The sequence below is a fragment of the Sphaeramia orbicularis genome, chromosome 3 (genome assembly GCF_902148855.1).
Source record: "Sphaeramia orbicularis chromosome 3, fSphaOr1.1, whole genome shotgun sequence".
NCBI lineage: Eukaryota > Metazoa > Chordata > Actinopteri > Kurtiformes > Apogonidae > Sphaeramia > Sphaeramia orbicularis.
The window spans coordinates 52,570,351-52,692,881 of record NC_043959.1 but is presented as its reverse complement, the minus strand read 5'-3'; the positions used below and the strand labels follow the sequence as shown (position 1 = coordinate 52,692,881).

The window sequence follows — 122,531 nt, the reverse complement described above, 5'->3', positions numbered from 1 at the left end:
AAGTGCTGTAAAGAAGAATAAATAAAAAAACAAAATAAAATAATAAAATACAATAATAAATAGTAATAATAAAATAGATTAAAAAGACATAAAACAACTGTACAAAAAACCAGTGCTGTGAAGAAGAATACATTAAACCAAAATAAAAGAAAAAAAAATACAAGAATAGATTAAAAAGACATAAAACAATTGTACAAAAACTAGTGCTGTGCAGAAGAATACATTAAATCAAAATGAAAGAAAAAATACAAGAATAGATTAAAAGACATAAAACAATTGTACAAAAACTAGTGCTGTGCAGAAGAATACATTAAATCAAAATGAAAGAAAAAATACAAGAATAGATTAAAAAGACATAAAACAATTGTACAAAAACTAGTGCTGTGCAGAAGAATACATTAAATCAAAATGAAAGAAAAAGTACAAGAATAGATTAAAAAGACATAAAACAATTGTACAAAAACTAGTGCTGTGCAGAAGAATACATTAAATCAAAATAAAAGAAAAAAAAATACAAAAATAGATTAAAAAGATATAAAAAGCTGTACAATTAAAAACAATAAAAATAAGAACAGTTTTTGGCAGCAAGTAAAAAGACTATCACTAGAAAATGGTTAAAGCCTGAAGCACCCACAACTGAAGAATGGATCGACATTGTACAGGACATTACATTCTGGAGAAGCTGACATTTTGTTTAAGGGTCAAAAGGAATCTTTTTTCACTATTTGGTCAAAATGGACGAACTATGTTAAATTTGTCATGGATGTGAAATGAATACATTGGTGATGTGAATACTTTTACATGTGAAACATTTCTGTTTAGAGTGATGTAAACATTCACACCTTATAGAGTCTTGTCTTTTCATTGAAGTAATGGAGTAAGCCCTCTCTTCCAGCCCACTTTTCTTTATTTACTTTAAAAGTTCTTTATATGACAAAAAATCTCAGATAAGCATTTTTTTATGTGATGTGTAGAAATGTAACTGTGCAAGTAACAGAAGTTTTGTAAATTGTGCTTTTCCAAATAAACAAAGAACTAGAAGCACTCGGAGAGCGCAGACCTCCGCCAAGGCTGATCAGTGCCCCCCCCCCCCCCCCCCCCCCCCCCCCCGTGGGCCCCCCCACGCCAAGGAGGTTATGTTTTTGCCAGGGTTTGTTTGTTTGTTTGTCTGTCCGTTAGTGTGCAACATAACTCAAAAAGTTATGGACAGATTTGGATGAAATTTTCAGGGTTTGTTGGAAATGGGCCCCCCCCCGTGGGCTCCCCCACCCCCGATCACCACCAAAATTTAATCATTTCTTCCTTATCCCATTTCCAACAAACCCTGAAAATTTCATCCAAATCTGTCCATAAATTTTGAGTTATGTTGCACACTAACGGACAGACAAACAAACAAACAAACCCTGGCAAAAACATAACCTCCTTGGCGGAGGTAATAAATAATAGCTCATTGTGTAAAAATTGTGTAAATACACTCCTAAGCAATCATTAAAATGACAGACTCACCCAAATAGATACATCAATATTAGGGAAGAGGATTAGGACCAAAAGATTTGAAAACTAGAAGCACTCGGAGAGCGCAGACCTCCGCCAAGGCTGATGAGTGGCGCCCCCCGTGGGCCCCCCCATCCCCGATCACCACCAAAATTTAATCATTTCTTCCTTATCCCATTTCCAACAAACCCTGAAAATTTCATCCAAATCTGTCCATAACTTTTTGAGTTATGTTGCACACTAATGGACAGACAAACAAACAGACAAACAAACAAACAAACCCTGGCAAAAACATAACCTCCTTGGCGGAGGTAATTAAGGTCCAGTAATTTTTTGTTTTTATCATTATGAGAAAAAAGTCAGAATTCTGAAAATAAAGTCAGAATTCTGAGGGGGAAAAAAATCAGAATTCTGAGATTAAAGTCAGAATTCTGAGGAAAAAAAGTCAACACTCCAAGAAAAAAGTCAGAATTCTGAGATTAAAGTCAGAATTCGGAAAAAAGAAAAGTCATAATAATAAAAAAAATATATATATATTGGACCTTAATTTAATTTTTTTCCAGTGGCCCTAAGCTTCTTTCATACAACATAAGAAAGAATAATAATAATACAAAAAAAATGCAATTTACATACATAGGATCTTACACTTAACCCTTAATGACCAAAAAAATGTTTTTATGGTGACTTCCAAGTTATTTTTTCTTTCCATTCAGTTTTACATGTCACATGTAGAGAAAAGTTTAGTGCACTTTATTTGCACATTACATACAATAAGATAACAGAGTAAACAAATAAGTTATAGCTCATTGTGCAGGAAAGGTTACAGGCCAAAAATGGCTTAAGCAAATACACCCCTAAATAATCCTAACAATCACAGACTAAACCAAATACATTCAAACACGAGAAAGAAAAAGAGGGGAAAAGACTACAAGTTGCATAGATAGGTTTGTATACTTAACCACTGAAAACCGAGAAATAATTTTTATGGTAACTTTCAAATTATGTTTTCTCTTCTTCTAATATTTCCTTTTGATTTATCACCATTTATTATAATATTGTTCTCTGCTTTTATCTTTTTTCAGTAAAGCTCATGAATTTTCCTGTAATTCACTGATTATGTAGATGTTCATTGAAGCTCAGAGTAACTTAAAAAGGTTATTATATCAAAACAGAGAAAATTACTTCTCGAGCAAAATATATTATTAAATGATAAAAACAAGCACCCACAAACACTTTTTTTTGTCAAACTATATAGGTTTTAGTGGTGAATCAATGTTGCTGATGATGGTGTTTCCACGTTCAGTACTGAACCTCTGAACATCCAAATGGGTCATAACCGATGCCAAGAAAACACTGAGAAACTGCATTTTACCTGAATTATTTAAATGCATTGATCTAATCTGTTTTATAAGTTATTATGCATTTTAGATTGGTAGATCAATCAATCAAATTTTATTTATAAAGCGCCACATCTTTACAAAAGTTATCTCATGGCACTTTACATTTAGAGCTAGTCTAAACTGGACTCTTAAACCAATTCACAGACACCAACGGAATCCTCCAGGAGCAGACCCTGACTCTTGGAAGATGGTCATCTGCCTTGATCACTTGGGGTTTATTTATTTATTTGTTTGTTTGTTTGTTTGTTTGTTTCAAACATGCAAAGAAACAAAATAAAACAAAGCAAAATAAGACAAAAACAGGATGACATTTAACCCTTTCATGCACAAATTATGAGAACCTTAATCAAATTTTTTTCCTGAGTGTTTTTATTCCTCTTTAGCCATGAAAAAAACAATGCGATTGAACATTTTCTTCTGAAAAATAAAAATAAAAAAATAAATAAAATAAATAAAATAAAAATACATTTAAAAAAATTATAATGAAAAAAAAAATTCTTATGAACCTATTTTTCATGAACTTGCAAAAATGTCCACTCAGCTGGACACCACACGTTTAATTTTTGACACACAGAAACATGTATTTACTGATAAATTGTGTGAAAACTATGGGGAGGGCTTGTGATTCTGGGGGTTTATGCTCAGGAGAGATCTACATAATGTTACCAGTTCATGTCAGAAAAGATATGTAGTGTCTTAAAATTTTAATAAAGATATGTGTAAAAACTAAAATAACACAATGAAAAGAACAACAAAATCCATGAATATACAAGAGAACAGCTGTAGAATAGCTGTCCACTGGAGTGACCAGTGTACATGAAAGGGTTAAATGAGCAGAATCTATCTTCAAGTACGTACAAGTCTGAATTTTGCATGGTCGAAAAGGAGTGGTAAGAAGAATAAAGAGCGAGGGGTAGAGGAACAGGAGAGAGAGATGGGGGGGACACATGTATGCTCAACAAACTGAACTATAACTGTTCAAAACTAGAGCTGCGTTACTAGTAAAACTACTAGTAACTAGAACAAATAGCCATAACTGTCATCACTACTACTACAAATACAAGCACTAACAGTGAATATACGACTACTGCAGCTGTTAGTACCAATGATAGAAACCTTTACCATTTATGTTACTATATAATAAACACTATCACAACTATATGATGATGCTTTTGGTTATCACCAGCGGTTTAGATCTTTAGGGGTTAAATCTTGAGGTACAATATAAGAAACATATATGAGATACTGGACATTTTCAGAGGTTTTTGAGTATGGAGTCAAACAAAAATAACCTACAGGGGTTGGACAAAATAATGGAAACACCTTCACCTCAAGATGATAATGCCCCAATCCATACAGCTGGAATTGTTAAAGAATGGCATGAGGAACATTCTAATGAAGTTGAGCATCTCGTATGGCCGGCACAGTCCCCAGACCTCAACATTATTGAGCATTTATGGTCAGTTTTAGAGATTCAAGTAAGACGTCGATTTCCACCGCCATCATCTATAAAAGAGTTGGAGGGTATTCTAACTGAAGAATGGCTTAAAATTCCTTTGGAAATAATTCACAAGTTGTATGAATCAATACCTCGGAGAATTGAGGCTGTAATTGCCGCAAAAGGCGGACCTACACCATATTAAATTATATTTTGTTGATTTTTTAAGGTGTTTCCATTTTTTTGTCCAACCCCTGTATATACTGTAGTACTAATAGCTGGAGACTGTTAGGTGATTCAGGCTCATTTTTGAGTTGTCATATTCCACTGCTGCCTTCAGTACACTGTATTGTCAGTGGGTGAAGTGAGTCCACACTCCTACAAACTCTCATTCCAGCCTGTCTGACAGTACCGTACTGTCACACACTGTTAAAATATAGATTTTGCCATTCTTTTTTTCCCTGCACATTTTCTAACTCTTCAAGGCCACCCAGCAGACTGTTACTGTATGGGCTGACCTCAGTGTTCACCCTCACAGACCCACAGACTTTGGGGTGTGCTCCTTCTGAGTCCCAGGGGTTTAGGGCTGTCCCAGTAAATAAATTAACAGAAGAATCCTTTATGGTCACTCTCCCTAAATCTGAGGGAATCACCCACAATTCATTGTGTTATGATCAGTGTTGGGAAAGTTACTTTTAAAAAGTAACATTTGCTCATTACTCATTGCTTCTTTAAAAGTAATCCATTACTTAGTTACAGTCTATGGTCAGTAACTTTTTATGTTATCTGTGAATTTTACATTATTTTTATGTTGCTGGACATTGGGCAGACCACATATCTGTTCCTAAATATCTAGGGCTACATAAAGTTCTACTATGGAAGACATAACAGGTATTTCTTTTGTGCTCTTTGTTTTAACCCTTTCATGCATAGTGGTCACTCCAGTGGACAGCTGTTCTACAGCTGTTCTGTTGTATATTCATGGATTTTGTTGTTCTTTTCTTTTTTTTTTTTTTTTTTTTTTTTTTTTTACACATATCTTTATTAAAGTTTTAAGACACTACATATCTTTTCTGGCAGGAATTGGTAACATTATGTAGATCTCTCCTGAGCATAAACCCCCAGAATCAGAAGCCTTCCCCATAGTTTTCACACAATTTATCAGTAAATACATGTTTCTGTACGTCAAAAATTAAACGTGTGGTGTCCAGCTGAGTGAACATTTTTGCAACTTCATGAAAAATACGCTCATAAGAATTTTTTTTCATTATTATTTTTAAATTTTATTTGCTTTTTTTTTTTTTTTTTAATTATTATTTTTATTTTATTTATTTATTTATTGTTTTATTTATTTTTCAGAAGAAAATTTTCAATTGCATTGTTTTTTTCATGTCTAAAGAGGAATAAAAACACTCAGGAAAAAAATTTGATTAAGATTCTCATAATTCATGCATGAACGGGTTAAAAATGCCACAAACAGAGCACTGGACAAGAAAACACTGGACTACTACAGGCTTCAACACCACCACTAAGCCCTATCAAACAATATGAAATAACACAGCCTTGATACATTTTATGGGCATATAGGTGAACACAAAATACATAAGGGCTTGTCCAACTCTTGTTTAGTTACCTGGTGAAACGAGGTGAAATGAGAGCTTGTGACTATTGTGCAGGCGCAGCTGTTTCACAACCAGATGTTTACGTGGAAAAGAATGTGTTTGCGTATACATTTTGAAGCATGTGCATAATTCTTAGGGGGTATAAACAATTTGAGGGTAAAAATTGTACACGACACTTGTCATATCTGTCCCTAAGAAAAGTAACATGCGGAACTGAAAAAGTAATTACATTTTGTTGCCAAATTTTCACTAGTAACACTACTTTTTACCTGAAAAAAGTAGTTACGTTACTGTACGTTACAACACTGGTTATGATATTAAACCTGAGGTTACCAGTGAAGGTCCCAGCACCAATAAAAACATAAACAGAGATGCACTGTTTTGACAAAATGTATAAAGTAACACAACACTGTCAAGGATTTAAGACAGTTCATAGAAACACATCAAATCAGTGGAATGAAAGAAACTGTGTACACATCAATTCATCACCCGTTATTTTTAATTAAAGATGCTGTATTATTAAAAGGACTTTTTTCTTTCATGAGTCCTAAACTCACAGTATTTGTACCATGTTTGAATGAATGAATAGTTGCATCAGCTTGTCAATATGTTACTAAACCTTGCACTGGATGCTTTAATTTTGTACATATACAATGTGAAATCAGGTTTACATGACAGCCCACGGTGAGGAATGACTAAAAAACAGCAAGTCACCTTTGCCTTTTTAAAAAAATATAAGTGAAAGTATGTGAGAAGCTATTTACACTGAGTGAATTCAAAGCTCATGTGGTTTTTACGAGATACAGCATTACATCAAAAAGAAAATGGAGTGTTTTGCAGAATTTTCCTTTCCTTTCACTATTTATTGCCCTCAGGCATATTTGCAGACAGCTTTAGATCTGTACTAGATTCTAAAATCTAATCCTGTCAGTAAGCGTTGAAAATCTAACAGGATAAAATCTTGGGTTCAGTGATACATGTGGAAAGATCAAGTTGTTTGGAAGAATAACGATGCATGAATCCATAAGAAATAAATTTATAATGACATTTTAAGAATGTTTCGATGAATCAGTCGGCGTTTTAATATGTTATTAAATGCTGTGGTATATAATATTTGTACATAGATAAGGCTGTGAAATCGGGTGAAGTTTTCATGATAGCCTATGATTTTTTTCTTATCGGGGTGTGTAATCTCAGAATATATAAAAAAAGAAAAACAATGAGAGCAGTGAATACTTAATTTCATGTTTTAATTACACAGTTACATTGTTCAACACAGACAATAACCTGAATTAGAATGTTTTACAGCTTCACACATCCAACAGAGCGAACAGTTAAAGAGCGGTATTAGCAACAGGGAGGAAAGCATGCAAGAAATAAATATAAATCAGAATTTAATTCTTCTGGCACAGTTTACTTCATCTAAAAACGGCAACATGACCTTTTGAAGAGGGAAATAAAACAAAAGGAGAAAGATCAAAGCGCCAACCTTTCCTACAGAAACATGTTTTTTTTCTGTAATAATGTATTGCACAATACAGTATAGAATGCTTCCCTACACATATAAAACCATAAACCTTCTTCAATTTATGTAAAGGTAAAAACAGGACCATCCTGAGCCATGGCTTTTGGGAAAACAAGTGCTGTATCCACTGTTCACCTTTAGCTTTCTATTGTAGCTGTTCATCAGTGCCTGTTTCACAGGAAGGACATGTCACCATCAAGTCAGATGAGCCATGAAACTTCATTGGTAGAGTTACTGGTTGGGGTAGCGAGAGACAAAGGCCAACCTGCTAATATTTGTCTTTTCTAAACATGCGTTTTGCCCATATCATGTACATAATTAAACAAATAGAAAAGTGGCTGATGTAAAGTGTTCGGAGACCCTTCGATGGTATTCACAACAACAGAGCCCTTATGCGTTTGCCATCTACAATATCTTAACAGAGTGCAGAGAAAACTATGACACCTCAGCGTAAAATATCACTTCTTGTTTTTTTCATGACTTAATGTATGTTACACCCAGCTGCACAGATTGACAGTATTGATCTGACCTTTTCTATCCAGGCCAATGATCTCACACGGAGGATCTCAATAACGGACAGTTTGCTCTTCCCACCACAGGTCAACTTGTTTTGTTGGACTGTAACCTCATGTCCTACACAGCCCACCTTGGAGACGTTCTTTAATGCAGGGCTGTCACTCAAAATCCAAAAGAAAAACTAAAAAATAAAACTTTTGGTTGTATTTTGGTCATTAATTTGTGGTCTATTGGATTTGGCTTTGTTTATCTGATAGCCTACTTGCAGACATGGAAGCACACGTGAATCATTTCCAGTTGAATGGAGTTGTCATTACAGTCTCGTCTTGATGTGGATATTGTACACAGCCACTGTACTTTACTGCACAAAGCTGTTGCTACATATTGTGTATCGCACTGCCACTAGTTTGTCTGGGATGTTTCATTAAAGCTCTGAAGGTTTCAAGTAGTTTGTACAGAGACACAAAATAAAAGGATAATTTAAAAAAAAAAAAAAAAAACCAAAAAGAAAAAAAAAACATAACGCCATTCAACCACAATCACACATCCACCATGCATTCATTTTATCTCTGCAAGGCTTTGTAACTGTATGAACACACAATCAGCAGGCTTTCTAAAGGAGATGCCTCTGTTGTTTCGCAGAAGCACTATTCAATATGTAGACAACAAGCGCTTTGATTGCTTGAATAAGATTTCTACACATCTGAGATTCAGCCTGTTCAGTCAGTGTGCTCTTCACTCTTGTGCTCTGAGTGTGTGTATTTCAGACGCTTTGGTTAACTGGTGTAGTCAAGCTTGAACTTTATTATTACTGGTCTGTCAATACACACTGTGTCAAAGCCTATATGGCAATGCAAGAGAACTTTGGTCTGTGCTTTTATTGGTTTTGGACAACAAATGGCATGTTATGGTTTACATATGTGTTCAGTTTGGTACTATGTATGTTTGACTGTAATGTATATGCATGTCTATAGCAAGATTCTTATTAAATTGTAGCAGTGGTCGTTTTGCTGATGGAATGAAATCCAAAATGTGAGATCTGGAACAACTGGTACGTATCCTTCCACATCAATAGAGATGACAACACCTTTCAGCGCTCGGCTTCAAAAAATGATTTTCTAACAGATTGCTTTTGTGTTTCCATGTCTGCTTTCAGCCTTGCTTTTCAAAGTCCAGGTCAACCTTTCCTGGTGGTTAGCTGTATGGTCACAGGAGGTAGATGGTGTGAGGGGTTGTGAAGAGTGGTCTGTGGTAGAACAAGGGGGGTGTGTGGGGGTGGGGGTGGGGGTGGGGGCAAGGAGCAAAAAAGGCTGGGTCAACATCATATCAGAGAAATAATAGCACACACACACATACAGTAGATGCTACACACAGATGCAGGGATAACTTGCAGCTTATTGAAGTTTCTATCATGTCACAGATGGTTTAAAATGAAAATAGTTACGCAGTATATCCATGATGAATGAAAAAGCAACATATGCAGAATTTTCATTTTTGCAATGCTGCTTAAGCACAACAAAAACACCTTATTTTTCAAGTTTGGTCCACTTTTTTAAGAGGCCATCTGTGTAGTTTTTAGGGTTTTCAGTATAGCATTTGCTTGAGCAACAGCTAACAAGCTTCAGAAAATGTATTAAATAAATATGTTAACCTGTTAGAGGTTACCATAGCATGTAGGAAGGCTTAAAAAAAAAAACCCTCTTTGACTGGAAAAAGGTTCGCTCTCAGATCTTCAGCTTATGCTCAAACTTTACAAATAGGAATAATCAGTAAAAACAAAACAATAATTAAAAATGACTGGGTGTCAAAACTAGCTTTGAGGTTTGCTTTACTGTAGCTTAACACTGGTGTATCATTAAACTCTACAGTAAATGTAGTTAATGGATTTTCCTGCACCTGGATGAAACAAACATTACTGACCACACACACACACGCACACACTCACAGATAGATGAGGACCAAGACAGAGGCTCACTACTGCGCCGCTTTACCCCCATAGGATGGCAAATGTTCACACTGAGTCATAAGAATTACTGACAAATCAAGGACAGGAGTAAATTTGGTGCTTAATTAAAAAAACAAAACAAAACAAAAAAACAGCCCCCGGTCTTTTTCTCTTTAATGACAAACTATATGGACTTGGGTTTTTCTGTCAATACCAGTCTACAATGCACATGGCTGAGTCCTGTTCTGCAGGATGCAAACTGACCTGGGGTGGATGAAGGAGTACAGAAATCTAACCATTTAATACATCTATGGATATTTAAGCCAGTTGTTCTCTTTTGTAAAAATGACTTGCGAGGTTGTTGAACTATGGCCTAAAAAATGCAGAAATGTTTTTGTATCCACCCTCAATCTGTTTTCATCCATTTTCAGCTACATGCACTGTTGTTCTGTAAGGCGCCATATTACCTCTGTTACCAACAGTCTCCTTGACTCAGGGTCAATATTTCTGATTTCAGTGAAATTTGAGTGTTAACTTGGAAAATAATGATAAATTTGAAAAAAAAAAAAAAAAAAAAAACGTACTGTGAAAAAAAAAAAAAAAAAAATCATATTCTGGACATTAATCTTTAAAGGTTTCTGTTATTTGGCAAACACATTTTTGGACCTCTTTAAATACTATGTACATTCACATTAAGTTACTGATGTTACTTTAAATATATTTATATGTATCTATATTATATGACACCCTATGGGCAGTTGCTGAGGTTCCATTCAGTAGCTGAATTCTCTTCATATTGCACCTCTGTCCTCTCACTGTCTTACAATGCGAGCAGTACAAAATATTCTACAAGAGGGGTTTCATCTCATTAATATAGATACAACAAATCAAACAATAAGTACAATGTGGGGCTTCCTCTCATATAAGAGTGTCTTTACTCTGACTTCACTGCTCAGCCCAAACTTAAAGGAGCAAAATGAAAGGTAACAGAACCAAAACAAAGTCCGTCTTTCTGGATATACACAAGGGCAGCACATGTGGACATCAGCGACAAGAGACGTTATTGAAAAATGAAAAGAGGAACAATATCTACAAGCAGGTTCGATCCCTCCCCACGTGACTGCTCTGAAGTGACGTCCAAAGCGGGCTGGGGTTCAGGGGCAGACTTGAGTCAAGTAGTCAGGGAAGAGCGTTTGAAGGGAGGTGTGGGGTGAGGGGAGGTAGAAAGAGAAAGGAGAACCAAGTCTACACCACCCTTCACTAGGCTCTTTAATCTGTTTATCATGCTTTGGAAAAGGAGGGAGTAAATGTAAAGGTAACAGCAATTCCTTGAAATATCTCCTTTTGATGGAGCTTTAAAAAAACAACTTACAAACATTTTTTTTTCTTATGTATCCGTAGTTTGCAATGCATTCCTGGACAAGCTTGTTTTGAGGTTTTTGGCAGCTCCATGAATGTTATCGTCAACTCCTTTGAGGCTGTGTAGCTTTTCCTTTCCTCTTTTTTTTTTTTTTTTTTTACTCTGTCCTCTCTGTTACCGTTCACTAAAATCACACTGTGGCAGGGTTTCCATCCATTCCTTTAAGTCTTTCTTGTAGGCAAGTTCACAGCATTGTCCATATTCACAGTCTGGGCCATCACTGAGGAATCGCTGTGGATTTTTTTTGTCCAAACTGCAGGAGGCAGCTGCAGGTCACAGTTTTTTTCTGACTATCTCTGGGTCCCGTTTGCAGCTTCTTTGCAGCCATTTCCTCTCAGGGCTGGCTTATCTGCTGAGGAGGTGATGTTGCTTTGCGTTTGGTTATGAGTGCTTCTCCTTATCGCTTACTTACTCACTTTGGCAGTGTAATACAAAGGTTTGGATCAGGTTATTTTTCATCTTTGAATTCATTTGGGTTCACATGGTGCAGAGAGGTGAGTCCGGTGTAGATTTTCTTGGCTCGCTAGCAAGGTAGTTAGCAGTTTAAAATTTATTTAGTTTCATATCATTATTATCAGCATCAGCATCAGCATCATTATTATTCTTTATTTAGAATATTTGGACTTTTCTTTATTTCCCTTAAAGCCAGAAAGAAATATTTAATAAATACTAAGCTGTGTTTCTGAGGAATGAATCGCATCACAGGTTTTTTTTTCCCCCTTCCCTCATTCATTTGGGAAAAAAAAAGGTACTATGTCTCTTGCCTGTGTCCATTTGGACATGTAAAAAAGTGCCACATCAGTGAACTGGTAGTGCACATCTAAGGACAGGGTACTGTTCTCTCATTGGTGCTAAATTAAAGGGAAATCCTACCCCAGTGCTTATGTGTCTGGTCATCTCCTGATCAGTGTTGCTTTACCACAGCCCTTGTCTTGTGTCCATAGGTGGATCATACTGACATTACTGAGAACATGTCTCCAAGTCATGTTCTCGGCAAACACATCTGATATGTTTCTGTAACTGAACACAGAGATAGGAGATGCTTTTCATGCTTTAGATTACACTGAGCCCCAGGGTGGAATCTTTCAATTTCTGGCTGTGGGTATGAAAAAAGAAAGGCAGAAAATGTTTTTTGATTTGAATGTAATGAGTTGAGAAAACAAGTCCATCATCAGGTAGTGAGACGATTTTCAGAAGAGCTTATGCTGAGAGGGAAATGAGGACTGACATAAAGGAAGAGGAAAGGGAGCAGTGTGCGATGAAGATTCCTCAGTTTGGTTTTGTGTGGAGTGTGGGCACTGTCGCATTAGTATGCACAAAAGTTCAAGGGTCAGATGTCAGCGAGAGGTGGCTTCCAGTAGGGCGGGGGTGGCTGGAGTTGTGGAGCGAGAGGCACTGCTGGAACTGCTCTCCTTGGGGCTCGCTGAAACACTCCCACTTCCGCTGCCTGCACCTCCTGCAATACTGCTCTGACCTGCCAGGGACAAGGGTCCTGGAGGAGTGCTCTCTGAGTGGGTGGGCGGTGCACTGGAGGATGCTGAAGACGTGGAAGAGGAGGAGGGGGTGCCTAGAGGGACGTTAGTGCCCCCCGGCAGCCCCTGTAGGCCCTGACCGCAGACGTGGTGGTGCTTCTCCCAGTCTTTGTGTTGGCAGAAAGAGCCACAGTAGCGAGCCGTGTTGCAGCCGCTGCACGTCTCGCTCGCTTTTCTTCCACAATTCCAGCAGCTCTGGTGAGACAGTGGGAAAAGAGTGGGTTGATAAAAATAAGTCTCGTTTTTGTCTCAGCTCATGTGCATCTAAATATGCAACAATGTGTACTTCTTTTCTGACCCAGCCTTTTTTAAAACTTGGCCAAATTTATTGTGTTGCTCTCTGTATAAGGTTTTTGTATCAAGTCTTGGTTCAAGGCCACTGGATTGTGTTGCCAGCAGGTGGTGGTCAACTGCTCCGTAATAGGCTGTCTGGCACTCTGCTCTGACCATCTGGGTCTGACTGCCATATTTACAGAGACAACTGGACTGACTCTGCTTTAATAACATGACAGTATAGAGCTGCACAACCACAATCTCATATCTTGATATTGGTCTTTTCATCTCCAAATACAATTATACCTCAATATATTGTGATTTCTGTCAATTTGCCGTATAAATACTTTGTATAAAATGCATGGAAAAGGCCTATTTGTTGCTACATTTTTTTATTATATGCTCAACAAATAAAATAATATCATTTCTCATGATTTTTTCACCTTTTGAAAATCATATGCCTAACTGTCAATTAATTAAATAAATAAAGGTAAAGATAAAACGCTGATCAAATTGGTGCAAAGAAAACAACGTGTATACAGCCAAAAATGTTAAAACCAAGCATATAATATTCTTTAACAGCAGAAATGTTTAGATTATACCATAAAACAAATATGAATACAGATATAAAAGACCAAGTATACAATACGTTAAGATTTAGCCACTATTCCCTGCAGTGTGGAGGAACCATCCAGTGACAAAAACAATGATTGCGATATGTGATAGAACAAAAGAAACAACAGACTATCGCATGAAATGAAAGATATTTTTCTGTCGTCACACGATATATGATTGTATCGCACAGTACAGTGTACCACATTGAAATGAGCTATACATAATGATCAAAAAACCTCTTGGACTGAACAGTTAGGGGCAAATTAGAGCAGGACAAAGTGAGGATGGATGGAGCAAAACAAAGCAATTAAAGAAAGAGCAGAAGTGAAATGAAGAAAGCATACAGGTGAAGCGTTTGTGATACTCACTTCACTGGAGTCCTCCTGCTGGTTGATGACTGTTAGTGCATCCTCAGAGGCCTGCCTCTTGGCCTCAGCCAGTGCCCTCTCCATTTTAGAGCGTTCAGCTGAGATCATCTCATGAGCTTTTCTCTCAGCGTCTGACACTGCCTTCTGCAGCTCTGACATCGCCTGTCGCTTCACCTCGTTCACTGCCTCTTCTGAGAAAGACAGAAAGAGAGGGGCAAAAAGAGGAGGATTGTTAGTCCCTCAGACCACCGTCCCATCCTCTTTCATCCTTTATTGAGGCTTTTTAAGCTGCCATCTTGTCGCATCTCAGCAAACAGATGTACATCATGCAAGATTTAAAACTTTCTGCCAGAAAATGGAAACAGCCAGTCTTCAGTAATTATTTCAAACACGTCTGGTCACAATAATTTCCTGTGTTGTCAACAGCAGATGTCTCAAAAATTTTGTCACCAAATTGGCAGTTCATCCAACATTCTGGGATTCCCTCTTTGCATGACTGTGGTCTTGTCATCAGAATAGAATTGACAGAAATTGTAAGGCAGAGCTTAGAATGAGGATCCCAGTGATGGAGCTGTACAGTGTATTTCAGCTGCAGGGATGTGTATGATATAGATTTTTATTGTGAGGCCGTTTGTTCTTCCAGCATAAGCACAAACAGTATGAGTGAGGAGGCAGGGTTTTTACAACAGGCAGGTGTGTAGACTCCTTTCCAGATGGCAGTTTAAAATAGAAATGTCCCGCAGTCCCTTCGCAGTATGAGGCAGGAGTGATTACATTTTGCCATCTTTCATTATTGGCCTCACGGTGAACAACAAATGTACAGTACATGATTTCTCCTAGGGTTGTGTACGCCTGAGAAATAGGTCACCAAATATACACTATTTATTAATCAAATGCTGATATCATATGCCATGATCACAAGAAATGAATTCTTCTAAAATGAAATTCCCTTCTGACAACAAGGACAGCAACAATTTTAAAGATTAAATGATTTGTCTCTGTTCTTCTCCACCTCCTCCAGATGGGCTAAAAAGACACACAAATACACACCCAGACAAAAAATACACACAAATGGTTCTCCAGGTGTATTTGGTCTACCAGGAGGTAAGACTGTTTTCTTTACTGCTCGCTAGTTTCAGTCAATGTTTGTTAAAGAGGAAACTCATAAATAACTTTTCTTCACAGCTCCGCTCCACTTGTTTTAAACTGCTTTGCAAAAAAGTCAGCAAGCAAATCTTTACATACACATTGCTGGGTTTGTGCACATGGCTGCGTGCATGTAGTATGTCTGCATGTGTGCACTTGATTCTTATGCTTTTACTCTAAATATGTTAGCATTCTGTCAGTCCTGTCAATGGAACATACAGTCACACTCAAAAACCTCACTGCCTACCGTCGTCCTATCTTTGCCTTTATTCTTCATTTCATTTCCACTTCTCTTTTCCTATTTGTACCCCCCTCTTCTTCTTTCTTCACTATCTGCATTATCCCAAGCTTCTCAATTATCTGGCCTAATGCATACACCACTAAGATTAGTTTGCAAATTTAATTAATTCTTATCAAGGAGACTGCATAGCAGATGCTGGGGCAATTAGCACTTAATGGAAAACACAGGGGCAGCAATATTAACGTTTTAATTCTGCAGGGATTTGGCAAGTCCCTGAGACGTGTTATTTCTGTCTGCTTTTTTACACCTCAGATCTTATTTTTCAAAAGTGCTGCGGTCTGTCAACCTGAACCAGACCAGAGAATATGTGTCTGTTTTTAATTAAAAGCAAGAGGTGCCACAGCTACATCAGGCAGACTACCTGGTGTCTGAGATAGAGGTGACACATCCTCTCTCTCTCTCTCTCTCTCGCTCTCTCTCTCTCTCACTCTCTCTTTCACACACACATACACACGCGCACACACGCACACACCTACACACACACATTAAAGGTGAGATGCTGGGAGTGAGATATGTTACTCACCCTGCTTGTTTTGGAGGTGCTTTAGTGCTGGGGAGAGCGGGATGCTTGTAGTACCTGTATGAAAAACAACTGCAATTAAAAGAGCTTTTTCTGCTGGTGAAAATGCAGCACAGTATTTTGCCGACAGCAGCAGCATCTTTCCTCCACAGGGTATTAGAGTATGACTGCAACATAATAGTGCTGGGACTGGGGTGGAACGAGGGCTGAGCCAGATGACTCTTGGGATGGGCTCTATCTAACATGCAGTACACAAGAAGGCCCAGGCAAGGCAACACTCTCAACAACCCATTCGTCAGAATAAAATGTTGCTATTGTATATTTCTGCAAACCACAGATACATATATTCTCATTGCTTTTGAACCAAAATACTTTCATACCAACAATTCCCCTCATGGCACTTTGTGGGAATAGCAGACGGCCATTAAACCAACCAAACACTCATATGTAACTGAGCTGCAAATAGGTTTTGCAATAAAAGTAATGCAACCCCAATTCTATTTTTTTTTTTTTTCAACAAAATAATTAAATGTTCATTCATTCATTTTCTGAACCTGCTTTATCCTCACTAGGGTCGCTGGAGCCTATCCCAGCTACTTATGGGTAAAGACAGGGTACACCCTGGACATGTCGCCAGTTAGTTCGCCATATAGAGACAAACAATCAGTCTCACATTCCCACATCTATGGGCAATTTAGATTAACCGATTACCCTATCAGTGCATGTCTTTGGATGGTGGGAGCAAGCTGGAGTACCCGTAGAGAACCCACGCAGACACGGGGAGAACATGCAAACTCCACACAGAAAGGTCCCACCCCCATCGACTGGTGTTAGAATCAAACCCAGGACCTTCTTGCTGTGAGGCACGAGTGCTATCCACTGTACCACCGTGTCGCCCTTAGTTAAATGTTAATTAACATAATTTCTCAGAGGCAAAAATGACCCTGAAGATAGATATATTCATGAGACGTTATATTTCTTTTATTTTTTCATTGTGACAACAGCATTAGTAAAGTACTAGTGTGTTGACTCGTGGGGAACCTCAGGTCATATTAATACCGATATCTAGGGACTGAAATTAGTAAATGCGTCGTTCCTGTTTTTAACTTCATTTCCCACCATGCAGTGTGGTACTGCACTTGCCGTCAACAGTCATGGGCATAGCAACATGACTGCAAGGCTATTGTGTTCCAAAATTACTAATATGCCCAAAAAATATTGGTCCTATCAACTTGCCAAGATATTTACTGTAGAGATAGGACTATTCCTCAATTGTAGGTACCAAATTTTCCAGTTAAAAACATCCCAATTTCTCAGAACCATGCAGATATACACACAGACGCTCTGAGACCTTCCAGTATTATGATGTTAGGTTTATGTATTGGCAGCACATTTTAGACAGATAGCGATGCTTAGTTTAATGCACAATAAAAGTCTGCAAACATGTGTTTAAAAATGAGTCTTGCTGTATTTATTAATATTACACTATTCTTTTGTCTGAACCAAAACATTTTAATTCCCTAAGCCCAACAAGCCTGCAGGGGTTGGGATTCACATGCAAAGTCTTGGATTTCAGATAAATGGATTTTGAGGAAAGGCAAAAAAAAAAAAAAACAAGACGCTTTAATATCAAATTATATTAAGATTTTATATATATCTGTGGTTTGCAGAAACTTATAATAAGAATATTTTTTTTCTGGAGACTGGGTTGCTCTCACCTGCTCCTCCTCGGCTCCAATCTGAGCCAGTAAATGAATTCAGGCTTTTCTTCAACGCCTAAAAGTCTCTACTTGATTTGGCTCAATAATAGGTTTGTGTACAGTGCATGAGGCGAGAAAACCATCAATAGAAAGGAGATAAAGAGCCTTGAGAGTGTTTGTCAGGACAATGGAGACCAGTTAAACTTCAACCTGTGCTGTGCTGCTGTGGCCTGCCTTGGGCCAGGTGACTGCATTTTCACTGCAGCTTTAACTGCAGTGGCCTTTCATAGTGGTGACAGATGGAGGGCATTTAGCCCTAATGACACAGAGGGCTTCCAATCCTCTGGCCTTATGGACCTAGGGCTGTAAGGCCTCTCTATCTTTCTCACTCTTAGTGAGAGTCATGAAAACCAATGATGGTGATTGTGTGTATATATGTGAGTGTGTGCTTTGTTGGTCTGTATGAGGTCAATCATGAGGGCAATAGTACGAAGGGCTCGGCTTGGCTCTTACCAGCTTTCCTCCAGATTTCTTCAGGCAGGTATCCTGAGGGAGGCCTGTGCAAGAAGTCTCTGTGGATTTCTGAAACACACAAGCAGACACACTCAGTCTCAAATACACACACATGCAGTGACAGACACATTCAACCAACCACAACCAACAACAACCCCCTATAGTTTCCAGATTCAGTTTTGTGTTTTTGCTTCCAATGATATGATTTATGTTTGTGCCAACATTAGTAAATAAATTGTCATCAACTTTTTCAGCCATTTCTGCCTCTGACTGGATATTTGGGTGGTAGAGTTTAAGGGAGTATATATGAGCATGCTAGTAGGGTTCAATCAGTTAGTTAAAGGTCCTGGATTTATCTTACCCCTATGGTATGAGCTAACCCTACTACATCTGTAGACTTTTTAGTACATCGTCAAGGTGACTTTTTGTTTCTAAAATTCATAATCTAAGTCATTTTGTTCTCTTTCAGATAACCCCTACCTTGCTATAAGTGTTTTGCTTTGTGTTTGTCTACCTGTCTGTCTGCCTGTCTGCCTTTCAGCAGCCGAGGAAGTTCCTATGGGCAGTGACTCGCTGCTGCTAGCTGTGTTGGAGGAGGAGTTGTGGTGAGGAGTAGGAGGAGGTAGAGGAGGAGGAGGAGGAAGGCAGTGCTGTCCGTTGCTCCCACCTTTTTTCATCTCCTCAACGTCACTGTATCGTCGTATCCAGTGATTCATCTCCTCTCGGTCGGCCTCCTGGCAGCGGCGCAGCACCGTCAGAGAGCGACGCGTCTTCTCCACCATATCCATGATGCAATTCAGGAGCTGCAATGAGACGGGACCAGGAGTTAGGGTAAAGTCATCGTCATAAAAGGAGGCGTGGATGAGAACGGCCCCTTCATATAAAACCTGCCTCTTACACTAACCCTCAGGTTGCCCGAGGACAAAAATAAAACTGTATTGCCTTCAAAATATTTTCATCAGAGCATGAGCATCCATCAAAAAAACCCACAGGTTCCACAAACCTGCCCAAAACAAAGTAATTAACCTGTATTCTATTACATCCCAAACCATATACCAACTAGCAGCGATGTGTGTCTGTGGCAGTGTGCTTCTGTCTGCTGATTGGTTCATGGTTTGTGTGCTTGTCAGTGAATTTCAATGTCTGAGAGCATTATAACAATGATAATGTAACAGCTGGCCAACTGATGAAAAAGTTGAGCCAATTCCTTCCACCCCTCTGCTCTGCTCTCTGCCAACTCAACAGATTTCCTCTCTTTTCTCTCCCTGTTGTAAACAGTGTCACTGTTTTCCACAGTGCCCAGTGTTTCCATCCCAGCCCGGTCTCTAAATGGGTTTAGCATGGTTGACATTCAATCCATATCGTTATTCCCATTCCTCTTTCTTCTCTGTCTTTCCTTCTTTGTGTCTGTGCCTCTTTTCCTCTGTCTCTCCACCCCCTCCCTTCCCCCTGAGTTAGCTATATTTATTTCAGTGAAGTGTTTCTAATTTGGCAGGGGTCCAGGCTTGGCCGGTTCTCTCCATGACTGCAGCTCTTTTCTCAGCTGCTCTCCCCAGCTGGAGCTACTCTCTGCTGGGTCCTGAGCTCCATCTGGGGCCCTGTTTCTGTGTGTGCATGTGTGTATGTGTGTATGTGTGAATGTTGTGTGTCTAGCATTCATGATGTTGTCTTCATGGAGTTGGGTGCCAAAAAGCCAGATAGGTGTTTGTCTGTTGTTAATTCACCACTCTGACACAGCCCTCCTAAGGTCAGCTGTTCGTCAACTGCTAACTCAGCTGGGACCGAGTCTCTTCTGTCTGTCAACAGTTCCAGTCCCTGTCATCTACATGCCATCTTTAGCTCTAAAACTAACTTGACCTCCCACCCACTGACCTCTTTTTGTTTTTGTTTTTTTTGCTTTGTTACTGTTATGAATAAAACAAGGAGGAGATTGACATTAAAAACACTGATGCATACATTATCAAGGTGTTTCCATTCCTCTGCCCACTCTCGATCTGTGAGACGGTGGTCGATCACCTCCTCTTGGCGGGTTCCATGCACAGCTGAAACACAAGCACATAGGACATGGTCGCTGTTAGACTTAGCATGTATCTACACATCACATACTGTATTAGTTACACTTGGTTAGTCCAGGATGGGAGTGTCTCACAAGTGAAGACATACTTTCTTTGATCTATCTGTAGAGTTATTTTAAACCAAACCATTTTTAATTTGCTTCTTAAAACATACTTTTATCTAAGAGCCTGTCCTGGTTTCACTTAAGTTGTAAACATTTTTTTTTTTCCTTTTATTGGGTTTTTTACACCAGATTCTTTTCTTTATCTGCTTTCCTTGACCTGAATTCACCTGATGATTTTATGACTTATCTATATTATTATTCCTTTTGTGAAGAATATTGTGGCTTGAATATCCAACAGTTTTAATATTATTATTACTGTAATACTTTTTGTTGTATTTTTTATCGTACTGTTGAATTTTTTGGTATTTTACTTGTATTTCTTACATGCACATTTGCATTTTGGAGTGGGTCAAATATGTTATTTAAATAAAGTGTTCTTGTCTTTTAATAAATTGAAATGCTGGTATAGCTTTAATACCATATACCACAAAAGCCACAAAACAACATTAACATAACTTTTTATTTCAAGCAAAATAACTGATAGCAGGATCTTATGTCTCATGCTGCAACCTTATGCCCAGTCACTGTGACAATTTGTCAAATAAGTCACCTCTTTCCATTTGGGAAAGCTGAAGGAAGGCATATATGGTTGTCACAGTTGTAGCACACAGGCATGTATGGCTGTGGGCTTATTATAGACACACTGCCATAAGGATTATCACACTGGACTGACAACTGGCCTTTGTTCCGTACATGCACCCCACTTACATTCACGAGTACATGCAGTCTTCTACTTGACTGTAACTTGGACAATGTGACTATTCTGCAGGTCCTGGGATTTGTGAATGTTGTCAATGCTGAGCAGCTGTTATACCTGTCTGTCTGTGCCTGTCTCGGCCGTCACGGTGTTCATTATGTCTGTAAACGTCTCTGTATTGGTGCGCCAGGGCCATGTCTTCTAAGCGGTAGTGCTGGGGACCCACTTGGGGATTAGGAGGGTGGGGCAGGCCGTTGGGAGGGTGCGTGGGGAGGCCGTTGGGAGGTGGGTGAGCAGGAAGGCCTGTGCTGGGGCTGAAGCGTTGACTTGGGCTGATGGTGCAGGGCCTCTTAGCGAGGTGCTCTGCATGTAAGCCATCTCTCTCAGAGCTGTCTTTGGTCCTACAGAGGTGGATAAAGAAGATGGTTACAACATGACTGGATCCTAATAATGCAAAGCTTTTAAGTAAAAGGATGCACAGACAAAAAGGAGATGGAACCTGTTGTAGCAAAAAATGTAAGGCCCAAACAGTAGACATGTTATTATTTATTATCATTATTATTATGATTATGATGATGATGATGATGATGATGATGTCAAAAAGCACTTACGTGGAAGTACAAATATAGAATTTACAGACTTTTGTGTTCATGTGTTTATACAGCACCAATGATAAAACACTATTGTCCCAAAGCGCAAGACACAACTTGAGGCCATAAAAGCTATACAATTCAGTTGAGCTGTTCTCTACAAACTAACTGTTACAACTACATAAATAATTTGATGAACATCATCTTAACTTCTCCGTCTTTCATCCCTGAATTATGAGGAATAACATTTTATTCTTTTATATTATCCAAAATTGTGCATTTTTTAATAACACTCTGCTTTATAAAATGCTGATGATTAGCTGTTGTGAAGCTACAAATACATGTGTAATAATAATAATACTAATACTAATAATAAAATAATGTAATAATGTATTTGAGCTGTCCAAATAACTATCCAAAGTTTTACTGAAAGATTAAATCATGGAAACAAACTTTAACTCTGTGGAGAAGGAGTATGGTCCTGCATGTTCTCGCTCTGGAAAAGAATATATTTGTAAAGTAAAGTTTGGCAACATATTAATATTTGAATGAAGAGAACCATATTTTGTGCACTCTATTTATTCTACCGCCAGCTAATTCTGTCACAGTGGTGCCAAACCACAGTGAGTAAAACTGTTTTCCAGGGTAAATATGCAAACTAAGTGTATTACTTGACAGCTCAGAAAACACAATCAAACAAGAACCAAAAATACACTAAAAATGAGATTGAGCCCAACTAGCAGAGAAGGCGCGCTAAAAACAGCATCAACTATTATCCATAGATATAATTCGCAGATAGTATGTATCCACTGCTGTCTGTTTGGTTCATGTAATAAGCAAGTGTTGATCGTAGACTACTGTGCAGTAAGTATGACCCTAAACATATGAATAGTAGGTTATATCAGGCAAAAATAAATTTCCATTGAGTTACATTACATTTTTAACATCTGTCAGTTGGTGTTTGCAAACACATGTACCCCCACATGCATATGTTGCCTTGCTGAGATGATCTGTTTATTGTTAAGTTACAGTAAGACAGCCCAAAGCCTTTGCACAGCTGTACACGGTTTCAGACAAAGCCAACATCAACTGTACACCACGCGCCTCCAATTCTTAATCTGTATATCCTCAGCCCACTCTTAGATTGCAAGTATTTTCCTCATGTCCCACTCTACTCTGGGGCTTAAGGGGCAATATGGACTGAACACTGTGTATTTGGCAGATGTTTAGTGACACTCATCTATTTGTGTACTTTAAGTGTGTGTGTGAGGTTGTGTTTTCGAGCCATCTGGACAGTTTAAATGGGAGTGTTGATATTAATCTCTTTAGCTGGATGGCAATGGGCAGGCATTCAGATGGAAATCACTCTTTATCATCCTGAGGATCAAAGGCAAATACATGTAATACTGCCACATGTAGATGATGTGTCCTAATGTGTGTGTGCTCATACTTGGTTATCCATGTGTATATTTTGTGCATGTGACTGTACACATCCCTGGATCTAGTATCTGACAAATCAGAGGAACAGCTGGCACACCGTAGTCCCTGCCCCTGCCTGAACCCCCCCTCCCCCCTAAACCGAGCCCGCCTGCTGGGTATAAACCAGAGGTCGGGAGGCGGAGGTGTGCGGATTACAGTGGGTTTGCACGTTCAGCTCCAACCCCGGTCCCATCCAACCCACCACACACTGTTCAGGATGTGCTCAGTGTTAGGGTCAGCACATCACCATCTGGACACATCCCTGACATATGGACAGCTGCTGGGAGCCTGCAGGTCAGGCAGTCCGAGAGAGCAGAGGGAGGGAGCAAGGGAGAGGTGAAGAAGTGAGATGAAAAGAAGGAGTGATAGGAGCAGCATGAAAGAACAGGAATAGAAAGAAAAGCAGATGGTACCACTGTCAACTCCGTTACATGTACTGACTGGGTACTGCTACTTATTTTATCATATTTACTGTCACAGAGAGCTAGCTGCTTAGTTTATCAATTAATTTAAAAATAGAAGACTTTAATGCACATTTTTACTCTACTCTACCCTATTTTTGTCTAATGTATGTTGTTTCTCTGTCTGTACTAGCAATCTCCATAACGGCTCCTTGGAGATGCTTCTGATCCTGATTCTGAAGCACTGTGTCATCTTTTAAGTTTTTTGAGCAAAACATAGTGTTGGTCTACTTTATTCCCTCGTCTCCTCTTGCTCTCTTTTGCTGATCTGCCTCTCATTTTCTTTTCCAACTCTGTGTTTGTCTCATCCCTTCCTCCAAGACAGCTGGCAAAGCTAGTCTGGCATCAGGCTTCCGCCTCCCGCAAACAGGATTTATAGCCACCCCTTGTCACTTGGCATTCTGAAATATCCAGAAATAATTCATTTATAAAGCTGTATGTGTGAACGTTTGCCCATGTGTGTGTCTCCCAAAAGTCTATGTCTAAGTGCTTGTGTTTAAGAGGAGAGATGCTACCTGTCAGGGGTCCTTCTCTTGCCATGCTCATTCATCTCCATCATGATCTCAGAGGAGTCAAGGGGTGAGCTGGCATTGGCATCCAGGAGAAGTTGCTCGTGTTGGGCCAGATACTGAGCTGGAGTTTGTTTGGCCAACCTTGCACAATGGAGTAACTCCCTCTGAAGCAGGGGCAGGTTTGCCTACAGCGATAAAGAAAGGAAAAGAGACAGCGATGGATTAGGAATGAAATAAGCTGCTGTAGAAAGGAAATAGATTTATTGAACTGATGTAGATGTAGAGAGGAGCGTTAAGTGGACAAGAAGTGATGTAGAAACCTATGGTGGAACAATAAATAGATAGGGTGAGAGTGAAATAATGCCAGATTAGGGTGAGAAAAAAGAAAGTGATAGATGAAGAGACAAGATGAGATAAGACAGGTCCCTTGACACATTCCTCTGCCATGTGTCTCTCTCTCTCCAGGGCGTGCTGATGTGTGTATTATGTGTGTATGTGTGTGTGTGTCAGAGTGTGTGTAACAGTGCTGTCAAATAGCTCTCTCAGACCTGTCTGGTTGATAAAACACAGCAATTGCTGCAATGTCCCAGATGTGGAGGATCACTGCACGCCAGGAGGTCTAACTCTCTCTCTCTCTCACACACACACACACACACACACACGCACACACACACACACACGCACACACACACACACACACCACTTTCCTGGACATTTACAAGTATGTCCCACCAACATCTATATTCAATGTGACATGAACATGCCTTAAGGTTTACATTCAAGACAGCTCTTTCCTCCCAGTGTCTCTATAATCCCATGTTTTTGGAAACATAAAAGCAAGGAGCACACAGAAAAGAAAAACCCACTCAGGATTTAGACACAATGAGTCAGGTAATGCAGAGCCAAGCAACACTCACATGCATAAACACAAAGTACACACAACTATGAGACAGAAGGACTAAGCTCTGCACTTGTCAACTGAACTCATTAGGTCTGACTTATCATACATGAAATCTTTTTACAGCCGTTTACCTTCAGGAAGGGAATGACGAAAGGCCTCAGAGGGAAGTTGGTGGCCTCATGAAGTTTCGAGTGAAACTCTTCGATGGTGAGGGTGGAGTTCTGCCGCAAGACAAGATAATAAAATACAGGTCACAAAAACGACCCTGACAGTTAAGAAGTTCATTCATTCAGTCATTCATTATCTGAACCCGCTTTATCCTCACTAGGGTCACTGGAGCCTATCCCAGCTACTTATGTGCGAAGGCGGCGTACACCCTGGACATATCGCCAGTTCATCGCAGGGCTGACATAGAAACAACCAACCAATCACTCTCATATTCACATCTATGGGCAATTTAGATTAACCAGTTAACTTATCATTGCATGTCTTTGGATGGTGGGAGGAAGCTGGAAGTTAACAAGTTTGATGATATTGTTTATTCCAACTGCAGTGTTAATTGTTAGGTATTTATTACAGTAATTTACAACTGAGGCAGGAAACTATGAGGCACAAATACTTGTTACTATACTTAAATAAGGTTTTGTGTATCTGCTACTTGAGTGTGATACCTGATATCTAATAATTGAGTTGATTTGTCTGCTTTTCACTTATATTCCCTACAATTTTAACACCAATACCTGAATTTTCTACTCTATATTTTCTAAACAGACTCCCCACTTTGGGGTTAATATTATAGATATTTTTATTTTCCATCATTGCTATCATTCTCCCTAACATAAAGATAAATGTCAACCTAAATCAACGGCAAAACAAGATATAAAAGGTTGATCACTTAGGGCAATAATTGGTGAATATCACAAAAAACAAATGGAACAAACCTAACCAGACATGGAAGTAAAACTGAACCATGGAATGCAATATGTTTTCATGTTTAGAGATCTGTTGCTGAGATTGATTCAGAGGTTGTCTGGATTAAACAATCTTTGAACTAGAAGCACTCGGAGAGCGCAGACCTCCGCCAAGGCTGATCAGTGGCCCCCCCACCCCCAATCACCACCAAAATTTAATCATTTCTTCCTTATCCCATTTCCAACAAACCCTGAAAATTTCATCCAAATCTGTCCATAACTTTTTGAGTTATGTTGCACACTAACGGACAGACAAACAAACAAACAAACAGACAAACAAACAAACAAACCCTGGCAAAAAACATAACCTCCTTGGCGGAGGTAATAATATTAATATGATGTGAGGTCCAGTTTTATTTGCATACAAACACTTTGTAGAGAGAAAAAAAAAAAAAAAACCTTTAATGCATTAATTGATTTCAAAGCCTTTTTTTCCACTCATAAGTGAAATCACTTGAGTAGAAAAGTGGAATCAATGCTCCTCATTTTTGCGCAGCGACCTTTTCTATGTATGCATTTTTGCCAACTCTGATGTGCAGTACCTCAGCTAAGGATATATTCATGTAATGTACAACTTACCACTAGCCCCAACACAAGACTGCGCACTCTCTCTCCAATCTCAGGTGATATATCGTTGCCAAACTGCTGCAGTGTGGTCAGGAAGCGCTTCAGTTTGCAAAGCTGCCGGGCTCCACACGCTGGCGGCAGCTGCTGATTGGACAGTGAAGCTGTCGAGGACATGGCTGGCCCGTTACTGAATCCGTTAGGAGTTGATGGAGCACCGTTCAGCGATGTAGGAGAGTGGCTGCTACCGTTAAGCACTGTACATCAAACGAAATTAGGAAGACACAGTGTTAGGGGTGAAGACTCAGAGTGGGCTGAAGGAGCACCTGACAAATCTGAGGGGGACGATGAGGTGATGGTCTACACTAATTACAAGGAAATCACACAATAGGCTCATATTTGACACCACAGCGACAATACAGGATGCAGAAGGTGACTTCATAGGTGCTGCTTAATGCCAGTTTGACTGAAGGCAGCGAGTGTGGGTTTGCAGTACCTCCAGCTGTCACACAAGTGGTACCATTTGACCCCCTCCCCCAGTATCGCTCCCCTGTATCAGTCTATTTCACCCTACTCCTCACCCTCACTCCCTCACTCACTAGGACACAACTATAAGAGGAACTTGTTAAAGAGGTGCCAAAAATAGTCCTTTGGCCTGTGTTACTTTTATTCCAATAGCAGGTGTGCAGCTAAATCTGGTGCTGCACATGTCCACCAGCTGAAAGTAGATTTGCAGCTTTAAGGTTCAGAATAGTCACAGCATTCATACACAAATATAATCACTCACATATTCTTCTTAATGCGGGCACAAACAAACTCACAAATACACAGAGCTCACTCGTAAATGTTTGACCTTTTTCACTGTTTTGATTTTGTTTTTTGTTTACGTCTACTCAAATAAATGCAGATCTGACTCATTTTTTCAACTATGGTTGACAAAAATGGCAAAAAGAAACATACTCTTTCATGTCACCTGTCACTCTGTCTTTGTTATGTGTTTATATGAATCACATTCAAGTTTGAATAAGTAATGATGAAAAAAATGTAATAACGTTTTCCATTCAATTACACAGATACAGTCGCCTTTGTATAAAATATCGCTGGCTGTAATAAAATGAAAGGATTTCATTATAGCAGCATATGCAAGCACTTACACTGAGCATGCCATCCAGACTATAATTTTATTACCGCTGTAGCTTTGCAGAATGTATTTACAGTTCTCCATAGTTGGCCGATGACTGTAACACTATATTTTGTAGTTGAAAACAGGACTACATACAGTTTAGCTGTTTGAGTTTGGGCTCTTCTCAGATATGCTTGTTGCTCTAATCTGTAGGCAGAGGGCCTGAACACATATGGACTAACCCATGTGATCCCAACAGGCAGCACTTGCGTTCTGGTTTTAGATAGGGAGAGGTGCAAGGAGAGAGCTGCACTGCTGACCGCCCGCCACAACAGGTGAAACAACACGGCCTGTCATTGCTATATAGGGAAGAAAGTAGTCTACACACCACAACACAACCCTGGCAGATCTCCCCTGTACCACCACCTCCTAACCAGCTGGTAAACAACGCAGACACACATACACAACACACACAATGCCACAGCCGCACTTGCACATGCGCTTAACAACACTTGCCCCACCAGCAAGGGCATTCTTCACCGCAAAAGACTCAGAGAGATGCCGGCTGAGGCACACACCTGACACACAAGTGACTTCAACACTTGCTCACCACAACGGGGAAGAGCCACATATTTGGAATTTCACTCCTTTCATATAAGTCCTGAGTTGACAGTTGATCTAAGGGGAAAAACTACCCTGTGTACCCTGTTGTGTGGGTGGGTATGTATTCAGATACAGATAAAGCCTAGAGTGCATTGTGTAGCTGTGTTAAATAGACGTTGAGAAACATTTAACTATTGAAATACAGGTTTACATTTGAGTATAATATCTAGGAATTTGAACCTGGATATGTAATCTCCGTTTGATGTAAAAAATACAAAAAATGTACTTATTTACATATAAATGCAGTCGAATATATATTAAAAAAAACTGTCAGGAAAGCTGCATTAGTCTGGTGACTGTTTAGAATTAAAGCTGTTTCAGTAATGGATCTTCAGTCTAGCCCACCTACAGATTCATTGTTTTTCTCACATGTACGTGCTTTACTCACTGCCTGCTAATGATGCTTCAGCTTCAGCACAAAGGATCATCTTCAAGTCAATAAAACACATCTGAAAGCAGTAAAGCTACACTGTTGCAGATCTTGTTCGGGTCATTCTTATAAACATGAACAAGTATTTTAGTGAACACATTTAGATTCAGGTGTCCTTACTTGATTTACTGGTGGTAGGGGTAAATGAAGCGTTGCGATTGGTTGCTTGGCTAACAGCCGGGGGTGGAGGAGGCATGGTGGGTGGGGTGGACCTGGGCTGGGTTTTTACATCCGCAGGTGAATCTGGCATTGTTCCAACCTTATGCACTCTGCTACCTGGAACAAGACAGAACAGACAGTCATCATGATGAAGCCCCAGCAAAAAAAAGAAAAAAAAAAAAAAATTTCAAATATTTTCCAAGTGTAGACAGCTGGTTAAAAGAAGAAACATTTTAACTTTGAAAACATTGATTGTCTTTAAGCCTCATAAAAGAACCAAAACAAATCAATACTGGGAGTGGACATGAGTCCAAACTTGTATTGTGTCTCTTGTTGGAGATTCATGGGCCTGGGAGACATACAGTAACACCTGCTCACTCGCTCAGCTGCTGCTGACTGGGCCCCCCTTCTCCTTCCTCTCCCTCGCTCTCCTTCACACATACACACTCCGTGTAGCTCCGACATCCCAATCAGCGCCTCTCTGTAACCTCCAACCAACACACACATTCACATACATGCTCTCCTCCCCGCCTGTCCCCTCTTGTCCCCTAGTTCAGACAGGCAATTTGACAGCCAGTGACAAGTGCAGCTGGATCTGCTGCTGTCCATCACTGTGGACTGGCTTTCAGCAGAGCTCCGTCCTGCTACCAGAGGCTCCACTGTCCTCTGCCAGACACCCTGCCAGCACCAAACAAGGCAAGACCAGGCTCTGATGGGAGTCATGGCACAGTAAGAGCATGAGAAGAAAACACAACCCAAAGTCTATGTGCTGCAACCACAGACATGTTACCACACACTCTCTATGTGTGTCATGGGGTCAAATGTAGTCTTCACTTTGAGTGGTTTGCACATAAATACAGACATGCACAAAAATACATTTTCTTTACAGCTATAGACTACATTCATTCTGTGCATAAGCAGCGGTATTATTATTTAGTGAAGTGCATGTCTGGGACAGTTTGAATGTGTGTTTACTGTCTTTCTGTCTATGTGTCTGTTTGTCTGTCTCTGCAGCTGCTGGAACCAGATCTTTCTGCAATGTAAACCTGAGCTGAGAGGTGTGATGACTTCTGCAGCTTGTGAGAAGATAGCTTTAGAGTATGTGTACATGTGAACACATACTGTGAGTCAGCGCAATAAATTTGCCCTGTGTTGCATAAAACACTGTGCAATACTGCATAAAACAATTAAATCAAGCACTAAATGTCGTACATAAATATAGTGAACACATGTATTCATGATGAAAAAAATAAGTGTCTCCTTATGTGGTCTTACTACAGTCCTTAGTATGGTCTCCTTCTAGCCTCTCTTGTAAAGCGCCTTCTGTGTGTGTCATTTATTGATTTTTTTGTTGGTGACACTGTATTCTCTCTTTTGTTTTTTTCTCTCTCTCGTCCTTTAAAACTAAATAATTTTATTATAACTTTAAACCTGGGAATGTTATGCTTTTAACCCATAAGGACCCAAACAGTCACAGATGACCAAAACCATCTACTGATCTAAACTGTTTAATACCTGTTGATCCACTAAACCTGTCAATACATGTAAATAATTGATGTGAAATGTTTTTTCATAGTCATCAGATACAACCCATTTGGATGTTCAGAGGCTCCGTAGTGAACGTGGAAACACCATCATCTTCTACAACACTGATTCACCAGTAAAACCCATGGAGTTTGATGAATGACAGTGGATGAACACACTGGGTTTATGTTCAGTTAATTATATCTTTGCTGAAAAAGTCACTTTTTCTTCAGTTTTCTCAGTTTTTTGTGTAATAACCCTCAACTTTAATTTAAGCTTTTTATGGTCATCTACCTGATCAGTGAATTAAATACAGTAAAATACTTGATTTTCCCTGAAAAAAAGCAAAATACAGGAGATAATATTAGAATAAATTGTGATAAATCAACTAAGAAAAGTTAAAATAGCAAGAAAAATACTTTTGGGAACTGCCACACAAGTAGCACTGGGTCTTTATGGGTTACATATAAAAAAAAATGCAAAAGATTCATACACAAAAGGAGAAGTGAATCCTTGGCAGGCTCTCTCATGTGACATTTTTATGACTACTGTGTCAAACTCGTACAAAAAACAAATACTGCATTTCTATGCAAATGCATTGTGGTACTAAATCACTTTGAAATATTTCCTAATTTTTACACCTAAAGATCAAACTACAAATGAGAAATGTTTATGTATAAAACTCCTGCCTCATTGGCCTCAGTCTGTGTTGTTAGCCTATTTCTGAGAGCTCATATAGAAGAGTTTAGCAGCTGGTGTCTGTATTTAAAGAGTGCCACTCTGGAGTGTGCTGTACAAGGGCCATTGACACAGTGATCCTCAAGAACATGAGGGGCATGCCTATGTTTGCCTCATGCCAGAGGCTTTGAACATAAACACACAAGGTTATAGATAAAGACAGACAGTGCTGTCCTTTATAAATAGACACACAAACTAGTAGTATCGTCGGCAGTACATGACAAAAACACCTTTACATGCAAAATGTAATGTAGTAATGGAGTCAAAATATATATGTCAATACAGTATAATGAAACTTAACTATCAGCATAGGTAACTCTGTGGAGAGGAGAGGAGAGGAGAGGAGAGGAGAGGAGAGGAGAGGAGAGGAGAGGAGAGGAGAGGAGAGGAGAGGAGAGGAGAGGAGAGGAGAGGAGAGGAGAGGAGAGGAGAGGAGAGGAGAGGAGAGGAGAGGAGAGGAGAGGAGAGGAGAGGAGAGGAGAGGAGGTCCATCCTGTCTGTCTGCTCCTGTCGTGGGATTACAGACAGCTGTTTAATCTGACCGGCTACAGGGACAGGGCACACATACGCACCATGGTGATTTCACTTTTAATACATTAGGAAGTCTGCTAGGTCTGAAATCCCATCTGTGGCCATCTGTGTCATTGTGCTTTGTGCTGAAGGACGACACACTCATGCCAAAAGAAAGAAAGGCAGAGACTACTATAGGTGAAGTGGATCTGTGGTTAAGGTCCATATCTGGATCACAATCCTCTCTGCAGGCTCTGTTTCCCTTTGCAGATTTTAAGATATATTTGTGAGAGAAACCACATTGTGATCTATGCAGCTGAAAATAGATCTATGCAGGATTGAGATATGTTGTTACATATCATTTCACAGTTGAATCTGATGCTGAAAATAAAACAATACAATGCACTCCTCATCTCTGCTGATATCTGTATCTGTTTGCCTCTGCTTCTCTGCCTCTCTGAACAGCTGTATGTCTGCACATTTGACGTAATCTGGGCTAAAAGATTGCTCACCAAAGAAACAGTCTGCAGTCTGAGTTCTAAAAATGTTTTTCTCCTGCACTCCCTTTGTGCCATGATGAAATGAGATGAAAAACAATTCACTGCAAGACACACAAAACCACAGAACATGTACTGTACAACTGCACACACGATGCAGTGGTTTGTGTAACTTTCGAAACCACTTTGAGGTTTCATTATTTAAGGACACATGCCCTCATTAAAGCCTCAAAAACAAACGCACATACACGCTCACACATAAATAAATACTGTCTTGTAATGGCAAGCCATTAGACGGCCATTCAGATACTAGTAATGTATTTTGGTCTCATTTTGCATTGGCATATGTCAGTATACTGCCTATCTAACTGAGTGTGTGCATGTGTATTTGTGCTTCCACTGGTAATGCAGCTGCAACTTATTAGCTTTAGCTAACCACTGCAGAATAGTTCCCTTAAATCCCCCCTGTCTATTCAATCTCTGGTACTCCACAGAGACTCTCCTCAGTGACCACATAGCCCTAAAACTCTCCCTCTGTCTTTTCGCTCCTTACATCCCTCCCTCCCTCTCACTGTAATTCCCCCAGTCTCCAGGAATGCTGTTGTTTTTAATTTCTCCCAGCTGCTCTGGCTGGCTGCCCGGCCGCCTGCCTTCCCACATCTGTTCCCTATCAGGCCGCTGAGGAGTCCACACAAACAGAGCTTGAGCCCCTGGCCCCCAGCCCCCCACCAGGCCTTCATATCAAAACATGGGGATTGTAGCCCTATGCGCTGGACCTAAAACACATGAGAACAGTACCTACAACACCCTCTGCTCTCATACCACTAAGACAAATGCCATTCAAAAGAGAAAAACTGCTGGCAGTCAGTAGCAAAGGGCCAATAACTCAGACCAATAACTTGTTATTGGTCAGACAGAGCATATTTTCTTTCAGTATGCCTTCAAACACTAGATTTTTAAAAAAAAATTAATTCCTTGTTATAAATGTGAACTCTAAACTGTATCACAGGTAAGATGTAGGTTTATGTGGGTGTGAGTATGTGTGTATTTATGTGTGTGCACACAGACTGCCTCAGCAGACAGATCCCAGACTCCACTTCATCTTGAGCTGATTTAGAGTTCAGAGGCTTTAAAGCTCTCACTAATGACAGAGTGGGAGACAGCCCTGCACAGTGTATGTACACACTCACAAACAAACACACACATGCACATGTGTGTACAGATGTACATGTTTGAGGGATGCATATATTTAAGCAGAGGACACAAAAACATGTCTCACAATGTTCCTCGAGACTCTGATACTCCACACGCAACGCCTGCTGAACTAATAAGTCGAACAAAAAACAACTAAAACACGCTTAATAGGCACAAACAAAAGTTACTCTGTAGCTTTGATCACATTATTATGGGCAGCTCACACTCATCTTCAACATGTCAAAAGCTTTAACATTTCTTAAAAATGGGTGGGGTAGTATAACTTCAGGATAAACCGAGAGTGAAGATGGATTAAAGAGAGTTTATCCAGGGCCAGAGGTGCTAAGGGTAGGGGAGGTGTATTTCTGTCTCTCTGAGCTGCAGGGATCCTGTCATACAGTGCTTATATCTGTGAAAGCTGTTATTGATGTAATTGTATTGAAGTTCTAGCGACCATCTGTTCTCCTTTGGGAGGGCCTGGCTCCTCTTGTCGGCAGTGAAGTGGTTATGTGCAGCATATCACTGCTGCCGATGTGCTCACAGAGAAAAAACTTCCTTTTCAGATTTTCCCAACGGCTGCTAATAAAATCCAGATGCTAGACTGGAGCTGTTTCTGCCTCTCCCCTCCCTCCCCCTTCTCTCCTCCTTCTCCATCTTCTGTCCTTTTCTCCTCTCCCAACCCCCTCCTCCTACCCCTCCCCTGTCCTTCTACATTGCTAATCATTTATTTTGCTCCTTTCATCTACCTCTCCTCCCATTGCTCCCTCCTTCCTCTCCCCTACAATCCATCCATCCTCGCCTTCGTCTTTCTCTCCAGCCACTAACCCAGAGCCATTCCTAAATAAAGGAAAGTATTTGTGACATTCAGCTGAGGCAGGCCGTGCCAAGAACAACTCCCTGGCTAGCCAGACACATCTGGAGTGTGTTAAAAACTCGATAGGCACTGGTACCATGATTGGCTGTCCAGCCATGCTTACACACATGCAATCAATATGGTCACAAACACTGGAACATACAGCTTTAATCATATACAAACAGGACTCTACATATTCAAAGTCTGACATTGAATCCTCTTTTCTTGTCAGACATCGTATCAGCTGTACGCACAAATTCTCAGTTGTACTTGTTACCGTGATGTTTACATTTCTTCAACAGCAACCCAGGAATAAGCTGTTTATATGCATATCTGTACAAGTCAATGAGAACTTACATGTCTAGTGTGTGCATGTGAACTACATTCAAGTGCATGCATGGGTATTGTGCTCCTGTGTATGTGTGTGTGGCTCCAGGGTCTCTGTGTGAGAGGATTTGAACACCTGAACATCAATAACTGTCATGTGGGCCACCTGGGACCCCACAGCCAGCTTGCACCATGGGCACACAGCCATCACCAGCACAGCTGCCACAGAGAGAGAGCTGGGGGGGGGAGGGGGGTGAGAGCAGAGATATGTGGAGGAAGTAGGAGACAAGAAGAAGACACACATAGCTATGAGGAAGTGACTTGCACATCTGGGAATGGGTAAGAGAAGACAGAGGCAGGCTGACACAAAGAGAGAAAAAGATTTACATGTAGATTCTCCTCTGCATGATAACTCTCTTTTGTTTCCTCTCATCTACATCTTCTTTTCCTCGTTCTGTCAGCTGTGTGCTTAATTTTGCCAGCTGAGAGCTCAGCCTCAGGCTGCCACATTCAAACATCAAACCATACTTTCAGCTTTCCTCTTTTGGATGAGCTCACTACACCAGGAACTATATATTTCATATTTATACAGTACATTATAAGGAACATTAATAAACTTTTGCATGGACATAAACACATGTGGGACATATGATTACATGCATAAGACAAAACACAAAGACCTGACCTCAGTCTCAATACTATTGTTTTTGTTTTCTTTCATTTATTGTTAGTGTGATTGCATGATTGTTACTTTGCAATGTAATGTTTTGTCTTTTTACAGCTTCCCTTCACTCCCTCTTCTCCCACAATCTGCCCATCTTTACCATCTTCCCTCTTTTCAGCCAGTATCCCAGGCCACTGCATCCTGTATATACATGCAACACATAGGACACCTTGTGCAGATGACTGGCAGCATCCTAGAAACACACATTCCTACTAAATTACATATAAAAATAACAAAACCTCTAAGAGTTCTGCAGGCCGGTGGGTTTTCACAGTGGCTCATGTCTATGATTAGGTTCAAATCATGCGGTGAAACTCATCACAAAAAATATCTGGGTCACCTAAAATCTTAACCAGTTTCTAAAAAACCCAAATCTAAGAATTTAAAATAAAACTTGAATAGCTTCCCCCACACTGCCAGAAGACACTCACAATAAGTGCACTTACATAAATATGCTGATCCAAACACCTGCAGCCTCACCCAGTACCAATTAGCTCATCAGGCTTTTAATTACTCTGTTAATTGCATACAGGCAGCATGAAGGGCAGCCAGGGAATAGGGCAAGGGGAGCCTCCTGAGGACCCAGCCTGACAAGCCTGACAAACAACGAACAGCAGCCACAACACAGCGACTCTGGAGGCTGGGAGAAGGAGAAAACATAAGACAATAGATCCAAGTGTCTGTGATATCACTTCCTCTTCCAGTGAACTGGGTGATGAGAGAGATCAGGGAAGGGTAAGACCAAAAGGAGGAGAAAAAAGAAAGGGGAGCAGAGCTATGTAAAGAGAGCTAAGAGTACATCTGTGATCGGCTACACTACATCTGGATTAGTTCATATTGGTCACAGGAGGGAGAGGGGGTGGGGATTGGGGTTCAACAGGCGGGAGGAACAAGCGTGGGAATGTCCCACTGTTAAGTTTAGGGCATGTAGGCTTATTGTATTTGTGGGAGAGTTAAGCTGGAGTCTCCACAGAGTGACCTGTCTGTCAAAGAGCTCCACAATAACACAAACATCCTTTTAACTGTGCATAATCTGGACACACACATGCAAACACAACCATAAGTGGGTTGACATGAGAAAGGCAACACAGACATGAGAAGTTCTGTATTTGTTTTCTCTTTGCATTCTAAACTTTATTTGGCATTTATTCCTCATCCTTAGCAAATGTCTCTATTTATTGACATTTTAGTATATCAGTCTGGCTGTGTCTCCCTCGCATCGAGCAGATGTCCTCCCTCCGTTTCTTCCAGGAGCAGTGTTTGAGGAGGTGTATCCAGGAAACAGTGGCCGGCGCTCACTTCCTGTGTGACAGGTGTGCGATGGAGGCCTGACAGCTGCTGTCCTGCTCTCTCTTTCCCTCCCTGTATTCTTCTCTCCTGTTTCTCCCTCTTTGCAGCCAGCTGCAGCAGAGAGCAGCTCTATTTGTTCTTACGTCACTGCTGTTGCCTGCTGATTTATGGAGCACAAAAGACTTAGATTTGACCCTGGCAACATACACGCACGCATGCACACACACACACACACACACACACACACACACACACATACACCACAGCAACTGCAGCATCTCTGTGCTTCCTCTTCATAAACCCCGATTCTAAGCATGTGTGTTTGTTAAATGTAATGTGTGGATTGTGGCTGCCTATTTTTCGTTCTTCTGCTTTGTGCGCTGTTAAAAACCTGACACTCAGCTGTCACTTACAGCTAAGATAGGAAAACAAACAGCAGATTAGTCATTCTCCTGCTTGATGTCGTGTATTTCATTTCATTCAGTGTTAAATGTCTACTCTGTCACTATGGAGCTGTCAGCACTGACAAAACTGTCTGCAGCCTGAACTGCTCCCCAGCCTGCCAGTGCTCTCATACCTCTTCATTTGGCCCGCAGGCACAGTAACAATAGCTCCTGACATTAGCCAGGCATGGGTAGGGTGTTCTGTATTATCTTCAGGACCCCACTGCTTTCACACATACACACACAAACCACTGGGAAGCAGAATGTGGCAGAGAGGGAGGGGGGGCATTCATGTGACAGGTTAGAGAGAAGCTTTGACAGTTTCTCCATTTAGCCTACAGCCAGCTCATGCTGGAAGCTGCCGAAATAAATACCAGTTACTCCTCTGGGACACGAGCCGACTACGGGACGCCGCCACAAAAACAGAGCAAGCAGTCGAAGAAAAGGACTGACTGTGGTGTCATAACATAGTGGTTATTTGAGCTAATTGGCAAATTAAGATGACCTACTGTCATGTCATGGTCAAAGTAAGTGATGGAAAAAAGAAGTAAGAAAAAGGAATTTTTATACAGTGAATTGTAGCGTTCTGAAACCAAATCTCTGTAGATACAGTAGTCTATTTAAAGCCAATTTAACAACAATGCCTGAGGGTTTTTTTTTTTCAATTAGTGTTTTAGTTTTTTCTTAATTAGTGCTTCTCAATTAGTGTTTTAGTTTCAATTAGTGTTTTATTTTAACACTTTAACTGACAAAAGATTATAATTCATAACAGGAAATTTAATAAAGTAAAGGTGAATCCACTGTTGCAGACAGTCATGCTTTAACATCAGAACACTTGTATTACATTTAATGTTAATCATGTCAAATACTCAGGAAAAATAAGAATATAGTGAGGTAACGTTAACCTCTATGGGAGTTACGTACCTTGCACTGCATACCCTGCTTTCTGAACATACCTTTGTGTTTTGGCTGAGTTACATGCACAGTAAACAGACACATCCATTAATGTCATCACCACCCTGCCCACAGCAGCTATAAAACGGCAAACCTCAGCTTCTGATTGAACTAAATTAAAAAACGACATTCTGACTGGCACTGTATAGTCTTATTTATTCCCTCAAACCCTCAGACATTTTCATAAATGATAATCCACAAAGGTCAGAAGATATTACTACAGGGATAACCTCTGTCTGAAGTACTACTTGAAGGACTGAGCGGACTCAACCCCTATACACTTTGCTGCGGTTCCTGGTGATTTTATATGACCACGACTCTGACATATCAAGAAAATTACTGACCTTTTTTGTGCACTTCAAATACCCCTGGGAAGCTAAGATGTCCTTTTCTTAGTTAACTTAGCACTCTACACAGGCAATACCTTTATCTGAAGGGGTACATTTTGTCTGTGTGTGTATGTGTTAGTGTGTATGTGTGTAGAGACAGAAAGGCAGAGGAAGGAAGGCTGGAGCCGAGATTAAGGTCTGTACAACTAACTGGTAACACAACGGCACTCAGTGGCTCAGCCTCCCATTTGAAGAGAGACGGAACCATCTGTGTGGCACAGGATCTGTTTCCAGGAGATAACAGCTTTTTTAATTTCACAAATACTGTACAGAGAGGGAGAGAGAGCGAATGAGAGACATGCCTTCCTTCCCAATCTCTGCCTGCATGGTCCTCTGTTGCAGCACTCCACACATACACACACATGTCCAGCGAGGACCACTTTAGAGTGGAGGCCTTAATAACTTCAGTCTGTGTTCCTTTGTGCTTGTTTACTCCCTGCCTGTGATAAAGGCCTCGGTGTGAAGCAAAAGGAAAGGGAGGGATTCATTATATCAGGTAGCAGTTGCGATATGAACTTCCCATTTTCTCTGTTGGTCTGTCTGTTTGGCTTGATTAAAACCGAGCTCACTGCTACTGTAGATTAGGCCAGCTGTTTCCTGTGTCTGACTCTGATCTAAATACACTTCCTAGCAGGAGGTTTCATACAGTACAGGGATGCGAGTTGAGTAGGTGCATGGAGAAAGGGACAATGAAAAGAAGAGGGTTAAAAGAAGGTCAAAGGTTAGAAGGCAAGCAAGGAAGTAAGAGGTTACTTTGGAAAGAGAGCTGGAGGTGATACTGGCACAAGACAAGGAAGGGAGGAGGAGGAAGGGCTATTTTCATGTGTCTGGCTGAAGCTGTAACTTATTCATACTGTACAGTACATGTGAAACTCGATGCTGTGGCATTTGTTTGCAACAGCATTTATAATGGAGCATCCCTTTTGAAATGCATAATTGTGGAGTGCAAATTTGTCTAGGCTGCATATGCTGAAGTCATTTTACTAAAATAAAGAGGCACTTCAACAAATAATTTCCAGAAATGCTCAGCCACAAATGGAGAGGTTTCACACAAAATAACTAGAGCATCTCACATGTTGTGCGTTCACAGAAATCAGGAGAAAACACCTGATAAATCCAGTGGGTGCAGTGCTGAGTGAAGAAGTGTGCGTGCACTGTATGTTGATCTTGGGAATCTGAATGGATGTGTGCATACTGTAGAGATGAAAACAAGGAAAAGAGAGAAAGAGTGAGATTTCACACACACATTTGGGGTTTTGCTTGGCCTCCACCCTATGCTCTGCTCCCACGCTGTGGCGTCAGCGGCCCAGCCATCCAGCGAGTGTGTTTCTCATTCCATCAGATGTTGGGAAGCTGTTCGCTTCTCTGCTCTAGTCTCTGACATTCTCCATCTCCCCAGAGAGGCTGGGCAGCCTTGTCACAGTAATGTCAAACACATGTGGAACAGACCAGGGCAGAGCAGACCAACACAGAGGACGCAGCAGAAGGCAGCCAGAACCACAGCGGTCTATGCCACTGTGTATAAGTATAAACAGCATTGAAACCATAGAGATTCAGCATTGGCCCGGTCACTCCATCACTCTCCTAAGTCACTCAATTCCTGTCATATCTACAAAGCCACACATATTTACAGCCCGATCCCATGAAGCTTCCATTCCAACTCAATGTATCAATGCTGCAAAAGACTGAGATGACAACAAGACAACAGAGTACCAGTATAACGTCATATGACATTGTAAACCTCTGACGCATTTCACTTTCTCCTCTTTAAGACCCAGTGTAGTATTCTGTAAGTTATCAGCTCAGTTATAAACATACAAAAATCCTTGAAGGACAGCAGAGGAATATTCACCAACAACTACGCTCAAACATGTACATGAACAATTTGTACTTTCCATTTCATGCACCTTCATAGTTTCACTACACTAAATACATTTCAAATTTAAATATATAGTACTTATATTTTTGGCTCCTTAAACTAATGTTACTGATAATAATTCTGTACTTACACCTGCACTGCTACCTACAGCGTACTTAAGTAAAGAATCTGAGTGCTTGTGTTTAAACATGGCTTTTGTGTAGGCTTTAATCCGCTGTAACTGTTTGATGTCTCCAGCACAAACTTAACAGAGGCTATACTTTTCCTCTTATTGAGAAACTGTCTTTATCTGTTGGAGGCTAATGTTCTCACCCTGGAGGCAAAGCTGAGTGACAGCCTGCAATCTGCTAAACTGCGAAAAATAGAATACTGTGATTTGTGTGGAAAACACACAGACCGCAAGTAACAAACACTTGAAATGGAGAGGCAAAACATATTTGCCCATTACAACATGCAAAAATAATGAAATGTAATACTTAATCCACACACACACGGTGACACTCACACAGGGTTGATGTCTTTGGCTTGTGTCAAGCACTTGGCTTGTCTTGTCGGTGATGGCCCAGGTGTCTGTGTTGTGCTGACCACCTGACCAGCTTGCTGTGCGCTTGCAGCTCCCGCCCACCCGAGGCCATCTGCTTCCCTCATTAATTAGGAGACAGCCAGTTTCACCTGCACTGCCCGCATTTAGATCACAATAATTACCACACACACACTAAGCACACTCAACAAGCCCACACACTCTTACAGCACGCAGAATAACAGAATATAAACTGCATTTTAATCTTGCAGCTTCTAATAGAGAATGAGCCATATCAGCTGCACCCTATTACACACTGTTAGACTCAGATGATGAAAAACAGATATGACTTTCACTATCTCTAAAGTTTTTGCTGAATGTCTGATGCATTAGTAACTGATAAAGTTTCCAGTTAGTTCTGGCATGTACAAGAGTACAAAAAACATTGTGCCTTAGATACACTACCCTGAAAATAGCAGTTATAAATTCACACGGTAATTTAACGAAAACCACCAGGAAGCAAAGAGATGTACTGCATGTGTTTTCTTCTACATCAAACTGAGGGGTCCATGCGGACTGAGCAGGACTTTGCAAGATGACATTTCTTTAGAGGAAAACAGGTTCTCTTGCTCACTTTGAAATTGCTGTGGTTTGTTTTCCCTTTTGTATATGCAGTAACACATTATATATACAGACACCATCGCATCCATGCACCTGTGGTGGATGGGAAGTGAATAAACACTCTGCAGTCTGGGGTCATAATGAATGGCCTGCCTTTTAAGAGAGCTACTTAATGATGAAGAGGGGACATCTGCCTAAGCAGGCGCCTGGCCGAGCTGTGCTGAGCGATGGGGCAAGCCAACGTTGGAAGGAGAGAGGCAGGGATGCTCGCTTGGTGGTGATGGAGGTATAATGTGCGGTGAGGCAGGGTGTCTGCAGTGCGGTTTCACCTCTGCAACCTCTCATCCATTGTTCGAGACTATTATCAACTGTTCAATTATTCAGATGATCTTTACCAGGGCCAATTATACAGGACCATGTCCTGCAGAGAAAATGGCCTGAGTGTTTCACTGTTGCACTCACAGTGCACCACTGAGGCTGTTCAAGCGAGGGTAGAACCTTTGGCCGGGCTTGTTTCTTCATAGGGAGTGTCCCCACAGTCATAAGGCTTGTACAAAATTATCCATTATGATTTCAGTATTTTTAACTCACTTTACTTTTGTGTTTGTTTCCTCTGGTTGCCATAGTGTTCTTGGTAAACACTTCTCTACACTAATTTCTTTTCCTTCAAGTCTAAACAGTCGCTTTTCTAAAATGTACAGATGCACTTTCAAGCAAAATCCCCCCCATCTACTGATTTGACAGGACTTCAAGGTACTTTTTTCTTTTAGCGTAAAGACAGACTCTGGTGACAGTGGTGATGCACTGCCAGTGGGTGGGCAGAGGCAACACGCAGTTCAGTTCAAGGTAAGTGGCTCAGTTTATCCTTTCACACATCCATCACCTCCGCAGAGTCCAGGTGGACCTCAAGTTCATTCAGACCAAAGATCTAGTGTCATCACTTTGTCTAAACATCACTTTGATGTTCAGCAGACTGATGGGGCAAACAAGTCATGAGACAGAAATCCCTCTACTACCTTATTACAACTGTCACAGTAAAGAGGGATACATGTGTCTAATATAAATAATTAACTTTAACATTATTAGGCTATTTGTTGTTCACTATCTTTAGTGGTTTAACTCTTTTCTACCTCTTTAGTGTGGCTCTATGTATGGTGATATTACACATCCATATAACACCTATTACTGGGTACATATCTGCATCAGAATCAACAACTGAAAGATGAGAAACGTATATGCGATGGAGTAAACAATGACAGGATTTTCCCCAAAAACACACCTTAAGCAGCCTTGTTTGTCTTTACCTTTACAATAAGAAGCAGCGCTGTGCAGTCCACAATATGAGTTTAAAGCTCATATATCTCAGCATTCTAAATATGAAGAAAAAAAAAATAAGGCTATAAAACGTTGTGTTTTTTTTTTCTTTTTTTTTTTCTAATACCCGGCTGAGCACACTGTCAGGAAGCTTCAACTCATTTAAAAGCAATTTACATGGCTAACATTTTGTCAATGCGCCCGAGTTTGCAGGTTGTACTTACTTTGTGAAGGTCGAGGTCAAGCTGAGGTAATTGTAGCGGTGATAATCCACACCAAAGAGTTTCTAAAACAGATTTTATACCGTCTCCAGCCTCATTATTTGGAGAAAAAGCATAAAGCCTTTACTAAATAGTGCGGGGAAAGTATTCAGGTGTAGTTCTTTCTGTTTGTGTCTTTTAAATGTTCTTGTCAAAGAGAGGAAACATAGGCAGAAGCCACAGTTAGAGAAGGAAAATGTGGACGTTTCATTTGAGAGTTGACTTTCCAGGTTTAATAAATTATGAGGTATTTCTCTTCTCAGTGAAATCGAAAAATGGAAGAAAAACAAGTCAAAGCCACAGCTCTTGTATCCTCATGAGCGCACTGATGTCTTTGGTTTTGCAGTCTGTGTTTTGCTTCTTGATGGGGGTGGGGGGTGGGGGAATCACAACTTGTCCGGATCAGGTAAATCCTCTCTTCTTAAAATAAAAATAAAAAATAAACAATCCCAGAAAGAAAAAAAAAGTCTTGTATGTCCGTTTTCAGCAGACAAAACGGTGAGATTTTTTTTTTTTTTTTTTTTTTTGTCTTTTACTGTAAATCAACAAATCCCCGCAATTTATTATGAAGATGCGGATCCTCTTTTCTGAAGGGTGCGTCTATTATTCCTCCGGTGCCAACTTTAAAACCCCTCTCAGTCCGATGTGTGAGGGGAAAAAGTCCATAAACATCCAGCGAGGCTTTTTTTTTTTTTAAATTCTCCTCCTTTTTCGTGTCTGTAAAAGCGCACTTTGTTTACAGCCTGTGGACTCTTGTGATACACCACGTTTCTCTGAGGTCCGTCTGTTCCACCGACGCACCGATCTTCCGCCGACTGTCTGAGCGACACGGCGTGGTTTAGAGTTACTTCTCCTCAACAAAATCACAACCGGCTCTGCATATTTAGGCCGATTTTATTTTATTTTATTTTTTTTCCGTTGTTGATTATCCCCCGTCGGTTTCTCAATGTAGGGTTTTGCGTCTTATTTAGTGTTCTTCTGTGATGAGTGGAGCTGGCGGGCCCACTGTATGCAGTAACCGCGGCTCTCCTCCTCCTCCTCTCTCTGTCCTCGCTGTAGCCTTCTGTCTGCGTTTAAACACCATCTGGAGCCTCTCTCTCTCTCTCTCTCTCCCCTCTTCCACTCTCTCTCTCTCTCTCTCTCTCTCTCTCTCTCTCTCTCTCTCTCTCTCTCTCTCTCTCGGGTACCACCAGAAGATCTGCCAGCTAGAGGCTAGTACAGGAATCCTCTCAAAACAACCTTTAAAACTCTTCCTTTTTTTTTTTTTCTTAGCTCAAGAATAATAAAACCACATCTGAATTTAAAAAAAAAAATGCCCACATGCACAAATACAGGTGATGACGTGCATAGAAACGCATGATCATTTCACATAGAAATGCATGCAAAACTCACCCAAATTCATTGTCTGCCACATTCGACGCACAATTGTCATTATTTCACACATAACACTAAATATTAAAAAAAAAAAAAAAAAAAAAAAAAAAGCTGTGGGAGCTGTGAATGAATCGCCCTGCAGTACCGCCGTCTGCCCGTGGGGGCCGCTGTTTCCTAATGCCAATACGAGGAAGAGGACAACAAGGAGAGCTTGTTTAATAAATCAAGTTGAGAGCCATCATAGTCTATAGCACATTGCAATAGTTTTAACTTTATTTACTTTATTTATTTATTTTTTGCTGAAAAACATGAATGTGAAAGAAGACAAGTGTTGGTGCATATCAGCACACACTCAAGTGAATCCTCCTCCACTCCACAAGGTTGTCAGGTGAGTAATATTCTACTGCACAGTGAATTTATGTTGTGAATATTAATATTTTACTACCATTAATAATACCCTCTTTATAACTTATATTATATTTTTGTTTGCCTGGTTTTAAAAAAGCATGTTTTTAGCCTGTATTGTGTAAAAACTATTATATTTATTTTTGCTATGGTACATTTGCAGTGTGACATTATGTTTTCCACAGTGCAATTCCACACTTACAATGCAATATTATTTTACATTCGCACCTCAGTATCATTCTGCAGTACAACAGGTTGAAGAAAAATGTACCTTCTCGCTTTTAGACTGCACATTGACTATTTATTCTTTAGATTTTGTACTTTACGGTTTTTGCACTTGTCTATTAATCCCTGTTCTCATACTATGATGGTTTGTTTTACCTTGTTAATTATTTTTTATTTCATTACTTACTGTATCGGTCTGAGCAACCTAATTTCATTGCACATGACTGTGTAATGAAAATAAAGCCTAGACTAATATTCCATTTTCATTGCTGCAGCTTGATTATTGTTTCATTTAAACTATGTGAATATTATGAATATTTTGTTTTCTTATTAATATGGAGGTGTTAGGAAAGTTATTGGGGTGGGGGGTCTTTCCATAGCTTGTTGCAGTTGTATGATCATTATTGTTTTCAATGTGTTTGGTTTCTGTTTTTATCTGCTTTTTATCTGTATGTAAAGTGTCTTTGAGTTCCATGAAAAGTGCTATACAAATAAAATTTATTATTATTATTATTATTATTATTATTATTATTATTATTATTATTATTATTATTATTATTATACCATTGCATACTTCAGTAACAGTTTTACTTTTATATAGACTTACGTACTATTAGTGTAAAATATGTCCAAAGACTGCAGATTAAAAAAAATACACCTTTGGCTACTTGTGGTGAATTTATAATAAGGCTTGTTAACAGATGCTGTCTTATGGTAAATTGACCACTACATGAATAAATAAATACAAGTGGTAGGAAAGGGAGTGAGGCAGGTACATCTGTTCCTCTAAAGTGAGAAGCGTCCACCTGTCCACACTGGACTGTTGGTCTCATCGCTCCTCCCACCTGCCCCCTCTCTACCTCTAGCAGACACACATACCCAACATCAACACACACACACACACACACACACACACACACACACACACACACACACACACGCATACACACATCCATAGCCATGCAGGGGGACAGAAGACAAAGCTGACACCCTCCTGACCCCTCCTGCATCTACAGAACAAACAGAACCAGCTTGTAAAGTACACACAGACAGCTGCTCTGCCCCGACTCCAGTCTCACCAGCCTCCAACCCAAACTATTCATATGCAGCCAGGAAGACTTTTGGAAAACGCTCCAGCGCTGATTAAATAATATGAACAAGCAAGCAAAGGGAAGCCCAGCCCTCCATCACTAAAATGTAACAGTTCCCCTCTCAACTTAATATGGGATAACTTCAGGTAACCCAGAAACCGGTGTGAATATTTTTTTGGTAAAACCACTATAGACATTTTTATGTTGGCAGAACGAAACTGACAAAGCCAAACATAAGGACTCAAAGTGCAGTATATCAACATTACATACATAAACAGATGCACAGGCCATTACATGCTGGGTCTGTGAGAGGCAGTATCTGTGGTGCATGAGGGTAGAAGTGTGGTTGTCAGGGAGATGGATGGAGTGTTTATGAAACTCACCATCTATATTTCTCTTTCAGAATTATAGCCTTAAGTGGTGACTCTCTAGACAATGTGTGCATACATACATTCATACGAACTGTGTGTATCTCCTTCGTATGTTAGTGCAGGATGCTTAGTTGTTGTCTCTTGTGGCTCAATGCAGAATATTGAAAAGGGAAAAGGTGTGTATTTGTGTGTCTGTGTGGCCTTGAGTGACAGAAAGGTTGGCTGTGGAGGTTGCATCCAAAGAAAGGATTCCTGTCAAGGTGACAGCTCCAAGATTGACAGGATGCTATTCTCCTCGGGAATGGCGTCAGTCAACCTGTCAGCCTCCCTGTACGACAGCCTCTCACTCCTCTTAATTTGGCCTTTTGTTGAGCGGTCACTGGGTTAGCTCTGACACTCCATGTGGCCAGCCTGATAAACTGCACAATGAAAAGCACAAGGTGGGAACTCGCCTCGATGAACTCTCTGTGCCATAATACGCAATTGGAAGTCCCTTTGATGGCATTAATGACGAAAACAGCTTTGTCTCCTGGTTCTTTCACTGCTCTAGCGCTGTCACTCCACAAACACTCCCCCACCTAGCTCTGAACTCTATTATGTTGACAGTATCTATTGGATGGTTGAACCCTGAAAGTTACAAGACCTAGGCTTGGCCATTGTGCTCATATGGAAATGACTATTTCTCTCTGTGTCTGTGTGTGTCAGAGGGTTAAAGAGAAAAAGAAAGAAGTTTGCAGCATTTCCTCCACTCGCACATTGTAAATCCTTTCCTATAGTGGTAGTCACAGGCTAGTGTGTTGAAAGGAGATAAGGCCCTGAGCTGACTGAAAGGAATGCTAGATCCATTGTATTACTCCTCTCCTCTCCTCTCCTCTCCTCTCCTCTCCTCTCCTCTCCTCTCCTCTCCTCTCCTCTCCTCTCCTCTCCTCTCCTCTCCTCTCCTCTCCTCTCCTCTCCTCTCCTCTCCTCTCCTCTCCTCTCCTCTCCTCTCCTCTCCTCTCCTTTCTTATGCTCTTATGGGGCTGCCATTAAAGACATCAATGTAGGTTACAGCTGTGTGGAAAAAGAAAAGAAGGACAAATGTGTACATCTGACTTGATCGAAGGACAAATAAATGTAACTCAGTTGTGTTACGCTGAATGTGATGCTGATAGAAAAAAATGTGTTGAGAAATTTGTGCAACATGTGCATCTTCTCCAAATGTGGGTTTGGTAATTTAGACACTGTTTACTCTGATAACAAGCGTAAGAGGATGTTGTTCTCACACATTGTATGTTAACATCCTTAATAAAGTGCACATGTTTTCACGCTGCTCTATAATGTTAGGAAAGAAGATGAAACAGAAAGAAATTCTGTCTGTAATACAGCGTGGTGTAATGGATCATTGACCCACCCACTCAAGCACATATGCTGGAATGCTGCTTCTACAAATTGCACCCATAGACCCCTGATATTTTGTTTGCAATTGAGCAGAAAAGTGTTGGTTGTTTGAATCATACAGACAAGATGGGAATTTAGAATTCAATCCAGAGTAATATCCTTGACTTTCACGGCTGTTTCTGCTACAGAACAACTCTAATAAGTGCACTTCATAATACATTACTGTAGCTATTCAGTCTGTCAAACTACTTTTCTACTTTATGTGTTATTTCTGGGTGAATTATGACTTACAGTGTTTCAGTTCTCATCTCCTCATATTTCATTTGAAATATGAAGCAAAACTATAATGATGAACTCAAATGGTGTTTAAATTTTACTTAAAAGTCAGGGTCAGATTACTCCTCATACTCACAGTACAAGAAGCACTGACAAGACAACCAGGCACATTTTTACATGGACGTAGGCTACAGTAAGTGCATTAATTATACATTCTTTAGCCAGACTGTCCAGCTGAGTAAGAGCACTGAGCACAGGGTCACAGCTGACCAACGCAAGTGGAGACTCACAAAGGAGGAAGTGACACCTGATTAAATCAAGTGTTGACTCAAGAACAGGATATGCAGCCTGAGCACAGAGGGAAATGGACAGTAAAAAGTCCACATTGTGCAGGTGAATACACCCCCATACGTTCACACGAGTAAGTCACTGCTATATATGACTGTGTTTTCCCAAGAGACAATAAGTGTGTGCGCTTGCGAGTGTGTTTGTGTGTGCAGACAGTTGGTGGTGCTGGCACTGGAGATAGTGAGTAGAGGGGGATGAGGCACTGTATCAAGTTGTGAACATCTGTTCCTCATAGAAACCACAAAGCTGGTGCTGAGGAAATAGAGAGGATAACTGCTCTCTCTCTATTCTCTGCCCACCCCTCTCTCTCTCTCTCTCTCTCTCTCTCTCTCTCTCTCTCTCTCTCTCTCTCTCTCTCTCTCTCTCAGACACATTCACCTCATTACCACCTTGTCTTTCCTCCCACACATTCCTCACCTTTTTCTTTTCCTTATTTACTCTCTTGCATCATTAACATCCATCACTTCCCATATTTCTGATAACCTCTACCATATTTATTTTTATACACAGCATTTGTGCCAAAGATACAGTGATGTAATAGTTCTATTTATTAAAGACGGAAAGTTTTTCTACACAAAAAGGCAAAATGACTCCACAGTTACAGTATGACTGAGTTCATAGAAGTGTTTGGATCATCAGCTGCTGACATATGGTGGACAAGGTAACACTGCAAGATATATCACAAAGTTGAAATTGTGCTTATACAATCATAGGTAGCTGTAAGCACTCCAAAACCCATAAATGCAAATGAATTTTATAGTTTTTACCCCTTGGCCAACTTCTGGTCGAAGGGGTATTGTAATCATTTTATCGTCTGTCCATCTGTCTGTCCATTCAATGACATAATCACATTATCTAAAGAATGCATTGAGATATCTGCACCAAATTTATACTGTGGATGCATCTTGGCATGGAGCAGAAGTCTATTGAAAACAGGTGACCACGACCTACTTTATCAAGGTCAAATGGACTTGTGCAGTTAAAATATCTGACTACTTTCAAATATAAATATGTATGAAATACGTTTTACACAAAGTTAATCTAATCTAAATTATAGGGCAGTAACTTTCAACAGAATCTTACACTATATTTGGTTGAGGGAGATTAAAAGTGTGCCGCACATTATGTTTATTGTAAAGATATCAATGAACCTGAACTTAGGGAATACATGGTTTTAGGTAGACAATTATGCAGACAAACATGCAGTGTTTACCTTATAGAGCTTTTTGAAAGACAACTTATGCAAACAGGTCTGCAGAGAGCTAAAAAAGCACCTTTGATGATATATTATAATGTGACATCAAGAAGAGAATGGGACATAGTTATGTATTTGAATAGTTCTGTCAGACTTTTGAAGTTATTACTGGTAAAATAACTCTTCTTTTAAATAGAATAATGTAAAGAATAGCCTATTCATAGCAATTGAGGATTAGGACTGGCACCAAATTATGAAGTCTATGATATAGCAGACATGAGCCAAGGCTTTGTTAGGGATTCACTGCACCTTTTCCCTCAAAGTCCCTTGATTTAGTCCTTGCTCCTTTTCTTCTTCCCTCCATCTCTCTCATTGCCTTCCTCCCTCTATCTAGGCTTGCTGTGAGGGTGTGCAAGTGCTGGGTGGCAGTTCCTTATTGTAGAGTGTCTATATGAAAGTGTGTGTTTGCATGTGTGTGTGTGTCTGTATGCTGTGTGCGCCTGATAAGACCCAGGGAGAAGAGCCAGCGTGCCGACATATTCTTGCCACTGCGGTTATCGCCCGTCGCAGCTGTGCCTGAGCTCTGCGACATCTGCTCCCTCACAGGAAGCCTATGCTGCAACTCACAACGCCTCACACTCACATGCACACTCTGGCATACACACACACTCACACACACACACACACACACACACACACACACTACACTAATGCTCCATACAGTGTGAACAAATCGCTGGACTACACCCACACACGCAGTTACATCAGGTAAACTACTTGAGACAAAGAGCTGTGTTTACAGTTGATTCTGACACTTTTGGATTTCCTCAGTGTATATGCATTCATATGTGTATATACTGTATGTGTGATGAATGGGTTGGAGCACCAACACCAGAGTTCTACTGGGTTTTTATCACAGAATTACAGGGGGGGATGCTTATGACTAAGCCTAATTATAGAGGCCTTATCACTGCAACGTTCACAAAGCTCATTACTGCCAAGAGACGGAAGGCGCTGCAGGTAATTCACTACGTCGGGTATTAGTCCTCTCTCTGGCTTACAGTTTCCACATATTTAGACTCTATAAAATTAGGCCTTTAATGTGTGATTCTTAATGCATCTGTCTCTCCTCGAACCCTTTGCTGATTTAAGTGCTGGTTTTTATTTTTACCTATAGGCACTACTTCAGTGTTTTCAGAGGTTTAAGAATCAATTACATTTTTTTTTTTTCATCTTTGGCTCCTTTCCTGGATGTCTTTCAAGTATCCCTCAGCTGTCTGCAAAATGCACCCTCAAAGTTTTTCCTCAGTCATTCACTGTGATGCACCCATATGACCTGTGTGTGGATGACATACTCATTTTGGGTGAAACTCCAAAGAAAAGTTCTATTCCTTGCAGCTGTATGGGGAAGCCCAGAGGATAACCCCCTACCCAACCTATGCTCAAAAAACATGTTCACTTCCCTTTCCTGTGCCATGGGACAAATGTGCTCCACTGGGTGTGTTAACAATAATGACAAGTTTTCTGTGCTAAAATCAGGAATAATTCAGGACAATCAGGGGAAGCTGTTAAGAAAAATCGCACGTGGCAACATTGGCTGATATATTCTTTAATGATTCAAGTCGGTCTCTAAAGTGAATTTGTTTTAAAACAAAAATGTATTAAATAGTTTAATGATACACCTTATTCTGCACCTTGACTCCAGTAAAGAAAACTCATTGAGATGGTAATCATCAAATATCTGGTCTGGTACCAAGATGGAGGAACCTCAGATTGCCCTTTTACCATGCTTCTGGTGCTAAGTCAACACAAACTGATTATCTGTCAATCATTCTAATTTAATGAGCAGACCTGACAGTTGCAGGACCCTCCATCACTCATCACAGTAACACACTGCCAAAAGATTTCTTGAGACATGCAGGCCCTTTAGGATGATGAGCTCCTACCTTCCCTACATCTGTAGTGGCTGCTGGTTGCCAGGTTTGGATCAAGGATTCCAGGCTGGAGTCTGTGGGCACCGAATTTATCCTTCAGCTGCTTGTGGCTGATCAGTGTGACCGTGGGGACACGCAGAGCAAAAGCCGGAGAGGAGGAAGCCCTGGCTCTCAGGTCAGCCTTCTGTTGGTGGTCCAAATGCACCTCAGCAGACATTTTTGGGGCGTCTAATTCACAGCTACTGATATCTAAATGTTGAAAATGTTTAAAAGCGTGGTTGTTAGGTGCTGTGAAGTGCAATTATGTCCAAATAATGTAGTTGAGATGGCAAGCATTAAAAAGACAATGAACACTGTCAGTATCAGTCAATATCAGCTCCAAAATGCTAGAGTGGACATTTTTTTTCCAAAGCATGTTTTTAAGGATTTTACTGGGTTTTCAAAAAGTTTTCCCAAAAAGTCATCATATAGGACATATGATAAAGTTGCCATGCAGGGACCAGAACTTAGCTGCAGTTGAATCTCCAAACATTTAACGTTATACAGTGACTTTCTCTCCTTCCTCTCACCTCCTGGTTTCTTCTGGCACTTGCTTTTTGTCTGCAGTCAGCTATTAGAAAAACCACACGGCTGCTGTACGTTGAAATCCACAGTGCACAGTCACAACCTCAGTGAACATATCCCCTTTTTCGTTGCACATCTGATTCTGTTGTAATCTCTTTTCTCCTTTCCAGTAGTGTGTATGGTGTGTATGAGGCAGCCGAGTGTGCCTGAATGTATGTCAGCGGCAGGTCAACTTGTCTCGTGGCTCTGGCTGAGGGGCTGTGCTCTTGTCTGAACCCTCCTCCTGCCCTGCCTGCCGCTGTGGCTCAAAAGAGAAGTGTGTTTGTATGGTACAGAAAGTGTGTGTTTGTGTGTGTTGCAGGGCTGCAGTCCCCAGGGAGGCCAGGCAGCAGTGCTGGTTGTGGCGATAGCTGCAGACGGCAGCAGGCAGCAGGACCCGGGCCTCCATCTGGGCTTCCTCTGCCAGGAACCAGCTGTGTCTGCGGCCAGCAGCCACTCCATCCCTTCTTGCATGCTCTGTTTATGTTACCCCTCTACTTGTTAAGGGCTTTGGCTTTTCTGCACCTTGTATCAGTAATATATCTTTCTATTATTGTCCCCTGTCTGGAGACTAAACTTTCTTGGCAAAACTGTGTATTTTGTCATTCATTTTCACAGGCAAACTTAATAAACAATGCATTAATATTGCATTCCAATTAACTTTACCATAGATCACACACACATAATGTACTTATTATCCTTTATGTAAGAAATATTGAATAATACACAGAATACTGAGATTTGTTAGGCTAAAGGATATTGTCATCCACTACAAATATGGGTTTTCTGGTAATTCCCCTGCTCGCCAGTTTCAGCCAAAGTTTCACACACCATTCTTTATTTACAGAGAAGCTGTGGGTATCTCCTCTCTCCATTTCTTTAACTGTCAGTCATTACACTAGTTCCCATGAAATGCACAATAACCTGGTCTTACGAAACGAAGCCTGTTTATCTAATAAGAATTAAATACACAATATTTCTGTTCTGCGATGAACTGGTGACTTGTCCAGGTTGTACCCCGCCTTCGCCCCTATGTAGCTGGGATAGGCTCCAAGTGACCCCTGTGACCCTAGTGAGGATAAAACGGGTTCAGAAAATGAATGAATGAATATTTCTGTAAAGTGTCTAAAACCACAGTTTACAAAAGGTTTAACAAACCTCATCAGTTTTTATCCTGTTTTAAGGTTTTCATTATTATCTGCAGCTATGCCTGTGGAATATGATCTTTTTAAGATAAACTACATCAACTTCTTTATGTGATTCTTTCCTCTTACTCCCATGACACCGAAGTCCATAAAACATATGCTAAAACACTGCTGTCACACAAGTTGAATCAAAGATGCAAAAATAAACTTTACAGAGTCAGAACAGCTGAAAGGGCTCTGATGTGAAACTCACGAACACTGTGGTTATCACCTCCTTGACCTCTGACCCCACAGGACTCATTAACCCCTAACCCAAATGGAGTGGCCTTTGTAGATCAGACAGCAGCACTGCTCTCCGACGTACACCGACACACATGGAGACATCACCACATATTTTTGTTGAAGCAAGTAGTGAGCTGATGAAAGAAGTGAGAAGGGATGTGAGCACACAGATGTGCCAAGTGTTTGGTTGAAACTAACTCACAGATGGTCATCAGCACAGAGGAAGTGAGAAAAACTTATTCCGGGGGTGGGGGACAGTAAAAAGAGAGAAACAGCGAAAGGAAACTTCTTCGTAAATCCAGAACACAAAATGTAGGTGTTTTTTTTTTTTTTATTCTTTCTTTCTTTTCCAGAAAGCAGATCAGTGGGATTTACCTATATTCACAAATGTTAATGGATGAAACATTCAAACAAACACAAATATTCAGTTATGATATCAAGTGCTGGCAGGGTTATTCTTGGTTACAGGTAAATAATCATTTATCAGAATATGATATATATGGCAGATTGAAAATACAGTATATGTTATAATTCATGTTTGGTAACATACATGTGAAATGAAATACCTTTCTGGTTCCAGATAAAACAGTTTAACAAAGGAAGTCGACAGTGAAGAGAATTGCTCAGCAAAGATTACACAATGTGCTTCATTTAAAGTAGAAAAATATATTTCCTGAAAATGATTTCATATTAATAAGTTTATTTGTATCTAATGCATATGTAACTCTTCACAAATTTTCATAGTTTTACCTATCATTAGCCTCATAGCATAATTGTCTAAGTCATATTTTTGGCCAAATTGTGATATCTGCATAACTTTACTCTCCTAATACTGTTGGTTCATTTTTCATCATTGACTATGACCTGAAAAATGAACAGTCTATCCTTGATTTGTACAGCAATTTTGTGTTTTATGCATAGTCAGAATTTAGTCTGATATGGGAGGATTTTTGAGTTACAAAGGGAATCTGACATAGGAATTTAGGGTAGGTGAAGGATGGACAAAGGGGGCGGGACATTATAAATTAAACTTCATCCTGCTCCTTTTTGAATGATTTACTTTCTTTTTATGTAATTCTTTTGTCGTTTGATTTTATTGCAATATCTGAAATAAATAAATAAATATTAAATAAATAAATAAACAAACAAAAACAATATGACTTAAGTAATTATGCTACAAGGCTAACGGTATGTGAGAGCTCTACTTATACATAGCACCTCATAGTAACAAATCAATAAAAACTGCATGAGGGTTGTCATCAAATATGTTTTCAACCATATCATATTTATAAGAAATTCAACATATCAAGATATTTTGCTGCATATATATTTGTCTTTGCTCATGTACCCCAACCTACTCTATTGGTACAAATAGACATACACACATTTTTCTCTGCATGTTACCTGTTATAGAAGTCTTGCTCTTTTGCCCCCCTCCCCTCAGATGTTGGCAGGTATAAAATGAGTTTTTGGGGAGAGAGAGATAATGATTCCCCCATAATCACCAGAGGCCAGCTCTGGTTCTGGCAGGTGCTATCACAGTAGCAACCCAGTGGTGCCTTCTCCCCTGAGATAAGGTCAGGGGCATGACGGGAGGGAGGATGGGTGGAGGGAGGAGCAGGGGAGGAGAGGAGAACAGGGCAGAGGGGGGCAAAACGTGCGTTACAGGCGAGCGGCTAGCCTTGCCTTATCTCCCCCCAGCGGCTGCCGCTACTGGCTCCCAGATGCGTCGGGCCAGAGCAGCCGTGTCAGAAAGATCCCTCTATCAGCGACACACAGGCACCCCTCACCAAATACAAACCCAGCAGGAGGACACACCAGGACTTCATTACCTCTTTAAAACTCCAATCAGCATGCAGGAGAGAAGCAAAATAATCTGTAACTTTCTTGGTATAACAGAAATTTAGAGGAAATTAATGAATTTGGCCCTTTTTTTGTTTATTTCATGGTGTCTTACCGTCATATGTTGCAATTTCCTAAGAAGCAAGTTTGTCTCCTGTTTGACTTTAAGTAAACACAAAGTTCATGTTGCATAATGGTCAACATTAGGACATGAGGCAACTTTTCACCTTGTTCGGCAAAAGTAAAGCATGTGAAAGTCAGTGGCAGGGACGGCTGGTGTCTGGTGGCGAGAGGCGACCATATGGTGAAGCTTCTTGCCTGCCTGTGCGACACCTGGCCACCACTAACCAGCTGAACTTTTCAACTCCACAGCCGTCCTTACAGCACTTTTAGCCAATATATACACCAGAGTGGTTCAGCCAGGTTCTGAGAGGTTTTGCTTCAAATAAAGGAAGAAAGGACTTTTCTTTTGCTTTTGGTACAAGCTCAAAGCAAAGAAATTTTGACTGAAAATGCAAGATTATTAGGTATAACTACGTCACGGCCTTGAGGTCTTTGAAAGGAGGCTAGAGACAGATCTGATTGAATGGAGACCAATGAGAGAAGTGACTGACTAAATGAATTTTTTGTGAAAACTTTCGGTTCCTTTCAATCTCTGTGATGATCTTTCACATTTTATCCTTAGATTCAATACCTCATTTTGTGAAATGGGAAATGTTAAAAGTGTTATGTCAAGTGAGGCCCATTTACAGCAGCCCTACAGTCTGTTACATAGCTGAACGATGGACCAAACACACATGCATGTATATACATCTCTTTTCTTCTGTATGTTGTTAAAAACAAAGGTAAAAATAATCAAACTCACCAAACATGTCAGAACTCCCATCAGGGCTAAGAAATCCTTCATTCATTCATTTTCTGAACCCGCTTTATCCTCACTAGGGTCATGGGGGTCGCTTGGAGCCTATCCCAGCTACATAGGGGTGAAGGCGGGGTACACCCTGGACAAGTCGCCAGTTCATCGCAGGGCTGAACATATAGAGACAAACAATCACTCTCACATTCACACCTATGGGTAATTTAGATTAACCAGTTAACCTATCAGTGCATGTCTTTGGATGGTGGGAGGAAGCCGGAGTACCCGGAGAGAACCCACACAGACACAGGGAGAACATGCAAACTCCACACAGAAAGGTCCCACCCCCCCGTCGACTGGTGTTGGAATCGAATTCAGGACCTTCTTGATGTGAGGCACGAGTGCTAACCACTGCACCACCATGTCGCCCTGGGCTAAGGGGGGAAAAAAAAGAAAAAGAAAAAAGAGTGGGCTAAGAAATCCACTCTCCAGAACCACAATACTAAGTGACGTAAACATTAGGAGGCTTTTGGTAGTGTTAGCGAATTGATCCGATTGGCTCACACATGATAAAAGCAGAAGCAGGTTAACTATCATGTTTTCATTGATAGTAAAACCAGCCAGATCGGAGTCATTCATCTCCAGTCTTAGTATCTTTGCACAAAGTGGCCGATATATTTTCAGTTTTTAGAGCTTCAATCCTCACAAAGTTTTCTTTCAAGCAGACTGAAACATTATCAGCTAAATAAATCCACTTGATAAATCTGCATGCCTTAAAGTCTTATGAATATTTGGAATAATTTACACTAGTTGAGACACTATGAAGGGAGGAGGGACAGCTGCTTCCACACAACGGTCTAAAACTTCAATATGCTTTTGTTTGGACAGCAATAAATAAATGAAGGCAAACAAAAAAGAAACTTAAAATCCTTATGTAAAAAAGTAACTTTCAGGGGCTCATGAAGGACACGACTGGGTCATATCCACAACCAATCATTTTACTTTTTAATAATAATGTTTCTGTGCTAAAATTGGATACTTTTAGTGCAATAGTGAAATCTGCTAAGCCTCATGTAACCGCACACAACAGTTAGAAGATTCATATGTGGACAATATGTGGATACCTCAATCGCATAGTCATAAGTGAGGAAAAGTTGAGTGCAGTGGATTCACCACATCTCAGTTTCAGTGGTCGCCATCTTTGCTGTACAGCAGAAGATAAGAAACTAAACTTGTGAATGTGGAAGTTGCAGAATAAGCTTTATCTTCCACTTTATGAATGACGCAACACATTTACAGCACAGATGACAGCATAAGATCCACCTTCTATGAAACAGTAAACACACAAATGCAAGTGAAAGTAAAAGCAGGTTCATTCATTTTTGCCGTTTTAATAAATATAGAAGTCAAGTGAGCAAACATTTGTATTTTGCTGATGATACTTAACAATTCATAGTGATTTTAATGAAGCGTACAATAGCACTGCAAGTAAGCACACAGTTTAAACAGTGTATTAGTATACGTATCTGAAATGAAACACAGCGTTTATTCCCATTTGCAATCGTTGACATAGAAATTGTTGGAAAAGCTCTACATGAGGCCAGTGTCTCTTCTAAAGGGAATAACGGCTACTAATGTGATACTATATCAACAAGAAAAAACACAGTATGTGCTGGCAACCTCCTTCTATCAGCAAACAGCACTACCAGACAAATAAGTCAGTCGAGGCTTGTTCACCTTTTCTCTCTGTGGTGTTTTTAGAATACACACCTGTTTGGCACAGACAGCTTCAGAAAAACCTCCAGATCTTAACAGAACTCTATAAGTTAAACCGTCCCCATCTGTCACAGTCGAGCTCCACACAGATGCACATGGAGCGCCTCCTCTTTCTTATCCTTCGTACACCAGACTTGGCACTCATTCAAGAACTGTCAAAGCACACCTGCTAAATTAAGCCTGTTCTCATATACACACACAGTCACAAGTAAAGGAAAACACTGCACTGTATGCACAAATGAACACACATCATCATACGTGTACGCACACCCAGATGCTGATATATACTCATTGCAATATTAAACTGACCTCGATTGATAGCGTCGCAGGTGTTATTATTGAAAAATATGTTTCGCTTTTCTGCATGTATATGAAGTCTGGTTACTCCTTAAAGCGACTCTCAGAAATCTAATGTTTTAAAAGATACTGAGATAAAAACAGTCATATTTTCATTCATTTATTTACAGTTCATGCAAGAATTGATATTGAATTATGAATAAATCTGACTTAAAGTGGATCTTTTCACTCATTGATTAATGATGGTATAATAAACACATATAAAGTACTTGGTTTGCACCATATTCACTGTTTTTACATGCATTTGGCTGCATAACTACTTACTCATTTTTCTTTGAATTTTGTCTCCGTTTCCAACTTTATTAATGTGTTTTTTTCCTTTCATGTAATCTGACAGTTGATGACAATCTGATAACATCAGGAATGAAATGAAAATTGCAATATGATACACTGATGCCAGTGTGATAAAGCCATACTTTGCAGTTTTATCATATCTTTGTCAAATATAACATATTCTCACTGCCCCAAACCCAAACACATAATCTACTGATCTCCCATCTCTGCTGACCCCCTTAAACCCAGCCTCTCCCCTCTCTAGTGGCTCGTGGCATGCACAGCCGCTGAGCTGCTCTAAATAGGTGCCACTGTGAATTGGAGACAGATGGAAACGAAGGTTCCCTGCAGAGTGGTTCCCCTGCAGCTGTGCTATGTACCCGGTGCCAGGGAGTGATGACAGCTCAGCAAGGGGGCACCCAAAGACATAGAAGACAACACCATCTCTGTCACACACACAAACACATTCACATACACAAGCTATGCAAAGGTGCAAAGAGGAGGGGTGTTAGCTCCAATACCAGCCTCCAGGAATGTGAAAGTAGAGATTTAAGTGAGGAGACAAGCGATAGACAGCTATAACACAACACCTTTCCACCTCTCTATGGCAACCAAACAAACAGACACACTAACACATGCCTAAAGACTCTAGATTAAAGATTAGGCCTCTGTTGTCCAACTAATTGGACTAAATAGATAATGAAGCTAGATATACAGACGTAAACACTGCAGAGATTGTAATTATCCTCCACTGATATTATTAGTATTAACCTGCAGTACACGAGGTAGCAACATTTGTTAAAAGTATGAGTTGCCTTCAGCTATAAAGCAGCAGTTTGATCATTTAAAAAAGAAAATAATAACAAAGAGAGACTTTTGTTTTTTTGCTGATGTTTTTTTTTTTGCAGGAACAAATATGTTCTTGGGTCTTTATAACAGACAGCTGGTGGTTAACTTAGCTTAGCATAATAGCATCTTGCAGCAGGTGGTTGCATGTGGTACTATTTCCTGATCAGCTTTCCTGCAGTCTTGTTATGTCCATTAGGTTGCCAGGTAAACAACACCAGTTCGAGAAAGTATCCTCATCTGGCCTAGAAGCAGACTGTAACATGACTCCAAACAACACAGTTTTTCACTTTTCACAGCTTGGATTTTTATTCCTTACACAAGTGAGATGTAATGTGTTATCAGCATCCTTTTGCTCATTTAGACTAATAAACTAGTTTTTCTCTGCTTGATGTAAATTTCCCAAAACGTCAACTTATTGCCATAATTGTATACTGTAATTGTAACCTGTAATTACATTTATGTTTCAGCAAGTAAATATATCAATGGAGAACAACAGGTTATGATCATTTTACAGCACCACAGCTTATTTTAAGTCATTTTTCAAAAAAGCCTCTGCTTTCATTTCATTCATTTTCTTGATATTTTCTTCATTTTCAATAGAAGCTTGTGTCATATCAGTCCCCGGACTTTTGCCTGTTCTGTCTGTCTTGTCTGTCATTTCCTGTTTTATTTTGTTAAGTTCTCCTCTTGTGTCGTGTCTGGTGTCTTTGCTTCCCTTCCCTGATTGTTTCACCTGTTGCTGATTACCTGTCCCCGCCCTGATTTGTTCCACCTGTGTCTCATTGTCTTCCCTCCCTCTTGTGTATATAAACCCTGTGTTTCTGTGTGTCTGTTGCCAGTTTGTATTTGCCCTTTGTGTGATTACTTACCAGCATTTCTTCGGATCATGTTTGTGTGCCTGTCTGTTTTCAACCCGGATTGTTCCTCGACGCCTGAGTTTTTGCCTTACCCCCGTCTGTGCTTCAGCCTCTTTATCCACTCCCGTGTTTGACCTTTTGCCCGGATTTATGGTACGCAAGCTTGTTTTTTCCCCAATGTCCTGTTGCCTGTCTGCTAGCCTCTTTGTGTATGACCTGGTCTGTCTCCTGATGCTCCTTTGGTTTTTTCCTAGTCGGGTTCCCTTCGTGTGCTCCCAACCTGGGCCGTGGGCTTTCTCAATTGGGTTCAGACGTCATGACAAATCCACGAAGCAGTTTCACTGAGGACTCACCCATAACCCTTTTGTGTGATCTGTATTCCCTGTTTGTGTTTAATAAACACAGTTACATTGTATTTTTGTCTGCGGGTCGTGCATTTGGGTTCAGACCTCGTACTTTCAGTTCTAACAGTTTGAGCAGCAGCAAGTGGATTTAAATCTTTCTATAGGCAGACTTTCTTGACTGTTTTTGTCTTTTCAGGAAAACATGAGATCAACTCCTTATGAAAGTATCCAACAACTAATGGAAAACTGTGCTGTTGTCAACAATACTACGCCTATGAGACAGTGTCACTTGATGGAGCAGAAAAGCCAAGGAGTTTGACGTGTGTGTGTGTGAGAGAGAGTAAGGTCTGCAGAATTTACCTGCAGCTAATTAGTCTTGTCTAGCAGTCTGACATATTGTGTTCGGGGTCATGTATATTTCATGAGAGAAGGCTTCCTGTAAAGGTCATTGTGGAATTTTCAAATGAAGAGACACCTGCTTTATTCATCACATATAATTGTATGAATTATCAACTCTTTGCCTAAGTTTTGAACTCTCTGGAGATAAGATACAGCGCTGGATAGTTTAGTACAGGTTCTATTGAGCACAATCATCTTTTTTAGCAATTACAGGGTGCTGAAGATGATTATTTCAGTAACATTGTTGGAATCATAAAAATAGTCTTGTACAATAATTACTGTTACTGCTCTTACATTGAATTATTGTGTGTGTGTGTGTGTGTGTGTGCTTCTGTGTGTGTTTGCACATGTCACTTTATGCTGAGCGAGAGAAACAGAAGAAGAACAGGGTGAGATGAAGAAACTGTCAGTGTGCTCCCGCTCATTAGAGCTGTATTTTACACATAGAGGGGAGTCCAGGGAGTACTTCTGTTTGATCTGCTTTGCATAAACCAATCCAATCTAACCCAGCTTGTGAGGAAAAATCAATTAAATTCTCTGTAATTGGACTGACAGTGCACTCCAAAGTAGAACAGCAATCAATATTAAAAATGAAAAATGAAGCTAAAGGCCATCTCACTCCATTGATTTGCAGTGAGAGGAGGAGGGATGTAGATATTATTGCCACATAGGAATATGAGCTATTGAGCTCCATAATGTTGTTATTGTCTCAGTATTGAAATGGATAGGCTGAAAGTGAGCATGGGCTGACAGCGCCAATTAGGGATCACTGATCTGTAAACAGACCCAGGTCAAATTGTATTTGCAAATACTTTGTTTATAGTGGAGAGTCATATGGAGGGATGGAGGACAGTTCACTGTTAACACAACCACCATGTTTTACTTTGTTTTAGGTAACTTATTCTAAACAACTTGAAGCATTTTGTTAATACTATTTACTTAGCACTTTGCTGCATCTTATCAGTATTTTTCTCATCTCCATGTAGAGACATCAAATGTGTCTTCAACAGCTCTAGAATCACAATTCATTCACATCATTGTTTTCTGTTTACTACAACATAATGGAAAACCAGATGCTGTGACATTGTGATATTTGACAGCTACTCTAACACTGGTGATAAGAAACATGTTTTCAAGTCCAAGGCTTATACGCCCACCTGGACAAAAACAAGGTGATTTGTCAACATAGGCATATTAACCAAGAAGACACACTCACATAGCAAAGTTTGCCAGAAACTACCAGATAGAATCTATATTTCCTCAAATGTCGGACATCTTTTATCTAACATCTGTGCCTATAGCTAACCTGGGTAGGTCCCTACTGCTCTACGATGACAAAAAATGGCACATTTCCTGAGGTCTATTCTCCAAATGTGCACACTCAAAACACAAAAGCATAACTGCACATCATCCACACCAACTTCAAACTTCTGTCTTCAGATGTCACACAAAGCCCCAAATACACTGAAAAACTGTGAATGCATCAGTGGTGGGATTCATTTACAGCTTTCATGAAATAAAAATACTCTCTGAAACAACCACTTGCCAAAATCAAACCCTCCTTTGTCACAACCTTAAAATGGTTCTCATAGCTGGACATAATTTGTAAATCTGTAGGGCACTTTTTTGCAAAACTGCTCTGCGTACATTCTCAATATACAGCAGAAGGTGGTTCAGACATGTAGACTTTGAAGGAATCAAGTGTCAGGCTTTTTGTCATTGACTTTGTCCTCCAGTGCATCAGGATTCACATGAAGCAAGTGTACAGAGTACCCTTGAATGCAACTCAAAAAGGGTGATAGAGATGATTTCAGTATGTGCAGGTGTATACTTAGACATTTTCTGTGTTGATGCCTGTGGTTCAGATCCATTCCATCCTAATGTGTGAGTTTGAGCTGAATTCCATGGAAAGACTATGAATACAATTTTGTAGATGTCAAAAGTAAGACATAAGCAAGAGCATAACTGTCCAACATAACTGTGTCTTTACACCAAATAAAACCATTATACTGGGGTGGAATGAAACTCTCATTGATTCGATTTTGAAGGCGTACGGGATTTTTTTGAAGCGCTTTGGATTTCCAGTTTTCTTTGACCTTTTATGGAACCCTAAATGTATTTACAGTGTGATACACGTCGCCTTCACCTCCCCTATGTAGCTGGGATAGGCTCCAAGCAACCCCCGTGACCCTAGTGAGGATAAAGCGGGTTTAGAAAATGAATGAATGATAAACATTATGTTCTGCAAATGCTGGATGCAGTGTTTTCCATTTTGCGGTGTAGTTTGTTTTTGGTTTTTTTTTGCGGTGTAGTATGTAAAAACTGCTCTGTAGTGTCTTCATGTTGACTAGCTGAGTGTGACCTGAATGCACAGTTTGCTTTTGATGCAGGTAAAGGGGTTTGGGGGGCAGTTGTTTGATTTTTTTCAGAAGACATTTTGTGAATGTAATTTTAACCTCTGATTTTGGGTGTACAGTTATATGAAAAGCATGGGTGCTTCTATGACACTGGGTTTATTTTTGGTACCTGGCACTTTGGCAGCTGTTTAGACCAAATAATGAAAGAGAAATTTATACACATCCCCCCAGGATGTACCTATTGATGACCTCAGATAAATGCAAAAAAAAAAAATTATACTCTTGCTCTGAGCCATCCCAAAATTAATGAATTTTTGATAAAATACTGGGGCCAAAAATAGGAACAAAATTGGGACAGGGAAAGCTACCTAGGTGTCAGTGCATTTGATCTGGAAAACATGACTTGAAATGGTTTTATATACCACTATAAATAAAGACACTGTGTTAAATTTGTCAATCCTAGTAGTTTTTTTTAATCCAGACGTGGGTTTTTCATGAATCTCAGTCTCATTCCAGGTTTTACTCGTAACCCATCACTTGCGTTACATGGAGATCCTGCCCATTTAAACAAAAATAAATTGCAAGTGATTTTGCAACAGCAGTCATTTTTGTGAAACACTCTGCCTTGCATAATCAGTTCGATTCCCAAAATGTACCTGTGAGAGAATAAAAAGATATTCAAAAAATAGTAGCATGTCATTTTTGTGTCCTTTTTACCATGTTAAGTGCAGATTTTTCTATAAAAATAATATAAATGTGTTTTATCTGAAAAATAGTTTCTATTTTTTTTCTCAGGAAATATTTATTTTTAAAATAAACCCACAATGCTTCAAAACTTGCTTCCTAACACTAGTCTACACCTGGTTTGAATTTTTTGCCTCCATGTCCTGTTTTTAGGGACCAGTTTCATAGAAGCACCCAGTTAAAAAATGTCTAAGCATTCATTCATTCATTCATTTTCCAAACTGCTAAATCCTTGAGAGGGTCATGTGCCTATCCTGGCCACCACTAGGCAAAAGCTGAGCATACCCTGGATGTGTCACCAGTTCATCACAGGGCTTATATTTAGCAGTTGTGGAAAAATTTAATATTCAAAAGCAATCACAGACTGAAAGAAAGAGTGCCTACAACAAAGAATAACTTTTGACAGATAGCTCCCTCACAAGCATATTAATAATGCCTACAAATACTTTATCAGTGTCTGGCAGATACACACCCTAATGTCAGGCAATGTCAAGCAAGTTTGGCGTGCTGTTCTCTTGTTCTATTATGGCTCTTTGGCAAAGTGTAGTAAACATAATACATCTCCTAGTCACGGATCTGTCTTCAGCCTCAGTCTTTCTTTTTCCTCTCTTGCTCTCTCTTACATTGGTCTTTCTCTGCACTCTGTCCTGCAGAACCTCAGAGCTGTAATGATGCTAAAACTATGGCCCAAACATTGGCTCTGAAAGCTGGCAGATGGATCGACAGACAGATGTGGACTAATCAGTAGACAGATGGATTGACCAACTTCTAAAAGACAGGCAGATGTTCAGATAGTTAGACAGTGAAATAAAATTACACTTGTAGGTCATGAAGGACCCGTAACATGAAATATACACGTATCCTCTAAGAACTCCAGAGTGTATACGACTACATTTATCATTGTGATGCCTTATGGTGTATACAATAGGTTCAAAAATGATCTTGAATTTGGAAGAATCTTTCTAAACGCAAAAAACCCCAAAAACTATAGTCCAGTCTCAGGAAGTGTGTTATTAACAGTTAGTATTAGTGTGTAATAAGCCCAATGTCAAGCATAACAGTAACCTGGAAAAGGATTTAACAGTGAAAACTCAAGGTGAAACATGCAATCCATTCTGTCAACATGTAACACATCTGACTGTAGGTTTACAAGTCACTTTTCTCTATGGTTACACATTAGGATGATATGAATTTAACCATGTGTTCTTTAGGACTTCCAGGTTAACACATTAGAGAAGGAGCGCACCCTCCTCTGTCTACACCTCTCCATCCCATCCCCTCCTTCCACCTCTCGCTGTCCTCTCCTGCCTGTCAGCTTATCAGGACCCTGGCAGACACTCTGATCAGGGTTGCTAAGCGCTGCCCGTATGTTTGTTTGCTCCTTATCCCACCTCATGGCATGGCATGCGGCACAGTGCGCCCCGAGCCCCTCAGTGAACCCTGCATGGAGGAGAGAGATAAAACAAAAAAACTGCCATGAAGATTGCAGTCAGAGAAGAGGCAGAAATCATCACTGGAGGAATCTGTGTGCCCTTCCCCGAGGAGAGGAGAGGAGAGGAGAGGAGAGGAGAGGAGAGGAGAGGAGAGGAGAGGAGAGGAGAGGAGAGGAGAGGAGAGGAGAGGAGAGGAGAGGAGAGGAGAGGAGAGGAGAGGAGAGGAGAGGAGAGGAGAGGAGAGGAGAGGAGAGGAGAGGTAAGGAAGAGTTGAGGTTGTTGTTTCACGGAGGTTGGGATGTGCTTACATACTGGTACGCAGCTGCCTGCAGTAGTTGGAGAGAAAGTAACTTTTAAAGAAATCATCCCTTCGGGGCTTGCATCACATCTGGTGCCTTTTGGCTGGTAACATCTTTACTATATGATTTCACTTAAATTCTTTATTGCCTGATGTTACAACTGATCGTTAAAGCACTTTTCATACCAGGTTATACCTCTAAGTGCTTTCATGACAGTGGTTGTCAAAGTTGTTTTCATCTAACACAAAGCACTAAGGTTGCCCTCCCTCAGTTTTACTTCATTTGTGAGAATGTTTAACAATGCATGTAACATATGTGAAGTCATTTACACACATTCATCTTTTGTTTTATTTTCAATATGTGAATGGATCATGTACTGTAAAAATGAATATCTTCCTACACTGTCTTATAATAGCCTGTGCACTCATTTCTGTGTAGAGGACATGGGTCATATTTTCTGGGTTCTTCAGTAATTTCTCTTCTAATTTTTTTTAGCAATGACAGTGTGCTACACTATTTACAACCATGTAAGCTCATGAGCACAAGCTACAGTAATGGTAAGTTTTGTATACGTATGAATGCATTTTCCCAAAATTTGAATTAAAAAAAAAACCTTCTCACAAGTTCCTTAGGATATGATGAGTTTTGATTAAAAGAGTAATTGGAGACGTTATCTGTGGCCACAGGTAGGCTTTGAATTTAATTTACCAGGAAGTGATTAGTTCAGGTAAAGCACTGTGGAAGCATGAGCAGATGCATGCCTGAGTGAGAAATCCAGGCATTAAGGAGAAATGGTTCTCAGCAGAGAATCTATGTCTGCTTTTATTGGACTGAACAGGACTACGTTTGAAAATGTACTGTGCAACAACACCTGTGTGCCAAGTATCTTCTAAATGACCCCTTTATGGTAAAAGTGTAAGTTTAGGTGAATAAAACGAGGCAAAACTGACAGTTGCAAAGGTTGGGAAAACATTTTTGAAGAATAAAAGGAACACATATAAACTGTTGAGACTGCACGTTAAACTTTGTCATTTATGCATTTGAAGGCTGGACAAATACTGTACTTTTCTTCTCTTATGCTGCGCCTGGAGTCAAGAAATCTGCCTCATTATGACAGTAATATCTAAATAAAAGTAATACCCCTCGTCATAGCTTCGTTCTTGGTTAGCAAAGCCAGGTCTAGAACTTTATGTCATGATGAAGGTCAAAAACAGAGGCAGGACAAAAAATATATTGTAAAGAAACCAACAGTAAAAAGATAGGCATAGCCAAACAGCGAGAGGGAAACAGAAAGAGGGAGAGATGAGAGACAGCACACAGCCCGGTGGAGGGAGAGGAGGAGGCAGTGAGTAAATAGTCAGCGGCTCTAATAGGAATATCAAGCCAGTGAAAGGTAAACAGGCTTCTCCAGGCAGATACAAAGGCAATGTGGCGGCTTTGAGAGCGCTGGAGTGCCGGCACGCCACTGTGGCACGACGATAACGGCCCCAGGCCTGCCTGCATCCCAGAGATAAGGCCGAGCACTGGCATGTGTCGCCCCTGATCCCAATTTCACAGTCAATATTCATCCAGCCCGACAAACAAGCAACATTTAAGATAAAAAATAAATATAGAGTCCTTCTGCTATTACCTCCTGTTTATTAATCTGCACACAGCACCCACTGCCTTTTAAACAGTAGTAAACACCCAGCCTTCCCCACCACAACCCCTCCCTCTTCCCTCTTCCCTCTTCCCTCCATCCGACCCCCACCCCCTTCCAGGCACTTCACTCCTCCTCTGAATCCTCTCCTCCTCATCTTCCCCCTGTCTTCCTGCACATCTGGGGATTTGCATGGCTTCGCTTATTCTACAGCTATTGCCTCAGGGGTGTGTGTCTCTTTGTGTCTCTGCATTTGTGCACATGTTTGTGTGTATGTGTGAGCAAAAGCACACCTGTGTATACATATGTACATTATAATGCGCACAGATACATTTCAGATAGAAGTGTGCCTAAAACTGCAGTGTGCGTACATTTGTGTGTACATTCTCAGATTGTTTGAGCATCTTTGCGTGCAGTGTTTGTTTATGTAAACATATGGAGCCAGGCTGAAGCTATAAACCTGAACCTCTCAGTCTCCATCTCTCACCTGGTACCAGCACAGCAACAAACAGTCGAACAAGCCCTTTACACTGCCATGTTCAGTACCAAAATCAACATTTTCATTTCATTATGTAAGGTTTGTTCGTGCACATATGCTTACCCATGTGAAATTTATGTTGGAGTCTGTTTTTGTCTTGGCCATTTGCTTTTATCAGCCAAGTCTATTTCTAAGCTAATGACTGTCTTTGTAACCTACATTCACAATAACAGCCTGTACACTGTATTCTATGAGGAGAACACGGGTCATTTTTTCCATTAAAAGCCTCTACAGTGTCAACGATGCACAACACTACCTACCATTAGCTTAGAAGGAAAGTCTGTTATTGTGAACAAATTACCAGATCCCAGTACACGTGAGCACCTTTCCATAAGCACATGACCATGCAGATATTTTACATACTGGACCTTCAAAACAGGTGAACTCTTCTACATCAGAATAACCAATTACCTCCTCATACTTACAAATAACACATGCCAGGGCAGACTTTCTGTGCTGATTAAATACATCTTGCAATACAATGAACTGAGCTGAAGATTACAGTAGAAAAATTATGTTATCCTTTTGGAAATGTTCCCACAAAAAATAAGATGAGTGGATTAAATGACAAGCAAAGATTGATATCATTTTGAAATGCAGGCCTTTAGCTGCATTGGATAGGCCAGCTGGGCTCTGATTACCATCTGCAACAGTCACAGAGAACAGTAAACCGAGAGCTAAGCACAGATACTTGACTACAGTTTGCTTTATTTCTTTTGGTGGAATAAGCAGAATCCATTCTCTTCTCTTAGTTTCATTAGTTTGTGACAGAGAAGGTGAGATACAGCCTTGACACAGGTACATGCACACATCCATTGTAGTTTTCAAGGCATTACACTCAGCTAGTCCCATTATTTGCTGGCAGCTGGAATATAATCATTCTTACCAGTGCTCTTTATTGCTCCCTGACCGCCAGTGTTCAGCCTCCCTATCATCCTCGCCATTACACCTGACCTGCCTCATCACAGCTCACTCACTCATCCCCTCCCATTTCTGTGGCCTTCTCCTGCCCTTCCTTTCTCTCTTCAGCGCAGACCTGTCCATGCCTGGCCAGCTGGCCATATCCCTTTAAATCTGGCCTGAGCTGAGCCGCTGTCTCCAGGAGATTACTGCACACTCTCCTAGGCTCCACAGATGGGAGAGACAGGCTGCCAGCTGGCACAGGGACACCCACTATCCCCACTGGAAACTGGCCAACAGGCCTGGCTCTCTCTGCTCTACACTCTGCCCATTCACACTCTTGATAGCTAACCCTACTGACTTCCTGCTCTTGCATTTCTCTATCCCTCCACCTCTCTGTCTACTACGGTGATAGAAGAAGTTCTTGGATCTTTTACTTAAGGAAAATTTGCACTGGCACCATCTCTCTCCTGCTGTCTCAAGCTGATTTATTAGAGTTGTGAAAATTTCATTCACTTCTATTCTTATTTAGTTTTGTTAGTGCATAAGTAGTTTTATTTTATTTTTTTTATTTATCTATTTGTTTTGAGTCATAGTTTTTCATACATTGAGAGGCAAGCCTTGATTTATACAAGCTGAAAAAGATATGATAAAAGAATACATGACATCAAAACTAGTCTTTATTAAATGTCCCATATTGTGCAAAGCAATTTCATTATTTCACACCATAAACCATTAACACTGCACAACTTGCAGCAGAGCTCAGTAATTAACAGCTGGAGCTAAATCAAAGTTGAACCTTAAAATAGTCTAATAGCGTTACATTGTCCATTACAGTTTTTATTCAGTTGTCAGTTTTAGAAAATGTTGCGCTTTAGCCTCTGATTTTTAAACTAACCCTAGTTTCAAGCATGTAATTTTCTTTCTCTTCTACACAAGCACACACACAGACACACACATACATACACTCACTCTTTATCTCACTGGCCTCCATTTTTTGAAGGCAGAGGAGAGAAAGGTGGGGACTGAGGGTTATTGAAAGGTGTCACATGTGCAGATGTGATAAAGGTGCCAGGTAGCGATAACCAAGCACCCTTCATCACTATGTAACAACACACAGCTCTTGAGTTAAAACAGAACACACACACATGCACACTCACACATGTATATAATGTTTTAGGGTAGGACAAGTTCATTATCCCTGTGTGTGGTGGCATGATAAGGCCTAGATCTCCTGAAATAGCTGTGCTATTGAGTTAAGACCTTCTAGCTAAATAGAAAAAAAGAACCTGAGGTAGAATATATATCATTATCCTTTCTGCTCTGTTATCTGCCAGCTTCTATTACAGAAGAATAAACCACTTTCCTCCTAGAGGTAAACTGTTATAAAGAAATATATTTTCCCATGTAGTGAGGATGCATTGTTGTATAATACTCCATAATGACACTGTTTTCCCTGTACTTACATATAACAGCCCCCTGCTGTATTTCCAAGAAGGCTAAACAGCTCCTTTGCAACATTTGGCACTTTCTGCATATAGACCATGGGGAATGTGTCAAGTGCACCAAATCTGGGGACAGCACTGTCAACACGCCCGTCTCACTGCTACAGATAGTAATGTGATATGAAAATTACTCTTCTATCTTTAGATCGGTGATTTGTTCTCTTGAAGTTTTTGATTTCTCTCTTTCCATTTCCACACACTTTTATTTTACAAGGAGCATCACTTCCCTGTTTGGTGTGTGTACAGTTCTATATAACAGGATGGCCTGAGCTGGCTCAGAGAAAATGTGCAGAAACTTTTCTCCCCAGCCTTCTGTCGGACCACCTGCTGAGCACTGAGATGATTACAGTGCGAGATTGCTGTGCCAGATTACTATGACCTGAAGGACCCCTCCAGATGGACACGTACACACACACACACAGATACACATAAAACACACACAAACACCTGGCATCTCATTTTAGGACACTATTTTGCAACCATAGCTGCTTGTGTTGATTACACAGATTGCATATAATACATACTTACAAATACTCGATCATCACTCATAACCGTTGGTTAGGTGCATGAGTAGAGGGCAGTTTGTCAGCAACTGATGCACATGAGTTCAGAAGTCAAGGGAGGGTTTTAAGGTAATATCCTTGGATCTGACTTTAAAAGAGAGAAAGTGTCCATTAGTGAAGCACTCACTTGTAGGTTTAGGGTAGGCTAACTCTTACCTCCACCTGTTTTTGACCACAATCCAATTTAACATTTTGTGCCTCAGTCTTTCCAAACATCATTGTTAAGTGACTGTTGTTACAAACAAAGCCCACTTCTTCTGCTTTACATCATCTCTGCTCTATTTTGTTGGATACAATTCTTTGTGCCTGGTCTTTACATAACCATTCTGAGCTTTTTAGTTAAGGGTAGAATATCTCTGCACTTCACTCAAGGATCCGATCAAGTGAAAGTGAACATCAACCTGAAAAAGTACATTTGCACACATCATTTTTCAAGTGGGCTCATTTTTTAGCTAAAGATCTGTATTTTATGGAACTGGTATCCTTTTTAAAATACCACTTACACAGTATAGGAGAGGTTCTGCTAGGCTGCATTAAATTAACAAAAAGACATGCAAAAGACTATCTATTACTTTCAGAAATTAAAATTCTGAATGATGAAGTTTATGAATTCATGCACAGGTCACATTTAAAAAGACTATCTGTGAACTGTTACCAAGAAATTACTCTTTTTTTATAATTTACCTTTATCAGTATGGACCACCACAAGTTTTAAACTAGAAAAGCACTCGGAGAGTTCAGACCTCCGCCAAGGCAGATCAGTCTCTCAGTTGTCCCCCCCACCCACGATCACCACCAAACTGTAATCATTTGTTCCTTGTGCCAGTATCAACATTTCCTGAAAATTTCATCCAAATCCGTCCATAACTTTTTTAGTTATCTTGCTAACAGACAAACAACTGAACAGACAAACAAACAAACAAACTGTCAGACAGACAAACCCCAATGAAAACATAATCTCCTTGGCAGAGGTAATAACACTGTGTTAGTATTAAATACATTAAATAAAGCAATGTGATTATAGCCGGTTGTTGTTTTAAAAAATAACTCAACATTTTGGGTGATGCATACAATGGTAAAGAGTCGTCCACATGCTACTATGGCAACCTGTCCATGTGTGACCACATTCTCATGTCAATAAAACAGAGACGTTTCAATATTTTACTCCAAAATTTATTTTCAGCATAGATGAACATAATATCTAAAAGGTTTTGTCCTACTTGATATCAATTTCTGTCGAGAACCGGATGTTTTGAATGTTTGCGTAAAGCTTAAAAAATTGCTGTCCGTTTCAAGTCCACTTGTAACTGAGCAGTAATTTGAAATTTTTCACCTCAAAATTTTATCTCCCCAAATTTTGTTATACATAATGCTAAAATGCTTATAAATACCTACTCAAATATGTATAATACATGCATATAAGTTACTCTGCTTACATGACAAACCGCTTGATTGGAACCTCAAATGTAGTATATGAAAGTGATTCACTTTAATGTTGGATGCCACATGCTATAAGACAAAAAATACAATACAACACAATAATTAACACAGCACATTATAGCAGCATCTTCTTCAAGGTCAGACAGTCATTGTGTCTTGGGGGTTGCTCACAATCTGACTGCTTATATTTTTTCAGATTTTTCATCATTGTGAATGACGCTGCTGCTGCATTCTCTGATCTTAACAATAACTTGATGAGAAAACTTTTTCAGCTTGTAATTTGTTGATGACCAAAAACCACTACTTGTAACCAACTTATTGCAGTACAGTGTATGACAAAATATTTTATGCTCAGCAGGTCTTCTCAGAGTCTGACTATGTTTTTCATAGTACTTATAGAGTGAATTAATTAACACAAGTAAGACAACAGACACAGGTGCTCTCATCAGCATTACAACAGAAGCACTGATGCAAGATACAGTTTCAAAATATGTAAATCAACATGCAGTTCTTTACATGATTAATGTGACAACAGACACGACAAGGAGATTTTATACAAAACGTGTTAAACATTAAATTTTTTATACTGTACTGTACCGTATTTTGAAGCTGTTTATATCAACTTCCTGTTAGCTTCTATTTTCAGTCAGTGCATTAACCCATAAAGATCCAAACAGTCACTGGCGACCAAAAGCATCCACTGATCTAAAATGTTGATTAACTGTTGACTCATTAATCCTATCAAAACACGTAAATAATTGGTGTAAAATGCAGTTTGTCATCTTTTCATGGTCATCAGATATGACCCATTTGGACGTTCAGAGGCTCTGTAGTGAATGTGGAAACACCGTCATCTTCTACAACATTGATTCATCAGTAAAACCCATGGAGTTGGATCAATGACAGTGGATGGACACTCTTGGTTTATGTTCAGTTAGTGATGCATTTTGCTGAAAAAGTCACCTTTTCTTTAGTTTTCTATGTTTTTCATATAATATCCCTCAACTTTAATCTGAGTTTTTATGAACATCTACATGATCAGGGAATTAAATATAGGAAAATACCTGAATTCCACTGAATAAACACAAAATACAGAAGATTATGTCCCAACAAATAGGTATTAATCACTTAAAGGTGGAGTAGGAGACCCTGGAAAAATGTCAAGTTACATTTTGAAAATACATAATTCAAAAGTCCAAATCCCTTTGTTCAGAATTCCCCCCGAAGCCACGCCTGCAGAGTACCCCCCCCCCCCTTTACGATCCCCCCCCCCCCCCAGATCCGTGTGTACCTCTGAATTCAGGTCTGTATATCAGTATATTAGAAGTTGGATTTTTCACTTGTTATTTTGATACCTGTTTTAAGTAATCTGGGGCTAGTAAGAACAGCTGATTGCAGTCAAACTGATGTCAGGCTAGCAGCCCATTAAAGTTTACTTTGAACACTGTAATCTGTGCATTTCACAATCATGTTTGTCGGCAGACCAGCCCCGATTCATACCTAGCTGGCTAAAGTTACATTCCCAAGTGATTTATGTCAGTGACAAAACAGTTTGCTGCTGAATTTTCCATCCTAATATAGTTAATATAGCTCCAAGTGCTCCAAGCCTCTGCAAATGTGCGATTCATGCACAAAGAGGGGTTTGTGCAGAGGGGGGAGGTGGGGGGGGACAATTGGCAGTTGAGGTGACAATTTTTTTTTCTATTTTTGTGTTAGAGCATTTAATTAATTGGTTGCAATTGGGGTGTGAAGGGGATTTTAAGCAACTTAGTAAAAAATGCTCCAGGAAAACATCTCCTACCCTACCTTTAAGAAAAGTTAAATATAGAGAAAAAATATTTTGGAACTGCCACAAAAGTAGCACTGGGTCTTTATGGGTTAAAGCGTTCCTGTACTGGTCATGCTTACGACATTAATTCAGTAAAAAAAAATCACCATAAATGCACCACACTGGACCTCTAATTGCATGAATTATGCATAGAGGTAGAACCTCTGGGGAGCAGCCATTCCTGTATCATTGTTGATTCCGGGTGATCGAGTTCGAGTAAACAAGCAGCAGTCAGTGATTGAACTTGAGTGGCACGTGTTCAAGAAGCAAACTATGGCTAGCAATTTTGATGTTAATGGTTACCTATTCAATCCAATAATGTGTCATCTTAGTCTGGTGTCTGCTGTACAGGGTCAGTGACCAGTCCAGGACAGCCCAGGTAATTGGACGAGTCAACATCTCTGCATCACTACCAGTGCTGGAACTGCCTGTGAAGGAGGTAACATATCACTGACCATGCCTGACTGATGGAGCAGTGACGTAGTACTTACATGTAGCTGACAAGGGGCTATGACGAAAGTTACCTGATGGAACCACTAGTATTATACATCATCTTTTGAAATAGCTAACAACAAAAGTTCACTACAGGTACCCTTTAACTCTTTAAAACCTGACGTGTCATCGCTGATACAAACTGTGCATATGCAGTTTGGATGCCTGCAACTCTTTCACTGTTTGAGCAATTGGAAAAATTCCAACAGTTTCTGAAACCTGACAAGTTGCGCTTTAAAGGATTTATTGGGTCATTACAGTAATTTCAATCATGCCTGTACTAGTTTTAGCAGTATTATAACATGCAGTAAACTGTAAATGATTGCTAGATTTTGAAAGATCTGGAAAAAAGGGCTCTGGAAAAAATGGGCAAACAGACTCACTTACAGCATATTTTCTAACATTTTTATAGTCAAAATAAGAAAAAAAAGTCCAGGCGGACAATTTTATGTTTAGGGTTTAAAGGGTTAAAAAACCCTGGAAATACCAACATGTTTTTAACAATGAAAAAGATGACATATTGATAAAAGAGAAAAGAGAAAAATACAGTTTCAGCACATTTAATAAATAGCTGCGGATGTGGAATGTGGAATGTTTTGCACTGCACTATATTAATACAGAAAACAGCACATTAGATAGAAAACACCAAAGGAATATTACAATATAAGAAAGAAATCTTGGGAGAATATTGTGACAAACTATGTGAAAGTTTGAAACATTACACAACCTAGACCAGTTTGGCTCAGTTGCTCCCTTCCCCTCAGCTACACAACACACAACTATCACAACACTAGTAGATAGAAATATGTTGACTCTGAAAATTTTGTTGACATTTGTGGTATGTCTGAATGGAAACGTACCGTATGACTCCATATATTGTAGGCGGTGGTCAAAAAACATGTAGTGGTCAAAATCAGCAGGGCCAAGTCAGTGTGAAATGAGGAGGGTAAGCAGACAGGAGCAGAGGGAGCGGTGTATGTTAACTGACGTGACAGTGCATCACTTTTCATCATACGTGATGGACTGTCAGATTGTCTCACATCCAACTGCACATCTCTCTTCACCAGACTGTGGACGTCACATGATATCAATGAAATGGAGAAGTTTACTTGAGGCTCTGTCCTCATCACTCCACTCCATGTATGTGCCCCCTCCAACCAATAACACCCCCCTACCCTCACCCCACACACCCACACTCCTCCACCCCTCCACCCGCTTTCCTCTCCTGCCATGTTTGCAGAAGCGAGGGCTTTGGAGGGTGGCACTCTGATGGCGTGAAGCCAGATGGCAGCCACAAGGCAGGCGACGTGGCGCAGAGCAACGAAGGGTGCACACATACACACACCCCCATACACAATCACTCACTCACACTTTCTCTCCTTAATGAACAGCCATGAATTATTCATCACACACACTTGCATACACGCACACACGCCTCTCGCAGGACACATACACAGCTCCTGTCAGCAACAGAAGGCTGTGCGACTTCTCTCTATTTTATTATCATTTCTCTAGGCATTTTCCTTGGTTGTAAAGGAATACCAGGTGGTGCTCGACCCCTCAAACTATCAACTCCTCCTCCTTCCTCCCTCCTATTTCCACCTCTGTGCACCCTGTCCCTTGCTCACCCTCTCTGTCTCGGTGCCTGTCATCCCCTCTGCCTGTTTTTCAGTTGCCTCTTCTTTCTCTCTTGCTCTGACTTTCCTTCTCTTCTGCTCATCATGAGTAGGTACTTTACAGGTCTATACACACAGAAAAAGAAACAAGGGAAGCAAACAAGGAAGAGAGCTTCGGTGACAGTTTTCCAAGAGGTTATAGGTAGAGAATTCACATGGGGAAATGCCTGCCAAGACTGAGCTCACTTCTTCTTGTCCAACCTCAGCAGATCCCACTGTACAGACAAAGTCAGGAAGTTTAATACTGAAGATGGAGAGGTTGCTTAGTCTCAGTGTGCACAGCATGGACACTTTTGATATGCATAGTGCTCGAAGTACTTTATCAATCACCCGAAACACAACACTACCATTCTGAAAATATTGTTTTTGCAAATATATATGCATTCCCACCGACATTTCCATTAATTTAACATGCACACTGAAATATTTATCTTATTTTCTTTGGTATTACTTAGAGATCTGTGCAATTAATTTGTTGTTGCTACTTAAGGAAATGGCCTATTTGTGCTGACTGATTGTATTTTAAAATTATATATTATAATTATTACCTCTGCCAAGGAGGTTATGTTTTTTGCTGGCGTTGGTTTGTTTGTCTGTCTGTCTGTCTGTCTGTGTGCAAGATAACTCAAAAAGTTATGGATGTGTGTGTATATATATATATATATATATATATATATATATATATATATATATATATATATATATATATATATATGATTTGGATGAAAATTTCAGGAAATGTTGATACTAGCACAAGGAACAAATGATTTTGGTGAAATTTTGGTGGTGATCAGGGCTGGGGGGGGGGCACTGATCTGCCTTACATGGCGGAGGTCTGTGGTCTCTGAGTGCTTTCCAAGTTAATATATTGATACTTTAATAAATCATATTTTCATCTTCATTGTGATATGATCAGACATAATAAACACATTGCAAAAGGCTGTCATTTATTTACACAGCACTGACATATCTGCTTCAGTTTTGATAAGAAGAACCTTTTTAACTTTGTCAAATCTCCTAAAATTAGCTTTTATTTACTGACTTTACATCAAATTGAAAAAAAAAAACTGTCTCACCTTCACAGTAGTCTTTCCATAATTATTACGCATGTTCTAAATGGAACTGTTATGTCACATTGTTAATTACGTTCATTCTGAGTCTACTGGTCATCGCTACTGTCCATTCTGATTTGATGTGGCTTAAACATTTAAAATCATTTTTGCACAATGTTGTCTTGCTAAAGGTAGATTCTTTTTAGAATAACATAACGTAAGAGAAGGTTATTCACCATTCAGCTTCTCCTTTTCTCAACATGGGGGTAGTGGGTGTGACAGATATGACGGATGGATGGATGAAAACTTGCCCTCGCTGTCAGAGAGGTTCAAGGTATAAAAAGGAGATGTGAAGGGGAAGGGGTGGGTCTGCTGGAACAGAGGGAGGAGCAGAGCTCTCTGGGGAGACAGGAGGAGGAAGTCTGATAAGGTGTGTGTGGATAAGAGCAGAGATTGAGGAAAAGTAAAAAGGGAGGGGGGAAGGGGCTAGAGCTATAGAGTAACAGAGGAGAGGGACAGGCTATGCTGTTGTAGGAAAGGTCACCAGCCTCCCCTGTGAGGTTGAGTGGTATTTGAACCTCACGTCTGTGGTTACAATGTCTCTTCACTGTCACTGTGTGTTCGCCTGTAGGTGAAATGTGCACTGCTGTGCAAGTGTGTGTTTATCTGGCAGCGGACAAAGGCGGAAGCTGGGTTTAATTGTCTGTAACAAAAAGCTGACTCCTTTAGGATCCATTTCTGTGCTGAGTGTCATCTGAGAGACCACGATAAACATAAACACACACACTTTCACAGTACGGCACAAAGGGCTTGGAAACAGGCCCTGAACTGTGTTCAGCATGTCAGTGTGTGAACAGAAAAATTGCAAAGTTACACACACAAACACATGCTGCAATGCCAGTTGTTTTAGTTAACATTACTTTAACATTAATGCTGGAAATTCCTCCTAAGCTTAAATAAAACATATATTTTCTATGTTAGATTTATACATGGTTGTGTATTTACATGAAGGTTGTGTCTGCATGTGTGTTGATGTCTGTTGGCACTACCTGACTACATTTGTAAGGTAAATAGTATCTGCTGTACAATGTTGCAGCTAGAGAGGAGCAGAACTGAAGCAAAGAAAAACTCAGCTGCAAGCATCAGGATTTTTGTAGAAAATCCATCCCAGAACCTAAATGTATAAATCAATAGCCTATGTTGTGGCTCTTATCATGGATATAGGAAACAAAGACCACATTAGCTGAGTAATGGAGTTAGTGGACTGCATTTCAGTACAAAACAGACTCAAACAATAACTTCATGTGGGCACTGAAGCATGCACAAATCACCATGTCTGCAACATTTAAAAGTTAACTAAATCATAATTAGGTGGAAAAAATAACCATCTTGGCATGCAAATGATTTCATTGTACTATAGCCTATTGCAGAGGTATTTAAAGTAGTTAGCATGTTAATCAGTTATACTAACTCCATCATATGTTGTACGTCACCAGCGCCCAGGTTGCCCCCAACCTGACATGAAGAGGACAGTGCTGTTTGAAGTGGTGTTGTGGATGCACTAAGAGAAGTAATACATCCATGTTTTCTGCTAGATTGGATCAGCCAAAGCGCCCTGTGGCTGTAATTGGCTCACTGGTTACCACTACAGTGAAATATGTGCTAATACAATTAACACGCAAATACTGCAATGGGCTTCTACCCTTATCAAGATGCAATAAGTCCATTATAATATTCCAAACAGTGCTGACAGGATAGCTTGCTGAAACCTAAGAGAAACAACCATTTTTGCTTGTTTCAAAGTCTCTAGACTCCTTAGACAAACACTGACATGTTAAAAATCACATAATGACACAAACAAACTAACAGATCGAAGCAGAGGTAGACTGGAGCCACAGTGTTAAATTACTAATGTTTTTGTAAAGAGAGTCTGGTGGTTTTGAAGAGAGCATCAGGGCTGCCGTTGTCACCAGAAAGGACTGTCTGACTCCTTCAGCAGTTTGGCAGTAGACACCAATACTACAACTTAGTGGTAAAACGCTGCCGCCCACTGTTGAGAAGTTGTTTGAATGTTAATCTTACACATTATACTGTGATCTTTAAGCCTTAACCCTAAAACGCTAGGCTGTATCAGTAATTTCTTCACAGGATGAGAATAAAGCAGACCGAGCAACTTAATTCCCCAAGACATGAATGGAATGAAAATAAAAGAACAAAGTGAAGATGAATATTCTGTAAATAATTCACTGATTAGTTCAATTTTTACCTCCACCAAGGAGGTTATGTTTTTGCCGACGTTGGTTTGTCTGTCTGTCTGTCTGTCTGTCTGTCTGTCTGCCTGTCTGTCTGTGTGCAAGATAACTCAAAAAGTTATGGACGGATTTGGATGAAAATTTCAGGAAATGTTGATACTGGCACAAGGAACAAATGATTAAATTTTGGTGGTGATTGGGGATAGGGGGTTCACAGGTGCCAACTGATCTTCCTTGGCAGACGTCTGTGATCTCCGAGTGCTTTTCTAGTTTCTTGTGCTTTCTTTTCTTTTCTATAGCTGGTGGAGGTTGAATCTCCCCCTCGGGATTAATAAAGTTTTAACTGTATCTGTATTTGTATCTGTATCTGTATTTATATCAGTATCTGTATCTGTATTTGTATCTGTATCTGTATTTATATCAGTATCTGTATCTGTATCTGTATTTGTATCTGTATCTGTATTTGTATCTGTATCTGTATCTGTATTTATATCAGTATCTGTATCTATATTTGTATCTGTATCTGTATTTATATCAGTATCTGTATCTGTATTTGTATCTGTATCTGTATTTGAATCTGTATCTGTATTTGAATCTGTATCTGTATTTGTATCTGTATCTGTATTTGAATCTGTATCTGTATTTGTATCTGTATATGTATTTGCATTTGTATTTGTATTTGTATATGTATCTGTATTTGTATTTGTATTTATGTCTGTATCTGTATCTGTATTTGAATCTGTATCTGTATTTGTAACTGTATCTGTATTTGTATTTGTATCTGTATCTGTGTCTGTATTTCAATCTGTATCTGTATCTGTATCTGTATCTGTATCTGTACCTGTATTTGTATCTGTATCTGTATCTGTATCTGTATCTGTATCTGTACCTGTATTTGTATTTGTATCTGTATCTGTATCTGTATCTGTATCTGTACCTGTATTTGTATTTGTATTTGTATCTGTATCTGTATCTGTTGCCATGATCTGATTTTATCTCCACACATGTTTTTCTCACACATTTGTTGAACAGATGTTTCTCTATTCACACTGTATTGCTCAATTCATAGTATTGTCTTTTTTTTGTTTTTTATCATGTTCATATTTTTATTTACAGGAATGATAATGAGTAAAATCCAAAATCAAGTGTTTTATTGATGTTGCCTCTGTAAATGTTGTTTGAACTCATCAAAAGCCATGGTAGACTTTGCAGACTGTATATAATGAGGCCCCACAAATGAACAAACATTCACTTATTCATGTTCACTAATTCATGTTCCGCCACCATAAAACAGAGTGACATGAGCTGTACATTATTCACCAGGCCACATCCTCCACCTTCTCCTTTAGGATCATGACTGTTTTGCAACAACATTTGCTCAGTGTGTTCTCTGCCTTTGTCCAGTACAGACGACCATTTCATTCTGAATGAAACAATGAGGCTTTAAACTAAATGTCCTGAGGCAAACCAGGACCTGAAGAGGTTATACTCGCCTACATGAAACATGAAACATTTTTTTTTAAACAAAGAGCATCAGTTAAACGTGTCTCCTGTGGCTTCTTTTCACTCAGTCTAATCTTTCACGCAGTGACAGATACAAGCAAAGGCTTTTCCTGACAAAAAGGAGGAAAGAGCCCTGATGTAATGTGTAATAACCAATATGCCAGTTAACATTAAAACTGAAGTTGCATCAGATGTTAGAAAATACGTTAAAGATCTGATCACCTTTTGTTTAGTCTGTAAATGTAAATGAGTACCTTTAACTTTAATCTGTGATTTTTTTTTTTTTGATCACAGTAGGATCAGGAAACACTGAAATCTCATTATCTGAGGAGGAAAGGGACATTTTCCTGGAAGTAACTTGACTACTTTTGTGCATGTATGTGGGTATATACAGGGTGGGGAAGCAAAATTTACAATGAACATTTAGTTGTTTTTTCTCAGCAGGCACTACGTCAATTGTTTTGAAACCAAACATATATTGATGTCATAATCATACCTAACACTATTATCCATACCTTTTCAGAAACTTTTGCCCATATGAGTAATCAGGAAAGCAAACGTCAAAGAGTGTGTGATTTGCTGAATGCACTCGTCACACCAAAGGAGATTTCAAAAATAGTTGGAGTGTCCATAAAGACTGTTTATAATGTAAAGAAGAGAATGACTATGAGCAAAGCTATTACGAGAAAGTCTGGAAGATACTATTAAAGAAGAATGGGAGAAGTTGTCACCCAAATATTTGAGGAACACTTGCGCAAGTTTCAGGAAGCGTGTGAAGGCAGTTATTGAGAAAGAAGGAGGACACATAGAATAAAAACATTTTCTATTATGTCAATTTTCTTGTGGCAAATAAATTCTCATGACTTTCAATAAACTAATTGGTCATACACTGTCTTTCAATCCCCGCCTCAAAATATTGTACATTTTGCTTCCCCACCCTGTAAGTGTGTGCATTTCTGAGAAGCAAAGAGCACAATGGGGTGAGAAAGCTGCAGGAGGTCTAAAGAAGATGTTTAAGTCCAGAGTGATTGTGATGAAGTGAGACAAGGAGGAAGGGCAGAGGAGGCCACAGTCATTATCACCCAGGCTTCGCTTCTGTGAGGCGTCCCTCTGCACACGACCACAACCAGCGCCTCAGTTTCCCACTCCTCTAATCAATAGATCTTCGGTCTGATTGGCTACGATTGAGTCTTCAAGAAGAGTGGGAGGCTGCATACGAAGACGTCGATGACCTGGTAGCTTCATCAGCTGACCTCACATTGATATTTATAGACACACACTCGTTCATATGTACGAATCATGCAAAGTGTTGCTATCACTTTGTGTGTGTGGGAGTGGGAGGACAGAAAATGAGAAACATGAGGCAGGTTATTAGCGCTGAAGGTCTTAGATCATAATACTTAGCATATGTTAGTGTTATATGTACAAAGTGATATTTATTTTCATTTTATTCTAATATAAAAAGTTGTCTGTGATGTATTGTTCTGAATCAGTGGTTCTCAACCTTTTTTGAACAAATGCCCCGTTAGGTCATCATGAGTCTCCTGCCGACCCCCCCCCTCAAAAAAAAAAAGGTGCCAACTAGGGGGTGGGTGGGTGGGTGGGGGTGTTATCCTCTAAGTCGCACAATAAGTCGCACGATAAGTCACGCGATGGACCTCATTTTGGAAGACCAGGGTGGGGGGTGGGGGTGGGGGGGGCAGTAGATGTACATTCACCATTGAGATAACATGCTGGTAGTAGGAAAGCAGTGGCACAAGCAGCACTGGAACCAAAGTTTCATCTGTTATGGATACTTATACACTGTGACAAATAACGCTGACTAATGCCCCCCATTTATGCCTCAGCGTCCCCTCTCAGCTTTCTCCTTCCAAACACCCCCCAACATTGTCCCAACACCCCCTGGGGGTCTGTACTGCCCCCGTTGAGAAACACTATCCTGAATGAACAAAGGCCATATTTCTGTCCGTACACAAACAGAATATATACAGTACATAGATTAACTTTGAATACTTATGCAATGCAGGTATAATTTTTTAATAGTGAATGTTTTTTATTTCATTAATATTTATGTAAAAAAAAATACTAGGGTAATGAGAAAATAAAATGGGTACAGTAACAAAACACAGATATAAAACTGAATGCAGCAGAATAGTGAGGGTATCATTCAAAGACACAATATTTTAAAAACTAGGATTAAGTACAATGTTTACTACTGAATAAACCAGGATTTAGGGTGGCGCTCTTAAAAATACAATGTACAGCAGATAAAAATACCAGGTAATGAGTCTATTTCAAAGTTATAAAGGTCCACAAGTAAAATATTTTTTTTCTTTTACTCTCTGGTAAAAATCTGGTAACAAAACAAATACTGATTATGTGAAACTGTATTGTAGGTGAACGGCTGTACTTTAGTAATATTAATAGAGTCACTGTACAGTGAGTTATCCTTCATGTAAGTGTGATTAAAAAGCTTTCCTCCTGTGGACTCAGATTATTTAAAAAAAAAAAAAACAAAAAAACTGTGGAATATTAACAACATGATCCATTATGTGAAAACAAACAAACAAACAAAAATTTTTTTTACAGGAATGGCATCATGCAAGTGTAGGTTGTATGTGGGGTGATGTGTTGGAGAGTTCCACAACACTGAAACAAACTACAGGGAACAAACCTTTCTGCTGGGTTCATTGTAACTTTATAGACATGAATATAATAAATTCACATGCATCAATTTGACTATTTTATGCTCAAATTAAGATCGGTGCAGCTAAACCCCAATTTGTTTTTAGATTTATAACTATTAGCTCGGCCTTGATCTTTGAGTAATCTGAGCAAATCCTCTCTCTGTTCTTCTGTCGTGTCCTGGAGTGAATTTGGTTGAGTGCTGCGCAGCTGAAGGTCCCGGTTTGAGAGCTTTCAGGGGGCTGGAGCCTCCCTCCCTCTATGCCTGTCCTAAATGGCTATGTAATTGCAGGGCTGCCGGCTGCGGGCCCCCGCTGTGTGGAGATGAGAGCTTTACTGCTTCGATCCTGACCTCTTGATCCTACCTCTAATTCTGTCTTTCTCACTCTCTCTTTTCTGTCTATTCCTTGTTAATTTCTGTCTCTTTCTCCCTCCTCTTCCTCCTCTTCTTTCTTTCCCCCTCGCATACATATATACACAGTGAAAGATGCACCCCTACATTTCTGTCTGTGGTAAATAGTCAAATCTCCAGCCCAGTGGGGGAGGTGGACCCACACAGGGCTGCCGCTGGTCAGGCCAGGTTTGTTAATGCACAGGAGTGTGAGGGCCTAGCAGGTGCAATCTTTAAAGCCTCAACAGTGACACACACATAAAGAAAGAAGCCAACACATACAGCTGACTGACTTCTTTGTGCCTGCATGGGGTTCCTCCATGATCTAATAGAGGAATAATAGAGGCATTGTGTGTGAGATCATAAAAAAATGGTTTTCATGCGATCAAAAATATTTGGATTAAATCCTTGTAATTTGTAAATCTTGTATAGGCATCATTCCTCTGCAGGCTCGTACAAAACACTCAAAAACATTGTCACTGAACATTTAGATGACTCATTATGCTTGGTGTCATTATAAATTTAGTTGTAATACATAGAGAGCTTCCATTAAAAAAAAAAAAAAAAAGAAAGAAAAATATGTCTTGAAGTTACAGTATTTAGTTGTGGACACACAGATGGAAAAACAGATGGATGCAAGGACAGTTCTGTGCTTTTGTACGTTTGAAATAGGGGATTCTTAATGATCAATTTCTTTTTTTCCCTCCCCAACGCTAAATCCTTGCAAGCTTATTACAGAAATATTGCCATAATGTTGTGTTTTTCTCTCCAAAGTTCAGAGGGATTTAAAAGAAACTGCTATTAAAATTCATGTGTGCAGCTTGGTTTCACAGCAGCTGTTGACATAATTACAGTGAGAAAAAAGTGTGAAATTAATTCCAAATTTAATGTAAATTATAGTGATTGGCAGAGCTGTGCTAATCGCCATTCATGTAAAAAGAAAATATGCATGCCTGGAGCTTATGTGGGTGCACAGGGAGCCACACAGATAAATAGACCATCAGAAAATGGACAGATACAGACATGCACAAAGATGAATGTAAAATGCATGAACAAACATACAAGTCCTCCAGCAACAAGAAAAACTATATTAAACATATCGCAACACAACACTTCTAATAATAAAACTGTGTTAAATAAGACCAGTTTCAGAACGACATGTTTCTTTTTGTGCCATCCCACTCAACAAAAAGACTCTGTCATGCATTTTTATACTTTATCTAATTTTAAAATTTAGGCCATGTCCTTACATATTCATCTACTGCAAAGGTCATGGGGTTCTTACTGAATAAAGTGTTAATTAGAGCAGCACAGCCCACACACACCTAAAGTATAGCTCTACAAGTTCAGTTATAGCACAAACTACAGTGGCTGTAGGAGTTTTCCTCTCCTACTGTATCAGCCAGTTATTGATATTTTTATGCACATTATCACCTGAAACTTATACATACATATTAATTAAGATATATTTACACTCCTTACAATTTTTAATCTATGTGGAAAATGCTTGAACCTTTTCCCAGGACAATAGGGTTTGTTCAAAACATTACAAATGATAGCTGATTGATTCGTTTTTAAATTTCATTCATTCATTTATTTGTTTTGAGCAGAAGAAAAAAAACAAAACAAAACATTTTTAGGTGTACAAGGAACCAATAGCAGAGCAAATACATTAATAAATAAAGGCGAGCAAGACAGTACAGCAATTGCCACACTAGTAATAACAAAATAAATTCAATATGTACAGCTCAAAAAGGAGTGGGAAGAAGAACACTTATTAAATCCCAGCCCCATCTCACATTTATACAACATAACACATTACTTTTGCTTCCTTAATGATAAAGTTACATCTGTCCTAATAATGTAAATAACAGATAGTAAACAGATTAGGAAAATTGATATATATTACACATAGTAATTATCTAAATGATAGCCTGCATACCTTATAATACATATTCATATTATACATTATAATATTTCAACAATAATCACATACCAACAATGGTAATGGAAGTGACACATACTAACATGGTAAACAACAAGAAGCACATAACAGCAAAGGTAAGAAAGAGCCAAGGATGGAATTTAACAGTAAAAAGAGAATTGAAGTTACACCAGTGAAAAAGAGACAAATGACATATTCTATAATTTTTTTGTGTCAGGTCATTTTGTTAGCTTTAAATCAAAATGATCATTTAACATTAAAATACTATTATATATTTCTCTGTCAATAGCATGACTAATGAACAAATGTCTTTGAAATATATTCAAAACATCTGCAGACCCATTTAAACTTAACATCTGCTGCAACTGTAGTAAAACACCCACCAACTCACAGACTTTGCCGTCTTGAGCAGGTTCGACTCATTGCACACATCAAACAAAATCATCCAGTTTAGATGATAATATTAAAGCATTTCTCACAACTGTTATGACAACTGTTGATCATTTTCTGTTGTGGAAAATGCTCATAAATTGCTCTTAAAATGAAAAAACTGACAAAATGAACTAATAAACTGTCATAGTAAATGTTATTTATCACAGTCAGATTCCTGTTCAGGAAGTTATCTTTACTGTTTGCAAGACAATTATTCTACAAAGTTTGTGGTTCATAGTTTTACTCTGTATGGCATTTATAAACTTCTAAAATTCTCAAATGAATTACTCAGATTTTACCTTTTCACTGTTAATTATCTATTTACATTTTGATCTCACTTAAGTTTCCCATTAAATTTAAACTTAAAGTGGCCATATGTGTTTAAACCTAAGCAGTGATGTTAGATAAAATTCTTAATCTAATGAGAAATTAATGCATTTTTAAATATGTATTAAATAAAACTTGAAAATAGGAATACATTGACCATCCTTAAATTCAGTGTATTAATGACTACTATATGTAGTGTTTACAGTGGTAAAGCCTTAGAACCAGTGTGCAGTACTGTGATTTGTAATACTGAAAGATCCTGCTACCAAACACTGTGTTTGGTAGCAGGATCAAGAAGCCAAAGGCAGAATTGGACATGCTCTGTTGCTCAGATTTTGGTTGTATAAATGTTTAATAGAGTGAAGTCAAGTATGAGGGTAACATTTATGTAAAGTCAGATTCATGTGAATCATGTAAAAAGTCTGTTTAGAAACGTCATGGTGTAGATATTCAGATCATGTGCCGTCTTTGTGTTTTTTTGTTTTTTGTTTTGTTTTTTACAGCTTCCCTTATATCCACTGTTCCTTTGGTGTTTTGGCTTAAATAATATGACATACTGTGTATCATATGGTTATTTGTTTGTCAGCAGTTATGAGCTACAGCACTTCCCCTGACGTAGAAACATCCTACATCAGCTATATTATTTGTAAATATTAATCAGTGATGTGCAGTATATCACCACAAGCATATAAAAGCTATCTCTGTGGAAAGAAATTAATATCTTTAACTTGTTTATAATAATAATAATACTCAAGTAAAAACCTAAGCTGAGTGTTTAGTGCCTGTAAGTGTCCAGGTCAAAGGTTAAGTGTGTATTTTCTAACTGAGGGTGGAAGAAGATGAGGAAAAACCATAGAGAAGGGTGGGTGCAGTTCTTTATCTTCATGAGCTGGTACTGTTAAATGGTGTTTGTGTTGAGTGTGGTGTCTGGAGCTCCAGATGACAGTGGAGTGCTTCCATGCACATACATAGGTTACAAAGCCAGAATAATCCTCTTATCACACAAAAGTAAAATGTTAATTATGACCTTTACATCTTGACATCCACATCTGTTTTTCCATGAAGAAACTGAGAACTATCAGTTAATCCATATGAATATTCACAATCATATAGACAAAAACCCATGCTCTGAAACCCATTTATCCGTCTGCTTTCGTCTAGGTCTGTCACTCTGCATGTCACCCTGGCGTCTGGAGTATACCTACCTTCACCCAAATTAAAACAAGGAGGGCAAAAAGATATTTTCCAATTCAGCAGATGTGAGTCATTTCATCTTGTGATTCAAATGAGTTTGGTGTTTTGTGTGAACAGATGTCCGTACCCCGCCTCCTTTATCAACATTAGCTGATTGGGTTTTAGCATGCAGTTGCCGTGCCTCTGCCTCACAGGTACTAACACACTAATCTGCCTCTGCACAGCTGTGCAGCACGGTGGAGGAGGGAGAAGTGGAAAAGAAAAAGAGAGCAAGGGCAGAATAGAAAGATGGTGAAGGGCTGGAAGGGATGGAGAAAAAGATGAAGAGGAGAGATGGAAGGAAGGCGAAAGAGCCAAAGGGTGGCCTGCAGAGAGGATGTTGGTGTGAAAAACAGATGCTAGAAGAGGGAAGGGAGGACAAAGATGGACTGAAAGGGAAACAAAGGAAAGGTGGAAGGGGAAAAAATGAATGAAAAATCTGTCCAAAGTTTGTGATTGAGCATGTGTTTGACTGAAGGTGTGTGTGTGTGTGTGTGTGTGTGTGTGTGTGTGTGTGTGTGTGTGTGTGTGTGTGTGTGTGTGTGTGTGTGTGTGTGTGTGCGTGCGTGCGTGCATGTGGCGAGTGCAGTGTCTCTCAGATAATCCCTCAGCAGAGTCTTGGTTTCTAGCAGTTCTTATGGAGCACCTGCAGCACAGTGAGGGTCACACTGTGGTGACACACTTTCTACTTTATAAGAGTGTGTGTGCTTGCAGGTGTGTGTGTGTGTGTGTGTGTGTGTGTGTGTGTGTCACTTTATCATTGTAATGCAACTTTGTGTGTCCCCCACAACCATCTTAAACTCAATTCTGCACTGCAACTCGTCTGAACTGAGATGTTAGATATCTGTGAGTGTGTATCGAAATGGTTATGGTGTGTGCGTGTGTGTGTGTGTGTGTGTTTGTGTGTGTGAGACAATGTGGCATGGACCTCTGGTGAGTTTGTTTACCCAGCCGTCGTGCCACAACAACGGGGTTCTTTCTGTCTGCGCACCTGTTCAGCAGCCTTGACATCAGCAGCACTCAGCGCACAAAGACCACCTCTGCACCCCAGAGGGGAGCAGCAGGAGGGGAGAATGAATTAGAGCTTTGGGAGGAGCAGAATGGAGGGAGGGAAAGTGGATGTGATGATAAGAAAGGAATGAAAGAATGAGTGAGAGACAGCAAGGAGATGTTGAAAGGCAGAATGAGAGGGATGCAGGATGAAAGAGGGTAAGAGAGGAGCTCGAAATACTGTATAAAGTTAATAAGAAGAGGGCCAGGGTTGGTTAGTGAGAGGCAAAATTAGATTTGAGAAAGACCGAGAGATGGTAATGACGAGGACTGATGCTAAAAGGGGAAAGAATTTGTCGGTGGGGGTGACAGCAAGGTAAGGTGGCTGGGTGCTGTGTCCCTTTGCGTCATTCTCCTCCACCCCGGGAGTTGATCGGGTGCACTCAGCTTGTGAGCTCATTAAAAAGCACCCATTATCCCGACATTTGCACGCATCGCATGCAAAACTAATTTACTTGTAAGAAATTAAAAGTTCATTTTAATTGAGCTCGCACTGCAGTATGCAAATTAGGAGTACATAATGTACATCGATGCGGAGCAGACAACACACTGAAAATGGACTTAACCCTTTCGTAACAATAGGGGGAATCCTTAAGTCAGAATCATAAAAAAAGTATTGCCTTAGTGCAATATTGTCAAGCAGACTACAGAACACATCTATATGTTCAAGTATCGATTTAATTGTCAATCATTCATGTTAAAAATTAGTGGAAAAGGGCTCAAATTTGTTACCAGGGTCCAGCAGCATACAGAAATGACAATAACACAAAAACACATTTTAAATAAAGGCAACCTAAGTGCCTATAATCTAAAATCTAAAACCTAAAATCCAAAATGATAGTGTAGCATATGCAGCAATAGCAGCATCATCATGACCATCAGTTAGAAGCTACACCAGCACAGAACCATCCTACATCTGTATTATACACGTATATGACCAGCATCATCTAAACTCTTACTGTTGTTCCTTTTTATGCTGCATAATAAAGTTATCATCACAAAAAGCACTGTTACACATTTTCAAAACAGCTTTGTACATATGCTGGCCAAACACCTTCAAATGTGTAAAGGGTTTCTTTCTGTACAGATGTGAGCGTCCAGAGTTTGCAGTCGTGTTCACAGCTCAATAAGTCAGCGGAGCAGTAAGGATCCATACGTATATTCCCCAGGTAGAGGTCAGGGGTCAGGGACAAAGATTGGGGTCATGCAGTAAATAAGATGGAGCTGAGCTTTCATCTCCTGAGTGTTAGCGGGTGTATCCCAAGAGTGTGAGCTCAACCTGGACCCTGCGCAGTGACTCTTCTGACCCGGCCCACCACTTGTCAATAGCCAATAAAACGTCGATGAAATGGCACAGTCACCCTGAACGTTCCATTAGTGGAGGAGCTGGTGTATCGGTGTGCACATGACAGAGGGCGCGGAATGGATTGTGTGCACTTTCAGAATTTGGTAAAAGAAAGAAAGAAAGAAAGAAAGGAAGAAAGAAAGAAAGAAAGAAAGAAAGAAAGAAAGAAAGAAAGAAAGAAAGAAAGAAAGAAAGAAAGAAAGAAAGACATTTTGGATAAATAGTTCATATCTGTGATGGCAGCATTTTCACATAAAACTGTGGAAATAGCTGAGTAGTGGGGGCAAAGAAAAAGAAAAAAGTGTGAAGTGGGGGATGCTTTAGTAAAGATGAAACCTGGTGGAAGTGGTTCAGAAAGTTTAAGTGGATTGTAATGTTAGTAATATATTATTTGAGCTGTCAGTGTTTATGATATTCTGTTCATGTTTTTTTCTTTTCTTATGTTTTCATTGGGGTCTGTCTGTCTGTCTGTCTGTCTGTCTGTCTGTCTGTCTGCAAGATAACTCAAAAGTTATGGATGGATTTTCAGGAAATTTTCAGGAAATGTTGATACTGGCACAAGGACCAAATGATTAAATTTTGGTGGTGATGGGGGGGACTGATCTTATTTATGTTATTTTATTTTATAGTAATTTTTTTTGTTTATTTGTTGTTGTTTTTTTCTGTCTTTCTGCCCAGTTTATTCAGTGCTTGTTCTACTTATTGTTACCATTATAATTATCACCATGGTTGTTATTGATAGTATTGTTGATATTTTCTTGTGAGGGTCTTCGCCACCTTCTTCTTCCTTTTTCTCCCCCCTTCACTTTTTCCTTCTCTCCTCCCCCTTTCTTCTCCTCCCCCCTGTTCTTTCATGTCAGGTCCGGCATTAAAATGTGGTTCAACAAAATTCATAATAAAGACAGTAGAATTTCAAGGGGAGCTTCATATACTTTATGACGTTTCCATTGGCAAAGCAAATTTGTTCAGCACCAAAAGGCAGCCAAACTACCATTCTGCTGTTATGATGCTGGACAAGACAAGTTAAAAAAAAAAAAAAAAAAAAAAAAGAAAGAAATGGATAGTAATATGAAGTTTGGAATAATCCGTCATATGTGATGTGAATGGAAATGAATAATAAAGAGATGAAGAGCTATGAGAGGACGTAATGTGAGGAGGGTGGGGTTTGAATATGAGGAGTTAATCAGATCAAGGTGATTGAGGACACGGGGGGGAAAACTGAAGAGTCAAACAAGACACATGAGTGAGTGCATCACAAATGTGGGCATAACATTACTACAATACATGTCTCATTTGTTATTTCTACTTATTTTAGGCACTTAAGAACAAAAGTCTATTTTCACTTTACAATTTGCTATTGATGGAATTAGTTAAAACAAAACAAAAATGCATGTAAAATCTTTTTTTTTTCTGCTTTCTGTTCCTACTGAGGTTATTAACCCTTTATCAGGCAAGTGACTATTTTTGGTAATTTACAAGACAGTGACAGCAACAGTCACAGTGAGGAAAGTGAGGCCACAATCTCAGGTCCAATGTGGTCTCCAGGGTCTGTAAGGTCCACCTCTGCATGAACAATGAGTGTACCTGCTTTGTTAGGTACCATGAAGTAATGGTACTAATGTAAGGAATGATGTTCAAAGGGATAATGTGGATGTGGACAGGGGTCTGGATCAGCACTGATGGTGGTCTAATGTTCTAAAATACATGTTCCTTTCACCTTACATGTGTTTGCTCTGTATTTTTTATATAGACTTCTGGTTTTGTTTTGTTTTTTTGCCACTTATGGGTAAGGAACCAAATATGGTAACTTCATTGAGCTTGATTTTCTTCATGACATTAAAAAATTTTGAAAAATTTTAAAAAAGTAATAAAGTCTTGTTATGTCCTCCAATAACACACTTAGGTTGAAAATTTGAATTTTAGAGTGTTTCTTTGAGTGAACTATAAAGGGTTAAGTTGCTTTAGCTCATTTTGTCTGTGAATATACAAACAGTAGGTGCTCTGCCCAATATGGCTACTAAACACTAATTTTATAGATCATATTATATTCACTCATTGTTTGACTGTACCTTCTATAAATCAAAGCCTTCCTCTTTATATCTAAAAAGGTAACATTAAAACTAAATAAATTAAAATCAGTCAGCTCCACAAAAAAGCACTAATACTACCCATGAACGAACTAAAATTAAACTTCCCAAATGGATTTTGACGCTGGTATAATATTACGTGTATTTTCTTGCATATAAAATACGCATTAAATAGTATGTAAATATTATGACACCAGCTTTTTCCACAGTAACTCTGTTGATTTGCTCACACAGAAACTGTAGTCAAATATTATGAGTTAAAGACTGACTCAGCACTGAGTCAGCAAAGTATTTACATGACGACAGGTGAGTCTGGCACTCACAGGGCATGGTTGGTTGGCACACAGGGTCGGGTACATAGCGGCGTGGAAGGCGGGCGCATTGTTAGCTGGCTTGTGCAGGAAGCCAACACTTAATGAGCAAAGTGTTGATTTGGCGCGGATCCTAATAGGATCAAAGCTGTCATTTGGCTCCCCCGATGGCTGACAGGAGGCCAGGCCTGGCATTCCACCAAGAAGGAAGAGAGACGACATCACTTTCACAGGCTATATAAGCACATAGTGTAGAGTCAAACATAGCCTCTGCGTTTCTTTGACTCACACAATTTCTATCCACCGCTCCCTGCTTTGTTGCTTTTAAACTCCATTTTTCCCTCTCTGACTTTCAGTCCCCTGCTCTCTTTTAAGGAGACAGCCATACAAAAGAGGCTAATGGACCTCCAGTTCATATTGAGAATGTATGCCTGGAATGTGATACAGGGTTCATGCATGTTCATTTATGTTAGTGTGTGCTGTTGGTCCACTCGAAAAGCCTCAAGGCCGTTATTTCTAGCAAACTGAAATCACTCACAGTAAGGGGAATAGGAGTGATGTTTATTGAATGTAGATGATACTGTAATGCACTAAGGAGCGTCTCAGCTGGCTTCAGCTCATTGAGAAGAATGATTTATTGTGCAGGAGTAAGTGGGGTTTATTTTGGCTTGGGAGTGCTGCATGCCCTGAGGGCTGGTGGTGGATTCACTTACACACATGCTTGCATTATCATTTATACGTGCACACAAACGCAAAATGACTTAAAGGCAGATGCATTCATGTTAAAACTCACAACATACACGACAAAATAAACTATAGAATCCAAAACATAGATTTGATAGAGGAAGCAAGGGCAAGAGAAAGGAGACAAAGACAAAGAAAAAAAACATGATTGAAAAAAAAACAGTCCCCCCTCGGCTTACAAATTAAAATGCAAATGTTTTTTTTTTTTTTGTTATCATTATTTGCTTCATCCTCTTCATCCCACATGCCACCCCCACCCTTTCACCCTCCACCCCTACCACACACCCCCCTGGTCTCCTCCATCCTTTTGTCTCAAAATTAGTGAAGCAGAGTGCTCGGGCGGCTAATTATGTATTCAAATGAAAGAGGCTCGTTAATGTTGCACTGGGGAGAGGCAAGATGATTGGGAGAGGGTGATGGAATTGAAATGAGTGCTGGGGTGTCGTTCTCTTGCTCACTCGCTCGGGTGGCGGCGGCTGTGGTGGTGGAAGAGGCGGTGGTGCATCTGGAACCAGCCGAGCGCATCCCGGCAGATGTCACCTCCCGGGGGGTGATTGGAAGGCAGGGTGGGAGAGAGTGGGTGTGTGCTGGGGGTTGGAGGGGGGGCTTGGGGTAAGGTAGGAAGGCAATGGTTGGAAGGTGGTGGTGGGGGGTGGGGGGTGGTGTAGGGATGTGTGAGGCTGTGGAGGGGGGAGTCGGTCAGACAGGAGACGCACACTTTACAATGACAGGATGGGTGGGGAGTAGGGAGGGGAAGCAAGGCAGGGAGGGAAGGGTGATTTGGAGGAGGAGTTGGGGGGGGCACATGGCTTTGTTTCTGCAGAGGACACACAAAGAAGAGAAATGGGATGGTTAATTTAGCTCAGCAGAGAAAGAGAAAAAAAACTGAAATGAGCTAATGAGCATGTTGTTGTTGTTCTTGTTGCTCTATATGGTCGCTCTGCTGTATGACCTGCGCACTTGTGTCTGCAAAGAATCGTGTGAAGAGGATGACAATGATGCTAATTCTGTCTAATAGACTGTCTACACACCTGCAATCAAACAGTAGGGAAAGTTGTTAGCCAGACATATGTGGCTATATAATTGCAGGGGAAAGTGTAAATATTGGACGTCACAGTCTGAGTACTTTCCATACTCTCCCTTACTGTGCTTGGAGTCACACACTGGATACTCCATCTGCATAAACACTGCAGACTGAACGCTACTTCCTATAGAAATATACAATGATGTGCTTCATATATGAAAATTAACATTAACAATTATAAAATTGCCACTGAAACAATTATGGGGCAGCTGTTGACAGATGTTTGCTGAACTTTATGTGATAATTTTACAAAGACATCTATGTCAAATTGTTACTGGCTATGAAATTTTAGATATTAATTGTCCATCATGAGCTAGCTTTTCAGCTACCATTCCAAAGCTTATCACAGCAGTTTCATGCACTTACATGTGGAACTTGTCACAGCTGTTTTTCCCTAAATTTGCAAGGTGATATATCTCTACGTATATAAATTGGGAACTGTGTCCACACTCCACTGTAGTAATGGAGTACTGAAATGAGCTTTAAATTCTAGTTGTTACAGTGCATTAAATAAAAAAAATAAGATGGTTCTTGTAATTCAGTGTGGGATGCAGTACATCATGCAGACACAAGATATGGTGGCATGGTGTGAAATTTCACCAGGTACTCTATCATTGGTAATACTGCAAATGTTCATAGTTGTCACATAGTACTCATTGGGTTTAATCAGAATCAGTGTGCCATTAGCACATAGTATGTTATTTCACACACAGTGTCTGCGTGTGCTGTAGGATTCAAGGGTATATGGAGTTGGACAGAGTGAATGGGTTCACTGAATCATCCTGCAGTCAGAGCAAAAAGCTCAGACTGAAAGAAGCACAGAGACCCAGAGAAATGAGGTGAAGTGTTCATACAGCTCCAACCAGCCATCTGCTCTTTGTGTCCTTCATCTGACATACTTCTCACCCATATTGGCCCACACGGGCACATGCACAAAGACACACTCGGCCTGTACATAACACACACACTTTCCTCCAGTCTTATCCTGTATTCATGAGGGCTGTCCTGCCAGCTCGGTACCCTGAGGCCCTCGGCCCTGTGGCCTGTAGCTATCATTAGAGAGAGCCTGTACTCTCATTATTGATCCCCTGACTGAAGCATGCTCTGTCCCTAGGGGGCACCACTGGGACCGGTGGCCCCCACCAGCTCCGCACTGCTGCTGTAGGGGTGTTCCATCAACGACACATCAGTCCACACATGTGCTCATACACACACACACACACATACACACACACACACACACACACACACACACACACACACACACACACACAATATAAACTAGTGTATGGCATGAGCCAGTAAGCATTGTGGTGTGTGATGTGCATACCTAAACAACACATACATGTAACTGTAACATGAAGGTTTTCTCAAAGTAAAGAGCTGCATACAGGAGGGTTAAAGGTTGATTATGGTATGTATCAGTCTTCATATTGTATGTATGCATTTGCAATATCTATCTATCTATCTATCTATCTATCTATCTATCTGTCTGTCTGTCTGTCTGTCTGTCTGTCTGACTGACTGACTGTCTGACTGTCTGTCTGTGTCTATCTCACTCTTTCTCTACTTCTTTTTTTTTTCCTTCCATCCCCTCCCTAATTTTTTTTTTTTTCTGTGAATCTCTGACGGAGATGCATGGTGTTTCTAATTTGGCATGCAGACATTAATTCCAGCACAGCTGCTGCCTCCTCCTCCTCCCTCCATCCTCTCCCCCCACCTCCCTCTGCCACCCCCACCCACCCCCTCAACCCCACGTCTCCTCCTCCCTCCCCCTCTCCCTGAAGGCTTCTCTCTAATGTGCAGCTTCAGAGAGGCGCGGCAAATTAACACCATTTGTTCTGCGGAGCATGCCTTCTTCTCAACACTACAAGCATATCTTATGAGGTTTGTCTAAATGTGAGAGAGAGCAGGAAAGAGAAATCCACAGAAATGTTATGATGTTGTTGTTTTTTTTCGCCTTTATCCACAGCAGATACAAGCGTAAAACACATCTCAGAGTGATTTTTTATGTTTTTACACAAGAGATTGCAAACCTTGTTATCTCTGTAAAGTTGTGCCTTCAGCAACAGACTGATCTTCTTTTGCCTCTGCTCACCAGCACTGACAGAGATCAAAATGTGTAAATTGTCTCTCTTACAACAGCCAACATCTGTGCAACTGCTGAGATCTCTGTCGCCTTAGACAAAATGTTTTGGTATTTATCAATTAGCATACATCAATAGTTCTCTTGAAACAAACATTTTATTCAAATCTATGCCCCCATTAGAAACAAATATCAGCTTTGTCAAAGGAATATTTGCTGAGACGATGCACCATATGTGTGAGGAGTGCAATGGGAAAAAACAGCGCAGAAGAGGTGGAGTGTAGGAAAGGTGGGGAGAGGAGGAAGGTGCAGAGAGGCAGGAGCATCTGTATACTCCCAGACAGGTTGTTTTGGTATTCTAAGTCCAGGCTGACAGGAATATTGAATATGGCAGACCTGCCCTTGCATACTGCACACAAAGAAACAGCCAGATACTCACACAAACACACATACACAGCCCTCCAGACTGCCACCTGCCTCCCTTGCATAGACCCAGCAGGGCTCTCTCTCTGTGGGCACAGCTCCTTTTGAACCATGGGCTAATTCCCTCTTGCACTTCTTGTCCTCCCTCCTCTGTAACTCCCTCCCTTTCTTACCTTCTTCCTCTTCTTTTATTTACTTTTATTTTCTCTGTGCAGCCCACAACCCCCCACCCCCCCTTTCCCCACATCTCCACATAGCCACCCGCCCTTCGTCTTCCTCCTCCTCCTTGCCTCCAAGATAACAGCATTATTAACTGGCCTAGTTGACCTACACTCCTGATAAACTCGTCCCGCTGAGGATCCCTGCCTTTCTATCCTTGCTGCTGCATGGGGATTACTATCTTCTAGACCAGAGGAGACCATAAACATCAAATGATTGGAATAAACTCTACCTGGAAAGAGATAGCTGAAGATACACACACTCCCAGAGACAGACAGAAAAAGAAAAAAAAAAACAAAAACATGATAAACAAGGAATGAAAAGAGTCGGACATTCAATCAAGTAGCATTTATTAAAAATGAAATGTTTAGAGATGGAGACAATTGAAGATTTATATTAGCTGTTAATTAGCTAATTATGTAAAATCAATCTGATTAGCTGGAGTGGAAATAGTGCCGGATGTGGGCCAGTAAGTAGTCAGCTGTGCCTCAGCTGGGAAAGAGCTGAATAACCTCTTTACCACAGGTGCATGCTGGGAAATTGCAGGGGGCTCTGTCTCAAAAACTAAACAACCGCTTGGTGTCAAAAGAGTTTCTTTTATAAACACAAACCTTCTTGTGCTGCTGTTGTATTATTTTCCATCGGACTGTAAAGGTGAGGACGGTTGAAAGAGACGGAGAGGAGAGTGAGACAGAACCAGAGAGTGTGTGTTTCATCAAAGAGAGAAGAACAAAAAGAAGGAGGAGAAGAAGGAGAAGAAGGAGAAGGAGAAGGAGAAGGAGAAGAAGGAGAAGGAGAAGGAGAAGGAGAAGAAGAAGAAGAAGAAGGAGAAGAAGAAGAAGAAGAAGAAGAAGAAGAAGAAGAAGAAGAAGAGTGAGCGATAGAGGAGGGATAAAGTGTTGCTGCACTTGGAAAGCTGCCGCCACATCTGCTCGTCCATGATGCCTGTGCGGCAGCCGTCAGCTGTCATTTTGGACCGCAGTCAAGTGGAGCAGAGGTACCGCCTGGCTCCCTGCCTCTCTGCCTCCTTTTGTACGCAGAAAGCCGGTCTGTCTTTGCTCTGCTCCAAAATTGGCTTCTCAACCCTCCTCTCAACATCTGCTCTTGACTTCTTTAAATACATATCTTTGGGAGGCTTTTTTTGAGGTGAATGAAATTCAGAAGCACAATGTCTCGCACAGTGTGTGTGTGTTCATGTATCCTTCTAGTGATGGAATACTCACAAAATAAATCTGAGAACTTTCATTTTTTGGTACTTAACACTCTCAGTAGACTTCATCGTATATCTACAGGATGCATTGTACCATATTTGTCTGATAGCTTTACTAATTTCTTTTTACACAATGGATAATATTTTGCATTACATAATTTATGGATTGTGTGTGTCCATGGATTTCTAACAGCTCCACTGATAATTTTTCGCCTCTAAATTTCAAACATATTTTAATTTCAATGAATGAAAAATCTTCTTTCCTCTCCCATTAATCATCTAATGAGCTCTCAAATTTATCTTGCGTCCATGCATATAAAACTGAATATAAAGTAGCTCAAAGTAGTTCTACCTTCAGCAGCTACATTTGTAACATTTTTATAATAACACTGATGCATGTCACAAATGATAATGTACCAGCTGGAGGGACCAAATAAGTACTCTTATTTAAGTAATTTAACTACATTTCGCTGCGATTACAGGTACTTAAGTTAGATTTTTTTCATGCTTGTTATATATGACTGATATTGATGCTTAAAATATTCAACATTAATGAATGCTTTTTCATTTATATCAAATTTGTGTTGGAGTCTGTCGTTGGTTGAAGTTATAAAAATCCATTTCTATTTCTGTACAGGAGCTAAGGAGCTGCATGACAGCACTCATGAGCAAGCATACATGCCACCATTTGGATTTTAGCAGAAACTCACTGGCTGCTCATTTTTACAGGAATCTGTCTTCACGTTGGAAATAAAAATGCAATTTATTCATTCCAAAAATTTTCGTCCCAAATGTTACATATTGTACCTTTAAGTAAACAATTTAATACTGCTTCCGCTATTGCATTCTTCAAGAGAGCCATTACTTGACCACCGAGGCAGATCATAAATGTTACTTGAGCGTCTGCTAATAAGTAATGGCCACAAAACCTCTGTCCAAACAACAAGCCAATCCATCATGAAAAACATACCACTAACAGCCCAACAGGATGCATTACTGTATAGCATTTAGCCCAATTATCACCACCAAACAAAGAATTTAAGTGTCCCAATGCATTAGGCAGGGTTGTAAATAATGGCATTGTATTTAAGCACTACCATTAGGCTTCACAGACAAACATCAGTTATTCAACACTCCATTCACTCTGCACCCATCTGCCTAATAAAAGTGAAAGGAGGGAAAGAGAAAGATGGCAAGAGAAGGAGAGAGGATGGTAGAGAGAAATGAGGAGCAAGATAGAGAAAGACATATCACAACGCCCAAAGATATGCACTAAGGTATGTTATGTATCCAGTGGACCCATGCCAAAGAAAAGACACACTGAGGGGGGAAAGATGTGGTGAGTGGCTATGAGAGAAACAGGAAGGTGAGAAGATGCTTTTGTATGTTGAATTATTGTTGTGCATTAGACAGTCAGGCAGCAGGGTGATGAAATAAATAAATAAGTGGTCTCTGGTCTGTGCGGCGCGGTGCTGTGCTGTGCTGCGGTGCCTGGTTGCCCATGAATATTCCATGAGGCAGAGAGTGGGGAAGTGTGGTGCCTGGAACATCTGGTCCGGTCCACAGGGACCCTCGTGGCGAGAAAGCTGCAACTTCAGGAGGAAAGGAGGGAAAAATGCCAATAAAATAAAGGGGGGAAAAAAACAGCAGCAATCAACAAGCCTGCGCATCATATGGTTGATTTGTTTTGCTAATTTGATTTTAAGACCAGCGGCCCCAGACATAGCAAAACAAAGTGAATGAATGAATTTAGTGTGTAAAGTAAATCCTGAATCACATCATCAGGGTCATTGTTTTTTCAGATTTGGCTTTGTGTATGATCAAATATATATTTCACATCACACATATACAGAAAATTAGGCAATTTGAGAAGTATTGAAACTGGCAAAACCAATCACAGAAACCAAAACCATATCATTTTGTATCTTTTTAGAAATTACTCATAATGAAAGCTGATGTTGTATTAGTAGGTGATCAAGACATAAGGGGTAAAAGTGCAACATGTAATTCAGTGGGATACTATTGTAGATAAATAAGAGGTAGTTAAATCAAAGTAAATAGTCAAATAATTCATGCAAAACTGTGGCCTGGTATAACACATAATTGAAAAGGAAAACTTGTTCACTTAAAACTTAGATACTTACACCACTTTTCCACTGCTGATGTCAGGTCAGCGTAGCACAGCTTAGCTTGGTTTGACCTCCAGGGTGGTGCATTGTATTGTCCACTGCAGGTATAGTCGACTGGTCATCACAGTGTAGACTCTTGTGATGCCACTGTCAGTGTGTGAGAATAGAGGTGTTTTGACTTCACATCCAGAGGTGTCAAAAGTATTCCCATTCATTCCTCAGGTACAAGTACAGATACTAGTATCAACTCAAGTTTAAAAGTGTAAAAGTACTGGTTTCAAAATGACTTAAAGTATAAAAGTAAATGTAAGGGGGAAAAATGCCATTAGGACAAAAGCTTAGGCGGCGCCACAGGGGCCTATAGTGCACTACCCCACCTCCCCAAAAAAACTTTTTCTAAAGTTCATAATGATTATATTAAAATGTTAATGTTGACAAATTTGGGATGCACTAGGCTACCTGTTTCAGCCACACATGCCCGTTGAAAATGAATGCACTTTAGAGTAATGCAAATATATTAAAGAACCATATATGTGTGGGACTGAGCATTAACATGTGTTTCATGGAGCTAAAGATATGATGATAAGTTGTCTATGAATATTGTAATGGTGCAAACAGTCAGGTGTGATGGATCATGTACAAACCAATAGGGTGTCGCAATGGTATATGTTTATTGAGGACTTGCAGCTGACGTCACTGGTCATGTGATTGTTGTTTACACCACCATATTGGTAGGCACGCTATCTGGATCCAGAAAGCCAGAACTGCTGCTTTATATCGTGTTTTTCTTTGGACTCGTGTTTGCGTGTTTTGTTATTTGCGAGTATATCTGCTTGTGATAAAGGCACCATAGATGAGTTTCAATGTTAACTAACAACAGTGATGCGTGCGCAACTCGGAGGCAAAAACATGAGTACTAGCCACCAGCCGGCTCACATCAGCAGTGTACACCTCCAGGCTTTCCCCCAGAACTCGTGAATGAGCCGATATGTTAGCTCTAAAACGTTCCATTAACTGTCTCTGTCCAAAATTCCATCCCATCTTCTCTTTCACGGTTGCATAATTTGACTTGATCGCATCGGGAAGGCTGTCCCATAGTAGAAAAGCAGACTTGCACAGACAGGTGGGGAGTATTCTCACCAGCTCCCAGCTGAACTCACCGGTGTCGCCCGCCGTAGCTCCGACTGCCACTTCCAGCTGCTTCACCCAGCTGAGGAAACTCAAAGGGAGCAGGTAGATCCACAATCACTCTCTCTCTATAGGGTGATAGTCCAGGGGAAGCCCTCCTGGTAGGTTTAAAGGGGTCTTCATCACCGTACCACATGATGACAATTCTTTTTTTCCACGCCACTAAGTGCAACAGGCACGCAGACTAACTATACTGAGAAGCTACGCTAACCGCGGTAATAACTATAAACAACGGTGGGCAGAACAGAACCACCGCTGCCACCAGTGGAACTGAGCGGTCTTTATGCCTAATTTATAATTGGTGAAAGCTAAGTAATAAATGGCACACAGGAGTTTAGCAGGTCCATCGTTTAACACGTTGTACGATCCAAAGAAAGCTTGCCTACCAATATGGCGTCGTAAACAGCAAACCACATGATCATGTAACGTATGTGCAAAACCTCAATACTTCTCATCCAACAGCAATCAAATGGATGGTGCAATCTATCTATCTATCTATCTATCTATCTATCTATCTATCTATCTATCTATCTATCTATCTATCTATCTATTTTTTTTTTGGAACATTCAGAATGAAAACAAGCCGAAATTAAATAGGAACAACGAGGCTACTTTTAAAATGTAAAGACTAGAAAGTACTCCAGTAAAGTATAGATAACCAAAATTTCTACTTAAGTAAGGTAATGAAGTATTTGTACTTTGTTACTTAACACCTCTGTTCACATCTGTGGTTAATTTATCAAGAGCTTTTTTTCAGAATTTTCCTGTTAGCTTAGCATCGTGCCTCACGTCACAAACAAATGACAGACCAATCAGTTTGGCTCATTTGAAATTAGAAAAAGTTGATACCAGAAATACTTCCTTTTGGTCTTAGGCAGAAATGTCCAAAAAGCTGTGCCGAGCTGAGGTAGTTAAGAGGATACCATCAGTAGAAAAGTGACATTAGGGCAGGTCAGTAAAAACACTATCCTGGAAAGTGAGAGGTTGAAGACAAAACTTAGGTTAAATGTCAGCGATCATCTCTTTTCAGTCATAACTTTTGGAGAGTCTTCTTAGACAGACGATATAAAGAAGCCATTTGGCTGCTAGAATTTTGCTTATAAAATCTCACCTTGGAGATTAGATTGATCAGCGATATCAACCCGGTTAGCAGCTGAACTTGAGCTATACATTCTGCTTTGCACTGGACTTTTTACATTTTTTATTGTGTGTTATAGATTGTATTCTATGCCTTACTGTCTTAAGTTTATGGATACTACTGGAATTTTTGAAATTCCTATTGGGATGAATAAATCATTTATATAATGTATTTGGGGAAAACACTGACGGTGGTCAAATTCTGCCAAATAAAAACTGTTCTGACTTTGAATGCCACTTCGTTTTTCACCACCCCTCAATTCCACTTTGCTTTTTCTGAACCTTTGTTAAGCATAACTAAAGGGTTTTATTTTTATTTATTTATTTTTTGTTTACACACCTTACCTACGGAGGTGAAGGATCAGACGAACTACTTTGTGGAACAGTCATGTGGGTGGTTTCTTAAGACACTGACAGACAGTATAATCACTGTAAATGTGAAAAATGTAAACTGGTTAGACACAGCAGTGAGATAGACAAGGATGTCTGAGCTCACATGTACACAGACACGTTTTGTACACACTGCACTGTTGTATAAAGTTCCTGTTTACTGCAGTAATTACAATCTTTCTTTGATCTGAAGTGAATACCCTGAATAGTGAATAAATCCTAACTTTCTGACGAGAAGAGAAGCTCAGAATGGTATAATGAAGTCCCTACTCTGAAACACCTCAAGGTTTTCTGCTTCAGAAAATGTTTGACATCTCTTTTTAAGAACAAAAATACTAATCCTTTTGCAAAAAAGCAGTTGCAAGGTTAGTTACAAAACCTTGCAAAAATTAAAAATAAATAAATAAATAAAGATAAATAAAAAATATTGAAAGAAGCTGTATAAAAAGCAAAAGGCAGTGCACTGAAATTAATTTATCTTACTCAATGTGATTCCTCCAGGGACTTTCAGTGAAAGTAAAAAATACCTTTGTTTGTTTTCAAGTCTTGTAAACCTGCAGAGTTTATTTAGGGGAATGTTTTCCTATTATGTTTTGTCACTTCCGTTTACCACAGAACCCAGAAAGACTTTGTGTAAAGACATATTTTTTATCCCAGAGTCTGGAAAATTATTATGCACATGCAGGTCATACTTATTTGCTACTTTTTGTATGTAATCGTTGTTTTTTTTTATCAAACTTGCCATTTTTTTCATTTATTTATTTATTGTTTCTTTCTTTCTTTCTTTCTTTCTTTCTTTCTTTAGATGAAGTAATGTGTTGCACCAAACATAAAAGGACCTAAAGTCTTTTCTTTCTTTTTTCCATGAGACAACATATAGGAAACCAAAAAACAAATTATACTTGACATATATTTTCCTTTGATATGTGATGAAGCTGAAGGAGTGTGTGCATAACTAAAACCCAACAAAGAGCTTGCCTCTTTGGAAGTAATCTGAATATAAGATGAACTTATATTGGCAAAATATAACTTGTTTTCCTCCTACAACAGAAAGTAAGTGTGCGTCCCCATTAATGCTCAGCTTGTTGGACTGTAGTAGCAGCTGGACCTGGGAGAAATGGTGGATGAGGGTCAGAGTACCCTGTCCTGGATACTGAATCATGGAGATCCCCTCATTAGGCAGAGAACCTTGTGATGATTGGCCTTCACCAGAAAGCACCTGAGCACTATTCACTGACCACGCTCACTCCTAACAACACTGCTGTTGCTGCCATGTTCTCTCTCAGAAGGCTTCATTATTATGATGGCAGCTGTACTAACGTTACAGTTTGTTGCAGGTAGGTCACATATGGGTTCTAGATATCCACAAAAAATACATTCATATTTGTATATGTACTGTATATACAATAATTTTTATATATAATGATAATTTTAGACAGTGCCACACAATTTCTATTACTAGACTTGGCAATATTTTGCATACTTTTTCTAATAAAATTATGGCTGGTTTATCTTCAGATATTTTTGCAAAATATCATATTGGTATAAGTTATGCCCTCTCATTGTTTTATTTCTCATTAAATAGAAAAATATCAGAATAAACCTTTTGCATGTTGTTTACATCTGCACGTGAGATTTTTTTAGAGGAAGCTTTTACATATTTTAATTGGTTCTCAAAGGACAGAAAATGTCGTATATTTTACTTATTTATTACATAAATACTAAATAGTCTTTGCTAAATAGAGTACCTCAAGTTGGCTGCACATGTTACTAAAAATAGATGCATATTACATCAACTACAATGAATAAGAAAATGGCATGTGTCTTTTACAATAGAAAACCACAACATGTAAAAAGCATGTACTTAAAAGCATTTATTACCATGAGAGGGTCTTTTATAGATGATGAGATTTCCAGATAACTGCCAAGCATTCACTTTTATTAGCCGCACACACATAAAACACACATAAATGTATATGCGTAAAGGGCTGAGTCTCAAATATATGCTGTTTTAACTCTGAGGTAGTCCATATTGTACCAATATCAACATGCCTCAGTCACGCTTTCATTCACATGTACTTCACTATGCATTATAAATCTCTCGCATCAATGCCATGTCAAATCATGTCTCAGCCCATTCATATAAATGTAAGCAGCTGTCTGAACTGGGGTCAAATTCACAAAGCATTTTATTTTGTCACCATCAAATCTGTTCCATATCAAGAACGTACATATTTGGTGAATACATGTAGTCTGCAATGATGAGGGTCAAATATCAACCCACCGCATGCAATAAAAAGTAAAGAGTTGAGCAAAAACATAATATTGCATAATAAAATTGCAACATAGTGAGTCATTAATATCAAATGTGTTTTAGCAATATACACTGTTGCCCATAAAGTTGGAATAAAATATTTTTACCTCTTCTCATGAAATAATGATACCAATGTGATTTATTTCTGATAAATAAAGTGTAACTGAGACTTAGTATGTAATCATAGCACCTGGTCAAGGGTGATTGCTGATGTGTATAAAAAAGAATAAAGTGGAATGCATCTGAAAACAGGGTTATTTTAATTTTGTGAGGAATAGTGTATATGTTATTGGATATTTTTGTATGTAAAGGTGAAAAACTCTTAAAGGCTTTTACTTGATCTACTCTAACAATTACAGTACAGCTGCTTCATTAACAAAAAAACTATAACATTTTTTAATGTAGAATCATGGAAGACAAGATATAAATGGAGGGGAAGAGTTTTCATCTGTTTCATTTTACAGACTTGCTGAAATAATCTATTTTCAATAACATGATTATTCAATAGATACAACATGTTTTAAACATGTGAAGGGTTACATCATTAATGGTATTTAATGTCTCTCCAATTAATTGTAAGAATATCACAATATCATATGGTACAGATTTGTATGTTGTGCTGTGTTGTGTGTCATACAACAGCATTTTACATCAACAAACACAACACAGTTTTTCAGCCTGGAAAGAACCCAACACGTCAGCCCTGCGGAGTACACGACTGATGGGAGTGGAGGAATCCTCTGGTCCAATATCCACTGATGGATTGTCTGTTTGACCATAATATCTGTGGTGAGAGACCACATGAGCACACCTCATCCATCATGCACAGCCACACCACACTGTGCTGCTCACACACACACACACACACACACACTCAAATTCACCTTACCATCACTCCAACCCACATATTTCCTTTTCCACCTGAGACCTTCACATACCTAAAAAAAAAACCAAAAAAAAAACATACACATACATCTGTCCTTAACCCCTCCTCCACAACAAAGATGACCTCTCCATCTTCACCTCTACCCCTTTTACACCCACACACAGCAGGGCACAGAGAATAGCTCGGTTCCTTGACCCCCTCCCCTTCGGGTTTGCCACTGCTTCATAAAATGTCTAAGGAGTGTAAGGCGCTCCTAAGTAGGCAGTGGTATGTAACCTTGAGCACTTCAGACCTAACTCCACTTCTTTTAAAAATAAGTGGTTAGATAAAGTGTGAATGTGAACAGGAAGGCCACAAAATTAAAGTGCTCACTGCAGTTTGTAAGAAAAATGCTTATGTGCTTTTGTTGGGGATGTTAACAATAAATGTTTTTAAAGATCCAATGTGCAATATTTACAGGGATTTGGGGGAATATAATTACAGCAATGAAATGTAATATTCTTGATTATTTTTTCATTGGTGTATAATCACCTTAAAATATGAATTGTTGCTTTTTTTTGGTTGCTTAGAATGAGCCATTTATGTATAGAGAAGGAGCAGGGTGCCTTTCATGGAGTCTACCATGATGTGCAGCCATGTTTTCTCTTATTTTTTTAATTAATGGTCAGTGATGTCCAGACTTTCCAACTGCTATGTTTGAGTGTGCACTAGAGTTATTATACCATCACTTAAAAAACAAGAATTGACAAGCAAACACTGAGTTTAATAAAGAATTAGTGCACTTGTTTTTGCATGCTGATTTGCGTTTATATATATTATACATTTTTTGCTTTGTGTGTTTTTGTATGGATGCTTTATATGGCTGACTGCATGTGTATCATTTATGTAACAGTAAAGTGCTTTTCTTCATGTTTCCCTATAGTCCTTCTATGAAATCAGCAGTTTAAATAGGATGTTGGTCTGTTTTCACAGCAGACGCAAGGAGTAAATTAAAAGCAGTGGCTGACAGAGAACCATATGGTAGCAGTCTCTGCAAGAGAAAAAACACAGCAAAGATTAATTGATAATAGCTGGCACTTCCACCACCTCCAACAGGGATATTAGTGTGTTTATGCATGTGTGAAGGCGTCTGTGTATATGCATGCAGTACATGTGTGTATGGAGGCAGATTTTAAACAGCATGCTTATATTGAAAGGCCCAGGAGGGGGACCTGTCAGACAAGATGGTTTGTATTGTCTGTGGCATCAACATGCCTGCATTTTTAAACTTGCCATCTCATAAGAGATGCTGAAGACTTAAACAAGCAACACATTACTCATGCGTGAGAGCTTTCAGGGCACTGTTGGAGTCTGTTGTTAAATGTGGATTTCTTTGAGTCTAGCTGTTTGGTGATGATTGTGAGTGCACATAATCCATTCATTGTAAAACCTGTTTTTTGATGAAGGAGGACAAACATTGTATTAACATAATTTCTGAACATGATTGAAGGGAGTCACTTGGAAAATAGTGCCAAAAATAAACATTATTCCATGACAATCACTTGCTTCTACATGGCCTTTTGTGTTGTCTAATGGTCAGTGACCTCTTCAGCTCAGGGATGGCTGAAATTAAAGCCTGATGTCAGACAGGTTTGATGACAGGGTGAAGACCCCTGCAGGGATGTAAAGGGCTGGAGGGAGAGGAGAAAGGAGAGAGATTCTCTTTGATTGGATAGACTGATGCAAAGAAAAGGAGAGAAAGAAAAAAGTATAAGAGAGAGGGAGAGAGATGGAGAAAGACCACTCAGGGGAAATCAGCTCTCTCCACTCATAAACAAATTCATCATCAGCTCTGACAAACCACACGCCGCATAACGATGAGCTTAAGTGCACAGAGCAGGCGGAAGGGAGGGTGAGACAGAAAGAGAGAAGAGAAGGGTGGCAGAAAAACACAGAGTATATATTTATTCTGAGAAATGACCATCATGCACCTATCGTTTGTGACAACCACTGCAGACCAAGAGTTGCATAAAATTGCCCACTTCCATTGTTATGCAAAACTTTTGAATATGGATAAATTGGTTTGCAGTCCCTTTGTTTATCTTTGATTTTTCACAAAGATAAATAAGATTAGATCTTTGTTCATCCAGTGCAACAGCAATCTCCTTTATTGTGTACAATAACAAAAGCATATGAAGTCTTAGAATGAAGGGGTCAGATAAGCAGCACTAATTTGAAAAAAGTACATTTATTCATTAATCTTACTCTAATGACAAAGATTTCAGCTTTAGCTCTGCTTGTGTAGTTTTAGATGAATGTGATAAGTGATGATGGTAAGTGATGGCAGTCGGGGTGTGGTGCAGCAGAGGGGAGGACATAGACCCTTGAGATGGAGGAGCAGAGGGGGTGCCAGGGGCTGGACTGACAGCCCATAATTACGGCTCATTTTCAGTCATTAAGCCATAGAGTGTGAGCAGCTCTCACACTAAGGGAAGGGCCCTGATTAATAATGAAGCCCCCCCTTTCTCCCCTCTAATACTCTCTCTCTCATACACAGATATGCAAACGCACATGTGCAGACATACTCATCAAGATGAACATGTATTGGTGCTTAGCATTTGGAACATCTATGTTACTTCATTTTTGCCTGGTAATCAATCATATAAATGGGGAAAAAAAACATTTTGCCTCAGTTTATGAGATGTTTTTAAAATGTTCAACCAAAAACACTACATAACTTCATGTTTTCCACTGTGGTGATGAAGACTGAGGGAGCTGTCCAGCAAATTGGTGGTGCTGAATTTAAACTGAGCACACAGCAGGGCCTCCCTCCTTACACCCCTCCCCAATTCTCTGCTCTCTCCTTGTGTCTTCCCCCAGTCTTTCCTCCTCCTCCACTCTGTTCTGGCTGACTGTCAGAGGACCCACCATCTCCTTTGAACTCCTACACCGGCACCCTGCAACGATCAAACTTCGAGCTGCTCCCTGCCATGAAATATTTACCACACAGAAGGGACATATTCAGTCAGTGTCTGTTGAGAGCCTGGTACAAAGGTGCAACATGAAAGACAGAGAGAATATGAAAGGAGGAGAGATGCATTTTGAAGCTGAAGCTCAGACCTTTCTACCATGAAACTGCAAAGAAACATACAGTAACTACTCAGTTAGCATTTTATTGAATGATGTAATATTTTGGCAAAGGATAAATAATGCATGTTATTCCCATGGAGAATGGTAAAAAGGAATAAGAGAGAGAAGATCAAACACGGATGCATTGTTGCTTTCATACAAAAATGAAGTTCACTTTGCTGTTTTACTTGGTTCCTACTGTACCTGAAGCTAAGTTTCCACTGAGGAAAATTTCCCCACGAACAAAGAAAGTTCCCAGGGAAACTCAGGGACCATCAGGGTCTAAATTTAGTCCACTTTATTTTACACCCAAGAAGTTTGAAAAGAATTGTAGCACTTTCTGATAGTTCAGGAGCTTAGGAGGTGGGTCTTGCCGCGCTGAAAATGTCAGATTGTTCACTACCTACCTTTTATTTCATCCACCCTGAAATATAGTTTCAGGTGTATAGTTTTTATAGTTTTTTGGCACAGTACCATGTAGTTACAGAAGAAAGACTGTGACAAATGGACTGAGAACAAAGTCATTTTTGAGCATTTATGCTGAGGATGAAATAACATGCAAAATTTATGTGTAGCAACTGACACTGCTTTTGCACACATTTGCTTAATCTCTTTTTGAAAGAATCTTTTCATTACTGGAACTGAAAATGTAGTTTTGGTGGCAGTGCAGTTTAAATACACTTCAAATGTAATGAAATTAAGCAAATATAAATGACTAAACTCTTAGCCCATCTTTAGCTTTGTTGTTTTTGTATGGTTGAAGTCGGTATACATATTCATTTGTCATTCTCTTTTCTTCATATACAACAAGCACAGACAGGAAATATGCACAGTGCTCTAAAGACACACACAAAAACTTAACTTAAATGGGTTCTAAAGGTTAAAGTGTCTGTTTAATGTGACCCTGACCCCATGACAAGAAGCAGCACAAACAGTTAGAAACATCTGACATGTGTTGAATGAAACCTGGTAGGAAACATCAGAAAATTAAAGCAATAAATCTCATATTGTCAGAACATAAGGATCAAAGATATGATAAGTGCAAAGGGAGGTCACACTAAATACAACCACTTTGGTTTATAGAAGCAATTTTTTCATCAAAGTTTAGTTTTTTTCTGTTGTACATACTTCACATATATCCAAATAGGATCTTAACACAGAAACAAAGAAATGTATGTGTGTGGTCATAACTTTACTAAACTAACAAATATGTTGGCTTTAATACAGTACTGCAGGTGTTGAACTCAGATATGAATTGTAATCTCCATCTTTGGACTTGTCAAGATCCAGCTCAAACAAAAAAAACCAAAAAAAATGAACATCCTCTCATACATTTGCAGTTTCCTATCATAATTTTTTTTCAAAAACATGTTACTGTCAAGTTCAGCAGTTTGAATAATAACCCACCTCTCCCATCTCAACCCTGCTATTTGCAGGTGTCATCACTGCTGTACATTACGTACACACACACACACACACACACACACACACACACACCAGCACCAGCAGCACCAGCACAGACAGGGCCGAGATGGAGCTGGCTGGTCCCAGCTGGTCCCTGCTAACACATTCCACTGCACCCTAATGACAGCGGGCCCCCCAGCCTCTGTGACCCCGGCCCTAACACCCCTTCATGGGCCCCTAGGGATCTGGCAGGGCTAGGAGGGGTGAGGAGGAGGAAGGATGGGGAGGAGGAGGGGGGAGGAGTGACACAGATGAGGGAGGACACTCCAGGTGGTGGGACAGCTCTGAGGGAATTGAAAGTCATGAATATATTAACTGACAGGAGGGGGAGTAATGAATTCAAATTAAATTATATGTGCTGAGCACCAGATGAACACGAGCGAACACGCCAGGGATATTTCAAGGGGGCCGACATAATTACACCTTTCAGGAAATTTGATAAAAAGGAAATATGTGTAAGACAATCAGAGATGCAAAACACAGCTGCCAGACTAGAGCTACACTCTAAGAAAGTTAGATACTATCATTAAGAGAAGTTTTACAGTGTATTGATGGTGTGGTTTGTGTTTTTTTCCACCTCTCTTTCTATCTAATATGGCCCATAAAAACAGTTTATTTAAATTATTACTTAAACAAGTTCAGCTCTTTTAGTTTTTCCTTAATACAGAATATGTACACACACTTTTTTAATGACATTGGCTGTTATAGTAATTGTTGTTTGACGTCATCACCCCATTATAAATGATAAAATGTTATTTCTTTGTAGATGAACTACAGAATTACTGGGCTGCTCTACATAATTAGGTTGTTGGTGGTACAGCTTTTTTCTGGCCAAATCCCACAGACGTTGGTCATGTTCCAGGCCAAGGATTTGCTCCTTATGGCTGTGGTAACAGGGCTGACCGCCACAAGCCAGGAGGTGAGAGGGAGTCCAGCTGTCTCCTAGGGCTGGAACTGACTGTGGCGGCGGCGGTGGCGGCTAGGCAAACCCCCCTGCCTTCCACCCCATCACCCACTTTGTCCCTCAGTCTGTCTTTGCTTCGCCAGGGGCAACTGTCAGCCTGAAATCCCCTCTGCTGTGGTGTGAGGCCAGGTGACCAGAGGGCAAACAGTTCTGGAGGATGATTGGTCCGCGGCAGCAATCAGGACAGAAGCCTCTGAAATTGTCCTTGACGCATAGGGGACAAATTGGAGGGGTGCAAGAGGACAGGAGAAGAGGATGGAAAGCAGGAAGGGAGAGGTCAAGATGAAGAGGAGTGCAAGTTGGTTGGAGGGAAGTGCAGAAGGAGAGGAAGAGAAGTGGTAAAGGGCAGTCCTCTACTGTGCCTGAGGCAAAATAGAGATAGGGAGCAGAGAGGAGAGCTCCCCTGCCTATTGTTCAGCTGATCCAATAAACAATATCCTAATCCCTGTGATCTGTAGAGTATTAGTCTGTCCATGCGGGCCTACCTACTTAACAGCACACCAGCCACAGTAAACAGGCCAGAATTTTGATAAAACACCCGAAATTTCTTCGCAAAAAGGTCATTTTTGATATTCCATCTCTCACCCTCTTTGCTTTTTGTGCCTTTCACTGGAATTGGCATCATGTTCTAGCACCAACTTATGTATTTTTGATACTTCATGCAATTATTTGTTTATTTCCAGAGAAGTTATTGGAGTGATTCTGAATACTGTGGGAACTGTGTTGGAAGTTGAACTCGACCTCTGGCAGAAATCCTGTTTTATTCGCAATATTTTATTGTAATGTAAAAATGTCTGGAAAACACTAAAAACAATATGGTGCCATTGACAGGCAATCAAATGAAATAAGCTGTCACATTCAGTAAAAGTGTAGATTTCGCTGAATGTTATTATCACTATTGGAAATATTTAGATAGATATAGATAAGTCAATGAAGTATTAACATAAGTCTATTCATTTTTTGAATACTTGTTCCAAATTAGAATTTTAATAATTAGTGAGAAAAAGAATCAGTGCGACATTTATGATTTTTATGATCAAGTCGTCTCACAGTAATGGCAGGCAGTGTGTCATCTGCACGTTAAGGTTCCTTGTGTTAATTATGGATTTTGAAGAGCAATTAAAATCCACAGTCACAGTGGGCTTTGTTTCAAGGTTTCTATTATTTGGGGAGACCGAGAGATAGGGAAAGATACGGTGAGAGGCAGACAAAGATAAACGTAGACTGAGATGACGCGGGGATAACCGGTTATCTCAGCTTTCACATGCCTTCAGCTTTGTCCTTGCTTTACCCTCCTTCCAGCTTTCTTTATCTCTGCCTTTCTATCACTTTAGATCTCTCACAAGTAATCTGTTTTTCCTGAAACCCATGTCCTCATGTCCTCATTCAGTATAACATGCTTATTTTGGTATGTTGCATCTAATAACCATATCTCACCATCTGCCCACATGTCCATGTTTATGCAGTGTATGTATTAGTGTAAGTAGATTTTTTTTTTTTTTTCTTTTACCCTTGTATGTTTGTCTTCATCTTCTCATTATCTTGCTGGGCACAGTCCTCACCCTGCCTCTCACCTGGAAGAATCACAAGGATTTGGCCCATTTAAGGCTGGTTCTGGACACATATTTATAACAATAAAGATAAAGATGATAGAATTTATATTAATCTATAAGGACAATGGTGATTTAAAAAATAAAAAAAATAAACATGCATGTGAGCAGAGGTGAATGGTGGCACTAGCAATGGCTTTGTGTATGTGTGTGTGCGCACTATGTTGCAGATTAGGAGGTGCGAGACAGCAGATGGGTACGTCTAAAAAAGCCCCAAGCTCCCAACACCAATCAACGATGGCAGGTTTGGATTGACGTTGAGCTGACAAATTATTTTATTGGCACAGATGAAAACTGATCACAGTGTTGAAAAAAATTATACCACAGTGTAAAAACAACACAAACTAAAATACTTAAATGCAAAATATTCAAATTCTATTCTCCTCTTAACAAGACAACGGCTCATCGACTTAATCCCTACCTCATAAATAAGTGTATGATCATATACTTGCTGTGTCAGTCCTGTGTGTGTGTGCATGTGTGTGTGTGTGTGTGTGTGCGCGTGTGCACACATGTGACAGATGAACATGGACTAGTGTATGAGCAGAGAGCCTGATGACAATGACAGGACTTGATGAGCAGATATAGCCCGTTGCTGATGCCCTGACCATATGGACGGGTATTGTTGTGCCTCCCCCTCACTATCACAGATGGTGCCTGCAGCAACACAACACAACAAAACCTTAGCCATTGTTTTACTACTAGCAATCATAATAAGGGGAAGGAGGGAGAAAGACAGGAAAAATAATTACTTCTGCAGCCAGGAAAAATCTGTCCTTCTTCAGAGCTGGTGTCCAGAAGGGCAGATTCCTGAGAGAAAGCAGCCAGAATGGTTGTTGGTAATTGACTGATATGGTAATGAGTGCCTAATTATACCGGTACACAGGCGCAGAGGGCCGCCTACACAGTGACTGCCCCATGACCCGCTTTCTGACAAACTGTCACTTCATCTTTCCACATCACTCAAGGGCTTATCAAATATGACCCCAAAATAGACAAGCGATAATATACACAGGCAGAGTGGGACATATGCACACTTACACGGACACACACACACACACACAATTACTTACTGTAAACTGGCAGAAGTGACACACACACACAACCATATGCTTGCACACTCTAACACTTAAGGTCCATGCGTATGGGGGAATATTATGACTTCATAAGGGATCAGTTGGTACAGTCACAAACCCTAGAATGAGAAGTAAAACTCAGCATTGCCTTTAAAAAAAACTCTTCCTGTTGTTCAGTGTGTGAAGAAAGAACATCTTGAAAATGGAATGGTCAAGGACTGGATAAGCGGTGGCCTCTTCCTACTCCCTTTCTGGCGTAACAGTTGTTCCATTTTCTATTTCTATTTCTATTTTTTATTTATTGTTTTTTTAGTTTTGTTTTTGTTTCTTTTGTTTTCCTCCTTTTTTCCAATATTTTGTATTGTTTTTGTGTCTGAAATAAACTTAACAAAAAAAATGTAACTGATACAGTAGGTAAAAAGAGAAGATGAAATACAGTCTTATTATCCTGCATCAGTAGCAGATTGTGGATAAATAAGATAACACTAAAGCTTACAGGATATGAACTCTGTACTTGTCACCTTTCATATAATAAATCAAAATATGTGTGCAGTGAAAATTACAAGTCTATCACATAACAAAGCCTTTCTTACCTTTGCTTAACGGTCAACTCTTGAGTACCACTTGAAACCTTTGTTTTCAAGATTTATGAAAAATTAGACTCATGGCAATTTTATAGCAATTTCATTCAAATGGTTCGCCATTGTTCACATGGTCTTTATGTAATCTGGCATTGGGTTTGATTTTTGACACTGATGTGAGTGGTATTCAAACTTACTCAGCAGGGTTGCCAAATTAAAAGCTCTCTTGACCAAAAGGGATTTTTAACACAACTCAGTCACCAGCAGTCTGGCGATGGTAGAAGAGTTAAGAAGTTAAAATTCAATAAATTTCCCTGTGAGGAAACATTCCAGTGGAGAGACTATCAACATGAAAACAAAAAAAGTGAGAATATTTCAATTTAATGTCCAGTTGTTTATAGCATTTTATAATGTTACAGTTTGATTTTAGCTTTTTACCAATACTCCAAATACACGTTTCTGTGCTTGTTGCTCATTACTTGTGTATTAATTGTAATACATTGTCTGGCACCCTCTTACTGTCTAATATACTGTGCTGAGTGTACATTTTTGTTTTTAATGTCTTGTTTAATAGGGACACTTGTATTTGAGATTCAGCCATAAACCTTCCAATCAATAAGCTGCCCACTGCACTGAGCAACAGCATGTAAAGTGCACCGCTCTGGATGTCTGCATAGGAGAAACATTAGGTAGTAAATAAGAAACATTCTGAAAAGGATGCTAACAACAATAAGTAAATACCAGGGAAATCCTTAACAATGTAGGTGATTTTTTTTTTATCATAAAGAACGCACAGAATTGTCGGTTAACCTTATGTAATCATACACACACCATCCTTTTCCTTTTCCCCTCTTCCTTTCCATACATCCTCTTTTAACACCTCTCTTTCACCTGTGAAGGCAGGCTGTTACAGAATTACAGTTGATAATTCTGCTTGCGTCACATTGTGTAATTTCTACAGCTTGTTTCCTTTAGATGATGATGTTTGAAGGTTTAAAGGCAGAAATTCACCAGAAAACAGTGTATGAAAAAACTTTAACTTCCTGTCGGTTACTTAATGCATTAATTTGTTTCATTTCACACAAACTCATGTTGGATCAAATGTTTTTTTCAGCAGCTCTAGACAAAGGGGAACTTGTCGGGGGGTTATTATGGTGTTGTTGTTTTTTTTAATTTTGTCACATTGATCTTTATTATTTCTCTCATAACACTCAAATCAGACAGTGTCTCGCTCTGACTGAGATAACCCAGTGTGTGCAGACATACTGCAGATAGAGGGAAATAAACCAGCCAACAAACAGAAGGACCCACAGTAGCCAGGCAGGATGTTTCCTGTCATGTGGTGTGATCGTGTATCATTGGTCAGCATGCTGGGTCAGACCCTCTCAGTATCAGGCCAGAGAGAAAGGCCCACCCTCCAGATGGCCTTGGTCCAACAGGTGGTCCCTTAGAGGGGGTGGGGCTGGGAGATCTGACATCTGCCATCCGCTAACCTCACATACACACATATACACACTTGCATGTTGTGGGTTTATGTATTTAGGGGTCTTTGCACTGACAGTCATTTTCTGTAACATAGCCTAAGAACAAAAAGGCTGAACCTAAGTCTTATCACAAACCTAACCCTATCCTTTGTCTAAACTTCACCTTAAAATTAATTGTAATCTGTAAAGCAAATGATTTATATCAAAATTAGATTTTGTCTCAAAAATGAGGCACAGTGGACATGGTGACTATGTACACAGATTTACATCCACATAATATAAGCGAAACATGGTCATTCACCAAACACAGTAACATGTTTCCTTACTTTTTTTTTTATCAGTTATTGTGAGATCTCAGGACCCGGGGCTCAGTCTTTTACTGTTTGTCTGTTTCCTCAGATTTCTGATTCTCAGATATCAGATTTCACACTCATGTCACACATCTGTGCATTTCCATGGCCTTGAACAATGATGTCTCATTAGCATGTATTGTACAACCTTGAATTCTTGTGAGCTGAATATGGATTCCATGCTTTTTGTTTTACTGCCTTTTTATTTGTTCATAGTTTGTTGTATGAGTTTGTTGCATCTGTTTTTGTCTCTAACCCAGAGCTGTATTGTATGCATCTTTTCACTCATTAGTTTACTGATGTTTGTTTATTTGCTTATATAAGAGTATCACTCCACCAAAGACCTGTCTGAATAGGGAAAAAAAAATGTAATCATCAAGGACTCTTACAGAAAACCACCAACTTCTAACAAAAGCTTTCAATTGTTTAGACAAAATGAATGATCAAATGGAGTTTCTTATTCTTATTTTTCCTGATTGATTGACAGTGACAGACTGTTCATAGATTAGTGCATGAATGGTTGTAGAAATAATCGTTTGACTTGAATAATAAATAAATAAATAAATAAATAAATATATAAATAAATAAATGAAGTATTGCTTGATTAGCAGCCAAAACTATCCCATGTTAATCACTCTTACAGGTGTTAGGTTTCATACAATTCCTTTTAATGATTAAAATGTTTTATCAGATTAATCACAGCGCTGCTGCAGATTAATTTCAATTAATCACAATTAAATATCATTCATTTTTAATCTATATTAATCATATTTCATTTTGCATGAGCAAGCCGACTTAAGAAAGAAGGGAATATAAATGCACTTAACGTGTTTATTAAACACCTTCAACAGTTTCAACAAAACAACTTGAAACAATTGTTCCATCTTGTTTTTTTTCCCCTCATATCTCCATCCAGGAAAACATGCTATTTAGTGTTTTCCATCTTTATTGGTTGGTTCTGCTGCCTGTCACTACCGAATCAACTGCCCATTTGTTCATGTGTAACACTAACTCTACTTGGACAAACTGCTCCAAATGCGTTACCAGAGACGTTCAGAGATAGGTTAATTGTGTTAAAACTTTTAATCGAAGTTGTCATGATGATGGATTAATCCCTGTTAACGCGTTAATTTTGACGGCCCTAAATTTTTTTAATCAAGAAAATAAACAGGAAAGTAATAATCATATAAATTTGTACAATTAGCTAAAAACATAATGGGGTTAAATGCAATATATCCATAAACTATAATACTGCATTCACCAGTTTTCACCTTTATGTAGAATATGTGGAATGTGCACTCCCATATAGATCTTGTATCACCAACGGGAGCAATAAATGTATAGTTCATGTAAAGTATGTATATACACATAATGTAATAGTTCATTATTGTTTTCTAACTGTAACATCAGACAGCTTGTTTTCATTTTCATTACTTTTTTTGTTGTGTTGTTTCAGAAGAATGAAAGTGACAGAGGTGTAAAATGCAGTGACATCACGGTGAACCCACTGTGAACGCTGAATTATTTATCAGACATCATTGCCATTTTTGTCTGCTTTCAATTGACAGGTGTCTAGGTGAGTCCATATGGCACACCTGGATAACACACAAACATACACAGAATAGCTGGGAGGTGCTGTAGGTTCAGAACAGATGATTGGTGCTATATCTTGTGTGTTCTGTGTGCACATGGTAAAGGTCTCGTTACCACCACAAGTGTATGGCTAAATTAGTCTTCGCCATCCCTCTATTGCACCTGCTCTCAGACGTGCAGCTGTCACGATTCGCATGTCTTTTTATCTGTCTCTGTTGCTACGATTGATTCTTAACATCACTGCGTCAATATTAAATCTTTGCTTATAAATCTATCTATTCTCTTCAGTAATATTAACATTAAAACTATTACTCCTTATGTCACAAGCATTGTAAGTACTGCTACCACTACTATAATTGTCCAAAAAAAATCCATAAAATGTTAAAACTATTACCTCTCTGCATTTCTTTTTTTGTACTGCTTAGTATATTTAAGGAGTTTTTAATTCATTTTTTTAATATTAAAATTTTTATTCAGAACAGCCTCACAACATGTTTCACAGTACATCATGGATAAAAAGTACATTGTTCTCTTTTTTTATTTAAAAAAAAAAAGAAAAAGAGGGGGGGTGTCAGTATTGGTATTGCTCACAGAAAGAAAGAGAGGAAGAGGAAAAAGGTAACTTGAGAATCTTTGTTGCTCGTATATTGTTAGAAAAATATAGACTTTCAAGTGAAGTACAAAACAGCGGAGTAATTTGTGAAAAATCAATGCATAGAATAGTAATAAAGATTATATAAACAAACATATTTACATTTACTTACACACACACGTTTACCTACATTTATATATATGATTGTGGATGTGCCCATGATATATACACATGCGAAAAAAGGAGTAACATAAATAAAATAAAATAAATAAGTGAGTAAATGGATAATAATAATAATAATAATAATAATCATTATCATCATCATCATAATAATCATAATAACAAGCTTGCACATTTAGCCAACCACACTTCTAGGGTACAAGGTAAATTATATATAAATACATAGATATGTGTACACATAATAATAATAATAATAATAATAATAATAATAATAATAATAATAATAATATCCCAAAAAAAGCAGTTTATAATTCTAATAAGCTTACTACAAAACCCTTTTTCTTCTTTTTATCACAATATGAAGCAAATTTATGGTAAAAGTGGGTCTTATTTGTGCAGGTTGTGTCCTAACCAGCCCTTTCTCTTTTCTTACGCCAAGCATTAAATCACTGTGTCTTTATTTTGTCTTGCTGTCAACTCATTAATTAATATCTTATGCCTGGTCATGTTTCACCCTGTTCCCATCTTGTGCAAAATTCAGAACAAAACAAGAGAAAGGAAAAGCAAATAGACCAGAATAAAGTGGACAATAAAGTGGACAAAAAGCCCACAGAGGCAGATGGGTCAAAGGTCATCTTGGTCATGACCCCTGTGGTCTGGTAGTAACAATGTGGTCTGTGCTGCCACCACCTCAGTGGCCGGTTATTGCTAGTCAGGTCAGTTCTACTGCCCCCTCATTAAGCCACACACAGCAGGTCTAAGAATTAATAAGACAGTGACAAAAATATAAATATCAAAACTAAGAAATCAGCTTTGGCAACAAATGATAATGGAAAAAGGATTCTACTGACTAAGCACTAGTATCGCTGCGCCAAGTACCACTTATTTATTTGAATGATGTTGCTGTTGTTGGACTTGTTTTGATGTTATACTGAAGTGTGTATCAACTAGACAGTCCACTTTTGTGTTTATTGTTGTTGATTATCAATAATGCAATGAACATCTTGGTGTATTAACTAAATACTGTACTTTTTTCATTTATTGTTAGTTGATGTTAATAATGTCTGGATGTCTTCAATATTATTCCACTAATGGGTATCCTAAGTAAATAAAACAACTAACCAGCCTAAATCTACATTTTTACTTGCACATATTACCGTATCATTATATATAAACATTTGAGTGTTTTTACCCACTCATGGTGCTCTGCAATCGTGTCTCTGAAAAATTACACAGATATTTATCTTTTGAATTATTTTTATAGCTATGTTCAGATACTGGCAGCCCTTGGTTTGAGTAAAGGAAAATACCAGGTCTTGATTTAATAATTTGCGGAAGCATTCAATGACCTTTTTTTCTGGTGACTGGGTTGCAAAAATAAACAAAAAGAGTTTTGAATATATATGCAAACATATATTTCCCGTTCATTAGTATTTTGTCACTTCTATGTTCCTCTCATTATGTCGTTTGCTGCCTTTCCATTCATGCTAAGTGACATGATGTGACCTTCCTCCAGTATACAAACTGGCTCCCAGAGCCTGTGGAGACCTTCACAATATTGCTTTTGAACAGGGTCCAATAAACAAACAATTACAAGAGCGGAAGACGTATCAGACTGAATTGCTTCACAATGGTGAAGCGTTTAATTTCTGATTTCACAGTCGTTTGGAAGAGCGGACAGGGGGCCAAGCCAAACAGCAGTCACTTTCCCAGGGACACACAATATCTGTCTCTTTCTTTCACACACAAACACACACACACACAAATTTAGAGTACACAGTTATTTTCATGCCACTCTGCTTTTGAACGGCCCTGTAATTACGCTTCATGACCCAATGTCATGGCATCCATTTTCAATTTAATGTATAGATGTAATGCATTGTGGCTCGAGGAAAACATCCATCTCTATCAGGGTTTTTACATGCTCCTCATAACTGAATAGCATATTGAATAATTCAATTTGCAGGCATATATAATCACTACATATTGTGTGGAGAGTGACCACAGTTTCAATATGCACCTAATGGATTGATTCAGTTATAACAGTGGGCTGGAGTAAGTAGTTTTCCTACTGGCTTGTCTAACCACAACAAAGTCATAAAGTCCAACATTAAGCTGCACACAGATCAATACATACAGTACCACTGGATGAGGAGGAGGGGGTTAGCGTAAGACCAGGGTGCAGCCAAATTTTCCTTATAAAAAAAAAAAAAAAAAAAAAAAGAAAAGTTTATTTGTACAATATCATGCAGAACAATTCAAAGGATTTCACAAAACAAAGTGCAGGCACAAATATCTTAAATCAGAGCACAGAAACACATTGCATGCAAAGATCCAATTAAAAGTTAAAACCTTTATTTTAAAAAGAAGACAGTGTTGTTACAAGCCTCAGTTTGGAAATTCCATTTGTTAAGGA

At 39.6% G+C, this 122,531-nt stretch overlaps 1 protein-coding gene and 1 long non-coding RNA gene across 9 annotated transcripts; one reads left to right on the top strand and one right to left on the bottom strand.

The window, feature by feature from the left end:
- Positions 1-7,183: 7,183 nt before the first annotated feature.
- Positions 7,184-52,476, bottom strand: cbfa2t3 (CBFA2/RUNX1 partner transcriptional co-repressor 3). Of its 8 annotated transcripts, none has more exons than XM_030124065.1 (13): positions 52,263-52,475; positions 51,706-51,942; positions 29,019-29,174; positions 26,698-26,939; positions 25,279-25,368; positions 24,250-24,431; positions 21,322-21,605; positions 20,285-20,370; positions 18,843-19,131; positions 18,329-18,397; positions 16,119-16,172; positions 14,149-14,339; positions 7,184-13,096 (listed from the first exon to the last, which is right to left on the bottom strand). In XM_030124065.1, exons 2-13 carry the CDS (start codon positions 51,908-51,910, stop codon positions 12,698-12,700), a joined length of 2,247 nt encoding a protein of 748 aa, XP_029979925.1. In that variant the 5' UTR covers positions 51,911-51,942; positions 52,263-52,475; the 3' UTR covers positions 7,184-12,697. The 8 variants fall into 8 exon arrangements, with proteins under 8 accessions (XP_029979925.1, XP_029979961.1, XP_029979944.1 ...); XM_030124101.1 differs by having other exon boundaries at positions 18,996-19,131; XM_030124084.1 differs by lacking the exon at positions 16,119-16,172 and having other exon boundaries at positions 52,263-52,476.
- A 14,032-nt stretch (positions 52,477-66,508) lies between these two features.
- On the top strand, positions 66,509-82,075 carry LOC115414908 (uncharacterized). Its single transcript, XR_003934727.1, has 3 exons — positions 66,509-66,666; positions 81,792-81,850; positions 82,021-82,075. It is a non-coding gene; the product is annotated as an uncharacterized LOC115414908 (long non-coding RNA).
- The last annotated feature ends 40,456 nt before the right edge of the window (positions 82,076-122,531 follow it).

Coding starts and splice junctions, on each gene's coding strand:
- cbfa2t3 (XM_030124065.1), bottom strand. CDS start 51,910: ATGTCTGCTGAGGTGCATTTGGACCACCAACAGAAGGCTGACCTGAGA. Junction 18,398..18,842: donor GCAGACAGGCAGACAGACAG/GTAGACAAACAC, acceptor TGTGTGTTTCAG/AAATCCACAGAGACTTCTTG. Junction 13,097..14,148: donor AGCAGGAGGACTCCAGTGAA/GTGAGTATCACA, acceptor CTTTTCCCACTG/TCTCACCAGAGCTGCTGGAA.